At 39.8% G+C, this 144,179-nt stretch overlaps 2 protein-coding genes across 4 annotated transcripts in view; both read left to right on the top strand.

The window, feature by feature from the left end:
* CYP24A1 (cytochrome P450 family 24 subfamily A member 1) overlaps nucleotides 1–5,606 on the top strand; it is an 8,728-nt gene extending 3,122 nt beyond the window's left edge. The window contains exons 5-12 of the mRNA XM_074920307.1: nucleotides 1–37; nucleotides 822–933; nucleotides 2,300–2,445; nucleotides 2,763–2,929; nucleotides 3,119–3,197; nucleotides 3,620–3,814; nucleotides 3,924–4,035; nucleotides 4,876–5,606. The exon at nucleotides 1–37 is cut by the window's left edge and continues 55 nt beyond it. Coding sequence (XP_074776408.1) covers nucleotides 1–37; nucleotides 822–933; nucleotides 2,300–2,445; nucleotides 2,763–2,929; nucleotides 3,119–3,197; nucleotides 3,620–3,814; nucleotides 3,924–4,034 — 847 coding nt within the window. The 3' untranslated portion in view covers nucleotide 4,035; nucleotides 4,876–5,606. The remainder of the gene's footprint in view (nucleotides 38–821; nucleotides 934–2,299; nucleotides 2,446–2,762; nucleotides 2,930–3,118; nucleotides 3,198–3,619; nucleotides 3,815–3,923; nucleotides 4,036–4,875) is intronic.
* Nucleotides 5,607–41,451: 35,845 nt separating this feature from the next.
* On the top strand, nucleotides 41,452–95,164 carry BCAS1 (brain enriched myelin associated protein 1). 3 transcript variants are annotated; one of them, XM_074920463.1, is made up of 11 exons: nucleotides 41,452–41,469; nucleotides 46,252–46,325; nucleotides 46,420–46,501; nucleotides 54,662–55,245; nucleotides 60,641–60,796; nucleotides 61,363–61,407; nucleotides 65,856–65,996; nucleotides 69,098–69,133; nucleotides 69,447–69,650; nucleotides 77,618–77,785; nucleotides 93,247–95,164. In XM_074920463.1, the coding sequence occupies exons 2-11, from the start codon at nucleotides 46,257–46,259 to the stop codon at nucleotides 93,319–93,321; spliced, it is 1,560 nt and encodes a 519-aa protein (XP_074776564.1). In that variant the 5' UTR covers nucleotides 41,452–41,469; nucleotides 46,252–46,256; the 3' UTR covers nucleotides 93,322–95,164. The 3 variants fall into 3 exon arrangements, with proteins under 3 accessions (XP_074776564.1, XP_074776563.1, XP_074776562.1); XM_074920462.1 differs by lacking the exon at nucleotides 65,856–65,996 and adding an exon at nucleotides 87,734–88,000 and having other exon boundaries at nucleotides 41,453–41,469; XM_074920461.1 differs by lacking the exon at nucleotides 41,452–41,469 and adding an exon at nucleotides 87,734–88,000.
* Nucleotides 95,165–144,179: the final 49,015 nt, after the last annotated feature.

Here is a 144,179-nt window from a genome sequence, read left to right as displayed (position 1 = left end):
AGAAGAAAGTTTGAACTTCATCAAGGCTGTAAAAACGGTATGGAAGAGTCTTTACTGGGGCTGTAGTGATTTTCTACCCTTACTGCTAAGGAGAGGGTACAAGTTTATGTGGGTCACCTGAAAAAGAAACTCAAGCTTCTGTGCTACATGTGTGTTGGCAGCCTTGCACATCTGAGGTGGCACCTGTATGCACAAAACTCATACTGAACATCTGCCTCGTTTATGAAATGTCTAAATCTGTAGGAGAAAAACGCTGTATGGACATCAGGGTAATCCTGGAAATAGAGTTGTTGGGTTGGTTTGTTAACTTTCCTCTCCGAGACACCTGTTGTGCAACACTGCTGTTTGTTGGGTGGGGCTCTTGGAGTTGTGTGGGATTATGCAAATACACTGGAATTGGAGGTTAGTCATTCCTGCAAGCACACCTGCTGCGCATTTTGCTGCAACTTGGTCTCTGTGATACACATCTGCCTAATTTTAGCCATTTAGATGGGCATCTAGCCTGGCCTAGTTTTTTAGCTCCATCTGTTGTCAGGTGAGAGGGATGCACTGCCAAAGGGTGGCTTGTCCCATGCTAAAACAGGTGCCTAAAATGGATAGGATGAATCACCCACTGGAGAAGCCTCCTATCCTCCACTGATTGTCCCTAATTTTTAGCTGGTTATGGTCTAAGTAGGTTGAGACCCATCCTTTTGGTCCAGGATGGCAAATGTCAGAATCGCCTTCCTGAAAATTGCCTCCTACTCTACAGTCTAATTTTTCTCAGAGATTGCAAGTAGATAGACAAAAGAAAGATTTCAAAAACTCTTTCTCCACCACAGATGATGTCTACTTTTGGAATGATGATGGTGACCCCCGTGGAACTTCACAAGGGTCTGAACACAAAAGTCTGGCAAGCTCATACTAAAGCATGGGATGATATATTTAAAACAGGTTCTTGTCTTAAACACGATTCTCTCCTTTCCCTTTGTCTCTCTTTCCTGATTGATGGAATTAACTTTCTTCATACTTGCTACTGCCTTATGCTGCTGTTAATTGCTGCCCTCAGCACAGATTGAGACACCTCTGCTGCAGCTAACCACAAAGCTATTCCAAGCAGGGAGCACTGTTTTCTTATGAGTAACACTTAGGTCTGGTTGTGGGGCAATACTCAATCTGAAGGGAAGCCCCAGAAATTTGGGAGCTGGCAGGTCATGAGTCCACTTTCACCTGTCATAAAAGTAAATAGCCAGAAAGTGTATAATCTCTTTAAAGGCAAGGTATACAAGAGAAAAAAGGGACCTCCCTCAGACAGACCTCCAAGGGAGTTGTTTTCTTGAAAAACAATAATTTTACATACAACAAAAACCTGTTTGCTAATAAAAAGAAATTATAGGTCTCCTGAACAACCTGGAATATAGTCGTAATTCTTAAAACCAGAAGCAATTTAAATCATAAGGCACAGTTTGGCTTTTTGACAACATTTTCTGTCTATTTAAGATGAATTGGCCGTCAAGGTTACAAAAATTACTCTAACTGCAGATATACAGTTAAGTTTATATTTTTCAATATTTTGCTAGACAGTGACAGTTATAGCTAAAGAGTAAGAAAGGTTTCAGCACTTGGATGATTGTAACACTGAGTGATATATTTCTCTTAGGTATTTGGGTACTTGATACTTCAGGACATTTGGTCATGCCAGCCACGCGTGCGTTTATTTTATTGCTTCTTAGTTTATGGGTTTTAGGAAAGACACTTTAAATCAGTTTTGTTCCGAAAATCCAGTTTGACACCTTCACTTGACATGAATTGGTCTTAACAACTGGGATATTCATGAGAAAGGGTGGCCAAAATCTAGTCCTCTATATTTAAAAACAATATATAGCATGTAGAAATTTGGCATCCATTTTTGCTTTCACCTAGTAAATCAAAGGCTTAAATTTCCCCTTGGGGAGTCTGAGTGTTAAGTCTCTTTGATTTTTAACACCTTGATCCCCTCTGAAAATCCAGGCTAATAAATTTTACACACTTGTATTTCTGTTTGCTAAATATTTCACCCAACACATCACTAATTTCCTTTCCTAATTTAAGAAAGCAAACTTCCTAATAGTTTGCAGGAGATCCTTCTGTTCAGAAGTGATTTTTCTGACTGTTTTTTGTCCAAAAAATGAAAATGCTGTTATTTATTCAGTATAATGCTCATTGCTTGAAAAAATAGCACAGCTTGATATCTTCTTTCCAAAATCCTGCATGTGAGACATATTTTTACTTGTATTTTTAGTGATTTTCCATTAATTAACTCCCACCCCTCCCTCCTCAGCCAAGCATTCAATTGACTGTCGACTGGAAAAACACTCTGCAAACCCTCAGGAGGACTTTCTGTGTGACATCTATTCTGGAGGTCAGCTTTCCAAGAAGGAGCTGTACGCTGCCATTGCAGAGCTCCAGATTGCCGGAGTTGAAACGGTAAACCTGAATTCCCAAGAGTTTATTAAAATTAGCGTCCTCCCAACTCCCTTCTTTCTTCCATCACTACATCTGAGAGTGAGCTAATCCTGTAGTTACTTCAGTGCCCTAAATGCAAGTGAATTTTTACCTGAAATCACTAGATCCTTTCTTTTGTTCGTTATTCCTAGAGAATTACTGTGATGGCTCATAATCCCATAGGTCTACAAAATACCATAAGGCAGTGGCCAACTGTAAATGTTACTTTGAACTTTCGGCAACTTCTTGTGTCTGCCATCACAAATGAAGGTCTCACGTTTCTTTTTGGTTTGTTTCAGACGGCCAATAGTTTAATGTGGGCTTTGTATAACATTTCACGCAATCCACATGTTCAGCAGAAGCTTTTCCAGGAAATACAGAGTGTTTTGGCTGCTAATGAGAGTCCAAGTGCTGAGAATTTGAAGAATATGCCTTACCTAAAGGCATGTCTGAAAGAATCCATGAGGTAAAATTCTCAAATAATGTGCAAAAAGCAAAATGATCACAAAGATTTTTAATAGCTACTGTGTACTAGGGAGAAATAATTTTCTAGTATATATAATTTTGTTCACCTTGTTGTTTAAATTAAGCTGTGACAGATACAGGAAGAAAAAAAATGCTGTAAATTTAACTAATTTTCTTTCTTTCACTGTAGATTAACACCATCAGTGCCATTTACCACTCGCACCATTGACACAGAAATGCTTCTGGGAGATTATGTCCTGCCCAAAGGGGTAAGTCAATTAATTTAGATTACTAGAATATTTTGTCATTGAGTAAGTGTCCTGTAAACCACTGAAGCGGGTCATATTTCAGTCTCAGAATGACTTTGCCAAAGGATGAGTCCCAGGATAAGCATGAGGAATTCACACCAAGAATTCCCATAAACTGAAAACCATACCTGCCTGCACTGCTGCTGGGTTTAGAAAAAAATATTTTGGTGTGCTATTCCAAAAAAATTTTTCAAACTTTCCCATGATTTTCTGAGGAAACTATGACCTTTTCTGTGTTTGAACTAATCTTCAGAGAATTAAACATCTTCTGAGGAAACTGCCTTGCCTTTGCTGTTTCATTATTCTTTTTCATTAACAAGCTGATTCACTTGGTAGCTCTAAGCCAATTTGTAATGAGACTCTCTCTATTGCTTTGTTGATAGACTGTACTAATGATAAATAGCCATGCCCTGGGTTGCAACGAAGAGTACTTTAATGGCTGGACTCATTTTAAACCAGAACGCTGGTTTCAGAAGAACTTAATAAATCCTTTTTCTCATGTTCCATTTGGCATTGGGAAGAGGATGTGCATCGGGCGCCGCATAGCAGAACTACAGCTTCACTTGGCCCTTTGCTGGGTAAATACTCTAAACTGGCATTCTGTACACAATGCCTGGTTGTTCAACATTTAACCTGATCAGAAAATCTAGAAACTAAAGCATGCCAACTGAAATGTTTGTGTTTCAGCTCATTCGCAAATACCAAATTGTAGCAACTGATAACAAGCCAGTAGAAACGCTCCATTCAGGAATACTGATTCCCAGCCGGGAGCTTCCCATTGCATTTCGCAGACGATAAGGTATGTGCATGAGGGTCTCCTGAGTACATGAGACTTTTCTTTGAACCTCGTTTGGAATTTTCATAGAACTGTGAGTGTAAAAGAACAGATGTTTTTCTGAACTTTATTCTCACAATGTGAGATTTATTAAATGCCATCACATTTTGTTACTTTTAACAGAAAATATTCTATGTACTGTGAAGACAAATTTTGTACAGCTTATGGCTCTGAAGTTACCCGTCTAGTTTTAAACTCCAAGAGAGGATGATGTGGATCAGAAATGGGGAAATCAAAATGTATATACTGTTGGAGAAAATAATAGCCATTATTTTGTTGTAATATAACTTCTCCACTGCATTTCTAGAAGGTATTTCCTGAAAAATAGCATTTCTTCTGAGCATCAATGTAGAGATTTAAAAGAAAATGCCCTAGTGAAGAAACAGTACACCGGTGCACTAGAGAGTTTAGATAAGAAAACCTGATTTTAGGCACAAGGACAAAGAAAAGAAATATCTATTTGTAAATAGTCATGCAATGTTACAACTTATTATATATTTTTGGTTCAAAAAAATTGAATGTAAGATTTTCTATGCTCACAATCCTATAAAAATAAGATAACAAAAAACCTTATTTGTATAAAAATTTAAATTGGAAAACTGAGCCTTTGACCTAGAACTAAGTTCTCAAATAATAAATCAAATGACATTTAAATACTGTGGGAGATATTCTTTTTCTGGCCAACACCACAGGAAAATGTATAATCTGAATAAGGGTATTTAACTCCTTTAACTGAAGTTTGTTCAGGGACATGTGCTTTTAAATAATCGATCACTATATAGATTCTTTTTCTCTTTAATACAGCTTGTAGAAAATAATGACAGCCCTGCTGCTGCCTTCTCTGACAAAATATACATCAACTGGGAAAGTCAAAGCCTATGGTAACCGGTGGAGAATCTGCTACACATGTCCCATGAACAGTTGCTGAGCCAGAAACAGTACCAAGAAAAGCTCCCATACTGTTTATACTGGAAAAATGTGGTTAGTTAGTTCAGCTGTACTTAGCAGTGTTAAAAAGGAAAAAAACCTACCATGCACGTTCATATACCTATGCAAATATACTGATGCAGTGCAGCTGATGGACTGTACAGGATAGAGCTTGATAATGAGCTGTGGAGTGTTATGTGTAGTTCTTGTTAGTGCACAATGAAATTATTATAGCTTCAAGCTGTTCAACAGGCTAGCTTGGAAAGAGCTGGTTTCCAGTTTGTGGGTATCATATAGGACACCCTGAGGGAACAACAGTCACGACTGAACTGGCTCTGTTAGCTCAGAGTTGAAGATCTTTCAGGAATTAGCTTAAGGGAAAAGAAACTCGCATAATCCTTCTCAAATTACCAATGTCATGAATTAATCTTGTGAAGTAAGATGGCAGTCTAACAGGGCTAACAACAGGACTTAAAAATTAGGATAATTAAAGAAGTATACTTTCCCTAACGTTATTCACTTCCTTAGTAAAAGGAAAATAAGGACAAAGATATGTAACGGGATCTATTCCTCATACCTGCACAGTACTTTGGACAGTTGCAATACTGTGCCTGCCACATACTCTGCTCATACCCGTTGGTTCAGGCCTCCAACTCCCACACAAGCCATTTTATCACACCTTTACTGCAAAACCTTGGTGGTCTTTTATTGCACGGAAGGCCTTATCCGTAAATGGAATCATTGGAATCCTATGGGTTCTGTCACTATTAAATGATGATTATCCTAACAGGATAGTTACTTAATCAGATGAGTAATATAAAATGTATGTTTCAAAGAACCGCAGGAAATAAGGATCCTAAACATTTTGAAGAAATTTGTTTCTTGTGGAGGTTTAATACCTGTATCTAAAGGTTAAAGCTGTCACTGCCCTGCATGTTATACTGTATGTTAGCTATTATGGTCACTAGTGCTTTTTTCCCATGATGCAGTTTCAAGTACAGGTTTATATATATAACCATGAATGGTTACTTTTATTTTTTTACGTTCTGGAATGATACAAGTTCTTAGCATTTGTTGATCTGTCTCCTGCAGGTTTTTTGTTTGTTTTCTTCTGCTGTTAGACATGTAAATGTAGGCATATTACAGTGTGTAAAGCTATTTGTGCATTATCTAAATTTTTCTAGTCAATTTGCTAATAGTCAATTTTGTAACAAAATAAAGATTTTTTTTTCTATAAATAGTCTTCCATAGTTTATTATAAATTCGCAAAAAAGCATTGCAAAATTTTGTCTTTCATTATAAACTTCTTGCAAAAAAATTGGTGCGGTACATTCATCCCTCTGCTTAATATCCCCAATGGGCTTGAGTTTGAAATTTTACAAAATCATAGAATTTTTTAGGTTGGAAAAGATCTTTAAGATCTATGAGTCCAACTGTTAACCTAACTCTGCCAAGTCCACCACTAAACCATGTCCCCAAGCACCACATCTACAGGTCATTTAAATACCTCCGGGGATGGTGACTCAACCACTCCCCTAGGCAGCCTATTTCAATGCTCAATAACCCTTTCTGTGAAGAAACATTTCCTAATACACAATCTAAACTTCCCCTGGCACAACTTGAGGCCATTTCATCTTGTCTTATCAGTTGTACTTGGGAGAAGAGACTGAGGCCCACCTTGCTACAACCTCCTTTCAGGCTAAACAACTCCAGTCCCCTCAGCTGCTCCTCACAGGACTTGTGCTCTAGACCCTTCCCCAGCTTTGTTGCCCTTTTTGGCCACGCTCCAGCACCTCGATGTCTTTCTTGTGGTGAGGGGCCCAGAACTGAACACAGCATTTGAGATACGGCCCCACCAGTGCCGAGGACAGGGGGACAATCACTGCCTGTCCCTGCTGGCCACACTGTTTCTGATACAAGCCAGGATGCTGTTGGCCGCCTTGGCCACCTGGGCACACTGCTGGCTCATGTTCAGCCAGCTGCTGACCAACACCCCCAGGTCCTTTTCCACCAGGCAGCTTTCCTGCCACTCTTCCCCAGGCCTGTAGCATTGCAGGGGGTTGTTGTGACCCACATGCAGGACCCAGCACTCAGCCTTGTTGAATCTCATACAGTTGGCCTCGGGCCATTGCTCCAGCCCGTCCAGATCCCTCTGCAGAGCCTCCCTACCCTCAAGCACATCAACACTCCCACCCAACTTGGTGTCATCTGCAAACTTACTGAGGGTGCACTCGATCTTCTCCTCCAGATCATTGATAAAGATATTAAACAGAACTGGCCTCAGTACTGAGCCCTGGGGAACACCACCTGTGACGGGCTGCCAACTGGATTTGACTCCATTCACCACAACTCTCTGGGCTTGGCCATCAGCCAGTTTTTTACCCAGCCAGGACTACACCCGTCCAAGTCATGAGCAACCAGTTTCTCCAGGAGAATGCTGTGGGAAACAGTGTCAAAGCCTTTACTAAAGTCCAAGTAAACAACATGTACATCCTCTCCTGCATCCACTAAGTGGGTCACCTTGTCATAAAGAAGATCAGGTTTGTCAAGCAGGACCTGCCTTTCATAAACCCATGCTGACTGAGCCTGATTGCCTGGTTGTCCTGTACATGCCACGTGATGGCACTCAGGATGATCTGCTCCATAACCTCCCCCAGCACCAAGGTCAGACTGAAAGGCCTGTAGTTCCCCAGATTCTCTTTCCAGCTCTTCTTGTAGATGGGCATCACCTTTGCTAACTTCCAGCCAACTGGGACCTCCTTGGTTAGCCAGGATTGCTAACAAATTATGGAAAGTGGCTTGGCAAGCACTTCTGCCAGCTTCCGCAGCACCCTTGGGTGCATGCCATGCAGCCCCATAGACTTGTGTGTGTCTCTAAGCGGAGTAGCAGATTGCTAGCCACTTCTCCTTGGATTATGAGGGCTTCATTCTGCTCCCTGTCCCTGTCTTCCAGCTCATGGGGCTGGATACCTGGAGAACAACTGGTCTTACTATTAAAGACTGAAGCAAGGAAGGTGTTAAGTACCTCAGCCTTTTCCTCGGCCTTTGTCACTATTTCCCCCTACATGCAATAAAGCATGGAGAGTCTCTTTAGCCCTCTTTTTGTTGCTAATGTATTTACAGAAACATTTTTTTTTGTCTTTTATAGCAGTAGACAGATTAAGTTCTAGCTGGGCTTTGGCCCTTCTAATTTTCTCCCTGCATAACTTCATGACATCCTTGTAGTCCTCCTGAGTTGCTTGATCCTTCTTTCAAAGGTCATAAGCTCTCCTTTCTTTCCTGAGTTCCAGCCAAAGCTCTCTGTTCAGCCAGACTTGTCTTCCTCCCCACTGGCTTATCTTTCAGCACATGGGGAAGGCCTGCTCCTGTGCCTTTGAGATTTCCTTCTTGAAGAATTCCATCCTTCCTGGACTCCTGTGCCCTCCAGGACTGCCTCCCAAGGGCCTCTGTCAACCAGTCTCCCACACAGGCCAAAGTCTGCCCTCTGGAAGTCCAAGACAGCAGTTCTGCTGACCCCCCTCCTTACTCCTACAAGAATTGAAAACTCCATGGCCTCCAACCATCACATCACACACAAACCCTTCTCTGTTTACAAACAACAGGTCCGGTGGGAAAAACAGGTCAAACCAAGTTACTTTAATTCAGCAGTGAAAAACCTGCTTTACAGTACCCCGAAGTTGCGTGATTGTGTGCTGTAATGACACATTTGCAAAGCCCAGCTCCTGGTGGGAGGTTTACAGTGGGCACTGCCTGGCACCCGGCCAGCCCCGGCGAGGAGGATCCGGGGTTAGCGAGTACAGGGGAGTTAAGTCCTGCAGCACAGAGCTTTGATGTCAAACTCCTTTTGTGCCATTCATCTTGCCATTCCTTCAATCCAGGCTAGCCCTGGTATTCAGGAATGTGTTAAACCCATGCCTACAGCCCCTTTCCATCTGTATAATCCTATCGGAACTCAGTGAATGCTCATGTTAGGAGGCTTTCTGCATCCATCGCACAGTCTGAACACGTTTCTCCCCAGCATGCACAGTACTGAGGTCTCCAGGGACGGGATTGTTACATTTCTCTGTCATTATGACAAGATAAAATCAATACAAAGTTTTGAGGAAGGATGAAAATAGTTTGCACCTTTGCATGATCAAAAGAAACAATGTATAAAAAAAAAAAAAAATCCATCCACCCAGCACTGTGACTGACAGCCTGATGGTTACGCAAAAAGCGAATCTGACAGTTATCAAAACCATGCTGTCTTTGCCAAGAGAAGGCTGCCTCCGGCTGAGTGAATGATGGTGTAAGAAAAATTGTACAGCGCTATGTGAGAATGTTGCTTTGCTGAAAATCAGATTGCAAAGTGTGCTTTAGAGTGACTGCAGATTGTGCTGCTGAAACTCATCTGGCAGCTGGGAGCTCTGGGTCCCGGCGCATGGGGAGGGTGGGCTGGGAGACCACCAGTGCTCACCCGACCCCAGGGGAGCTTTGGCAGCTCGTGCTAAGGTACAAGACCATGTGGGGAGATCTACCCAAGCTGCTACAACTACAGTATATACTAAATCTCTTCTTGTAGTATTAGAAACTAATATTCTCAATTAGAGCCAATGGAGTTGTGCCAATATGAAACAAGTGCTAAAAGAAAGTCAGGACTATTGTTCAATTCCAGGCATATCACATTGCTCACAAATGTTCCAACGATTTAACATTTAAAGACAACCAAAGAGAAGAGGTGTTATCTAGTTGAACTGACCTTGACAGCGTAGATATCAGCGATTTCAAAATCCTTTATTGCTTCTGTATAGTAAATCACAAGTTCATGCTTACTGGACTGCTTGTTATTTTCTCTATTTAAATTTGGTGAACTCAAAGATCCATACAAGTGTTACTCTGAGTAAGGTTTTGACCAACTCTATACAAGCTGAGGTACAAATGTGTGCTGTCTTCTGGATTTCTAAAGGTACAATAACCACTGAACTAGAAAATTTTGTTCCGGAAGCTTTGTAGATTTTCAAGTTCCTGAAGTTTTCAAGGAACTTCATTAATTTGCTACCTCAAAGTAAATGTCCAAAGCAATTTACCTAGGAAATAGGTAATTATCAAACTACACAGATAATGAATGACCAAGCCAGACTTTCACATTAAGAAACCCACGTGGCTTTCTTTTTCTCGTATTTCAGAAGTATGAAAACCAGTGTGATGCTTCTGAGACTAATAAATATCTATGAAACCTTTCACCTGTGGTCAGCTGGATAAATTCAGCTCAGTTCTTTGATTCTTTGAAATGTTTTGCTCATTTGAAATTACTTATTAGAAAGACAACGACAACACTACTTCCCTATTATTGTTTCCTACAGTTATTCCTCAGAGGATGATAGTTGGATAATAAAATGAATGGAATTAATTAGCCTCCACATTGACTTTCTCAACAAATGAAAGAGGTTTACCTATCCAAAAGGAAGTTAATTCTGTTCAGGCTTTAGGCTTGTTAGTGGGAATGATATAGACAAAGTTGGAGCCAACTAATCTGTGCTTTTTTTTTTTTTTTTTTTAATGAATAAAGAATGCCAGTTTTCAGGACTGACAATCTGGCATTTTTCATATATGTTCTGTTCATTATAAGCTAGTTGTTATATAGTATGCTCTGAGTCGATCTCTGCTTACACCTTCCAGTGCTGTGATTAGATGACAGATAATGTGTTCTAGTTTGTCTTCCACATTGAGAAGGATCTTTGTTCTGAACAGCTAGAGGTAGAATTCATATCTGTGTCAATGCTGACTTTAACTGATGGGGCAAAATAATCCAATCTCTGAAAAATTAATTCTGTAAAATGTTCATAGCTAAAGTTCATTTCAGAATAAATCTTAGGAGAACAACTCAGCATGTGCTTAATTTCAAATACATGAAACATCGTACTGACCTCAGTGGGACTGCATGTGTATATGTGTGGGGGTTTTAATGTGTTATCACTTTCTATGAAAGGAGAAAGTTTAACAATTTCCAGCATGTCATTTGTGGCACACATATTCAAGATTCATGTAAGGGTTGTAACTTTAGAAGAAAAAGCTGCCTTTTTACTTCAGATAATTGAAACAAAGGGCCTGTTGAGATTGAAACTACAAGCAATCTCATTAATCTCTTACCCTGGATGTGTGTGTTGTTCTGATAACTTGTGGATTGATATACTGTAGTGTGGGTGGCTGCATTCAAATTTTTTTAATGTGTCCTTCCAGGCATTGCTTGGGGAAAAGTATGAATATTATATTACGAAACTGAGCATTAGGCTTATTCACTTACATTTATTTTTGAGTATTTCTGAGTATCAGCTTTCAAAAGAGTAAAAAACAAAGACATGCCTAATTGTTTTGTCACAGAAACAGCACATGTCCTGACCTTTCTGCCAATACTGCCAATTCTCTGCTTTCTTGCAGCTCAGGACTGCAATCCCACTGCCTTAAATCCCTTTCATAAACTGAGGTATAAACCAGGAATACATTTGACACTGAGAAATGTAAACTAACACGAAACTGGTATCAGCCACTACAGAATCAGTACAAGTCTTTGGGCAGGGAAGTGTAACTGGTATGGATGGAGACCACTCTTGGGTTCTGGTTCAATGTTACAGTGTGCTTTTTCCAAGACAGCCCAACTCTCCATGTGAATACTACTGTTCACTTCTTTCTTGTCTGTTTATCCAGAAATGCATTAACACCTCATACAATACCTATCTGGACCTTATCTTCTTTATTTCTATCTTCTTCTTTGCTAGCAGAGGAAAGACTACATTGGCTTTCAACTCTTGTCCGTAGTTTTTGTTTCAGCTATAGGATGAGTAGCTTGTGGCTTTGGAACAACATAAAAAGTTAAACTTAAGCTATAGTATTTAGATTCAGGGGGAGTTTTAGAAATCTTTAGATTGTGGTGTTTGGATGGAGCTGAACACTTATGGAGCAATCCCCCTTCTGACAAGGAAAGAAACAATGAGACTTCTTTATGAGACAAAATATTTTTCTCCAAGGGACAGTGTCAAAACAAGTGTGGAATGGAATGCGTTTTATAATCAGGGTAAATTACACTTTGCTTTCTTGGGCATGTTCCTCTCGACAAGTTTGAACTCTTTGCCTCTAATTGTTAAATGTGTTGAATGAACTCCAGGCACCGCATGTCGAGGAGAAGGGAAGGCAGCAGAGGCAGCTGCTGGCAGGGAACACAACAAGGCAATAAAGGGGAACTCTGAGTAGGAGAATTACCCCTTGGTCTTCCCAAATTGGTATGCACATTTATGATACTTTATCCTCTACTATCAACTTAGGTGCCTAGAAACTTGATAGTAAACCAAATCACATCTGATTCATCCTGCTATTGAACTGTGTTCCACATATAAACGGGAGATAGGAGAAAAACAGGGGAATGGTACAGGTCTTGCTTACCTTGAACTGAAAGTTATCCTCACTGTCAGATGGACTTCCAGCAGTATGGAGTTGGCTCAGGGAAAGAAAGGAAAAATGTTCTCTACATTTAATGGAAATAATGGAAGGAAGTCTTTGAAGAAGCCATAGCTCAGGCAGTATGGGTTGCACTTATCTAGGCTTTCAAGGTCCCAGAAAATATCACAATAGTTTTGGCATCACAAATAGTTTTGCAGATGAGGTCAATGCCTGTATCAAGCTCAGTTCCATTTGGTTCAGGGCAAAGGTACCCACATCTGATCAGGGTTAGCCAAGAGCCAGATCGATCCATGGGCAAAGGCCATCCTCAGTCTTAAAACTGGTGCTGCTTTGGTGGTTTTGCAGGAACATTTGGCCACATGTTCCAGATACCCAACTGCACTTGTCATCACACTCATTATGTTGAGGTTGCAAGTTGATAGGATTAAACTGGCTGTCCTACCATGAAGCCCAGGAGAAGGCCTCAGCTAGGATCAAATTTTATTAATTTTAAATCAGATCTGCAGAGCATAAGTAGAATAAGGAAGACTTTGAGTGCAAGATTCTGGGCAGGATGACATGAAGATAGTTGGGTTCACACACATCTTTTTCTTGGTTCAGAAGATGCCAAGTTTTGTTACTCCAGAATGATCCTGTCTTCCCTCTGGCTATGTTTGCAAGTCAGAGCAATAGAAAAGAAAAGCTTTAAATATACATTGCTCCTTGTGACACACACATTCAGTATCTCATTTCAATGCTTCAAGGCACACTCCACTAGAAAAAAAAAACAAACCAAACCAAAACAAAACAAAACTGTAACAGGAAATAAAAAAAGAGATATCTTGTATGCAGTCACTGAACACACTAAGATAAATTTCTCAATTGGACACACTGGATGTATTATTACATTCTTATTGGGAGCTTCCACTGTAGCTTCTCCCTTTTAATAAGTGTACAAGAGGTTGGAATGCCACAGAAAGGTGCTTTTAATCATTAAAGACTAAACCCTGGAGCATCTTGAATTTTCTACCCGACGGAAGAAGGTCATGCAGCTTGCAGAATTGTGAAATCTTAAAATAACTTCAAAGAAGACAAAATTAACTGTTCCTTTAAAAAAAAAAAAAAAACTTCACATACTTGAACTGCTAATGATATCTGATCCACAGCAACATACCTTGGCTATATTAAATGGCACACTAATTCTGGGTGCTAACTGTGCTTTTTAGCTTTAAAAAATTTGAAGTTTTTCTGCTTTAAAATTAAATTGGAACCAGTGTTCTATTTAAATATTTTTACAGGATGAAACAGGCACATATTTTCTCGTAACAGTGATTCACTGATGACATTTTTCAAAAATCACAGTGAACAAAACATTTGTGTGTATGTGTATAAAAAATTCAAAAACCTATAATGAAGCATGGATAACATCTCTAAAAATACTTAGTAAAAACTCAGGATATTTTTTAAGCAAGGCTAGTGACCAAATAAAGTTCTTTATGAAAGAGTTTCTGCTAAAAAAATCCACTTTTACATTTTAATACAAAGTATTCATCAGTAAATGAGGAAGAGATTACTTGTGAGGTAATAAGTAAAAGGATGTGAGGGTTATTTTAGTAAGGGAGGTATACAGCAGTGTCTGACATTTAGTTTTGAACAATACAGACAAATCATTGGAGGAACAGAAATTTATTAGATAATACAAAATAATGCTGGGTTATTCTCAAGGAAGCTATTAAAAAGTCACATTTTGGTACAGGTCAAAAGTCTACCTCCTGAAGAGAAGCCTTATAATAAACATTGGATTTTTACAAAGAAAAAGTTAATTTCTGGCCATGTATCATTTATTTAGTGAGAAGATGTTACCATTCTAAATAATAAGGATCCAAGCACACCTTGTTGTTAATGGCAGCCAGCTCAGTTCAAAGCAGAACCCCATACAAATGTTCAGTAAACATGATTTATCCATTCCAGAACTTTAATCAAATAAATAAATTAATTAGACTAAGAATAACTGCATTATTTTTTCTCACCCACTCCCAGAAAAGAGGAAAATTGAAATATATGTTACTCAAGATATATGATGGGAATTTGGTTCCATAAAGTATCAAGCATTTTCTTTTCCTAAGAAAATGTAATATTTCAAAGTTCATGTCTAAGTGCTTTCTCTTGGAAGGACTGATAAGAAGTGCAGACTGAGGGAAACATTTGCAGTGAAGTGAAATATTGCTTTATCAGCTTTATTAAATCCAGAAGCAGTGCTGCATCTTTGTGGAGGCTTCTGCTCAACCTACCTGTCTATTAAATACCTATTTACAGGTTGACATTTCAGGGAAAGAAAAGTGAGTAGAGTTACAAGAGGAATGCAGGCTCATAACTGTATTGATATTTTATTTTTGGAGGCCTCTTTAAAAATTATACTTTCATCATTTAGACATCTAGGGCTTCAATTACATTAACAAGCTGTCAATGAGAGTTAACCTCTACAGCCTCTTCTGAAAATGGAAAGGACTTGTCCCTAGAAGCCATTCACACCAATTCAAAAGAATAAACAGGGTAGTTGTGTGAATTTTTTTAGGTGTGGTTAGCTAACCTGCAATAAAAGCCCTTCGGAGATTGCACCCCAAGGGAACTTTGTGGGTTCACAGTCTAATTATGGGCTGTTGTTTTCCACCCCTCTCATGACCATGTATATCCTTCTCTCTCTCAACCATGAGACTTGGATCCGGACAAAAATCTTTTTTGTGGGGTTCATTTTAGTAGGATCAAAGAGCTGTTCTGACTCACCTCTTGGCTACAAAATTGCTGGAGTCAACAGTAGGAAAGTGGCATGAACTTGTATCTGCGGGATACAGATATCCCACAGATCTGGGAAGGGCAAGGCCACTCTCTGAGCCACAGCAGAGCGTTGTAGTGGCCAAAGGAACCACGTAGCTGCACCTGTAGTTGCACAGTTCAACCCAGGGAGTGATTCCCAAGATCACTCTTAAGAGAAATATGGGTGCTGAATCATTTAGTTTGAGATGCAGACCCTCAGGTTCTAAAATATTTAGCTGAAATTAAGCCATCTAAATCCAGGAGGATCAGAAAAGAAGAACTAATTGCAAAAGATGTCCTTGTTGCTGAACTGTGGCAAAACAAATTTCCAGCAAAGGGGTACACTCAGAGGGAAGTCTGGCAACTAATGCATGGGAAGATGTTCTTGAGGACATGTTCCAGGAAGCAGAGTATCTTCAAATAGAGTTGATTCATAACTCTTGCAAAGTTTTTTCTTGCCCAAAGGCAAAATTGAAAAGGGAAAATAGATCAGGTCATTGCTTGAGGAATCAAAGAGCTAGCTGTCAGCCAAGGGTGTGCAGATATTCACTATTCACTGCAGGGGGAGAGAAGTTTTATTTACATGTAGATACAAATGAATGAAATAAACATTTAAAAATAGCATATTATACTACCTGCAGGTGGAGATGTTTGGGGAGGGATATGGCTGATGCCAAATATTTGATCTGTGCTTTGATCCAACAACAGGGTTCTGGCAGGTGCCCTTAGAAAAACAGAGCACACATTTTTCTGCATATTCAATAGCCCCTCAGGAAGTTACTGTTTCCTCCAAGTCCCTCTTTGGTTGTGATTGGCACCCAGTGTGCTCCACTGAAAAAGGCAAGAATTTTGAGGACATGAAGAGTATTGTGCTATATATTGAAGTCAGTGGAATACAGGGAAAAACAATAGAAGGAGCAACTTGCATTTCTGGGGAAAATCAGAGCTCCTGGTCAAGTAAACAAAGGTGTGAATTCTGCGTAATGAAAATAACGCGTTCATAAGGGAAGTTAAAGTAGAGGGTGTTCAGACAGATCACACAGCAGTCACTAACACGCCTGTCTCAACAGACAGAGATCAAGTACAGGAATGATGGGGATGATGACGAGCAATGGATGTTGTGTTTGGCTGCCTCAGCCGGCAGCCCGAGGGCTGGTGTCGGGGCACCGCTGGCGAGTGGGGCAGCCCCGTCCGGGCTCTGTCCCCCAACAGCTCCCCGTCGCCCAGCAGCAGCACAGCCAGGGGCAGGGTCCCCGGCAGGGGAGAAGGGTGCGGGACCTGCACGGCACAAACACACGGGGATGGTTAAACTGCTGGGAAGCGTGATTGCATGGACATAATGAAATGTGCTATTTAGAGCATGAACATCTGCTATCTTCCCTAACTGTCTCACAGGATGCTCAAAATCTTACAGCAAAGTGGTTGTGCAGCGCTGTGAAGCCACATCCCTAATGCTGGCCCTGCTCAAACTCCTCCACTTGTTGTTCTTCTTTCTGGAGGAGCTGGTGCAGGGTCTGGAGCTCAGGTCATATGGGGGGTGGCTGAGGGAACTAGGGGGGTTTAGTCTGGAGGACGCTGAGGGGAGACCTCATCGCCCTCTACAGCTACCTGAAAGGAGGGTGCAGAGAGCTGGGGATGAGTCTCTTTAACCTAGTAGTAAGCGACAGGACAAGAGGGAATGGCCTCAAGTTGCACCAGGGTAAGTTCAGACTGGATATTATGAAGCATTTATTTACAGAAGGGGTTGTTGGGTGTTGGGATGGGCTGCCCAGGGAGGTGGTGGAGTCCCCATCCCTGGAGGGGTTTAAGAGTTGGGTCGACATAGCGCTGAGGGATCTGGTGTAGTTGGGAACTGTCAGTGCTAGGTTAACGGTTGGACTGGATGATCTTCAAGGTCTTTTCCAACCTGGATGATTCTGTGATTCTGTGATTCTGTGACGTTGTACTTCTGCACAATGTGTGTGGAAGCTGACAGCACCTTGCTTTACATCTTGGATAGGGATGGTGCCTTTAATTGCAGCTGAAGGAGAATGGGAAGTAGTTTTGGACAATCTTGAAATGTAAAATTCCTTTGTGTTTGGAAATTTGAATGAAATCCAATTAAAATTAAGATTTTTTTTTTAGCAAAATCAAGTTTGGGAGAGAGAAAATACGTCCGCGTGAATGCAAATAGTATGGAAATTATTAGAAAAATAATAGAAAATACTAGTTAATAGAAAAAAATGAATTGCTTTTAAGAAATAGCAGGGATTTTACAGGAAATTATGCTGGGACAAAGATTTTTCTTTCAGTCAAGTTCCTAATTGGTAGGTTTCAACATTATTATGTCAACAACTCTTTATTTTAATTTTGAAAGGACATTTCATGAAAACTGCCTTAATCTCATGGCATGTTTCAATTTTAAGAAAGTAGTTCTGTCCAAACATCTTCAGGCACAGCATCATCAGGCACAATTCAGCAACATTAAATTGTGTAAAAACCTCAGACCGAGTCACTCTGAGCAGCAAGTGTCCAAGAAACTTTTGAGCCTGCTTTTAAAACACACCCTTTCCCCCGAAGACTTTTAAATCTCTGCGAGCTTCATGGTAAACACTCCTTTACTCCCTGATTAGTGATTGCAGCATGAATGACAGCCATTTGAGATTTTGCAGATGCTGATTAAACTATTGATATTTTGTGTGAGAAAAGACCAGGTACGCCATGCACCTCCACAGGTATGTTCTTGGTGTACTTAGCTCCTTCTGCACCAAACTTCTGAATGACTCAATAGACAACCTGCCCCATGAAACCTTTCTTTGTTCATACAGTTGAGAAGACCCTAGTGAAACACCATCTGTGATCAGATGCAGAAATTTTTAACTGTGCTTGTCAAACATATGCAAGTCTTCACATAAATGCTGTTTGAGCTAGCAGGAAAAAAAAAAAAATTCATTGACCCAAGTAAGGGTATTCATTAGAAAACTTTACACTGGACTTCTGTCAAAGATTCCACCTTTTTTGTGTGTGTGTGGATAACATCTAATTCTTTAGAAATATGGAACCATTTCTGACTTTCCTACATGGTCTTCTCTTAGCATGTGTACACAGAATCAACTAGTTTGTTTTCAGTTGCTAATCCAGAGCTCGTTTTGCTTAAAGGACACATGACATGGAAGACCATACTTTAATTAAGCAGTGTCATTCATGGGAGAAAACTGTCCTCTGAACCATTTCCAACAGTCTGTGCACAATTTTGTGATATTCTTAGCTTCCATAGAAATAATAAATATATTATTAGTGACTTAAAGCAGGTAGATAGTTTAAACGCCCAGGTAATAGTGTTTGACTCAAAGTTAATTCTGTACTTGCTCAAAAGCAGGCAGACTCTATCTCCTTTGCTTCCTCTCAGACTAGTGTCCTCTCTTTTCGTGCTGCACCTTTCCAGATTTATCTTATGCCATTGGATAGAAATTAAGGATCCATCAATTCTCACCCTCAGTGCTTATCTCAGCCTGTCAGACTCCTTTCTCTTTTGCTCCTGGATAATCTCCACATGCGTGTTTTACCTAACTACCCACTTTCTAGCATTCCCAGGGCTGTTTTCTCAACCTGCACCATATCTTCCTTGAGACAAGCTGAGAAAAACCAGTCCGGGCAATGAAGATAACACATTCTGCCCATGTGCATGACTGGACTACCACATTATGGCCAGAAGGCTTGTTTTAGCACAGTTACTGCCCCAGCAAGCCTGCGGGGAGAGTGACTGCAAAATAATATGAACCTGTTGCTATTGACAAATGACATCCAATAGCTGAGATTAAAAAAAAAAATTTAAAATTTTTTAAAAAGCAAATGTGCCACATAGCATCTCTTTTGATCTTCTTCAAGGAGAGGAAAAATTTACAGAATGTGTCTAGACAAAGTGATACATATTCTTTGCAATGTCTTGCAACTGTCAGGGGGACACAGGGTATAGCCAGTATGACTCCTTTCTTCTAGGCCCTTTCTGCTCTTTGGTTTTGTCACTGTTTCTTCTTGTGGAAGGGCATGGAGAAAAGTTAATCAGGATTGGGTTTGGAGGGATCTGGAGCAGCTCTTATGCCAAGTATTTATGCTATTCAGCACATCCCGGAAACAGAAGATTTACCTACTTCACTGTTAATCCCTGAAAGTTTGGATAATAATGAATCCGTTGTATGAGAACTATTACTAACGTAGCCTGTTTCTCATTAGATTTGGGTCCCATGGTCGATTGAATTTTAAGAGCACAGAGGCATGACTCCACATGTCAGCACTGCCATTGAGATGAAATACCTTCGGATGGCCTACAACTGAATAAACACAGAAGGTGCTGTAGTGGCATTAATTATTGGGTGAAAGTCTAACTGTCACTGATTCTTACAGGAGATAAGAGCTGCCAACTGGAAAGCCAGACAATGACCTGTGCATCTCAGCTGCGTGGTCATGAGACTTTATACTGTATTTTCACTGTATTTTTAATTTTGGGCTTATCATGTTGTTAGTAGTGATGCAGGTGATAGCTACTTTATAATTCCCATGTGATAAGGTTAGGTTGAATGAGCTGGGGTGGGTGCACATTTCCTCTCCAGCAAAAACCCAACATCTGTTATATCTTCCTCACTAAACTGGTTTGACTTGTGCTAAATGTTTTCCTAAAATAACCTGTGACACTACTTAGTGTCACCCGCTGAATTCTTTCATCCTAAGAGGCTTATTTCAAAACTGTTCTACTGAGTGAGTCAACCTCAGAGTCAACTGTGCAGGAAGACCTGAATGAATATATGTCTGGCAATGCCATCTCTAAACCACTTTCTGCCACTGCTTTGAGCTCCAACTGGAGGAAGAATTTCTCTCATGTCAACAATTTGCTACTTAGATGTGCTTTGCTGATTGGTCTGAGAGTTTTGTGGCAATTTCACTTTCATTTATCTGATGTTGTTTCCCCCATGCTTATGGCGAACAGTTCTTCAGACATGGAGAACAACTTTTTGGCTAGTCTTTATATACTGCAATATTCAGTCTTGTCTTTCTCAAATGCTGAAAATATTTGTCAACTTGCTTGGAAATAAGGAAGTGTCCAAGAAATGTAGATCTGAGTCATAAGTGGAATATCTTCTGGAACAGGTAAATTCTCAGCTACATCAGCACATGCCAAACCAGGGATTACAGCAGTTACAGGATTAATACTGGCAGCTTCATAACACTGAAGCCAAAATCTAATACTTTATTTGGTTTAGAATTGACTTAACAGTTACTTTGTATTCATTTTGACTACAGTTAATAAAATACATTAAAACATCCTTGAACATCATTTCAACTCATAAGATGAAAAGTGGATTAAACCCTTGTTATATAATAAATTGGGAATACTACTAAAAGAGAGATTACAAATAAAGTAGATGGTGCTCACCTGTTTGGTTTTTTTAACACAATGTTTATTCTATAGCTTCCGATGAACTAGCAAGTGAGTATCAGGGATCAGTGCCTCCAGGGCTCACAGTTAGTATAGTATGTGGGTTTTACTAAAAAAAAAATTAAAGTTTTATCAGGATTGGACTTTTGTGTGTCTATTTTTGGCATCCTTCAGTTGAAAAATGCACTGGCTGAGCTTGCACTCCTAACCTTTTGATGGTGTTTTACTATTAATAGAAAAAAAGATTTAATAAATAACCAGTTTCACAGTGCGTGAGAATACATTCCCACTTCTTTGCAATCTGCTTCTGTGAACTTTATGACTTGATATCCACTTAAAAAACAATAGAGGGCTCTGCCAGGATGCCTGAGCAAGGAGGAGCAGGTGCTGCGTGAGGGAGCGCAGCCCGGGCTGGCAGGTCCTGGGGTGACAAACTTCCCCTGGCTGGTGACCAAGAAGCCACAGCCTGAACATTCAGAACTGTGGCCAAACTGCCACAAGCTTCCTGCCTCAACCCGCCTGTCAGTGTAGGAGAGGAGCAGCACAGGGCTGTCAGGACAATGTCTCCCAGGGACCGGGATACAGGGACAAGTGGCAGATGCAGGCCCACAAGTCTCAGCTGCACATTTTTCCTGGTGTCCCTAACATTAGTATGTTAGGAGCTGATCTGAGTCTGAAAAGCAGAAAACAGTCATGATTTGGGAGGAAAAAAAAAAAAATCCAGATCATCTTAAGATGCCTTGTTGCAGAAAGATAATGTCAGTTTGTGTGGAAACTAAAATTTCCACCATGGATTGTGGTGCAGCAAGTGGGAGTCGGTGTCAGCCTGTGGGTAACTGGCATATGGTAGCCGTCTGACCTTGGAAGAAAGGAGGAAAAACAGTAGGAAAACCAGGCCAGGAGAGCTGCATTTGTTTCAGAGCAATATATGACACTCTCATGTCTAATGGTATTTTTACTTGAAAGGTTAAGTGAGAAACAGAAATGGAGTGTTTGCTACTCCAAGAATAATATTTGAACTAATCCAGCAACTTTGATCATATGACTACACATTATATTTATCTGTAAAAAATGTTAACATTTTTCTAGGCCCGTGTGGATTTCCCCTCCTTTTGATCCCTCTACACCCCCAGTTTTCGTGTAAAGTTAGAGGGATTAATCCATATTTATGTTCACATAAGAAATAAAGTATCTTTTGTTTTTAAATTTTCCAAACTGGACAAGAGTAAGACACAAATAATGAAAACATACAGAATAACTGGTTGCTCTTCCCTGCTCTTACAAGTTAAACATTCCTTCTCACAGGCTCTCTCAGAGCAAGATTTCCACCAGCTCTTATCAGTTCAGAGCACACAGATACCATTCCTTGGGTAAAGGTGAAAAGGCTCTTACAGCCGGAATAGTGGGAGCACAAGGTTTGGGGTGGCTGTATCTTGGTGCTAGGCTGGAGCCAAAATGAGTTGACTGACAGTATAATAAATAAACGTAGATTATGACTTTCCTTTGCCAGCTCATATGAACTCCTATGACTCCAATGAATGACACAGATATCGATATAGCCCTCTCCCACAGGACTGACAGACAGCCCCTGCCTGTTCTGCGACAGCCCACAGGACCCCAACTCTCAGTGGGAAAGTCAGTCCAAGTTATTTATTAGTGGTGTGTGAAAAAAGGAATGTAATGTAGCTATGTGCTGTTCTTTGAAAAGTGTTTTTTGGCCATTTTCTCTGTTTTCCACTTACAGTTTAGTTGATGGTTTATTATTGAAGAAAACCGATCAAGGACAAGGAAATGTATGTGGTCATTGTCACTAGCCCCAGCAGGAGGAGGTTTGAGTTACTATATTTGCTCCACAATATTCTTTACATTTACTTTGGTTTAAAGCTTATGTCTCCATTAATTGTATGCCTCCGTTTTATGACATACAATATCCAGATGCACATTATTTCCTGGTTTTGATGGTAAGTGGGATATGTCTGGCTGTGCTGGAAATGACCACTTCCATTTTCTAGATAGACATCATTTAAAGCTTCATTAGCCTTTACCTCCATGGTCTTGTTCTAGAACAGAGACTATCATTAATTTTGTGTTAATTACTTGTTTTTTCAGCTAGAACTGCCAATAAGGACAGTCATGGACATCTCGTCCAGTGAGGCTTGAGTCAAGACCACTTTCTTATTGCATAGAGGATACTGAAAATATTCAGTCTAACTGGCAACAAAGACATCCAAGTCCCTCTAGCCACTGTTCTTCCTTTGCCATGACAATGTTTTGAAAACTGTTATGAAAATTATCTCCAATAACCATTTCTTCCTGAGTTCCCTACAACTTCACTGTGAATTTTCTGCTAGAACCCATTCTGTATTAAACTTCTTTCTCTTTCACTCTCTTTCTCTCTCACCCAAAGCAGAAGCATCCTAAATCCCACATCCTAAACCCTGAGTTCAGTTTTGCATTTTCAGTTATTCTCCCCACCACCCACTCCATCTACATGTTGCACAAAGTCTTCCAAGTCCAGGTTTGTTGCAGCCAACAAAAGCATTGGGTAGTCAGTGGTGTGCAAAAGTCTAGTTGGGGTTTTCTTTAATTTTCTTGGGCAACCTGTTAGAAAAAAGTTAGTAGAAAAAGACAATCAGCTCATAGGAATTTATTGCAAAAGTTTGTCCCTCCTTCTTACCAGCAATGAACTGCATGATCTGAAATGGAATAATTAATCTCAGAGAATGGATGAGTGAGTTTGTTGGGATTATCAAGCTTGTTTATGAGTAAGAGCACTGCCCTTGCTTTCAGCAATCGTTGATCTAAAGGAAAACACTTTGCTTCTCATCCTTTATCTTTTATTAGACACTATTAAGGGTGGAAAAAACCATTGGAATTTGAGGCCTCAGAAACCCTGTGCTAGTACCTTGGTAGTGTTACAACCCATTATTACCAGCTGGGCAGCCCGTAAGAGCTGTAAAATTAACTAGCTGCTGCAGAAAGTACACAAAGAACTATATATTTTTAATCAAGATGTGGCTTTGCTAAACAAATAGTTTTCAGCAGAGCTTTCTTTTATAACCATTCTCAGTCTTCAGGTATGCAACTCAGCCTACAACTTGCAGTCAGTATCTAGACCATCAAGACAATTAAAAGATCACTCAGCCCAGTTTTGGAAACGCCTTTTCTTGGGAGCAATTTGGGAACGCACAGGGAGCAGGTTGCAGGCAGGCTCGATTGTATGGGCAGCAGGAACAGTCCAGTCCTGCCTGCTGCCTCCTCAAGCCTTTTCCCAGCATGTCCTTAAGAATTTGCTGAGTGAATTTACTGCACATACACAGCAAATCCAGTGCTTCCAGGAAAGCATCAAGTTTTGGGAAAACACGACATATAGTCATGTTATGTATGCACAGCAAACCTAGCTCACACTGGGTCTACTATGTACACGCAGAACAAATCTACAGCATGAATCCCTTACACGATAAGGGAAAGGCCAAAGAGTGCAGCCTATCCCAACGCTGACATGAGTATGTGACCCACTCTGCCCTGCTGGAAAACATGGGCACTACTGATTGACATAAAAAGCACCCCTGTATTTTTCCTGTGATCTTTAACACCATTTGTCAGCTAAATGAAAACTTTTACATTTTTCATTTTTTTCCTTTTAATTGGATATTTGGAGAAGCATATATATAATGGAGGGGGTTTTTTTCCCTGAAAGTGGCCCCAAACTGTGTAAACTTTCAGGTTAAGTGCTCAATTAAAAGGTCAAATTATCCAAATAGAAAACTGAAGTGTCAGACAATAATTGTCTACTGGACTCCGTTACCTGAAGAGTTCACTGCACACTGACCTCGTTTAAATATTATACAAACCAGTGGTACGTGTAGTACTTCCTACCAGTTATTTATAACTCTTAAAAATCCGGAGTTAGGTAAGTATCAAGATCACTCTTCAGAAGTGTTTTAATATGAAATTGCAAAATCCACAAATACAACAAAGATGGTCCCATAATTCCCAACCAAATTTTTTCTAGAAAAAAAGTAGTCCCTATCTCTCACCAGCATAACAAAGATTTACATTTATATAAGATGATATTTAAGCTGTTACTAATACTTGCTAAAGAAGTCTTGTTTTATGAGCCACACCAGGTCTCAACTCTGTGCCCATACTTTTCCTATGTGGCATCTATTATGACTCCGGGTTTCAAGCTCATTATTTACTTTTGACCAAAAGCTCAGCTTCTGTTCTTAGTATGTCCCACCTCTGGCAAATCAACAGGGACAGTGACATATGGTAATCGTATCTACCATAATGCCTGCTCAGCACCATTTCAAAAATTAATTCAATTCAATGCTTCATAATCAACTTCTTGCTTTGTAGTTGTTGTTTACAAAAAAATGTGCTAAGAAAGCTTTCAGTGTCTAGTTGCAGCATTCTGGCCTTTTGTCTATATGCAGGGGAAGCTATTATAGCTCTTTTTCAGAAATGAAGAAGGAAATGTATTTGAAGGTGTTCTACTGAATAAATGTTTCTCCAGTGGAAATACGAGTTCTTGTTGGCTACATCTAAACTGCAGGGTGGGTGGTGACTACATTTACCTGGAACATCCTATGGCTTCTTTTTGTACCATACCCCAGGGAAATCAGGAGCAGGGAGAAAAGAGTTGTGTAAAGGTCTCATCCTGGCATGGACCAGGGATGCACTTGTACATCTAAACCGGGGGCTGCTCTTCTCTTTGAGCACCAGTCTGAGTGCCAAGATTGCACACACCATCACCTGCCAAACGCAACGGCATTTCTATAATGTTCTTGTTTTTAATCTTCGTGCACATTAAAGGTGGTTTCTAAAGCTTACTAAAATTGGTGGCTTCATTTCTAGTGCGTTTGAACATGCTTAGATGAGGCCTGAAATGATTCTGTCTTTTGCACCCGGCAACCCTGACAATGCCACGTGATACGCAAATCCCCTTTCTCACTTGCGTGTCCCCTCTGGCCGGAGTCACATGCTAACTGCAAAAACATTAACCACTATGTCCTCTTTAAACCCACCCACTATCAGCAGCAGGGAGGCCATAACCTGGTGTTTTCTGGGAGATGTGGTCTATTTCTGATAAGGATATCTAATCACTTCACAAAGTTGAAAAGAAATAGTAGTGACAAAAAAAAAAAAAAACTGCCAAATATATATTAGTAGTGTTTCTTTTAGAAATCTTGGGCACTGCAAGCAGGCATCATCTAAATACAATGATAAAAAGGCTTCCTGAGTCATCAGTTGGATTTGTTGTGAGACCTGAGTGAGTTAGCACTGACATATGAGTCATATTAAATCATTAACCCCACCTGAAAATATCAGCATGGACTCTATGACCCCGGGAAACAAATTTAACAACAAAAAAACTTGATCTGAAAAAAGCTAACTTTAGAATGAGACTAGTTCAGACCAAACATACCCAGTTGTGTGGCCAGGGAGACAGCCTGAGTCATGCCATGGCTTACACACAGCGGGGCCATGACTGGACAAGACAAGGAGGTAGATGCATCTTCAGAATGTTTCTCATACCTAAATTGGACTTTCTGTTCAAAATGAGAACAAAGCAATGAAGCTAAAATAGGAAAGAGCTTGGCTGCCCAAGGAGTTGATCATAACAGCTGGAACATTCATGTCCTGTCCGGTGTATGTAAAAGAGAGAAATTTGATAGTCAATTAAATAAATGTTTAAGTTGCTCTTAATTAGTCAAGTGTCAAAGAAAAACCTTAGCTTCTCCTGGGTTTTGGTTCTATTTCCTTTTTTAAAATGCAATTAAAATGATAACATGCTGTGGGGAATATCCAATTTTTTTTAAGGATGTCTGAGTATGTCCTTGACCTGATGATACCTACATATTATTTTCACAGCTGTGACTTATGGTTTTACTACAGATGCTAAAAACAGACCAAGCCATGAGTTTGTCATGACAGGAACAGCTCTTTTGCAGCCAAACTCTCCATTCAGTCACCACAGTCACCACAGTTCGTCTATTTTAATAACACAAGGGAAACAGCGTGAATTGTAACAGCATGAAGAAAAAACAGAGCGCTTAAAAAGATGAGTCCTCTTCAGGGTTGATGATTAAATAGTAGAAGTGTCACTTCCAGTTTGCATTGTACAAACATGCACATATATGTGTAATTAGTCAGGCAAATTTGTCCTTGGTTGAAGGCAAAAGAGAACGGATAGAAAATTCTCTTGCAGGAGGGAGGAAGTGGCTGGAAGTACCCGTGAGGAGTTATATGAGACTGCATGAGTACCCCATTTCAAATCACAGAAATGCTCAGAAACTTAAAAATGAGGTTGATTACCTCATGACACCTGCCATCAGTGAGGAGAAGACAAGGCAGGGGATGGCTTATTTTCTGGCAATGGAAGTTGCAGGACACAGATGCCAGAAACAGTAAAGTGTGTCCTGAACCTCAGCCCCTTGCTGACACTCGGATTTGAGGACACATAAGGCAAGATCAGTTTCAGACTACCCTATACCAGTTGCCAAATAAGTTGAGATCCCATGGTAAGGTAGCCTCTGCCAAATTCCCAGACAGTCCAAATGTGTTTCAAATAATCCTAGGTCTGACATTTCAGATAGCCTTTAGCTTGGTGTCAAGGACAGCATATGGCTGAAAGGTGGTTTCTCTTGGGGAAATTATGCAAATCATACTGGTTGGAAAAAATTCAGTGGTTTTAACAGGACTTCACTAGAGGCATTGAGTTCTTTCTAATCCAGAATTAATAAACTAACTGAAAAACAATTATGCAAAGATAAACACAGTGACCAGCTACGAACCAGACCAAACAGGTTTGGAAAGACAAACTTCCAAATTCATACCTACTGGATGAGTTGAAAAGGCCAGAAGTCCACGTGCTCAGATTGTAATCACTGTAATGTCCTCCAGGAACTTGAACCTGGATCGGAAGAAAATACCAAATAACAGACAAAACTGAGGCTTGCTGGAACAATGGAACTTTTTGGTGAATAAAATAGACTCATTTGGTAGAAATAATATGAAAGAAAGTGGCTTGTTGATAGGAATGTTCTTTATTGTAGTTACCTAGGTGCCATCTAAATTACTGAACCAGTGGAATTGCTATTCCAGCTGAGACCTTTGGTCAGCCAGTGATCCTGCTGTCTCCAGGAGTGAGCAAGGCAGGAGAAAGAGGGTTTAAACTAGGTACCAAACGTGTTATTCCTTATTAAGGGTCTCAATCTCTATTAAGAAATTGTCGTCAATTCTAAGATGTTTAATTTAACACTATTTCAAAAGCACATCAGCAGTAACCATTGTTATCCTGGATTATATTTTTCCTATTGCAGCCAATCTCCTTTGAAGGCTTCATACATGCTGTGGTTCAGCCTTGGCCATTTGTAACGGTCACTTTTCACAAACACACCAGCATTTGAAAAAAGGAGATGCCAAGCCTAAAAGTGCGAGGTGTGAAGTTGTAAAGGAGGAACAGCTTTTACCAAACGGATAAACTCCACAGCTTATCAGGGATATAAAGGAGGCAAATGATGACACAGCTATGTATATCTGAAGGGTCGCTCTAATGATTAAATTAAAAAAAACCCAGGTTCACAAGAAATGCTAGCTGTGATCGCTCACCTCATGACATGCGTAGCTGACCTTACTAATCAGATTGATGGGGAAAGTGAAATGCAAACTAGACAGTGTTCCAGGCACTCCCCAGTGAGTCACTGTTGCACCAGACAACATCAGTGAGAAAGGCTGACTGCCAATTTTCCATTCTTTCCCCAGATATTGCTTCCTTAACATTGCCCTTCACAAATCTCTCTTTCTCATGCCATTGAACGTGCTCCTCTGAACAGCTCCTTCCTGTCAGTCAACTGCCTGCAGCTCCCACCAGCTTGCAGAGGGACTGAGAAGTGCCAGCATGCGACTCAAGAGTTTTGCCTTCAGGAATCCTCATTTGTAATTCAGAGAGACCGCGCTTCTTCCAGCTGCCCACATCATTCACTTGTAACTAGCGAGGCACATATTTTCCCAAATCCATTTGCAGAATTTGCAGTAGTAGCACTTAATACCGGCATTGCCAGACAACAGGCTCCCATTGACTTAGGGAATTCTTTCTGTAAGTGCAAGAGTTACTGTGTCATCGCAGCAGTGGTTATAGAGAATGACCTTTCGTCTGGCTCAAATGTTTAGCTCTTGCACTGCAACGTGTGGGATCAGACAGTTGGTAAATAGACAAATACAAAGTGATCCAGGTAAGGTTACACAGCCATAAATGTGTCAAATGTGTCCATCTAGTCAAAATCATCCTATAAATAAGGATTAAGGCAAATTATTTTCAGCAGGTAAATCTCACATTGGCAAATAAAGTGGGAGGGAAATTGTTCTTAGATGTGGATGAAACTGCTTAAATCCTATGAACAATTTTGGCAGTGGAAAAAAAAAAAAAAAAAGAAAGTAAGGAAAAGTATCCTGATAGATTCAGAAGTTTTGTTTTCATTTTGTAAATTCTTGACATCTGTTTTTCTTTAAATGAATTAAGACTAGGTTATGTAATGCATAGTTTCTGATCAGATAAAATCTTCCAGATGACCTAGCTTATTTGAAGATTTCTTTTTTCACTTTTTTTGAGAAATATTTTTATTTTGAGTCAACTGTGAGTAATTTTTTCACTCACTGAGCTGCAAGGCTCATTGCTAAGAGATGTTTCCCAAGTCGCCTGTGAATGCATGACAGAACTATGCACAAAAAAAAAACAAAAAAACAAAAAACAAAAAAAAAAAAAAAAAAAAACAACAACAACAAAAAAAGGGTTCCCTTCTTTTAGTCTAATATCCCAAATGGAAAACTTTCCTCTCTGAAAGCATTGTATCTTACTGGGAACATCTCTGACCGTTCATGATAGGTCGAAGGACTCAGATGCAGAAATGAGCATCTGCACCCCAAAGCATCAGCCCGCAGGTGGGGTTTTACCCGTGTCGGAAGGCTGGGGCGCTTAGAGCGCCGTGAGGTTCGGCTCCAAAGCAGATTTCAGACTCCAAAACCTCTCAGAGGGACGTTGCCTTTCAGATCCCAGGGACCGCTTCGTGGCTGCCTCCGTCGGGCTCAGGCGCTGAGCCGGGTGCGCGGCTCCTCGCTGAGCGCGGCTTAAGGCCGCCACCTGCCGCCGGGCTGCCCGGGCCGGGGAAGGGTTTCCAGCAGGTGAATTCCGCCCTGCTGTTACATTCAGAGCTGGTGCAGTATGGAAGGTGTAGGGCTTTTTATAATTTTTGCTTTGTCTCGTGTATTATTGTTGCCATCACCTCCCTAATTCATAATTTAAAAAACCAACAAACCGCACCACCACAAAAGTAGTGTGGGCAATTCTGTAATTTGATGATAGTTTCCAAATAAAATCTATAGGGTAAGTGAGATTCTACACGTGAATGAATTGTGTTAGTAGCAGCAACGGCCAGATCTGTGCTCTGATTCTTTGTAAAAAAATAAAAATAAACCAATCCAGTATCTCTTTTAAAAATGCTGCTAGGAGAGTTTACAATTTTTAATGTTGTAGTACCTTCAAACTACGGATCTGCATTTCCCTGCACTTTGTGCCATATAAACACCAGCCCACGTTGTTTCCTGCCCCGTTCAATCTTAATGTGAGACTAAAGGCGATAGAAGAATTGAGCAGAGAGGAAGAAAAGGTGCAAAGCAGGCAACAGGCCTCTTATAATTGTGAAAAGAGATGCCAGAGGTTATCAGCTTCCGTAAGTAAATATGCTTAGTAACAGTTGGATAAGCTTACTAACAGGAAGATGCTTAAGCCTCTGTAGTGGAAGAGGTATTGGTTAGTGAAGAATTAATTTTTTTTTGTCTATGTCTCGTGGCTCTCTGTCAGAGGGTTGTCTGAGCTTGTAAATACCCAGAAGACAAAAATTAGACAGTCATGGTGCACAAAGAGGTTTTTTTCCTCTTTGTCACAATAGAGCTATAGAAAGCCTGGCTTTGGTATTAGCTTTGTTTAATTCATGTGATTTCTTACTAGCCCTGACTCACCTGACAATGACTCACCTTGTTTAAGGCAAACTTTCATTTTATTCAATTAGCAGGAAAAAATTATGTGGAGAGCAGCCACCATTTGTTTCACTGTTATAAAGAGCCTATGAAGAAGTGTTTTAGAGGATAAAGAATAGTTTATACTAGAAAAAAAAAAAACAAAACACAGACCTAACTGACAAAAAAACATGCCCCAAAGCAGAGACCTATGGGGAAGGAGAAAAGCAGGATATAATCAATACGAAAAAGCACAAGTAGCAAAGAATAACAAATTCATCATTTGACTTACAGAGTAAGTACATAAAAACTTTTAAATATATATCAAGCTGCATTCATAAAAACAAGTTAAACTTCTTGTAGTCTCCTTCGGAATTAAGGTGGCATTTATGCATTTAGTCCATGTGCATCCTTTCCAAATTCGAAAATTAGAGGAAGGCCCAAGAATAACATTTAAAATGAACTGGAGCTTGGCAGAAAAAGAAATAGTAAAAGGGCTTTCCATGTTTAAGGAACAAAGGAGAAGTTGGGTGGTGTGTGCTTATCAGATGATTAAATTAAAATAAATCATGGAGGGAGAGGACATATTCTTAAATGTTTATGAGAAGCAATAAGACAGAGGTGTCAACAAAAAACAGTCTCTTACACATCTCTTGCCCTTAAGCTAGTCCTACAAAGGGCAGATTGGGAGAAAAAAAATGGTAGATGAATCAAATATTTGCACTCCATAATTCACAGGTTTAAGATATGTAAGGTAATCCTCTTAATTTAATATTATAAAGCTAGACTGACTATTTTCTGCTTAAAATGGGGAAAATGCTAGGAATCTTTTGGAAGGGCTTTGGCTCTCCTGAAGAACGTGCTGTGCAGGATGACTCCCAGTGCCACATCCAGGCACACGCTCCCTGTGCCCTTCATGGGAAGGCACCACACGGATTGAGGCTACCTGGGGGCCACCGAAGGACCTCTGCTCTGAGCAGGGACACAGCACGGTGCCACCCAGTTTAGTCACAACCCAAGGCAGGGCTGGATGCTGGTGCGCACCAACTCCCAGCTCTGCAAACAGCCCCATCTGGGAGTAGCCTCAGTAAAAGCTGTGCAACAGCGCGGGCAAGGAATGAGAGAGGAGTAAGTGCTTGTCAATTCAGGGTCGCTGCGTTTTGACCACATCATCTTACATCTACCTTCATAGAGTACCTATTGAGCTGGAGTTCAATACCTTATGTTGTTGTGTGGGGTTTTTTAGGCACAGTTGCTTCCATGCAGTTCTATTTTTACTTAGCCCTAATTTTCAATGTGAGCACCTAGGTGCAGCCAGATACATATCGGGAAGGCAGAAGGATGTCCCGTCCTGCCCTCACACAGACAGATTCATTGTACATGGCGCTGCTGGCCAAGACGTTCTGGTCATTTCCAGGTATCAGTGTTTATTGCCAGGGGAGGGCTAATTCACATTTCTTGCAATCAACTGTGCCTAGAACTTGCTGCTGACATTTCACCTCCCCACCAGAGAATTAAACCAGTGTCAGCATTCACTGCGTAGTTTCACTCCAAGCCAGTACTGAAGCTAGCCAGGAGACATGCTTTTTCACCAGAAGGCATTCCCTTTGGCACCGTTCCCAAAGGCAAAGTGCGATCACTCTGTACTAACAAGACCGATAGGTACTTTCACCCAACCCACATTTGCTTCCAGGCTTTATCTGATCTATAATTTGCTTACTTTTGTAAGCGTTACTCATTCAGCTATCCCCTGGATTGTTTTATTGTATTTCCTCAATGTTGATCTTTAGACACGTGCGAGACTTTGTGATACTACACCAAAGCATTAGGAACCTGGACAATATTGGCTAGAGATGTATACTGAGAATCTTAAAGTTTATGACTTTACAAGTCCATGAAATCAAAGAGAATGTTATTTTGGTCATGCATCTGTATAATGAGCTAGTTCCAAAATGTGCGACTGTGAAAGGTGTATTTTCTAAATTCCATTTAGTCACCTGTTCTGCATTAGAAAGATCTCCGTCACAGTGATATCAACAGCTCTAATTCAATTGCTAATACATTCTAGAATATGTTGACAAATTAACACATCTGAAGTCAAACAAATCCTCTGATGCGTAGCAGAGAGGGCAGGAAGGAATCCCCACTGTTTGCCCTTGGAGGGAAACCTGCTAGGGTTTTTAACTACAGTCAGAACATCACCTCTGCTCTCCAAGCTTCTCTGTGAACTGAATTTTAGTGTTATGAGGGCTGCAGTGGGGGAACAGATAGGAGAATGTCATTACAACCAGTCCTGAAGAACAGGGAAGAAAAGACTTGGCATTAAGTTCTCACCTTAAAAAACTACATCCTAGACATTTTCAGGTTAATTTGTGAAGGAACACAATTTAACTGGCAATTGAAGAGCAAGCAATCAACAGTGTTTGGGGATGTGTCTTTGAAATGGGGAAATAACAAAAGTTTTTGCATTTCTTCATGAGTCTGTATGTCTTTTCCTTGAAGCCCAAGAGTAAGGACTTGAGGTTTGGCTTCTCTTTGAGCACTTCGGAGTCCCTTTGCAGTGATATCCCAAGCCTCTGCAAACTGATACTGAGCATGTGATTGGACGTAAAGGTGTCATTCCATTTTAAAAGTGGGCAAAATGAAGGACAAAGTCAAAGGTTACACGGAACATACAAATCCCAAGCCTTGGTCGTGAAGGAGAGATAAGGTCATACTCTGGTCATTGAACAGCACAGTGTGTCAGTAACGGTCACTCCTGGAGAGCTCTACTTAAGTGAGGTGAATCTTCTTCATTTAAAGCTCAGAAATTGATATATGATTTTTGAATCCAGAAGTAATTGCTCCAAGATACAACAGGCCTAGACATCTTCTAAATTTTTTTTCTTACTAATTTTGAATTCAGATGTGACAAATTAAAATCAACTCAATTTAATTTTTGCCCCAGAAGTATTGCTCCCCAATACAAAATCAACAGCAGCGAGCCTTCATGCAGCACTGATCACTTGTGGGAGGAATCACACTGGGAGGGTAGAGCTGAACTGCAACTTCAGAACTGTGGATGCAAAAAATTTGTTTATCTGCTAATTTTCTTATGCATAGCTCTCACTTTTGCTTTTGAGAATTTACAGTTTTAAATATTTAAATTAGTTATGAAATTACTATCTGGTAATATAATCCCCTTCAAAACTGTATAGTATTAATAGATCTGAGTCTTACTGATATTACTGATGAGTTACAATTAGACTGTAAATCTCTTGAATTGCAGTACAAATTTTGAATATTTGATAACTTCTCTTTGCCTCTTTTTTTACATACTGACAATTCTTTTCACGTTGATAATTAATTTTAAAAAATCAAAATGTTTCTAAATGCATTCGATCACAAGCACCACTGAATCAATAAAACTATGAAATCCCAAGATGAGCGTCATATTTTTTTGTGCATGAAACAACTGGTGTCAAGAACCAGGAGGATTTACAAGAGGTCCCCCCATGCTGCCTGAAATTCCTGCTTTGTTTCTCCCAGCTAACTTATGTCATGTTCACTATCTGCTGAGCTAATCTGCTGGTGTAATGTCATTGACTGCTGTGGAGCTGTGCTGAAGGACAGGCCCATTCTGTTAAAACTGAGGGTTATCCTGAAATAAAGCTTTAGCTCGCAACAATCAAGAACTTGCTGAGTAATACGGCGGGGTCACAGAGCTTAACTGAAGTGCTGAGATGATGATTTCAGAATGGGAAAGGGACAGTTCAGGAGCTGGCAGAGGTCATACGTGATATTTCAGTGGAAGCTCATCTCCAGTGGTAGCAATAAAATTATATAATATTCTTATCTTTCGCAGCCATTCATGAAATTAATGTTTCCTTGAATAGTTTAAAGCTTTTATTCCTTCAGTGTAGTAAAGTTAGGACTATGCATGGTTATGTTTTCACTTGACAGAAGTTTAGCAAATCATATTTTTCCAGGAAGAAAAATTAGCTCCAGCTGTCTTAATCCTGTGGTGACTGAAGGGACCTCTCCTGTGCTGAAAAGAAGTATTAACTCTGTACACCTTGGCAGCTGCAGGAGTTTACAACTGGAGTCGTACATAGTGTTTTCCCAGATCATGCCCTGTGAGCACAAAGCATCAAAACAAGGTGCCTAAGAGGCCGGTCAATATTGTTTTACTGGGAAAAGTCCAAAGAAAAGAAAAGAAAAGAAAATTTGGCCATTATCCTCAGCCCAAATCCATGAGGGCAGCTGGTGGTGGAACAAAGGTTTAAGATCAGCACCATGACAGAAAGGCAGGACTGCTGACACCGCTTCACCTTTGTGGCAGTTGGCACCAGGCATCTGCCAAGCCAAAACCTGACTGTGGGGACTTGCCCTCTGCCCAAAAGCCAGCACTTATCCCCAGCTCAGCCCTTCCCATCGTCTGCTGCTACAGTCTTAACCCCACGCTTGGTTCCTCCTCAGGACAGAAAAGCGTCATAGATACGATCCACATGGATCAAGCACCCTCTTAAAGATAATTACTGCTAATGCTGCTGCAGATTCATGCTGATTGTGACCAGTCTAGTTTCTCACTGAAGTGAAAAATGAAATACATGGTGTACAATAAGACTTTTCTCCCCCTGCTTTTTCTTTTTGGTAAGCCAAGCTCCTCACATTTTATATTCAGGCTTGGGAAGGGGAAAGGTGACAGACTGACAGGGGGAAAGCACAGCCCACAGGCTTCAAAGTTGTGACAGCTGGCAAAAGTTGTGACCCAGTCTTGGCAGAAGCTGTATTAATGAAGTGAAATATTTAGCATAGTATTGTTATCATCAGTGCATATTTGATGGAAACATAAAATGCTCGTACAGGAGAATAATTGTGGTTCAAATGCCTGTCCCACCCACTAGGCACTATGTATACAATAACCCTCTGTTTCAATCCTGACACAGTAACCTTCTATCTGTTCTAGAAGCTCCCACATGGAGAAATAGCTGGTATATATTTTGTAATTCTCCCTCTTCAAAAAAAAAGTGACAGCAGGAACCTGTTTTTTTGTGATGGGGGAAGGAGAGACAATAACAGATTACCATTTCCCTTCCTACACCAACACTGTGAACCACAGTCAGCGTCTGGAGAAGCAAGAGTTTGCAATACATGATTTTGAAAAATCATGTTCAGGCTCTTTCTGGTAAGCTGCAGGAGCAAATGTTTCTCATTCAGCATGGTGTTGCAGCTGAAGCGTGTGAGCCAAATTCTGCTTTCACATTAGTGTGAATCTGGAGGGATTCCACTGGGTTTGGCGGAGTTATTTTGGAGTGAGAGACCACAGTAACTCAGACTGCAGCCTTGCTCACAGTCCCTGCTGAGAGGTATGGGAGCATGGTAATAATTACTGATGATTCTGCTTCCCTGGAGCTCCCTGCACTGAAGCAATTATTCTCTCCTTTTCATTACCCATTCAGACCACATTGGCTAAATGCAAGACAGATTCGACAATTAATATGAACTCCATAAGGGACAGTGGGGAAAACCTACTTGCTGAAAACATAATTCTTTAGTAATCACTAGGAATCACTAACTGTAAAGGAGCCAGATCCAATAAAACTTAAAACTTAAGCAGAACTTAAGCAGAAACAGTTTTCCCTGTAACTCTGAGTCAGGGATTTCAGTGTTGGAGGCACATAAGTTAGATGTGCTTTTCTTTGTCTAGTTTCAAACAGCACCTGCTCTCCAAAAGATGGATGTTTGCATTGCTGGTGGGATGTGTCTGACTCTACCTCTGCACCACCTTTTGAGTTCATATCTGTCCCAAAGATTATGGATTTCACTTCAAGGATCAGGTGTTTAGGTGTGCCAGCATCTTATTTTGGGGTCAGTTGTTGCAGTCCCAAATCTGTAACAACATCAGTCATTGTATTGCCTCTGAGTTTCTGGACACCTACAGAGGGTTACTGAAGTAACTTATATTGATCTGACAAATCTGAACCTCAGAGGTCTCGCTCAAAGTTTCTTAGAAATGCAAGGTTACACCTGACGACTAGGGGTTGGTGTGTTGTACACCCTCTGCCACCTGCACTGAAGTGTTGGATGGGACATTCTTCCTTTCTTCTGAAACGACTGTACCAGTGTGCAAAAGCTCTCACTGCCAGAACAGCCTTCCATGAGACATGGTATTAAATGACTCATCTGGTCAACATTTTCATTGGCAAAAATTCCCCCTGGGATATTCAGATCATGTTAAATGTGGTTTGAATGTTCAGATTAAGCTGAAACCGCAGAATGGGGAAAAGGGAGATGATTATGTAGCTCCTGATGGATTTATTGAGTTTCCATGAGAAACAACTCTACGTCACCAGCTCCATTTACTTTGGTGTCTGCTTCCTTCCAGCACTGACTGGAACCAAATCACCTACTTCAGACTTGCATCCCTGCTGGATTTCTTCTACCTCATCCTGCTGCTCTGACCAAAGAAGACAGAAATGAACCTAATTTACCCTTTCCACAGTCTTCTTGGACAGGAATGAAATCGAACTCAACGAACTTGGAGTTTTTCACTGTAAACTAAACATCTTTTATTTCACAACTCATCCCTGTTTATGGCTGTTAGTCATCAGTGCAGGGCAAACCCTGCAGAGGCCGGTGTGTCACCCCTCGGGCAGTCAGTCCAAACCTGCCTGGGTGCTGAGGGCAAGCGGGTCCCGCCGGGGGCTGGCCTGGCTCTGGGATTGCAGTGGTTCACACGGCTCTCCCTGCCTGGGATCCCAGGTAAATTAAGCAATGCTAAAGTTGGGCTGGTCCTCCCTCATCTGAAAAAAGAAGAAAGTCCATGACTCACTTCATCCATCCTCTTGGGACTGCAATGGGAAAGGCTGAGTCAAAGGTTCATTTGTATTTTGTCTGAAACTGTCAGAATTTGACTGGAGTTATGCCTAATTATTTTTTTCCTCAGTTGTTCTCCTGCAGGTTCTTTCTCTCAGCTCTCTCTAGTGTTGCTAAGGGTGTATTGCTGCTCATCCCTCCTGCTCTGCTAAATTAACCTTGACCATAATAGCCAGATGGAAGTCCTCACCTTAAATTAACATCAGCCCCTTTCAAGATTGCATATAGTAAAAGCAGATGCAAAAATAGACCAATATTATATGGTCTTCAATTGCTAATATATGAATGGCGTTGGCTCTCATTCTGGACAGTAATAAAAGAAGCTGGCTAATCATATATAATTGTTGGGAGCTCTGTGCCATTAATTAACAGGAAGCTTTATGCAGCTGTCAGATGCACAAGCTGAGCATTTCCTGCAGGAGAGAAAGATTCATTTGGTGACAGTTTCATCACAGATTTTAGATAGAAAAAAATAGCATTTTGATCACTGAAAAATCAAGAAAGCAGCACTCTGTTTCCTCTGCTTTGGAGAGGATTCTCCTCTGTGCTTGTCATCCTCCCTCCCCTGACACCCAGCTAAACAATTTCCAAGCACAAGGCAAAATAAAACTCACCATGTGCCCCTCTAGTCTGTCCTTGATAATACATGGGATGTCTTTGAAATGGCTGTAAAAGAATAATAAAAGCAGAGATAAAATATACCTCAAAGAATGGATAGTTAATTGTCCATTAGGATCACATAACTGGGAAAAATTAAATCGGTATAAACCTTGCTCTGATCTCTCTAATTTAATAAGGTTACACCAGTGTAATGAAGAAAAGCATCTCAGTGACTGCACAGCAAATTAGTTCTCAGTATAATTGCACTGATGCTGGAGGAGTCACAGCAGAAAGACATTTCCTCTGATACTTGCTGTAGTTATTTCTGTTGTTGTAAGTGCTGCCAAACCGGGTCAGAGAAGGATGAGCTACGAGGAGGAGGAGGGGAGAAACAGTTTTGATCTCAACACAAATAGCCTTGATACTGTGGAAAGATACACGGTGGACACTGAGAGTATTCACATTGCCTAGTTGCAGGTATCCAACTCAGCTGCCAAAATTTAGGGATCGGACTTGAAAGGCCACAACAACCTCCTGATCTGTCCAGCACAGCCTATGTAGCATCCAAAGGAGATTTGTCCCCTCCGTTAAACACTTCTGTTAAATGCCCAAAGCCAGGCAGTGACCTTTTCTTTTAAAAGTATCTAAATTATTCCTGCTCAATTCAAGTCACGAAGGGGAAAAAATGCCTGGATGAATATTGGCAAACACAATTCTGTGGAAAATAAAGGAAAGTGTACAAACATCCTTCAGCAATGCTACCATCTGTTTGGGCTCAATTCTAATAGCAGCCTTTGAGGAAAAGAGGTATTTTTATTCTTATATTCACAGAATGTGCCATAAGGTGAAGTATGTGATCATTCAAATTTTTTTCATGATGCACATTAAGATTTGAAGGATTAATTTGATGACATTTTAGGAGCAAATAGATCCACGGAAAGCAAAATATGGTGCAAACATATACTGAATCTTAATGACATTTTCTGAAGGAAATTAAGTATTTCTGAAATTAAATATTTACATCTTACACTTCAGAATGACTTCATGATAATATTTAAACCCAAGGAGAAAGACACACTCAAAAAAAAAAAAAAAAAGTGAATGAAAACTAGGCCAGAGTCACTGAATGAGTGACTGGTTTTGCAGCCAGGTTTGTATTTTGTGCCTTAGCCCACAGATAAGTTTTGTTGCCACCACCACGTGTGCCATCCAGAGACTGTTCCCAAAATAATATTTTTTCTCTGGACAGGATTATGAGACTGAACTTGTGGGGTACCATCTGAGCTTGTAGTAGGCCAGGATTTGCAATATCTAAGGTGATAAAACAAGGGAAAAATTATAAAGATGCTTGACCCAGTGCTTGAAGACCTGAGAGAATCAGAATATCCACTCATCCTCCCATGCACTGCAGAGGTGGTGGATGTGATCAGAAGCTCTGTTTCCATGCTTACAGTTTCTTCATCGTCTTCTGAAGCATCTGACACCACTCACAGCCAGCACATCACCCTTGTTACAGATCTGCTTCTGTTTCTTTATCATGGCTAATAACAGAATTATATTCAAAACCATAACGCAACACAGAAATGAAAGTGTCATCTGGATGATATAAGCAAGTCAATAGGGAAAAAGATCGCGGGGACTGCCGTGGTGTGCCAGTTTATTTGAATCTCGAGACACATACTGTGCGGCAATGCACTACTTGAAACAAGCTGGTTAATGTATTTGAACACTTGAAGCTGACAGTCAAGTGATCTATGTACACCAGGCTTGGATGAAAGGAAGCCTAAAGAGAACTTCTGGGAACCCCTGGCCTCGGGATATTTCATTAATAATTAAGGAGAAGTTGACATTATGCTTTTAGTTTCTTCACATCATGACAGTGTTAACACTGGTGCTGTCACCTGCTGTTCTGGGGAGGAGCGTGGTCTCTCTCAGAGCCTTGCAGCAGGAACTCCAGCCAGTCCCCAAACAGGTTTATGGTATCACCTGGGGTGAGCCTTTCACAACACTTTGCTATCGCTTTCTCAAACTATAAAATACAGAATTCTTTGTTAGTCTTACGACAGCTGTGGGAACCCCAGTTCATGAGACCAAGTTTTATTGGCTGAGGTGGTGTGAAAACTTAGAACAAAAAAGCCTTTCCCTGGTCTAGACACCCCCAGTCTGAGCATGGGCTTAGTGACTCACACAAGGGAGCCGTGAATTTTGACAATAGGTTTAAAATATAAACAGTCAGTTTGCACATTATGGAAGGATATTAAGATCTTTAACTTTGACTGCAGCAAACAGCAATGTCATTAAAGTGCTTTGGTTTTTTCTGCCACTTGTGGGAAAAATTAATATTTGGAAGGGGTTTTCTGGTGTTCAGCCCAAATTCATGATTTCCAACAACAGAAAACCTGTGATGGGCTGCTTCAAAGCCATAAAGTCAATATGCATTCGAACAGGTTTGGGTGACCAGAACACTCAAGAACAGAAAATAATTTGAGAAGGGCTGGGAGGTGGACTACTCCACCCCTCTGTGTGTTTGCGCCCGGTGTTTGTGAGCACTCCCCGGGCTGATGACAGGAGGCAGAGGCAGGGACAGAGCCGCCGGGGCTGGGTGAGCAGCACCTCACCTGGACCGGCTCTGGCTCCCAGGGGTGCTGGGTGCCCTGGCCACCCTCCCCCAGGTAACTCGTGCTGCTGCTGTTGGTTTGACTTTTCTTGGCTTTTGCTTTCACTCTTCTTCTGCTTCCACTTCTGTCCCAAGCTTGAGTGGAGTCCTGCACGTGCTCTTGTGCTAAATGATCTTGGGAGCTCCTGCAGGCACTTGGCTTATTTTGGTTGGGCTTTAAAGTGACTGGCATAAATTTTCCTGTTTGGTACACTGGCTTTTTCTGCAAAAGGGCAGAAGAAAAAAAAGATCAGCTTTCTGACAGAGCATTTCTACCAGCTGGGTTGGGATTGTTCACCTTTGCAGCACTGTTGAACTGTTCCCTCCTTGAAACCCCAGAGTGCAAATGTTTGAACTGTTTGGCTTTTTCCATTTGGCTACAGTGCAGAGTGGCTGAAATAATCGTATTAAAAACTGCCCCTAGAGCCTTAAGGACTGTAATTCTGCATGTCCTGGATGCATGGCCAGCTGCCAGGTTGCTATTCAGATTATTCTTGGGTGTTTCTTGTTTGCTCTAGGTGAGTCATCTCAATTCTTCCTTCTCCTGGCCCTTCACTACTGTCTACTGTGTGTCCATTTCTCTTCCTTAGCCACTGACAATGCTCAGATGCGTTTGTCCCCTGGTTTCATCATACCCAGCACGTGTCTGAGTTATCTTTTTCTGCAGGAGAGCAATTGAGACCTGCACTGAAGGAAGGTAAGAAGACTTTCTAAAACCTTATCCTATTATGAGTCCTTCCTTGGCTCCACATGAATTGGAGCAGGAGCTCTGCCTTTCTAGCTGGACACCAACATGTCCCCGTGTTCACCTGTTCTCCAAGAGGCAGGATAAAGGGCAGGGATGTATTAAAGGGGTTAGACTCCAGTCCTTGCCCTGCAGCCACAATGCAGGCTGCTTTTTGCATGAATTAATGTGCTAGGTCCTTCCTCTGCCTCTGGAATATACACGAGTTTGTTTAAGTCTTTCCCCAACACCTGCAGAGTGGACGTTTCTATAATGAAATGAGATGCAAGGAAAACTAAGTTGATGATTTTTTCTGACATTTAAGTACAACATATGGCAAGTTTTAGTGAGGCATTAGTTGTGTACTTTTTTTATTAATAGACACTGTGACAAAGGCAATTGTAACATTCTAGATTGGTCATACATAAGAAAGGTCAGGCTTATCTGGCTTTAGCCAGACAACACAGCAGATCACGGATTTTATTGCAGTTTTCTCTTGTAGGTTTCAAAGCTTTTACCACTCTTCCAGGACCAAAACTATGATTTTTGAGAGTAAGATAATTTTACCAAGCCTGAGTTCATGCTCAGGACACACTACAGTTCAGACAACATTAAAAAAAAATTTAAAACTACAATACAATTTAAAAAATATAAATAATATAAAAATACAATTACAATAGAAGCAGTGAAGCATAGTTTGGGAAAGGAACTGTTTGAGCTGTGTCTGATCTGGAGGCTGGTAGTTCATGTTCCTTTTTAAACCAGTCGGGCTGCATTCCAGCTGGTCTCAATGAGCTCCCCCCAAGGATAATATCCTTGAAACTTAATCAAAAACCTTTATATAGAAAGAAAGCCTAAGGATGAGAATGAGCTTTCTCCAGCTCTCTCAACTTCTAAGCGTTTTCTTCCCATTTTCAATAAAGTGTTCTTGCATCAGCATAAACTCTTTTCCCCTCTCAATCCCCCCAAATTGTAGTGTCCCTGCAAATGTTGTCAAACCTTCTCTCATAAACAGACATCTTGCTAGCAACATCTCCCAGGTCTGGTGGAGGTTTGCTCCATACTCACAGCTTACTACAGAGACCATCTTTGTGCTTTTCAGACGTCGGACAAAGGACACAAAGAGGTCCTGCCTGGTGGTTGCACTGCTAATAAATAACAGTGATTAAGAACCGAGACAGTAAAAACACCCAATGGAGAGACGAAGTCTCAAGAGATAGTGTGGGGTTCACAGCCGGACAGAGATCCTCAGTGGTTGACAATACCTGATTCTGCCCGCTAGGAACAAGCGCGTGGCCAGATCCTGAGAGCTCCTGAAGACTCGCAGTTCTCAGGCAACTCATTGCATGCTGGAAGTCTTCAGCACCTTTTGAAAATCCATTTGCTCATGTGAGGATTTTAGCTGGATACCAAAATGGAGTTTTTTGCTTAGCTTTTGGCAGCCCACATTCAAAATGGTGGTCTTTGTAATCCCACTGGTGAAAAAAAGACACCAAATTAAAGCCTTGTGGGAGCCCCTTATTTTTCCAAAAACCTCTTTGGCTCCACATTCAATACTTTAGCTTCAAGAAAAGATGTTTCAAATGAGAGAAAAATTGATTTGTTCATATAAACTAAAGGCCTGAGCACTTTGGGAAAAACATAACCGTTTCATGTTAATGACAGAGCCGGAGTTGCTTGTTTATGCAGCTCTAGAACCACATATGGGTGCAGTCAGATGCAATAGTCTTTACAGCGGCAATTTCTAGATGCGATGGCAGAAGCGAATAGCTGTGACATTACGTGCTTGTCAACTTGAAACTCTGCCAATTTGATAACCATTTTGCATGTTATATTATCACTTCTGCTGATACTCAGTTTTGTCTATAGGTGGCAGTGACCTTTCATTTTTTCTTTAAAATAGGGCAGAAGCATACATACATAGATCTCTTCCTGATTTTACTGAAGGATCTGGGCCAGGACTGTGAGGCTGTGCTGTTGACTTGAGCTCTGTACCCAGAGGAATGGCCACAGCCTTGTCACCTTTCTTCAGTAGCCACTTTGTCCCAGAGCACACCAAATGTGCACTTCTAATACCACTCCACTCATACAATGCAAAACTCAATGCAATACAATTAATCAATTACTGTTGCAAGGAGGGGAGAAGTCTGAAGACATACATGTGCCTGGTGGGGAACTGCATTTGGTGTTTTGGGATCATATTCTTGAGAGAAGGTTTGTCCTGTTTTTAGCAAAAATAGCCTCCAAGTCTTGTCCAGCTTTCTGTGACAGAGAGGGTTCTGATGAGTGAAAATCTTTAAAAATTCCACATGACCACTGTGTGTGTTTTATTTCAGTGAGAATTATAAACTTGATTGTAGAGAATGGGTAATCTCTCCTAGAGCAAAATATGCCAGAGATCAGAGCCTGTGATCTCTGCTCTGTATCAGTTAAAGATAACTTACCTGACGTGAGTAGAGCTGCATCAACAGGAAACTGGAGCAATTCAGAATCAAACTACAAATCATTGTCAAAAAAGAAAAAAAAAATGGAATTTGCTTCTCTCAGTCCCTGCAGATATGTACTGATTTTACAGCACATGTGAAAAAGGAAGCACGTAACCTGCAAATATTCCATTCTCTGCTTAAGTTGTCTCCTGGCATAAACCAGGTGGCCTTGAGAATGGAAAACAAAAGTAAATCCTCCAGATTCAACCAGATACTAAATTTACCATCAAGACTAAGCAGTAGGATTTGAATTTTGTTTTCATCTCTTCCAATAGGATGATGCTTAAAGTTGCTAGGAGACAGAATTACATAGCAAGGACAAGAGGCCATTATACATCCATGGGGAAACGTTGGCTGTTTTCCACCATAAATCAGAAGTTCTGATTTATAGTGGAAATATCAGCTGAGAAGATAAAATCCCTGTAAAATAACTCTGCACTCTGAAATCAAGGCTCAATCCTACAGCTACTATTTATTTCACAGTTCTCAGCAGTGCACGCTTGCAGTTCATGCTTCAGCATCAGTGGGAGCCGGTCAGTGTCCAGCGTGGCACTAGGCACTTAGCAGAGAACAATAACCATCTCTGGAGAGAGGCCCAGCCTGGATTTCATGTCAGCTAGGATTCAGCATAAAATAGAAGCCAGATCTAGACCATCCCAAAGCAAAGGTTTGTAGATTGGGGTTAGGAAAAAACCACAACCAGCTTGAGCTCTGGAAACAGTAGCTGAAAACAGACACTTGGGGCTGTGGGCTGAAAGGAGAGCTGTTCCCAGTTCTCACATCCAAATTCTAGTAAACGTGATTTAGCAGAACTGCTCTTTTCCTTCTTTTCTCCAACAGCCAAGGGTTGTTTAAATACTAAAGAAGTTGCTCTCATCCATACCTCGTAGCTTCACTGATGTGTACAGGCATAAACCAGAGCAATAATAAATAATAAAAGCACTTGGTACCCATGGTGGCTGTGCAGGGCATCCAACAAGATGAGCACTGAGGCTGGAGCTGGCTCCAGCCCTCTGCCTTCCTCTCTTTGGAGACTCTCCTCTTTCAAGGTGTGGCTCAGAATATTTTCTCCTTATTGTTTATTTGTGTAGCTTTAACAGCATATATACATATATATACTAAGCTAAAGTCAACAGGAATCTTCCTCTTGACTTCAGTCTGGTTCGCCCTTCAACCATGTTACAGGGACCGTGTTTGGCCGCAAAGAATTTACAGTCCTAAAGCATAGCGAGCTGAGAGGGTACATAAATGTATTTTAAATTAAGGGGAAAATAAAATTAAAAAAAAAAAAAACCAAAAAAACACAAAAAACCTCATAGGTTTATGTGTACTTGTACATAGAAAAGAGGCTAAAATTAAATCAAACTCATTGTTCCTGAAACAAAGTTTAAAGAAATCAGAACAGTTTCACTAAGTGATGAATTACCTAACGGACTAGTAATAGACTAGCTAAGATTATGCCTGGATTGTAGTCAGAGCTGTGACTCCAGGAGGTGTGAACATAAGAAAGACATTTTGAACCGCCTAGCTTGGGTATCAGTAGTGCTGCACCTGTGGCAACACAAGATGCTCAAAAACCACATCTAGGGCCACAGGTGAATGCCGAGGTGGCTGGTTCATGGTGTCTCTGACCTACTGCAGTGCTCGAACTGGCCAAGGAAACATAGCTTGGCTACTTCTGTAAGCTGCAGTTGACTGTGAAGCTATCTATTGCAAGACAAATAGTTCCACAGCCACAAGCAAGACTTTTCTCCAGAGGATTTATTATATGCAAGAACATATATATGCAGAACATACAGGGACTAATTTGTTACATACATGATGTCTTTACATGCTGCCTCATGCCTCTCTTGGTTTTTTTAAAATAAAAATCAAACAAAAATATAAACCCTCACTAAGATGCTATAACTTATTCATATATTTTTGTCTCTTTTAACTTTATTCCGCTTGCTAACTCCATGTTACTATCTACTGAGTCCTAGTGAGTGATGCAGAGGTAACTACATCCAAATTTACTCAAGAAACAAGAAAAGTTTGTTAGTTTATACCATTTCTAGTGAGCAGCTGTGAATACCTTTGCTTAATTGGGTTTGAGTAAGACTGGTTGGTGCAGGCTGATGACTAGGGCAGGTGCTTTTGGGGAAAGGTGGGGCCTATTAGGAATTTAAACAGTCTGTCACCATTGGCTGTCTCTTAATTTGAATTAGGCAGTAAATTCATGTTAATGAGAAAGAAAGGACTCTCTGGGTTTTTGCCTTCTACCTTACAGGAGCTATGGGGAATACAATGAGCACCTTGGAGGAAGCTGAAGGAGATAATACGTGCACAGTGAAGAGCTATCAGGTAAGAGCTGCCAGCTCTCCTCTTCCTTGGCTATTGCAATAATCTAATCCCATTATATCCCCAGGCCTAAGAACTATATTGTTTGCTATTTTAGGTTCTGTCTGAATCTCCTGATGATATTAAAAATGGATCTGTTGCATCTGTTCAGACTCATTCCCATGCAATGAATGGTGAAGGTATGTACCAGGTAACAGTGGCATATTTGCGATTCTTTTCCCACCAGACAAGCAGAGGGATGTTTATACTGAAGCAACAATAAATGGTTGCGTGGTCTCAAATTAAAAGGTGAGACCATGTTTCAGCTCTTATTTGTGAATCAGTATGTGGGGCTTTTCAGAAGATTAAAAGTTTAAAGGTAATAAACAGTAAAACAAGAAAATATTTCCAAAGTGCTCTGGAAGCTATTTGGTTAATTTGTCTAAGACTTTAATTCTGCATCTGGTCCACAAAAAGTGGTTTTATAGACTGAAGAGTGTTATTGGGAAGTATTATAGGCCAGGAGTGGTTTGGCACTGGTCCTGTTCAGGTTGCTGCATAAGCCTCAGGGTGTCCTGTAATAAGCTACCTCTGCTACTTAGGAAACAGCGCCTCTGACAAGCCTTGGAGAGGGCACTCGTGTGGGTACAAATTGGGGCTCTTGGATGGGGCATGGTGCAGCAACAGCACCAATGCAAGGATTACTGACCTGCCAGTGAAGTTTCATGTTTGTGGGGGACACAATGAAATGTTTTGCAGCTCATGTGTTGGAAGGGAGAGTGAGTTGCCTTTAAATAATGTCATGGCATCCCTGCTTCTGGCAGGGAGTTACCAGGTGATGATGTTGTGCTCTGATGCCAGATTGAAACATCCACTGGTGTGGAAATTGGTAGTCTGGAGGAGATGTAGGAGACTACTTAAAAAAAAAAAAAAAAAAAAAAAAACAAACAAACAACAAAAAACCCACAAAAATACCCCGACAAAAAACAAGGAGACTGAATGCATTGGTAAAATTTAACTTATGCAGGCTGGAAACTAGATTTGTTGAACTTTAAAATACTCCTCAGCTACTGTGGAGGAGTAATCTGTGTGAGGCAAATATTTGTGCTGTTCATGCCCTTATTATGTATAACCTGTGGGTGTTACTTAGAGGTTGAATAGTTGATTGGGGCATAGGTAAATCGCTACTCAGTACATGAATCCCATTTCAGGCCTATTTGAGTGGTGTTCCTAGCAGGACAGTGACTGTGGTTTTGAGTGATCACACCAGTGGCAGGCTGGACCCTGGAGTCGCCATGGAAAGGTCTCTCTTGGCACCTGAGCCCCACTTCCAGTGCTGACATCTTAAAAATACGGTGTGAACTACATGGCCTGAGCATTAAAAATTTGGCTTCAAGTGGTTTTAAAAAGTTATCTTCATGTATTCATGGGTGATTGCTCTCATTCAGACATGTCTGTCTCTCTTCACCTTTCAGCCCTTCATTAATTTCTCCTTCTACCTCTTTTTGGGTTTGGATCCTTTTTGAGCAGCATTCAGGCAGCACTTTGGAGCAGCATTGTTTCAGTTCACATCTCTGCAGATTCAGCCCTGCTAATTTTGCCACTGCTTTCCTTATATTGGATTTCTTTATTTTCAGAATACAATAAAGGCCAACAATTCTCTCCAATCTCTGTAAGGAAAGAAAATATTATTTTATTATTCATTGTTGAGAGCCCTCTCAGCCTGTTACATCCTGTTGAAAAATCTAAGCTTAAACAAAAATAATCAAAGACTGGTATGGCAGTATGCAGATGGTATTGATTACAGTTCAGAATCTCTGTTCCATGGCTAATTTCCTAATGCCATCTAGCTATAATAAGGCAGTTTAAATGGTTGCCTACTATAAAATAAAAGCCTGTAGCTGTGTGTTTTCTGCTGGTGTAAACCAGCAGAGTTCTGAGAAGTAAATAAAAGCCAGATGACTTACACTGTCTGAAGACCAAGAAAATAAGTGTACATTTTACTCTTTATATATAGGATGAAGCATATGGCATTGTTTTACCTAAATGGATTACCTAATTAATGCAATTACTAAATCAGTTTAAGTAGCAAGTTGAAAATTTGGACTGGCCTGTGTTGATATTGCGTGTATTTTAACTTTATTAATGTTTTACAAGCAGTTAAAATCATTAACTATTTAGATACCACTGAAATCTCACTGGCTTGTGTAATGTAATCAAGGTCTTGGTGGAATAAAAGTGCAAGTGCGATTTGGAGATAGAAGTTATTCCTACAGAAAATGTAGTTTATAGCTCTTCCAAAATAAAATAAATGCAAGAAATAGTACTGTAATCTAGTTTATGATCATAAACTGAGCACTACAGGAGAAGACAAAAGAGCTGCAAAAAAGGCAAGTGAAGCAAGAGGGTTTTATTAGTGTTAGATGTATGTTTGTGGTCTTTGTCTTGTTAGTTCACATTTGTGCGATTGCCAGTGATCTGACCATGTGCTGTGCATTAAATGGTATAGTTGATAAATGAGACTATGAAATCTATATCTGCCAATATAATGAAAAAAGAATCCAGAGAGTTAACTTAATATGACCAGAGGAAGTAATGTTATTTGGAAGAGCCCCATCACCATCTGCTTCACATCTGGGTGAGCAGATTGGTGACTGGTTCTCTACATTTGCTGCTTCTGCTCAAACAGGCTGACAGATGTGTGGACCTGGGGATTCTTTCTACAATTTGCCTTTCCTGCTCCTATTGACGATCAGGGCTGCAGACATAGCACAGAGTGCTAGCACCCACCTTCTCCTGTAATGCTGTTTTAATAGTAGTGGTGCCCCTTCTGCAGCTTCCTGAAATGTTGCTTTGCAAGCAAAAGGATATCAAACTTAATCATGACTTTTCCTAATGTTTTGTGTTGGCCTTTTTGAACTTAAAGTAACAAGTAGTTGGTGGACAAGAGGCAAAGGGAAGAAGGCCAGAACTAAAAGCTGTGTATCTCTGACATTCGTACTATATAAGAGCAGAAATGTATCAGGAGGAAGAATGGAAAAAGTTTTGTTTGTATTTGGGTTGCAATTACATGCAGATTAAAACAGTGACCTGCTCATAAAAAGAAAAATTACACAAGGAAGGAAAGTTCAATTAAGATTAAACTCCTTTGTTCTACAGGATAAATCTGATTCAGCAAATTCTGCTACTAGCCAGTATCTAACAGAAATGGGTGTATTGCAATAGCTCTGTGCATCTGTAAGGTGTAAAACACAATGCATTTTGGTTATGTCTTTAAAGAATGCTATTCACCTAACAGATTTAGTGAAATTAATGGGAATAGGGAAAAGAAGCTAGCAGCAAGAATAGCAATAACCAATGTCAGTTAACTTAGTGAAATAAAATTATTCTTAGAGCATAAATATACTGTCAACTTCATTTGCATGGAACAGTCAAGCAAGAAAGGGGGAAAATATCTCATTTTGGAATTCTCTAATGCTTCTGAAAACTCAGTCGTTTAGTCTTGTCACAAGAGTTTTTGGGGTCTCCCACACAAACACAAGCTATACTTGGAGATCTGAAATTTCTACATCATAGCATTGATACCAACTCTCTTCTAAACAACAGAAGCAAAAATTAACCTATAAAATATCTATAAAAATGAGAAATGTAAATTAGGAAAGTCACTCCTTGTTGCTAGCTATTTAGATTTTTTTAGGTCTAGTATTTGCTGCAGTAATTCATTCAGGGCTATTATCGTCTATACTGATGGACTTTTTTTGTTCCAAATGTCACATTGTAGCCCTTAATGGTTCCTTCCTGGCCATTAAAATCTATTGTCTCCATGATTATCTGAATTCCAGGGAACAAGATAATGCTGTGGTAGTATAATTGCTAAACAGAATATCTATTTAACTGGCTTGTATTCAAAATAGTCAAAGGTACTAAAACTGTATTTGTGGCTAATGGCTTGTACAGTTTAAAAAAAACAACTTTTTTTCTATTGTCAAAAGCAACAACATCAGAAAACATTTTCTCCTAGCATTTATTTTACAGCATATTCACATGTTAGTGGCCATAGGAGGAGGTATCTATGCGAAGACCTTGCCAATTCAAGCTGTTCCTCATTCAACAGCTAAAAATGACTTGCAGTATGAAAGAGTCAGTAGGGTAAATGGCAGGAGGTGAGAAGCTGCTGATGTAAGACATCACAGGATCTTATTTTATATGTTCCCTATATGTATTAGCCATGAGGGTGCATATAACTGCTGAAAACAGACTAGCAATCAAAGGCTAAAGAAAAGGAGCATGCTTGAAGAAAGCATGTGAAGGATTTAACTTGGGCAAATTGAGCATCAAAAATAGATGCCTAGCAAGTACATGGCGGTTGCCAGGAATAAAAAGAGCAAACTCAGCTTCAGAGAAAATCAGGTTATAGTGGAGGAGGGGGAAGGCAATCTGGAAGTGCTGGACAGAATTGCTTTTGGTCCCACTTGGGGGAGTTTGGCTGCCATCTGTTACGTGCACCAGGCTGAGGTCTGGTTATATTCCCACTGATTAGCAAAGGCAAATCGGCTGACAAAGGCTCAGGCAGGGTTCATGTTGGACTGGTGGATCTGAATTTCTTTCATGTCAGTCACATCCTCAGGATTCCTGCCCGCATCTGCTGTTCCCTCTGGTCGAGAGCTGCATCTTGGTCCCAAACACATGTGAAATAAGTGCTTTGCTGCAGGCACCCTACACCAATGCTTTCTGAGCTCTGTCGCCTGCTCAGGGGCTCCTGGGTAAATTAGGTCCCATAATGAGCAGAAATAATTCCATACCTATACGGTCAGTTTTGCAGCTCACATGGTCAACTTAAAGCCTGTGCGTGCCTTAAGGCTTTGCCCATAATTTCATTTGCTGGCTCTGTCTATTAAAACCTAAGCACTTTATAAAATTCAGTGCTAATTCTGCAGACTTGGTACCATTCCGTGTCAGCAAACATAGTGCTGTTCTTCATCCTCAGCCTATGGAAGTATTTAAAATGCGAAAGTCAAGGGTATGAAAGGAAGGGGAGAAAGTCTGTTGGCAGTTACTCCTGAGCAGGGCAATGGTACCGACATAACATTGCACTAAGCATTGCTCTTCTGTACAGATTTGTTTTTAAATCAAGGAAAAAATGTGGGCCTGATCTAGCAAATTTCAGGAAAAAATATCCTTATTTTGAGTGTGTTCTTACAGAAGAGGGACTACAAAAGAGGCAACTAGTGTTGCCTTTTTAACATATCCTGATGAAGTGAAGGGAAAGGAAGGACAAATCTTTTATAATGTGACTGTCTTTTGTTAAATACTTGAAAGGAAAATGCCCGTGTAGTAGTAGTAGCATAAAATGCAATCTCACAGCAGTGCTGTAAATTGTGTATTGATTTTAGTTTCCCAGCAGTTATTAATCTCATTCAGAGTGAGCAGCTTTGATCTACTTGCAGACCTGGCCTAGAATTTGGGAGGTTTTGCTTCTATTCCTAATTCTGCCTCTGGATTGTGGGATAATTTTTGAAATAATGGCACTTCTGTGTCTCTTTTTAAAAAACAAAAATACCATGCACTTTTCATCCCAATACTGCAGTTTCAAAGCCTTTCTCCTCCACAGTTTGCTGTGAATATGGCATGAGTCAAACTCTTCTGTTCAGCCCACCACAGTAGTGTCTCCTCTCTGGTGGTGGGATCTGCTTTGCTTGGTGTCTGAGCAGATTTTCCCTGAAATAGTTTGAACTGTTTTGACACAAGAGACATGCTGCAGAGCTCATGCTGGTGATATTTTCCAGGTCTTTCATTCCTTCCATGATAATTAGAGATAAAAGGAGCTTTATAAGTTCATGAGCTACTTTTTGTTTGTTTGGTTTTCTTAATGATGAGCTTATAGTCCTATTTTTATACTAAAGAGAGTTTTCCTGTGTTTTATTTTTTTTTAGTCTGTTACATAAAGCAGAAGTTCAGCATCTATTACAATTATTTTCCAATGGATATTGTTTCTGCTTTCTTTAGCTGGGGAAGGGTTTGCTTTTCGCTTCCTTCCCAAGTTTCCAACTATAATTAGAAGTTGGTCCTTCAGTTATTTTTCATATAGTACTACAGGAGTCTTCGGAAACTATAAGTGGTACTTAGCGGCCCTGACTGAATAGCTGAATAGGTGGTTAGAGTAGCTAGTTATTTGTACCTTTTCTTTGCATGCCAGTATGTTAGAATAAGTGTTCATGAAATATTACAGAAGAATATTACTGGCGAAGGATTCTTGCCAGCATGAGTTATTTTCTTACATGAATAGTAACAGAAAATCCAGGAAAGAAACTTTTGCTATTAGAGTGTACACAAAGAAGTGAAAATCTATTTACCTGGATGGAACAGATTGCACTGCGATGCTCTGGCTCCTCCGTATGTTTGCAGATGCCCCAAACACAATTAAGAAAGCAAATGGAAGATTTAAAATGTTAGGAGTTAGGAGCCAGCTCCCTGGCAGCTGGTAAAATGCTGGCCGCAGTTGTGAATCCTGCCACCACAGCCCTTACTTTGTCAGCTGTTGCCTCCACTGCTGGCAAGTATTTCAGTAAAGTCACTTGAGATCCACAAGTGGCATGCCAGCATGCTCCGGCACTCCTCATCTCCTGGCTTTACGGAGGGTCCCACCTCCTGCTAGTCAGGACCAACCCTGAGCTGAACCCTGAACTAGGGTCCAGTGGGGACTCTTGGTCACTGAGTTAAGACCATAGGGAAGGGGATGTCACAGCTGGATGCTGGGGCTCTGTTCTCCTGCACTTGCCCAGGGACATGACCAGGGTCCCTGGGCACTGCCACAGAAGGACAATATCAAATGAGTACAGACACGTCATACAGTGCCCGCTAATGCTTGCGTGGTGTTATGCAAAATCCTTGGGGAGGGTGGAAATCTGGGGTAATTTTGCTGTGAAAAGCTAAGGGGTAGTTTTGAAGGCTGCAGTCTAAAGCAGATTTTGCTTAAAGGAATTTCAAAAATGAAACTGAACACTGAAGATCTGTACTGTGAAAGACAGGTGTTTTAGTCAGGTTTCATTGGTATCTGGGGTTTTATTTCTGCTAAAGTAAAATGTGAAGGGCATAATATTGACTAGACTGTTACAATTATCATTTGAAATAATTTCAATTTTACACTGAAACCGACAATTTTAAAATTCTAATTTAGCAAGTCAGTTTGAGACTGTCAGTTTTTCACGTCAGTTTTTCACAGTTATAATTAAGCAGATCTAAATTCATCCTTGAAATCTGTGGCAATGATTGACAGGGAAATCAGATATATTCTAGTCAAAGTAGGGAAGAGAAGCTGAGGGGGAGCTGTAAGCTTTACCTCTTGACAAGCCTCCTCTTGTTTATTGGGGCTTCACACCACATCATTTGTAATTCGTTCTCCCATCCACAAAACAGGTACAAGAAATATTTTTTTTTCTTCTGCAAAGCAGGAACCTTCTCTTCCTGTCTGCATATACAGTATTAGGGGTTTTCACCTCAGCTGTATTATCAAAGTGCTATTGTAATATAAAATCATGAAATATACTTCTCAGATTAAATACTTTTTAGCATCTCCATGTGATGGCCATGGGTGTATACAGGGAGAATTATTTTTGTGAAATTTTTAGGGGGAAATATGATTAAGAGTCATATTGTTTGTGGGTTAAAAAGTCAGAAACATAAGGACAAGAAACCTGGCTCGGATGTGATTTTATAAGTATTCAAATCAGGCTTAAACTACTCTACAGACAATAGAGAAGTACAAGTAGAAACTGCACTATGGAGAGTAGGCAGCCAGGCAAGGAACAGCACTGGAAAAATGAATGAAATAAGTTATGACTGCAAAGTCCTGTGTGGAGTCGGCAAGTCAGGAAATGAAATCAGTCCTTGTAGTTTCCATTCTTTTTTCCCGTTTAGTTTTGACAGAGGAAAGTGTAAGATATTAATATACAACTTTGTCTTGAGTTTTATGGATTTTTTTTCTATATCACTTCTGTAACTTGAATTGGGAAGTAAAATATCCTCAGCATGTCCACTGGGCTAAGTAGTCAAAAACCTGGGCTGTTATTGGGCTTTGGCAGCTGAGAGGGGGCTGTGGAGAACATAAAACTTGCACTGACTTCAATGAGGAATGACAGGACAGAAAATCCGATGGGCAAGTCTGACAGATGAGCGGCAGCTCATGTTAAACACAGGAAGACCACAGGGTCTCTAAACAAGCTGCACTCTGTGTGGTCCTCCCTGAGGCTCCGCGTTTCAGAATTAGTTTATTAAAGAGTGAGGTCGTCATGATTAATTGTACAACCAGTATAACTTCTTTGCTGTGCTCGATAATTACTGTTTTATGCTTCTGTTTGTAGTGGATGCAAAGGCAAGTGTTGCACGGGATAATGTGGCCGTTTCTTCCCCAAAGACAATGGAGCCGAGCCCCGTTCCCGACGCAGGCGGGCAGAGTCTCGGGAATGCTGCCAGGAGAGCTCTGCCATCTGCTAAATCCCGCTCTGTCTTCGCGTTTTCATGGTCTGTACCAGGGCGTACTGAAGATCTAGCTACAGATTCATCAGTTGGATCGGCAAAACTTGATGTCAGCTCAGAGGCGTCCGGAGTGAACAAAGCACCGAGTGACAGTGTGGAGGTTCCCGCAGCAGCTGTGCGGGAGGAAGAGGCACATAAAAACCTGACCTGGGCCCCACCAGCAGCATCGCTTCTTGATGTCGATCTCACAGCACCAGTGACACCTGAGGGAGAGGATGCAGCTGCCTCAAAGCCAAAACAAGTAACCTTCTTTGACAGGATCTTCAAACTGGAGAAGGGAAAGGAAAGGAGTAAAACGCAAATTGATACCCAGGAGGGAAGGCAGACTTCAGACCTTCCTGACGGGCACATCACAGCGACAGAGGCTGCTGGATTACAGAGCACATCAAACAGTGTCCCACAGGGGAAGGCAAGTGCTTGAGTAGGAATATCCATTTTGCTCTTAATGAAACCTCTTAGGAATATTAATAGCACAGGACAATTTGATGCCGTGATGGCTGTGTGAATGAATCGGTGTTGCTCTTAAAATTATTGCAGGTAATCCCCCACAGGGGTGGCTGAGTAGAGGTGTGGGAGAAGAACCTATGGTGGAGCGGTAATAGCTCTGGCATCTGCCTCCTGACTAAATGCTGGCATCTGACCTTGAGTTTAAATTCATTTGTATTTCTCTGAAAAGTTTGGGCAAGATAGCTGTGTTCATGCTCCAGTTGCCAGGATGATGAACAACAGCCAGCTACCAATGGAAGCAAAAATGCCTGAAAGTAAAATTGTTTCTTATGCTTTAGGATCTTGGAGTTTGATGCTGGATGGCTTTAAAGAAGTTCTTTAGCATGTTTTGTGCCATTCTTAAAACAGTCACCCTTCTTGAGCAATAGCTGCTTGTTGCATACCCTACATACTGCAGTAAGGAATCTGAAGTAGCAATTGTCGCACTCTTAGCTATTATCATGTTTTTAGTCAAGGAAGTGTCCCTTAGAATTGATTTTACAGGATGGAATGCAATATAAGAAATTAAGTAACTTCTCTAAATGCACACTAATCAGAGAGCTGAAAACAGACATGAGTTTAAATTTTATACTTCCTGCGAAGTTTGATATCAGCAGTATACTACAGGATTAAATTTCAGGTAATTATTGAAAAAGTCCATCCCCTAGACGGGGATAAGTGTCACAACTCTTTTCAGTTCTGCCGGAGAGATGCCAGTATATGCTAATTGGTGATCTAGTTCAAATCCTGTCCAGTGTCAGGAACAGGAGGGAGAAACTAGCTGCATGGCCTCATCAGAATCTATGTGTAAATGCCATTTTAATAGTAACGGCTTTTATTGGCCTGGTTCAAACTTGCAAATAAGACTCCTGTACAATAACGTTTTGAATAGCGTTGGGTGTAGTTCACAAGGTGCTCACTGCTTGCACTGGTGACATTGCAGGTTGTCCCTAAAAGTCTCTCCAATTTTTATCCTTCTACCTGGGCTTCTCCATCTTATACCTCCTTAAATCTGAAGATCACATTTCTTGTATCAACTTAGAAATTGTAATATTTTTCTGAGGATTATTTATAAGACTAAAAGTTGCCTTTTTGATCGTTGCCCTTCAAAAGTGACCCCCATCACTAGTATTTCAGTTATATATGCCCATTTAAAGAATTCGTAGTCTTAACCTAACAAAATATCAAGTCATTCACTACATAAACAGAACAGGGTGAATAATTCAGAATGAATAATCTATTCAGCGCATACTGGCACTTCTGTCTGTAGCTTGTAAGACTGAATCTTTTCAACACTGTAAATTCCTGCAGATATTTTTGACTAATACACACAAAGAGTAAGTTTTGCCTGTGGCTTGCAAGAATTATTATTTTTACAATCAAACGCAAAATTCATCATTTTGTGTTTTGCTGTGATTACAAACTATGGAGTGTTTGGTTCGTGCTGTTGATGTAGTAGTGTGAAACTCTCTGTAATAGAAGTTGAACATCAAATAGTCATGTTGAGAAAGCTCAAGTAAGCAAATGTTTGTAACAAGCAACCATCAGGTGACAGGATAAAATAATCTAAATTTTATTCTACCAGTTCAAACAGATGTTAGAAGCACTGTTGATTCAGAACAAGCTCTTTTATCTCAGTAATGCCTAACTTTCTTATTAATTTTGAGTTCTGTGGATAGGTTTATACCTATCCACATCCTGAAGCTCACTAATGGGAATAGTCTGGAAATCCCAGGCACTCATGAGCTGTAGGTTTTGGAATGTGTGTAAGTGTGTGCAGGATCCCAGCCCACACGACAGCTTTTTGGTGCCTGGGGGCCTGCTTGAGAACAGGTCTCCTATTTAACAAAAGTGTCTGTACATCTTTTGCATGTGTGCTTAAAGATGTACCGAAAGTCTTCGGGGTTCACAAAACTGGGGTTCAAGCTGCTCACTGTAAATGAGTAGCAGAACCGTATCATAGGGGAGTGGAATCTTAACTTTATCCTTGAATTTCTGGACTATAATTCTTGTCTTTCATTATTCAGATATGAAAAGGAGTATATGTTGGGTGCGGAGAGGAGTTAAGGGCCTTTTTTGGGAAAAATATATCAACTAAGCCCTTCTGATATGTTGCCAAACTTACTTTAACTCCTTTTCTAAAACAAAGGCTGTGGCTCTGCCTTGCAACACAGTTGCCTTCTGTTCCCTTTAAAGTTGCTAGTTCTCATGTAGGATGGGAGAATGACCAAGTCTAATTTAATTGCTGTTACTGTAGTAACTACAAACTGTTACCAAATAATCGTACTAAAAATCCAGATATTGCTGCCAACAGTTTTTTTCTCTTTTTTTTTTTGGTGGATTATGACTTGTATCTGTAAAAGCTAGAAGCAAAGCAAAGTTTCCCTGAATTGAGTGCCAACACAAAACAAACAGCATTGCTGGTAAGTAAGAGAGAGGCTCCACAGTTGTAGCTTAAGAGCTGCACAAACATTCTGTGTTTGGTGAGCCACTCTTTAGTTTTGTGGTCTACAAAACTACATTCAGAACACAGCATAATTAAAACAAGGACAGAATTCATGAATTCATGAAGCATTTACTATGTAAGCCAAAGAAAAGATAAATTATATGCCTGAAATGTTTCACTGAGCCATGATTCATACAAACAAAAGTGCTGGCAGGAATACATTCTTTTGATACGTTTTTCTAATGGCTGAACTGAAACTACAGTAGAAGTATTTAAGGTGTTTATTACACCCAAATTTGGCTCCTCAGAGAAATGAATTGAACATTTATATTATATAGTATATGATACCTTCTAATACTGAGTTTCTTCTGTTATTTCTGGAGGTTTTTTTCATTATTTGCCTCCAGGGCTTTGCACAGCAGATAATGCGGTGAGCTGCTAAGGAGGTTTTTGTGGTTATTTGACTATGGTTCTGAAAATGTGGTATTGATAACTCTGTATTATCTAGCCCTGATTTATATGCTGATGGTCTGAGTCTGTGTTCCCTCCTACAGCAGTATTCCCACAAAAGTGCAAGATGGATCACAGCATTTATCTAAGTCCAGATTTGAGTTGTATCTCGGTAGCTAATGGCGGCCTTGGCTTGGCAATCCCGGAGTTGGGTTCCTTGTGCAGCAGTGGGTCATCACAGGGCCTGTTTGTGCTCTGCAAGTCAGAGTTCAGGGATTTTTGGATAGCGTTGTGCCTCACGTTCTGCCCAGTCTGCAATAGCTTTTACTTCTGGAGACTAAATGTGTGGTTTAACAGGGAGATGCCCTGGAACAGCCAGTGCTTCTGGTGGTGGTACCTGTCACCTTGGCAGTTGTCCCAGGTGGCATCTGCTGCTGCTAAAAACTGCTTGCCTTGGTGCTTAGCAGAAAGATCCCTTCTTCCTCCTGGAGTGAAGTCCAACTCCAGAGCTTGGGCTTCTGTGTATTTAAAAAAAAAAAAGTTTGCTTATTTTTGTTTGATAGCATCACGTCCTTCAGTTATGAAGCTAGTTTTTGTTTAGTAACATTATCTTCTGCCTCCTGCTTTTTCAGTCTCTTGCCTCACGCCTTTGTTACCCCTTTAATATCTGAAATAGAGCCAGCATTTTTCACATGTCCAGAGCTCTTTAGATGGCATCCCTGGAAGAGGGCTGGCGTGGCCATGTGTGTTCTGCATGGGACATATTGTTCTTGGAGCCACTCTGGCCTGTAACTGGCAGCTGGACAAAGTGGTGTGTTAGACCCTTGTAAGAAACTTCTAAATAGCCTGTTGAAGCACTCCGAACTACTGTGCTGTGTTTCTTCCTGGGTAAACTTGGAGAACAGTGGGTGGAGAATTAGACAGAAGTCTATTCTGCAAGTAATACCTTGCATATTTTAACTCCTTAAATGCTGAATGGGGACTGGCCACTCCATGCTCATCCTTCCTCATGCCCAATTAGCCCTCTGAAGTTTTACAACATTTATGTATTTTTAGTCTGCTTCCTTTAGTGACCTACAGAAACTTATGTCCTGAAAATCCTATACAAATATTGTGGATTTTTTAGTCGATTAGTACAGGAAAAGGTTCTCAAGAGTAAAATCTTATTTTAACTTTTCCTAGTAAAAATGGCACTGAACAACTATATCTAATTAACAGATTAGGAAAAAACCCTTACTGTCACTTAGACCTCCAGGCAGTGATTCAAAGATGCTGTTTATTGGAGACACAGGGACAGGCTCATCAGTTTTATTTCCTGTCCTGATTTTTCCTCTGGAGTAATCTGGGCATCTAGTATCCTAACTGCTCCTCTAGTCACTGTTTCCTAAATCACCAGATGTGTATGGCTGTCTAAATACTTGGGGATGATAACTTCTGAGGAATTATGGCACTGCTATGATTGTCTGTTCAAAAATGTCTCAAATCCCCTACCAAAGTCAGGGCCAGCATCATGCTAGGTTCAATTTACTTTAATAATTGACAGATCCAGCTCTGTACTTACAATGTAAGCAGATAGACAAAAGGGAGGAGGATTATTGGTAACACTCTGACATTACCAGCCAGATGTACTCTTAAACATTAAAAACGAAAGTGCTGAACGGGGCATGAGGACCTGTCTCACGCTGCTCTCTCCTGCATAACGCTTGTGTTGGCTTTACCTGTGCAGGCTCAAGGTGAAAGTGGCCACAAGGGCAGTCAAATTCAGTGTAAACCTGGTCAAATAAGAGGGGTTTTTTAAAGCCAGATCCTTGTTTAGGTGCCTATACAGAAATTGAGTAACCTAATATTACATACTTGTGAGTGCTTGAGTACTGGAAAACTATTTTTGGGCTCTGGGAACTGTAATTCCAGGAAGAGAGGAAGCAGCTCCATCTGGCTCAGAAGAGTTACTTTGGTTGTTGCTTTTTTTCCTTCTTTTAATCTGTACCATGTTTGTGTTAGATAAAAATTATTTCCGGAATTGCAGAATACAGAATATCAGAAGCAATCTTTGTATGGTACAATCAGACACTGAGGTGTCAAAGGCCAAAATCTCAGTGTTTGTTCCTATTCACAAGTTCATCCTTGAAAAGAGAAAAGCTGTGTTGTTTGGGATGCCGTGTGCAACTTTACTTGTGTTTGTTATACTTGGTAGCAGAGAACAATGTTCCTCCAACCAACGGCAAATGCTGAATATATTAGAAACAAGGGGAAAGAGATGTATAAATGCTCGATTGTTCTGAATACGTAGGCTGGACAAGTATGGCTGGAATTAGGGTTGTGACTCTCAGAGCAACATAATGCAAGTCACAAATGTTACTTTTGCATTCCACTGGAAATTAAGCAAGCTAGAACTGAGGAAACTTTGCCTCCCTTTTTTTAGGAGATAGATGACTGCAACCAAAAAGACCTACGGCAGGACTCGGCGGGTGTCAACAGTCTCACTGCTGGGCAACCTGAACAGGCAGAGGTAAACCAAGAAAACCCCCAGCCCGCTGCTGCAGTAGATAACTCCATCATGAGTTTCCTTAAAACACTGGTAAGTTTTTGCTTTTCCTTTTCATCTTTAGGCAATGCTTTATATTGGTTATAAAAAAAAAAAAAAAATCCCATGTGGACATGTTGAACTAACTGTAACATGTTCACTTCATGGGCACTGAGAGGTAACAAAGCCAAACAGATGCCTTGGAGAATGTCCTGGGAGTGATAGCGATGTGTAGGTACAGTGCAGTTATGATCAAATGATTATGACTTATCCTGGAAACTTCCTCTTCTGTATAGGTACTTGTAGACCTGAAGGTATTTAGCTGTCTTAAGGATTTTCTGCATGATGAAACTATTTTTAATACCTCTAAAAGTTATTTCTTATGGATTAATTTGATGTGTAAGATTGAATAATATATATCTGGTCCAAATTTAATTTTAGCCATTGACTTTAAGTTGTCCTCGAGAAACATTTATATTACAAGTTTTCCCACATGGGGGAGAAAGCAATATTTGTACTTCTACCTTTGTGCTAGAAAACTGCTAGTTTTAAATATGTAATATTTCAGATCTTTTGAAAGATTGAGTTGGGTGTGACTGTTTTTCTCAAATACATTTAAGGTCTCCCCAAGCAAAGCTGAAGCCAAAAGTGATTCTGAAGAAAAGGTAAGCAGATTCCTCATTCTGTCACTGGTCACTAGGTGTTTTTGACATGGATATTTCCTCTTTGTTGTGTTACTTTTTCCTCAGTTGATGTTATTTAAAATATTTTTTTCCCCTGAATACATTTGAAAGGAAGATGAACATAAACAGTGCAATTCCTCATATCATATGCTAAAATCAAGATCTAAACTATAGCATTTTCTGCAAGGTTAATGGTAACCCTTTTGCTTGTTACTTTGACTTGTCCTTGATCTAAAACTACAGGTCTCTGCAGTGAAATCCTCCTGAGTCTACAGAAAACTCCATTTGCTCAGAGAGATGTGCAAAGCTTCTGGGTTTTCATTTCCAGTTGTGTATACGCATGTCTCCTTTATGCCCCTCCATACCTGCTGGAGCTGCCATGTCTTGGTGGGAGGTCACGGGAGGTCCCCCTGCCCATGGAAGCTCTGTGGCTAGGTGGGCATGGGGGGGGGCAGGAGCCTGCTCCCAACCTCCTGCCCTGTAGTACATCCACAGCCACTGCTGGGTCCCCCCCTTGGGGTGCAGGAGGATGGGCAAGGATCAGCTACCCACTGAAATCAGTAAAAAGCAGGAGGAGATCCCAACATTTCCTCTCTGGGATTCTTCTGACTGCAGCACCCCTGTATGGGTTGTGCTACAGTTGGAGCTGACGGGCTGTTCCTATGCAGCAGCTGAAACCTCAGGAAGATGATGGAGCTGGTCTGAGCAGGACTGGGACTTGCAGGGAGAGCTGTCCTTTCCTGACCACCCAGGATTCTTACCTTTATGTCCAGAGGTGAAGATCAGGGTGTTGTTTTAAGCGGGGTGAATTGAACACTCAAGCTGTTCACATGCAATACATCAGGCTGACTGCAAGCATGTGTGATGTTCCCTCTGGGAACTGAAATCTGTATGGACTGGACAGGTACAGAACCAGCCTGAGAAATGCTCCTCCATGTAACAGGCAGGTGTGGCCTCTTGATTTCTTCTTTACAAACCGTTTGTTCTTTGATTCCATTTGCAAGAGGAAAATTGGTTTTAGCATCCATCAGCAATCATGGTCCTTTATGTGAATTCAGAAAAGCTTCATTCATTTGCTGTTAGAGATATTGAAAATATCTGACTGATTCCATGTATTTAACAAGCTTGTTAAAAAAAAAGTGGAAAAACCTAAACTGTAAAAATTAAGTTATAAACATAATTTTCTAAAACAGGAAGATGTAGGTGTTTAAAGACTTCTCTTTTCCACTTTTTTCCTGCTGTGATAGTGCCAAAACTTACAATAGTTTCAACAGAAGCAGAAGTGAGACAACTTGTACTAAGCTGCTTTCTATCTTCTAATGTTTCAGTGGCTTACAGGCATATCACTGACTGCATAACTGGGAAATTCCAGATCAAATTTCCTTACATGTTATGACTATAATAACTAAAGTTTTTCTTGTAATGCCTGTGATAAAATTTAATTAACATATAAAGAATAAAACCCTAAAAAAGGAAATTGTCTTTCCATGTAACTATTAGGCAGCCAAAATCACTGTAAGCACCAACATTTGTTTTCTATCTTATTTTTTTATCTTTTTTGTCCCATTTGATTTTTTTTTTTTTATATAGCCTGGTACTAAAATGGTGAAGTCAGTCTTTCTAGAAAGCTTGGTGAGCACATGGGGGACACACATCACTCCCCAACTATAGCTCAATAATTCTGGAAACTGTGAACCAGGGCTAAGGTTCTTCCAAAATATCCAGAAAAGGTAGTTAGCAAATTGCACTCTTCCGGCAAGACTTGTAGCTCTTTCAACAGCTTCTGAAAAATCCAGTTATTCAGTCCTGCTTGCATACCTGCCCTTATCAAGCACACCCATGCGCTTCTGTAACAGGTGACTGTTGGTGCGGGTGTACTGTAATTTGGAAACAAATATGTTGTTTGGGTTTGGTTTGCTATCACACCTGTGGGGGTAAACAAATCCAGACGACTAGCAGGATATGCAAAGTCATTATATAGAGGTTAAATGGGAGTTGGTTATTTTGTTAAGAATTCCTTTATCTTCACTGTCTTCCTGATACAAAGAATGACATTTTTACTATACTAAAGGAAAAATATGTTTAAAAGGTTAATTTATCAATTGTCATAAAGGAAAGCTGCAAACTTTTCAGCTGATACATATAATAAAATAACATTCAGTTTCCCTTGAAAAATATTTTGATAGTAAAGATGTGTTCCTAAGTGGGTTTTCTGCTTCATGCAGTCCAAGCCCCTCCTGAGTGCCATGGGGCTTTCACACGGTTTGGCTGGCACAGGGACTGCTGTGCCTTGGTGTCCTGGTCGTGCTTTCATTTTGGCTGCTCGTGCACCCCCTTTGCAGGGAGGAGCTGGGTTTTATCACACAAGGGCTGTTATGTTCCCAGTCTTGGCAGAGCTCTCCCATGGCAAAGAAGACAGTTTCCCACAAACCTGGGAAACAGCCACAGGCCACTTCAGCTTTGCAGAGCGCGATAGCAAACTCTCTCCTGTGGAAATGCAGAGGTGGACGGCATCAGCAAAGCTGAACTTAGTGGGTTTTTGCAACACCGGGCTATCAGCAGTGATGCCTCCAGCGTTAATCGGCTGGCTAAAGGCATGTATGCTTTCCTCAGCCTGGGCACACCCTGATGGTCACTTCATCCGTGTAAGCACAGGAGTCAAATATAAGTTGAGTCATACTTCCCTGGATGAATTGATCCTTTGCAAGTTTATACTAACTGACATGGCATTTGGACTGGATCTACCCAGCACCTATTTGATCCTTCTGTTGCAGATGCTGACTTGTTCCTGCAGCACTGTACATTTGGGAATACTGATAATGGTAGAGTACTGCAGGGGAAAATAAGCCAATTTTGATGTGAATGGCCACAGCCTCTTCACAGTAAAAGCACTTTGTAGGAAACATGTAACTGCACTGCATGAAATTATCTTGAGACCAAGATGTTGACTTCATGTGCTCATACATGTTCCATTCTGTACTTTGGACCTTTCCTCCTGCCCTATTAGTTGTGGTCAAGCACAGTGCTTGATACTTCACATTGTAAATACTGTAGGTCGATTGTTTCTTTGGAGTTTGGGTCTCTTCATGCTTCCATAATTCGTTGAAATTTTTTCAACTTATTTTAAAGCTTTTTACTGATTGGAAGCTTTTATTTTTGCCTTATTCAAGTGTTTAAAAAAAAAAAATGAAGCTTACAAAGGGACAAGCTAATTACCTGGAAGGCAAATGCTTGAGTCATTTGTCATTGAAGTAAAATTTTTAAAGTTTATGTTTCTTCATTGTATGTTGGCCTGAGTCTTAATGAAATCAGGAAATAAATTGCCCAAGGGAGATCAGAATGAAGTCCAGGATAATAGCAAGTAGTTAGTAAAAAATACTATATCCTCCTTTTGTACTAGGTTATCAAAGGCATCTTACCGCTTTAAAACCTGTATTATTTCTGATTAGTCACGTGTTACGGGCATATGTACAGGGCAGTTACAATAGAACAGACTCCTGTGTTAACTTGTTTGTGAACTTGTTTGTATGTTGAAGCTGAGGTAACCAACCTTAGATACTTCTAGTTTTCTGTCTCCCCTTTTTTTTTTATTACTGGAAAGATGAAAATGGTAGAGGAGGAAGGAAAAAAAACACCCTATTGTTAATAACATGAAAACTTAAACTGCACTGATAAATCCTGAGGGTTGTGTTGAAAACTGGGGAGGATGAGGGGGTGACAACAGTAGTAACTTGAGTGAAGTTTTCAGGAGGTACTTGAATTATGATTTTTAAAATTTTTCCAATGCTGTGAAAAGTTAAATGGAACATTTTAGCAAATGTTACTCAAGTTTTTCCGAGACTTGTAGAAAAGTCATGTATTTGAACAGACCCATCTCTACCCAGTCTGCACTGAGCTGCAGGTAGTTTGCTACCATTTTTTAAAAATAGCCTGATACTGCTTTTCTCCCACATAGACATCTATCAATATTTCTTTATTTTATAGTCCTTCAGTGGATTTTTTTCAACGTGCTGCCTAGTTTTTTAGAGATCCAGTCTTTAACATCAGTGGGTGATGATTCCCAAAATGAGTGCCTCTTGCAGATATTTAGAATGGAATGAGAGGGAATCAGTGCTCATTCAATACTTTCAGTATCAGTCTATCATCACAATTTTCTGATACTTTCATTACTAATTTGATACACAGTAGTTGAAATGTTTTTATGTAGCATATATCAATATTCATATTTCTTATTTCCTATATAATGCATTATGCAAAACATTTTAAAGTTCCTATAACACTGCAATAAAAAGAATGAAGATATTTTCAAATATTTATATATCTGCCTATTTTAAAATTATGAAGCCCCTACATGTATGATTGACTGTCTTTTATGAATAAAATAAAAACTTTGCAATAAATATTCAACTTCAAATGCTGTTGTAAAAAAGGCATCGAAAGCAGAAAAAGGCCATGGTGGGCAACTTGCTCCGAAGACAGCGGCAGAATCTCCAACTAAAGGAGCCAAGAAAAAGAAGGCAGAGAGTCCCAAGCTAGGACACAGCACATTTAGTAAACTCTTTAAGCATAAGGTCTGTATGAAAATCTAGCAAGAGCAGAACCCTGAGCAGTAACAGATGGCTCCTGTCACAGAGCAAAGTTATTTAATTGGTAACTGAAATCAGCATCTGGCCAGCTGTGCAGTGCTCTGAAAACTATTGGTGTGAGCATCTCTGTGCCATGCATTATGAAAACAATCCATGCCCAATGTTTCTCTCGTTATACCATCTGTGAATTCAGGATTCTGAAACAATTCCTCTAACATTCTCTGCTATGTGCTTCCTAGTTACACATACTAATGCTGACTAAACTTCTCTGGCCACTTAAAATAAAATAAAAGGTACTGACAAACAATGAATTACGTGGAGATGTGCAGCACCTGAAATTATATGACAGGTTTGAGAGCTCAATCCAACTCCAGTTAAGGCTTTATGATCTACGTTGCCATAACATGCACTGTCATGTGGTTAAAATGGGTGATTTGGTGAGCTGCAGCATCTGATGTGGCATAGAGAAGGTTGGGACGTGAAATTTCCTTCAGAAATAGTTACTTTTCAGTGAAAATGAGAAAAGTTGATCAAATTCTAGGTTTATTTTGGAGGGGAAAACGTTTGGTTTTCAAGGATACTTTAAAGTTGTTCAAAATGCATGTATTTTGTGCAAATGGTTGTTTCAGAGGACATTAGAGTTATCTTTAAAAAATCACTGAAAACTTTTGGTCTCAAGGTCCATATTTGGGCATTACTACATTCTCTGAAGGTAATCTGCCACGGGAAGCAGAGAATTGAAGCTTTTTAGCCCAAAGAATGCAGAAGCAGAGACCCTTCTACTGGGGGAGGAAAGTAATTAATATTTAATGCTCACTCAAAACACCCACATGGAATTTCTCATGAGTAGGGGGCTTTATAATCAAGGGCAAAAGGCAAAGGGAGTTCTTTAAGATATTTTCAAAACAAAAATGTGTTTTCCACTGTCTCATTTTTTGAGATGTCATCTGCATATTACTGAAGAAATAATAATCTTCTCAATGGTTTTAAGTCTACAGTTCTTGCCAACAGTTTGAAGTTAAGATCTCATCTTGTATATACTACGTTGATACCTAATAAGCTTTGATATTTAATACAATTAAAGTATTAATTACTTATAATGAATTAGGGCTTCCTGGTAAAAAATATACCCAGCTAGCATTTTTTAAGATGTTAAGACTTTTCTATAACAGTTCAAAATCTTTCAATGATTTGTTGGGAGAAATGATTGGGTTTCATTAGTCTGACAGAATTTTAAAGACTTTTGGTTTGGAACGAAAGCAGTTATTATGAAGGAATGCAAGAGCATTGAACTTTTACACCAATAAAATCTGTCTTAAAATGTCATTACTTTTTAGTTTTTTCTTGTTTTGAAAACAAGCTTGCTTTTCCCGTACAAAATACAGAACGAATAACAGGTATCATTTAAGCATATTAAGAATAAAGGAGATCGATTAAGATGGTGCCAACAGTTTGCTTGTAAGACTGATTGAAACTGGAATTGCATATCAGAGCACTATGTAATGGGCAAGCCCTGAAGTTATCACCTCTAGTAAAAAAAGTAGTTCTGTTTATCTCTCTTCGTTTTAGATGCCTTAGAATGACGTGTAAACTAGATGAATAGGTAATTAATTCCTTTACTTGAAATTATAAATTTAATATACACATTTATATATAAGCACTTCATTGTCTGCTCTGAAAGTTCATTCTTGGCAAGTCTTCCAAAATGCACTTCTCTGTACCTTAAGAATAGATTGACTATTACGTTCACAGAAACATTGTTTTTCAGTGTCCTGTGTTTATATGAATACTAACTTTAAAGCAACGAGTGAATGTTGTTTTCAAACAGCAATGTACATCCTAATATAAATCCATAACATAAGCTGATGAAATGTAATTTGGCCGTATGACCTCAAAGACTGTGTTTGAATGGCACTTGACAGTTGAATCTGTTAAGGTTTTTTTTATTTCTATCCATGTATATTTGCCTTGCATTGCATGCCAGTTTTGCAGTACAACTGTACTGATTTATGGAATTTTTATATGGCAGAGAAGGGTTAATCACTTATTTTCAGCATTATTACTGCAGTCGGTTCAATGGCATTACAGTACTTCATACCACTTACTGAGGATCTTGTTCATTAGAGCTAACCACACACACACACAAAAAAAAGGTTCTTGGCTCCTGCAAAATAACTCTCACCTATTGTTTCAAGAAATCTGTAAAGTGTGTAGCAGGCTGCCTAAACCCAGGGATGCTGGGGTCACATTTACTTGAGTTTGTGGCTTGCTGCTCCTCTTTTTGTACAGCTCAGATACTCAGCTTCAGTGTAAACTATGCCGGATGTTAGAGTCAACAGATTCTGGTATAGATTGCTGGCCAGGAAGGAATTTAACAAACTGAATCCCTCCTGGCTTCGTGTATTTTGATGAAACCAGGAGACCCATCACTGTGACTGATTTTTTACAAAAGATTAAATCCCACCAAATGCACAAAAGTGTGAGCAGATGGACTAAACCCACCCCCAGCACCTGCAGAGCTCCTCTTTGTAGAGCTGCAACTCTTGCTTCTAAGTTATAAAGCCACTGCTGTTCTGTGCACTTCGCTTCCAGACAGTCATCTGCCTACGTTTTGCATCCCGGAAAGCAAAACTTCCCTCTTGAAAGGCGACATTAGCACGTCCCTGACTGGTTGGTATGTGATTCCCCCAGCGGGAAAGACCCAGCTCTGGCTTGTACGTGTGCACTGGAAGTTGCACATGCAGACCCAGCTCAAAAATCTCTGCTAATATCTTAAAACCCTGCATAATGTCTTACCTGAAGAAACTGGGAATGCATATGCAAATACATATTTTTAAGGAGTAGGTTGAGGACAGCAGCACGAGCACAAGGCTGCGATGCTGCAGGTAGAAGGATGCGCGCTGGCAGTCCCTTCAGGCAGCCTTGCTTCTGCCAGAGAGCAGTTTCCATGGTTGCAGGAGCCAGGACTTTCACAAACATCCACTAAAAATAAAATAATTTGTGACACAGACAATTCCTGAACTGTGTAACTGTGAGCACTGACATTGCCAGACACAGACTTGTCTTTGTGTTTTGTTTCTCTTCAGGCTGCAAAAGAGACCCAACAGACAGCTACTACCAAAGTGAGTAGGATGAGTCAAGTTATCTGTATGAATAATGCACTCAAAGGGTAATTATTCTTCCTGTCATTTTCAGTCTCAAAGACAGTGTTTTAATTTCTTTATTGATTCATCTTCTCTGTTATGAAGGGTGGGTTGCTATGTAATTTGCTTCCTCTGTTCAAGACATTACTTCATTTGAAAGGACAGGGATGCAGTCATAAGCTGCACCTTACTCCTGTGCGCTTACCTCTTGTTGAGGTGAGGCCTGAACCTGCTGCGAGTTTCTTGTCATTCGCATGGTCCCAACAGCTTATGTGTTCATGTTTCTTTCTAGAGCACTGAACAGCAGCCTGCTACCTCTGTAAAATCAGACAAAAATGTCCCTTCCTCTCAAGAGCCGCAGACAACTAAGCAGAATACAAAAAGCCCCGAGCCTGCAGCCCAGCAGCAGGCAGCGGCCAGCGAAGCCCCCAAAGAGGTGACGAAGGAGAAAGCATCATCCACTCCCATGCCACTGAGCAAGCTCTTTTGGAAAAAGGTATGTCTGGATTTTGGAGCTGGTCCATCCCACAGCTCCATCTTCACACAGCATCAAGAGTTACAGTAAAGCAGTCAAATCTGCAAAGTTGAGCATATCCCACATGCGCAATGCACGCGGGACATAAATGATACATGCGGTTATAAACGCATGCATGAGCTTTGGGCAGTCACATGTACACGTGGCTAATAACAGCGGTTAGACTCCTGTAGAAGAATCTTATAAAACTGTAGTCTTTTAGACCTGTCTGTACTATTTTTGAATTATATTATAGAAGAAGGAATATTACTCTGTGAATTCAATGTATTTGTTAAAAATCCCCCAGAGATTATAGTATTTTTTACTAAATTATATCATTAATAGAGATATAGCTATAAAAAAAAATTTCCTTTTTGAGAACTGTTTGACTAAGTTCTAAATGTCTGAAAAACTGCAGTCTGGTAGGTCCATCCTTACTCGGTAGAGTAAGTTTCATATGAGCGTGGATCAGTCTTTAAATTTGGGGACTGAGGTTGATTGCTTGGGAATATTTTTTTCTTCCTCAGGTTAAATAATGATTTCAACTAAAATTATGACTAACTTTGAAAACATGTTTCCATGATCCTCAGTGGTTTATAAGTTGAAGGCTTATTCTTTTCTTGTTTCATTTAAGAGAAGAGCTGTATTAAACTTTACTGAATCACTGTGTGTTGAATAACTGCTTTCCTGGGCTTCTGTTCAAGTTCAAATCCCAAAATGAACTGCTTCCAAACACACAGATGTTGAGTGACTAGTCCTGCAGCTTCTTTAGCTGTATTTTCCCTACTGAGCAATGATCATGGGGATATAGTTTGGGTATGTTACTTAAATTTTTTTAAAAAAAGATGTTTAGATATTTAGAGAGTAAACAGCTTGAAAACAATCTAAGCTTGAAACAGTTGTTACTTGCAGCTTAATTACCTGTGGAACTGGGCAAATCACATACTTAGAATGAGAGGGAAGTTGTGAAGAAAAAGGAGAGGGAGATTTTTATATAGCAATTATTACTACAGAAATCTCCTCTGAGTAGTCTGGCATATTTGAAAACAGAGAGAAGAAGCAGGATGTATGCTGAACATCAGGATGAAATGAAAAAAAAAATAAAAAATAAAAAGAGGCCTTCTGGCAGATGGTTGTATGCAGTTTCAGTGTAAAACTGAGAGTAATAAATCTGGCTTGAAGTTCAGTAATTTCATAATGAACAAGGTCTTTTGTGTTTGAAAAAGAAAAAGCATGTAAGAAGGAACATTTTCTTGCAGAAACAGTGAAAATCACTCCTGTGGAAGATAAATTGGTGGTGATGGTTAAAAAAAAAAAAAAAAAAAAAAAAGTCTGATAAAGTTTTAGTAAGATTTCAAAACCTTATTTTGAAAGATTAACCCAAACTAATGTAGTTCTAGATATTTTACTGCTCTGTATAATGTAGGTTCTGTCCACAGTGAACACCAACTCCTTCATCTCATATTAGAGCTAAACTAAACTAGGTCTAGGTCTTACAACAATCTTCATTGTCCTGGATTTTCTGGGATTCTTCTGGAAGTCCTGGGATTTCAAACATCTCAGGAGCATAAACCTTGTACCAAAACTGTCTTTCACTTCCATTTATTCATAATGCTGAGTTTAATTTATCCGATATCATGATCAGCTGCCTACATCAGTAAATGGAAAGTGTTGTAGAGAACTCTCTACAACTCCAAGCAGGTTTGGGTTGCTACCAAAAATATTAAGGGCTAGTTAAATTATTTATGCAAATGCACTGAACTACAATAGTATGTGAAATATGAACTTTGTAAAATGAGCCCATTTCTGCTTTAGTTAGAACTTCTTGGGAATGGAATTGTGATGAGATCAAATCTTTTTGCAAGTTTTCTGGAGTAAAGTTCTACAGTAGAGAGCTGAACTTGGTCATAAGAATCTAAAAAAAAAAAAAAGAAAATAATCTGCCTGCTTGAGCATTGAATCCTTACCTATAAAATGCTGATGTTGTTTTACTGGATTTTCTTGATGGAGAATATTATATTTCCTTTGATGAAAGACCCTGGTGACCCAGTTAAAGCTAAATAAAATAATAGATGTAAAATAAAAAAATCCCCAAACCAAAAAACCACACAGAAGTCCTTAGACTACAGGTTTGCCTCAAACTCAGCTTGGTTCAAAGATTCTGTGTCTCTTCTGCAGTGATTTTATCTTTCTTTCTGGCACACTTAATGTACTGCCCTTTTGCTAGGATAAAGAATCGAGGCTAACAGCCGTTCCAAATAGGTGTATAATTCAGAGTCATGTGTAGTTTTTTCTTTTGAACTAGCAAATAGCAACCACCACACTCAATAGATCCAGGATTCTCTTTCCAGGCAGTTTCTTAAATATCTATCTTCTGATGAGCTTTCACTTCAAAGTAAAGCTAATGAAGTGCCTGTCAACACACTGCAGTTAACGCTGCTGCTCTGACTACAGATGAATAAATATGTAAAAGAAATAGGAAAAAAAAATCTTTATTCAGCTCCTCAGATGGAAACCACTTTGACTTTATTTGCCCCATTTCCTGATCAGTCTGCACAAGAATTTTCATAACTCAAATGTTTCTCATGCTAGCACGTTTGGGTTTGGTGGTTGTTGGGTTTTTTTTTGCAAATACTATGGAATACTAATAGAAAATTTCAGTTAGTAATTTACCATATTTGTTTTGGAAATCTGGTTTCAAGACCTTGTACATATCTGATCAGGGCAGAGAAACATGACACTTCATTTATATCTGATCAAAGCATGCCAGTAAACGATGGAGGGAAGTGATTGAGGGAGTATTACTTAGACCGCTCTGAATTATCTTTAAAAGCTGATATACTTTTTAAAAACTAGAATTTTGAGCTGCTGTAATACAGTTGCCATACAAACGCAGAAAAATAATCCTCTTTTTACTGAGGGGTATTTACAAACAGAAAACTGCTTAGCTATTAAGTGAAGCAGAATAACACCTTTTATCGCTGAGCTGCATCCATACTTTGCCATATAAAAGCAAAGATAAATATTTGGGTTGAGAGTGTGAGATAAATGTTAAAATTACCCAGAACTTACCAAGTTCCCACAGTAGTTTACCTGCTCCCTTCCTGGGATATACTACCTATCAGGCAGGAGAGGAGATTCTGGCCATTTTTTTTCTGGGTAAATGGATGAAGGAACTTGAAAAAGAATTCCCCCTGGTTGAGGGAGTGGGGAGGACAATAAGTAATGGGCTTTTGGGGGCCATTTCACAACCTGACTACTGGCATAGTTGTCGTCCTTATGGTCAGGAGGGTCTTTAACCTTCTCAACCCAGGGAATAAAACCAATAGGACTTATGAGTCAGAACCACGCTCCGGGGCTGTTTACAGACCAGTGTGGTTTAACCATAAGCTGGCAGTGGTTGATGCTAATTAGTTAAGCTGTTATAGCTCAAGATCTGCTGAGTGGCACCTTCAGATAGCAGCTGCAGGTCACAGGGGGCTTCAGGGTGGAGGTCCGAGAGCACGTTGATGTCTGAAGCTGAGCTACCTTAAGTGCAGCAACCTCTATCACCTTTGCCTTGGTAAAGGAGGGCAGGAAGGTGGGTTAAAGTCTCTCGAACCCTTCTTGTTTCCTGTCTGTGAGTGGCAGGAACAGATCTCAAGCATGACTGCTCTTTTAAGTGGAAATTTCTTGAGCAAAAGGTCATCTCTCATATATATTGTTAAGATGAAAGAAAAGCTGCTTCATAAAGAAGGTATGACCCAGGAAAAAGAGAAGAACTGTTCCTTGAGTCTAATGAATGCAGTGGAGAGTGCCAGTTCAGACTCTAGCACAAGATCAAAGCAGGGTATAGTGTTTACCTCAATTTTTAAGAAAGATGCAGCAAGCAAAAGGAAAAGTCCTATCAAAGTTATCCAGGTCACAAAATAAGTTACGCTCTCATAAGGCATCGGTTTGTATAGTCAGGAGCCTAGATAAGAAAATGGTGTAGTAAGAGTTCCCCAAAACAAGAACTAGAAAACTCAAAGAGTAGACACAAACTTGCCACCATAACTGTTTCAAGTAAGTTTATTACTAGGAGAAAACTAGGGACACTGTTATTTAACAGATGGAAAAATGCTTCCCAAACACAGTGAAACAAAGAGTCTAGTAAAAAGTAAAATACTCTCTGTGGTCAATCTATTACAATTTCTGTCTAAGGAAACTGGACCCATGAATCCAGCAACCTCAGTTGATACAATTAGGTGATAACTTACCTTTATGAGAATGCTTATGCATTAAAGACTCATGAAGCTGATAGAGCTGGGCTGTTTGCAAATTGTTATTATTTACAAACTGCAGGTTTTGTCCTAAAAGTAGTCACAAAACTTGATATAATTTTGTCTTTCTTCCAGGTGATGTAAAGAAGTAACTTAGCTCATTGCTCTGGAGAACCATTTAGGTTAATGTAACATTGTTGAAAGTTTACTGGCTTTTTATCTTTGTCAAGCTCTTCCTATTACAATTTCAATTCTTGCCAGAAACAGCTTGGTGATTCTCTTCAATGTATAAATGGAAAATATTTTTTTTCAGTTTCTTAGGGGAAACAGGAAAAAAAATTTAAAACTCTGTTCTTAAAAGTATGTCAGAAAATCTTCTTAGCTGAAAGGAGTTTTCCCTTCTACTGAAATACCATGCACAGGCATCCTCAGCATCTCTGAAGTACACAATATACCATGGTCCTGTGTCATCAGTCTCCAAGAATGTGTCACCTTGATCAGTCTTATTTGAGAAGAGGATTTTGTGATGCCTCTAGAGTTTCCTTTTGTCCCAGCATATCTGAATACCCTGATCTGATTTCATGGTAGTTGTGGAACCTCCAGCCTTGGAGATACTAAAAGCTCAACTTGACAGGTTCCTCAGCAACTTTGAGCAGGAGGTTGGACCAGGCCTCCAGAGACATCTCTGAGATCATGAAATTGTAAGAGTCTTCAACATCAGTCTTACAGAGGGAGATGGGTATACAAGAATGATTCCTGGAGATAATTATAAGAAATTTGTCATAAAGTTTTTAATAGCAAGCCTAAGATCTCAAATAAGATAACCTGTAACTTCTGCAACAACTCTGATATGCTTAATAGTACCAAATTAAAGTAACTGCATAGGTATTTTGGATATCTAAGTTAAGAAAAAAAGAAGTAAAGATAAGGAGTTCTAAAACACGATTTAAACTTTCCTAAAGCCTCCTATGGAATCCATCGAGAACGGTATGAAAAGCCACTGATCACTTTAAACAAATCAGTCTCTCTGAACAGTTGACTGTCACTTAGCTCTTTATTTAAATAGACACTGCCTTTCAGAGTTTGGCATCTCACCCCAGGATGCGTTTGTTATCTGCAGTGACACTAATGCCATTGCACAGACGTAGCTTGAGAGACAAAACTCATTTGGGTTGCAGCTGTAAGAGCGTAGCAGTAATATGATCCCAAACTGTAATCTCTGAATGATGAGCTCCCAGAAGCTAGGTTGCTGCTTTATTGAGCCACTGTTTCAACTCATGCAATGAATCATTTCCTTCAAGCAAATAGATAGTGAATTGATTATATGTATGTGTGAATACGCAGAAATATAGATTAAAATTATTATAGATTGATTATCTCAAAAATTTTCATAAATATAAATTAATTCTACAATTCCATGGGGAAGCAAGCTGTGCTGCAGTCATCTCAGGCGGCAGGGGACAAGGAATATTTATTCCTTCATCGTTCTTCTCCCCCCTACCCCACCCCCAAAATAGGAGTAAAGAACAAAGCAAAATCTCTTATGCTGCTGTAGAAGTCCATGGTGAGTCCCCATCTTGCATGTGGTGTCCCCTTCAGCTCAGAATATGATGGAACTAAAAGGTATAACACTGAGAGAAAAAGGCGTAAATATATTGAATGGCTTCTGTATGAAGAACTACATTAATGAAGATTTGGGGGGGGGCTCAAAAAGTAGTTGGCAGAAAGGAGGATGACAGCAGCATACAGAATGACTACTGTAACAGAAAAGGTGAACAGGAAATATCAGTCATTGCTCAAAATAAAGGCAGTAGAGGATCAAATAAAATTCTTTGGTGACAAAAATAAAGTACTTTTTTTAAAAAAAAAAAAGCATACTTTAGCTGTAGAATCCTTTGCCACAGGGTGCTGCTGGATGTCGGGAATTTATATCAACTCAGAAAATGCTGAGCTAAATTTCTGTAGGAAAAATTCCATCAAGGGCTATTAAACCAAAGAGAATACTACATGGGAATCACCAGGTTGAAGACAATTGGAAAAGTATATGAGGGCAGTAGTACTGTAAGCTGCTGCTGGAGGAGGCATCCAGTTTTTGCCAGAGTCAGGATCTGGGGCTGGGGTGAATCTTTGGTATTGTCTTTTAAATTGTTCTCATGTTCATGTGACTAAAATTAATTTGGTCAGAATAACTATGAGTATGAATTACATGTGAGTTCCTGTAAGTACATGTAAAAATTGTGAAATATCGTTCTGAGATTTATTTGCAGCAGTTCTTTCCTCTAGTAACCATAGTACACATTTCAGCTGTAACTGTGCGGTATTTTTAAGCAGCAGTGTGTGTTTAAATGCCAATATCTACAGTAACTGCTTCTGTTTGATTCAGTATTGGAGGCTGAGGGTGTAATTTGTTCTGCTTTTATAATGTTCTGCACCTTTCTGTAATAGGCTGAAAAATTATAAGGGCTTGCTCCAGGTCAAATTACCTGGTTATTAGCATAATAGCTTATTTTATAAAGAAGTATCTTTTTATAGCTTCTTTTATAAAGAAGTATCTTCCTTCTTTATACAGTTACAGTGGGATGGGAATTAATTAGTGGTTCTTGAGGGCACAGAAGAATGTTATTTACCAGGGCGTTTATAAAAGGCAGAGCAGCCAGCTAAGGAAATGCCTGTTCAGCCTCCTGCCCGACTCTGCCTCCACCTCCTACAGCAGAAATGTGCCTCCTGTTCACATATTGTGCTCTGCACAGGTCTTGTTCAGTTAAACACCCCGAGCATCCCCAGGATAGCCTTGAGAAGGCTGTGGAATGAGACACGCGGGAGATTAATCAGTAAATTTTACAGGGATCCATATTTCAGAGGAATTTACAAACCACATGTCTCTGGTTGAAGTACTTCTATAACAGAAGGAACTTTCCGGTAATTCACAAAAGCTCAGTGGGACCTAGAATCCTTCTATAAAGGACACGTTGCCAAGCACCCAGCAGCTTTTCTTGAACTCAAGTGAGGGCCAACACTATCAGTGAGGGTGGCAGTGACCTGTGGGATTAGGTGAAGTAAACAGATGAGCTACTTCACTACCTCGTACCTCAAGAAGTCACTTGTATTTTTGCAACTGGGAAGAGGAGCTAGTGCTGCGCATGTGACCAGCCTGAGAACGCTGTGGCTGGGATGCTGCACTTCTGTATTTCACTAAGGGTGCTAAACAGAGTTTTAACAGTTAATAATGTCCATGGTCTTTTAATTAATCCTGTTCCTGATGTTGTGTGAAAACTCCTGGGTATGATCTTTCTCATTTTTACTGTTTTTACCTATCATCTCCTCAGCGGGCATATTATTGTACGTAATGTCATGTAAATTTTCTTTTTAAATTGTAATCAAAGATAAATTATTGTGTTTGGGAACTGGTACTGCAATTCAAGAATGGCTATTTCTTCAATTTAAACAAGTGCTTAAAATCCCACCATCTTATATACGTTTTAAAACTGGGATAAATCAAATTCCTGAAGAAACACGTACAGATACAGTGAGGCTGAGAATGCTTTCGTGCCACATTTGCTCCTCATGTACCAACTAACTGCACTGCTGGAGCACTTTGATTGTGACTTATTAAAAAAAAAAAAAAAAAAAAAGAAAGAAAAATACACCTCATTGATTAAGTCTGAATGTTTTTTCCACTTTCTTAATATTTACCACAAATAACCGCAGAACGCATCGGAAGAAGCGGAGATCGTAAGCAATGAAAAAGCAGACGCGTCTTTAGAAGCTGTGGCTCCTGACAAAGATGAGAGTAAGAGCCCAGAAGCCGCAGAAGTGAAACCTAGAAGAGAAGAAAGTAAAACCCCCAAAGCAAACCTGAGGAAGTTTTTTAAACTGGTAAGCGAGACACCCCCTGCCAGGGGCCGAGCGCGGCGTGTTCACTGCGGGGCTGGGGTGGCAATTCTTGAAAAACCTTTTGAAAATAAGTGTCTAAGCGCGCAGGAGGGGAGTTGTGCCCGTTCCTGCGGGTGCCTGACCCCCATCGCGCCCCCGCCGCCATTCCGCGTTCTGCATCTCCCTCTCGTGGCTGCTCCGGGAACGGCTCCGCGCCCCGCGCCCCGCTCCGCGCCCCGGGGCAGATGCGGGGTCGTGCCCGCCGCCGGGCCAGGCTCCATCCTCCCAGACCGCAGCAGCGGGAGCTACTGTGTGCCACGGCGGTACCCGGTGTCCCTGCACTGCCCCTCCCGAACCCCGTGCTCGTTCAGGGAGTCGTGGTTTTGGTAGCGCAACTTTTCTTGGCAGTTTATGTAGGTTAGCTGACCGGCATATAAAAGGATCCAGTTGGTTTTTCAAAGATGTTCCGTGTTAGATGGAAAAAGGCACTAAGTAGAATCGAATCCTCCTTCCCAGAAGCCAGGAGGGAAGAAGGAAACCCCTGTGAGGCGGTAAGGTGGCCGGTATCGCCTGGTGGTTATAGGGAAGAAGCTATCCTGATGGATTCATCCACAAACGACAGCCAGACAGTATTCCTCAAAACAGTCTAGAAAAGTGGCCAAGAAAGAAAACAACCCAAGTCTAGAACTAACACTTCCCTGACTAAAACTGCAGCAGGCCTTGAGGATTTATATAGCATTTGATCTATTTTGGCAAGGTTTACAAATGCATATGGAAGATTTCTATTTTTAATCAATGCTGGTTTATTTTCAAGCAACTATATGGTGTGGGTGTCAGTGTGGCTTATGCATTAAAATGTGAAAAACAGTTTAACACGATGTAATAAATAGCCCAGGTTGTCTGCTCGCAGGTACATACACATGCTGGCACATACAGCTGTGAACAGTCACGTTGTCAAAGGGTAAAATTTCTGAGTCAGACCAGAGAAGGTACATGCAAGAACACAAATCCTGATTCATTTTTTACTTCCTAAAGATTGGTGTTTCTTTTATTTTCAGCTTTTATTTTGTCAGCCTCAGCCTGACTCACAATGGGTGCATTTACTTTTTGTTCTTCAGAGTTACTTTACTATGTAGCCACTCTGGTGTATTTGAGGATCCAAGCTAAAATTCTTAGTATCAGCCAGTAATTGTGCACCCATTGCTCCTTTAATTCTACATAAGATTTTACAAAATTAGTCAGTTTGGAAAAATCTCAACCTTATTCCTAAATCCGAGGGAAATTGTGGTCACCCTGCATAGAGGCTTGTCACCATGGCACATACTAGCTGTGCAGGTGACGCAGAAGCAATGCTTATCAAACTCTGGTGTCTCTGGCATCCAGGACTTCAAATCATGTCATCCTACAAAAAAAAACAAAAACAAAAACAAAAACCTACAGATTAAAAAATAAAGCTGATCCCCACCCATTTTAGTCACCATGGAAGAAAACAGAGCTGTGTTAAAAGCAGTAGATGTAATGCTGCTCTAATCAGACAGGGATTTAATCCAGATTTTGGCCTAGAAAGACAGAATGAGTATGTAGGCAAACATCTACCCACATGGGAAACAGAACTGTCCTAACTATGTAGCTGGTTTTGCAGCTTTTTGAAATCTTTAGTATTCATCTGCTTTACTTTTGCCTATCAATTTCCAAACAGATTGTGGATTATTTTAAAATATTTATTGTCCTTGAAGTATGTCCCAGGCTGTTTCCTCTGAATAACTGTTGGATTTCTGGATCACTGCCATGCTGTTGCACACAACTGGAGCTATGTAGCTGCCCCACAGCTTCATGCCGACTGGTCAGACAGTGTTTCTGATTCCTAAAGCAGACAGAAGGATTTTAAGCCACTGCTAAACAACTAGCTTCTGTAAAGCTTTTGAAACTAGTGGTGAGTGCTGAAAATGCATGAAATGTTAGGCTCCAACACAGGCTTTGTTCCTCTCACAAAGAAAATGAGGGGGAAAGTTCCAGTGCCATGGGGCTGAGTTGAGATGAGAACTCTAGAGATGTCTAATAGGGCTCTCTTGCTCAGAACAGCTATAGCGGCAGACTGTCGACTGGAAGGTATAATTTCCACTCAGAACAGGTCCCTTTCCACTATAGCTGTCTCTTCAGGTCTGGCTACCCTACAGTATCAGCCATAAAGTAAGGAATTCCTGAGTCAGCTTTGCAATAGCTAGCTCACATCCTGGTAGCAGCATATTTCTGTCTCCATGGAGCTCAGAGCACAATCATTTTCACATTTTGGGGGGCTGCCATTTACAGCCTCACTAGTCCTCATGCTAATGTCATAAGTCTGCTCTTCATACTAATGATAGTTAATTTTAAACTCAGATACATGAGAATTTACACTGCAGCTCTGGCCACAGTGTGAACGTATATTTGAGGAGCACAGCAAAGGCCCTGACATCAGACCATCTCCTTGTGCTTTCTACCTGTGTGAGGAACGCAGTCCTTAGCCCCTCGTACCTGAAACACTGGGGATAAAATGATGGTTTTATCTGTTCAACCTCTTTCACTTACAAACCTGGACAAACCTCAGTCAGTACTTTGTGGTGTTCCACCTCCCACAGGCAATGCTGGGGCAGGAGGCTCCTGGAGGTGTGGGAAATGCCTTGAAGTGGCACCAGAGCCTGTACAAACCATGCCGTCCACATGCTGCAGTCACTGGCTCACCCAGCAGCCCCTCTTGGAGCACTCCTGTATTGTTGCAGATGGAGCGGGCTGTGAATTCTCATGAGATACGCTCTGAGCAAGCACAGGGACTTACAGTCTCTGAAACAAACCCTGCTTGTTGGTGAGAAGGAATGTGTCAGGACTTCTTTGATAAAACCCAGGCCATCTTACTGATAGACTTTACTCTCCACTCCGGCAATAGATGGATTATTCCTCTGGCTGCTGAAAGAGATTGACTTTCAATTTTACATTAATCTAATTGCTTACTGGGTTTCTCTTCTGTCTGAAGATGATCCCAGGGTATTCTGATAGCATTCATAGTTACACGTTACACAGGTCAACCACCCAGGTGCCCAAGAAAAGCTCATTTATCTTCTTAGCATTCAAGACTGGGACTCAGAAATTAAGTTTAATTCTACTTCAGTCTGTTGTGAGTCTCAGGCAAGTCAGTTATTCTTCATGTACCTCAGTTTTGACATATTCTGCTCAGAGAGCACAAGCACAGGCCAATAGCAAGTAGATATTTAGATCCATAGCACTCTAGTTGCCACTATTGACACAAGGATAGCCACTGAGAGAACTAGGAGTAATTTACTTTGGAAAAGGCAGTGTGTACCTCAAAGACTGCCTGCTGACTTGCTCGGTATAGATGCCTCTTCTTATCTGTGATGAATTGTTTGCAATTGCAAAGGTCACAAAAGTCATTGCTATGATGAAAATGGGAGACAGTTAACTAATGCTATAAAAGCTATTGGGAAATTATTGAAACATATGAAGTATTAGTTTAAATCCCTGCAAATTCCATAAGAGATGATGAAATACTGCTGTTCTTTTATATCTAACTAAGCCACTCCCATATGAATGTGGAATCCTGTGCTGCCACTCACGCCTCTAATCAAAATCAAGTAGCTATCTTATTTACAGGGTAGGATACATCAGACCTAATGCTGATGCCTTGACGGAAATGGCTACACCTGAGCTAGACACCCCAGGTTCCCTTTAAACGTACTGAGTAGAGGTGAGCAGGTCTGAGAGCCCCTTAAGATCTAGGGTATGTCAGCTGCTGTGAGCCCTGAAATTTCCTGCTTTTTTCTATAGACTGTAATAAACAGATGTAGAGCTAGGTAAGATAAATCTTTTCAAAATGTCTCTCTTGAGATATTTTGTGGAGATAAGAAGGTGTAAAATGGCATTTTTTAATCAGAGTGAACAGAATTACCAACTGTAAATTGAAGCTGTAGAATTTGTCCTCAGCCAGGAAGTTGACTGGCAGCACCGTTGGTCTCTGATAGCATTGAGTACGGGCTTTGCAAATATCCTATTTCTAAATTAATAAAGATGCTCCCAAGGAGAATATATCTTTCTGGATTAATGAAAAATATTATTTCCAAACTGTCTGCAGTGCCTGTGCTGGCCTACTTCCCCAAGTAAATAAACTTTCACGTAACAAATAGCATTTGGAATCAAGAATAACTATTTTATGTTACCCCAACTTAATTTTCCTTCATTATTCATAAAAATGTAGCAATTCTACTGCCTGTCCCCATCCTCCTCCATTTAAAAATATGCTGATCCACTCTTATTGCTGCAGAAAGCAGAAAACCCTTTCAGGAAGCTTTCAGCAGCAGCAGTTCTAAATGACCAAAGGCAAGGATAAAAGGTCAGCAGTGCTCTAGAGAGAAATCCTTGTGATTGTTACGTGTTTCACTGAAGGCAAGAGGGAACCTTGTCCAGGCAAAGACCTCAATGTCTTTACACTGTTATTTATGTTCTGGTTAAAAAACAAAAAACAAAAACCAAAAACCAATCATGGATTACTAAAGGTTGTCTAAAGTGGGGCGGGTGAGGGGGTGGGTGGTGGTGTTTGGTTTTTTAGGAATAAAAAGGGTAACAAAGTGGTTGCTGCTATAGCATAAACTTTTTTTTTTTTTTTCCTCCTGAAGGCATTTAAAGACTTACTGAAATAGATATGCAAACTAGATTTTATCACAATACATCTTCATACACTCTGGACTGAGTTTCTATCCTGTACTGTTAAGACAGACCACACTATGCTTCCTCCCCTCCATTTCTGCAACCTCTTACACAGATAGACTCAAGCATAAACATGCAAGAGACTGCGCAGCAGCACGTTCCAGAAAGATAATTTTTCCCACCGTTTCTGACAAATAATGAATTGCCATGGAGTGGTTTAGTTTTCTATCATGCTGGTGCTACTACATATTGATTTTTTTGTGGTTCTATAGGAAAATCAGAGACTGAAGTAGTTCCCTGCAAAATAACACCATATATAGGATCAGGCTGATACTATTGTGCTTCAAGTAACAAATCTACAAGCTGCAGAAAACCACAAATCCGCCTGATCTATCTTTAGAACAAAAGTCACATCCTTTCATTGTTTTCATTGAACTTATGCAATGAAAAATGACATTTAAATTTGGGTACTTTGAAATTCTTGAGTTTATTTTATGCTTTTCTGCTAAGCTCTGTGGCTTATACGGTACTCAGGAGAATACCACGTTGAACCCTCTAACAAGCTTTTTAATTAAACACATACATAATATATTCCTTTTGTTTCTTTTATATTACTAATTGTAACTAACCTTAATCTAATTGTCATGAATCTTGTAATTTTTTCTCATTGAGCTAGCTTTGTCAAACAGGTTTTTCTCATTTTTAAAATTCAGTACAGGGGATCGTACCTTAGAAAACATATTTCAGAGTCAAGATTTGTTCTGAATGACCCACCAGTGCTGCAGCCTCAGGGTCTGCTCTGATTGTCCTGGCTGGGAAGAACGGGCACCAAGAAGGTCCATTACTTAGATGTATAAAGAGAGAAGTCATAAACTTGAAAAGCAAAAATTGTAAAAAGTGGATGCTGATGATAATATAAAAATATATCCATAGAGTTGAGTGGGTTTTAATTATTCACGGGAAATGCACTTAGTATGATCGTTAAATAGAAAGGAAGTCTCACTAGATCTCATAAGACAGATTTGCCTCTGAAAAGCAAGCAAGAGCTCTTTCCTAGAAAACTACAGTGGCAGGGCTGGTAGCAGTGTCTTGTTTACTGGCTGATATGATCTCTGGTCCCCTGAGACCTCATTCATATTTCTCAGGCCTTAATGGGAAAATTGGCTTACAAGAGACAATCACTTCACATAGAAAAGAACTAGCAAAAATCTGCCTTGGAGATGTGGGTATTTCAAAAATGTTAGTAAAGCTTCTGAAATGTCTGGGTTTGTTTCAGTGTTGTAAAGAGTATCCTTAAATCAAACCTTGCATTTTTTGATTCATGTGTGTTTTCATATTGAATTAATGCTTCAAACAGGAACCCAGTTAGAAGTCCTATAATCCTTTGTTATTTTAGTCAGTGAAGGGTGATGGAGGGACAACCAGTTCAGAAGAGGTAAATCACCCAAGTCCCAGTCACCAAGTAAGTGCCTGGATTTTTTCATCTTTTGGTGATGGGTTGTTGTCACCTACATCCATACAACTCTAGCTTTTGAAATGTAAAAATCACTGCAAGAAAAGTGCTATATGCTCACTAAACTTCATATATTTACATATTTCTTTACTTATCTATTTATTTACTTACTCGAACTATTAAATAAGATTTTTAAGAGTCACTATCTGATTAAAAAAATGCTTTTTTCCAGGTGTGTTCCTTTTCTTACTATAATTAGTGGGTTTAGGTTGAATTTTATTCCATCTCTTTTGCTATTATTTTACTTTCCGCATGTACCTTGGCTTAGGTAGTGAAACTAAATACACACAGCTAGAATAATTTTTACTTTGTTGATTTACTTGTCTGCTGAGGAAAAGATCATTTAGGTGGAAACTTTATAGAAGAGAAATGAAAGTGAGAATGAAAACCATTCACTGCAATTTAACAAAAGCCATGAAAATATTTTATTCTTATTCTCTTTTTGTTTCTTTCATTCTGTGTTCATAAAAGCTAAACCAAAACTTTGGATGTTGCATTATCTTCTTTATGGCTTTAGAAATGCTTCCAAGACATCACATTTTCATTAGAAATACAAATACTGTTACCTTTTCTGAGAGTCAAACCTCATCTGTTGTGAGTCAAGATATCCAGAATAATTACATTCAGTAATGAGAGATAAAACACAGGTTCTGTGTATAGACACAGGGTTTCCTTTAACCTGAGAGCAAAACTGAAGTTGTGTTGAAAACTGACCTAAAAGAATTTTTGCTTTTATTTCCTTTTTTAATTAATAGTAAAATTATTTTCTCATTCTTCTTATTTTAAAGATGTCTTATGATATTCAGGTTAATCTTTATGAATTATTTAAAAAGCATCCCAAATATTATTCTAAAAGAATCCCAAATATAGAAGGTCTTGCCTTGTGACATTTATTCCTTATTTCATCCAGAAGACTTGTGAAATGATCTGGGTAAAATGACTAAAAGTTACAGTCCTAGATCTTGGATCTACTTTTTATTTTAATTAGCAGCCAGTTTCCTTCCTTTTTTTTTTTAAATCAATTTATTAGTCTTCCTTCTTCTCTCACTTGCACTGGTGTAAATTGGCAGAGTTTTATTACACAGAAGAGCTCAAGGAAGACTGTATCTGCTGTTGACTTCTTCCTTTTTTAGAATTTCTGTGAAATGATCTTAAATTATGCTATCGCATCTCTGGAATGCTGTGATTCTTCTTTGCTTTTCATCGCTGCCATTCTGTACGCTACAGTAATGCATTAATACACTGATCCAAAATCGGTGGAAATTTAGGGGTCTGCCTTTTGCAGCCTTGGATTAAGGTTTCCTATAACATGATGAGGAAAAAATACTTTCCTGTTCTTTTTTTTTCTTTTTTTTTTTTTAGTGGCACTGTTAATGTTGAGAGAGTAAAAGCAATCTGTCAGGTGCAGATCACCCTTTAGAATAAGAAACATTAACATGTTTCATTATTCATAGGCTTCACTTTGTGTTTCCTGAGCTGCTCCCATCAATATAAAATATGCCAATTTCCTGCCTTTCAAGGTTAATATGAAACACCTCAAAGAGATTATCTGATTGGAATTTTTTCTTATTTTGCCTGGAAAATGTATTATGAATATTTTTTAAAGTGTTTTGTTTGACTAACATCAAAGGCCAAAACCTGCTCACAGAAATAGTTCTGTTGCATCCAGTTTGGATTTGGCTGCAATACTGTAACTATCAGGCACCTACACAATCACAATCAAACACGTGTGGTGAAGAAGACTCAGCTCTAATTTTACACCCACAGAGTAAACCCACAGATTTCACAGAGCGTTAATAAGGGTTAGAAGTTGTTCTGGCACCTTTGAACTCAGACGCATCCCGTCTCATAGCTGTATTTTGGGTGCTGTGGTTATTTTTGAATTGAATGTTCACATCTGCAGTCCTACCAAAGAGAAACATTTCAAAAGCAAGCTAAGGCAAATAAGGGTAAGAAGATTCTTGAACTAACTGATGGGTTCAGCCACTGAGAGCTTCCCGTCTGATAGTTAAAATGAGTCAGAAAGAAAGAGACAGAATTAAATTTGGGTTTATGAAGTTCTGCTCATCCTTGTGCTAGGAGAGCTCCAGCATCACTTGGGCACTCAGAAGGGCATCGGAGCAGTTGTCTGTCCTCAGGCGAGGTGGACAAGCCGCAGGGAGTGTGTGGTGTTTGTGCAGCCCAGATGACAGTTCTCCTGTCCTGTGATGTTACTGAATTTGCTTTAATAAACTATTGACACTCAGATGGTGCCTGCCTGTGGTGTATGTGGCTACTGCTCACCTGCATCCCCAGGTTTCATGTGCTGTCTTCCCACAGAACTAAAGACAAAACTAGATTTGTGACTGCATTTTTTAAGTCTAAAATCAGACAAATCCAGATGTAAGTAAATATATACCTATGTACATCTGTCCTTTTGAAAAGGAAATAGTTAAATACAAGCACATATTTAGTTGAGGACTTAAGCTAACTGGTCAAGACTGAATGCATTAAATAGTTACAGGTTCTATAACTGAAATGTGGGGTTTTTTTAAGATTAGGTGAGGAACAAAGGTGAATCAAGTGAAAAAGGTCAGTGGTAGTATTACTACCCCCTCTCATTCTTGTTTCCCCAAATTACAGTGGCTTGAAGGGGGGGGTTTAATAGATATGAGGTGTATTTGCATTCTGTTTCTCTAGAGTTTCTGCTTTCAGGTTTTTCCCTGAAATGATTTCTAAAAATGTATTTGTTTTTAATGAAAGCTAAGACTGTCACGTAAGTGTATAACCTTAAGCCTTCAGAAGAACACCAAATATTTCAAGAATAACGGTAAAATCCCCAAAGTTGGAAAATTACACAGTATTAAGCTCTGGGCTGTGGCCTGGGGGAAAACGTAAGATTTCCATCTTTTCAACATGGCAAATTCGTGTGCTATTTTAATTATTATGTTAATAAATAAGTCAATATGATTTTTTTTCCATAAGAAGAAAAGAAAATCCCATTTGCAAACAAATCTCCTAGCAAAAATATATCTAGTCATGTGCTGCTCTGCAAACAGAGTTTCATTGCCTTATCCTTTGTTTGCCAGATCTGATTTTTCTCCTGCAAACTTCAAATATATCCCATATTTCTCTGAGTTTCAGAATCTTTTCCTTTACTATAAATAGGTGCTCTGTCATTGTGTTTGTCTTTGGAATATTTGCTATCTCTTCTTTTGCCCTTGTACGTGACATTTTCTGTGATGCTGTGGCCTTCCATAGCCAAACCCTATGTTGTTAATTTTTTTGGTGGAGTGTTGCAGTTTTATAGCGACGTTGTTTTTATCCTTTGCTTTATGGTGTCTTTTACTTCTTTCTCTGGCAAATCTTTCCCTTGCACCTTTTGGGTGTTTTCACAGCCTGGAATGCAAAAGCTGGGGGAGTCTCAGTTGGCAGTGCATGCTTGTGACTCTGCATCTTCCCATGCATGTTTTCTGCCTCCTAAAACAGCTTCAGCATAGACATATACATAAATAAAGCAAGTCTATGCAGGGATGGTTTGATCTTGCAGTCTCTGCTCATGTAAGTAATTCTATCAGCTCTCTGGGAGTCCTTCCCTAAATCAAGGCTGCAGGAGTTCATCCCAAACTCTGTAAATGAAAACCTGTTGGACAGCAGGATTTCTCCCTGCCAGGTGGCCTTTCATTTTTTAATATATTTATGGATTGCCTTCCAAAATGTTTACATTTCACACTAAAAATAACCATTGTTTGAAACTGCTTTAGACATTAAACTCCACAGAGAGGCCAGTTGCCCCAGCTGAAAGTGAACCTGTGGGCCAAAAGAGCAAAGAGAGTTCAAAAGACAAGAAGTCTACAGTGGAGCTGAGCAAGCAGAAAGGCAGCAAACAGGAAACCAGGGAGCAGCCAGACTCCAGGGAGCAGCAAGCGGCCGAGACCGACTCCATCCAGAACGGAGGAGACGCTTCAAAGGAACCCTCCTTCAAGAAGACAGAGAAGAGGCAGTCACTTGGAGGGTTTTTTAAGGGCCTTGTACGTTATCTTGACATTTATCTTTTTAGTCATTTTTCAGTTGATTTAGGCACCCATCCTGCAAGCTGTTAACCATGTGAGATTGGTGCTCAGATGGAGTGCAACTTCACAAGCAGCTTGCAGGGCTAAAGCCAAACAACAGCAAGTTTTTTGGCAAAGGCAAGAAAACTTGGACCTCAGGGTACTGATTCACAGGCAGGTACGGTTTACTATGGGAGAGCTGTAATTGTTCTCACACCCCTGTTTCAGAGGTTCATGCCTTGGCTACTGGGATGACTCAACTGTTCTGGTAGCAGGTACTAAACCACCTACAAATTACAGTGTATTTATTAAGGAAAAGTGGAGGTGGTGCCGGTTTACCAGAGTAATCTGCCTGCCACGATGGTTGTTCCGTTGCTGCTTCAGAACAGCTGGGACATCCCTGCAAGGCAGGAAATCCCTGCAAGGAAAAGATCAAGGTAGACCGCTGGGTGGGTGGGAACCAGCATAGTGGTTACAAGATAAGCACCTTGTGTTAGCAATCACTTATAGACTAGTTAAAGCACACAAAAAAGTACACATGGTATTTTTTCTTCCCACTTTTTAAAATCTTACTCTAAATTTGCTATGCCCCCCTCACTGAAACCTGAAATGTAGAAGTTAAAGAATTCAGCATACTAAAAATCTGAGTGTCTATAAGGTTTAGTGTTACTAATGCAACTAGTCGTTCCTCAGAGCATTAGATGAATTTTTTTTTTTCCTTGTCAATATTCAGGGGCCAATATAGAAACAGAAGCACAGGTTAGACTTGGGACTGCCTCTCAAGCCTTGGCAAGGGGACAGATTTCCATTGCCCTTCATAAATAAATTAGAAGGATGCAGTTTGCTCCTCTTTCCTCACATTGCCACGACAGCAATGAATCCACAGAGCTACGGGGTCATTTTTAGCATCTTTTGGAAATCTTGTGTGTGAACTGAGCTTCATCACAAATTTCAAGTGATGTAAAGAACCTAAACAGATTTGACTGTTACCTGAAATGATTGCTAGTGAATCAGGCTCCCCTGAGAGACATACAACTCTTTTTCCTTCCTCCCTACCTTACTTTTAAGGCTGTCAGGAAAAAGAGCCTGGCAATCTCCAGTTCTGAAAGAAGAAAAATCAAGTAATAGAGATTGAAATGGTAATGCAGATTTGAAAATTAGCCCTGTTAGGACACTGGGTTATAAAGTTAGGCTGCCATGCAGACCAGTATGACTCATTCAGAGGCAGATGTTTTTCCACATCACAAGTAGTGTTTAATTTGCACGCGTTTCACAAAATTACTATGTGTCCTACAGAGGGCGATTTGCATTACCAAAATAATTACATATTAGAAGGGGATTTAAGAATAAAAGAAAAATAACTTTCTGCAATATTGATTAGCAACAGTTCAGCCACTTCTGCTTTCTGTTTCACCCAATTGTTCTGGGGTAAAATCCTGGTCCACAATGAATCATCAAGCACATGCATCTTCATGTGCACTTTTCTCTCCTCACCCGCTCTGCATCCAAATTCTGTATGAAATGTCCATTGTGCACAGCATGGGCGCATGTGTGTAACATCTGATCCACGCTCACAAGCATGGCGTGTAGGTGTTGTATCCTGCTCTGGGTATTGGCAACCTGCCCCCAGCAGTGAAATCAGGAGTTCTGTTACTTAAACCACTTAGATGATGGTAACAGATCTCTTACATTACATGGAGAGGAGGAAGACAGCCACATTCTTCTGGCATAGGTTATCTAGAAATGGGGAAGATGTTAACTACTTCTATTATTTCTAGAGATAATTGAGATTTGTTTCTCTGATCTGGAGATTTGTTGAAATTAAGCACTGACAGCCCTCCTTTGTCAAAATTCTCACTGTAGCCACTGTGTGAGAAAGGGTTTGTCTGTTGATAATTGCACTTTATTTTGTATGGTGTCACTCATCCAAGCTGTATCTAAAAATCTTTCACAGAGTTTAACAATAGATACAGATTTAGAATTATTCCAGAAAGAGAGATACAAGGAAGTACAAGCTAGCAAGGAAACACGCTTTCAAGTGCAAGTTCATGAAAGACACAGAGAGAGGCAGGAAAGGTGTCTCTGATTCAAAGGGCAAGCAAAAGCTTTTTGATCAAGAGATGAGATTGTGAAGACGTAAAAAGACCATTTGGGGAAAAAAATGCAGAATAAATATAGAGGAAGTAGTGATGTTCTGCGAGATATTTTTGCTTGCTTGAGTAGTATGCCAGACTGTATAGTCCCTTATGGCTGTATAGTCCCTTATCTTCTGTTGTAATTATAGAGGCCAATAGTATTCCTACAGCTTCCCTCTCCCATTAACAGAAGACGGCACTTTAAAAAAAAAAAAAAAAAAAAAAAAAGTTTTTGGTAACATTTGGTAACAGTGTAGCTGTGCTTTTGAACTGGGAGGAAAAAAAAACCACAACAATGAGGTCTGCGAATGAAATATATCTCACAGAAAATTACTACCTCTCTTTGAATATCCCCAAGAAGATTATCCACACCTAAGAAACCTAGTTCTCCAATGCTTCTAAAAAATAATCTTCACATCTCCTAGGTGATCATACTAAGTCTCAGGAAGGTGTAAACATTAAACTAAAAGTATTAGATCACACACAAACCAATGCCAGAATTTTCATTTCAAGATAACAGCTCAAATACCTGGTAACAACTCAGCAGAAATATTAAGTTTTATGCTGATAAAATGGAAGCAGGAGATATTTAACAGGAGATACAGCAGACCTTACTTGCTCACATAACCTGTGCCCACTGAGCTCCTAAATTCTGGTAAGCTACTTCAATAGCAGCTATTTTAACACCACGCTCTCCTGAATCTGTCAATTCCTCTGGGAAAGGGCACAGAGTAAGAGGATGTCATAGTGCAGGAATGCAGCTGATGAGAACACTTCAGTTCAAGCATCTGCTCCCACTTGGGCTAACAAATGCTAAAACTTTCAATACAAATGGAGCCACTTATGCAAGCAAACAGTGTTATGGGCTGGCTGTGTGGTTTTAGCACAAATGATAAGGTCCAGTGGTTGTTCCTATGGTAAAAGAGATTAATTTATAAGCTATATAAAATGCAAAGGTATTTAGTGAGTCTTAGAAAGATTAGATTAGAAAGAAAAAGAAAAAAAAGATTAATGACATTGTTTTCTGAGCTGTAATAACTCATACTTAAGTTGTCAGAAGCTGCGAGTGCTTAGCATGTGGAAACTATTCTGACCTATTCTGATCAGAGTATCTGGTATACTGACATAAACTCCTGAGCATAAACTGGAAAAAAAATACACTCCAATACCATGACATTCCTGTGTGTGCACTTTCAAGTGCTCTGCCCAAAAGAATATGTTCCAGCTTAGCTGTCACAAATGCAGGCAACTTCCACTGCACTGAAAGGGGTTATGCAGAGCAACAGAGAGCAAGGCGTGAGCCAGTGGTACCCGTGCTTCTGAATCTGAAGCAGAGCTGGAATTTGTCCGTTAAAACGGCAGGAACAACGTTCTTTATTTCACAGCGGGCTTGGAAATTCCAGTTTAACAAGAATCATCAGCCAGTCTCCCTCAAAGCTTCCTGCTTTAATCAACAACCACCCTGAAAATGGGTGCAGCAGGGAGACTGTAGTATAAGCAAATAACATGACAGTTCTGCAGATGTCCTAAATGAGTCAAAATGGGGATGATCTCAAATTAACTCCCCCTCCTCTACTCCTCCCTCCACTCATTTATAAGAATGGCAAATAGTATCATCTTGTTTCCTAGATCAGTCTAAAAATGGCTTAATACCTTCATGCATCAGACAGGAACAGCTACAGTTGACAGACTCCATTACTCTTGTAATGTGGGAAATCTTTTAACTGATGTATAGGTTTTTAGGGTTGCTGGATAAATTTGGAATGACTAGCTCATTTGGTATTGTTTGACGGATATTAAAAACCATTACATTTTTTATGTCTTCCATTTGCTGCTACATATAAGTGGCCAAAAAATTTTATTCTGTTCTAGAGCATTTTCCAAACTCGACCTTGGTGTAAGCAGAAGCAATCCCATTGAAGCCAATTGAGCTGCACAAGATTACAGTTAGTGTAGACAGGATTCTTTTAATCCATTGTGATTTTTGGATGCTCTTTTTTATACATAGATTTTCAAAGGTGAAAAGTTAAAAGAATGTCCGTGAGGTGGAGTCTAATCAGTATAAAAACCCCACTGTTTTAACTTCCCTGAAAGGGATGAGGAAGTTGAGATCTTTCACTCTCCCAGGCTGACACAGAATAGTCCTATGGTGACCTGTAGTGATGAGTCAGGTTTCCAGTGTGAAAGGACAATGCAGATATGATTCTGCACGGTTCCTATCGTAGGGAAAGCATGTAACAGTCATCTTTAGCTTTGTCATGCTGTTATTTCTGTTTAGCATGTAACGATTTCGGCATCTGGCTATAAACAGGCTTGTCATCCTACGCAATGTTAACAGTGACCTCTGAAACAGTGTTTGTGGATCCATTTTGCTGTCATGTTCTGAAGTTTCAGTGGCTTCAAGGCCAAGGTCAAAGACCAATTAGGTCAAGGCATCTTAAACTAAGGCCAAGTTTTTATAAGTTACTGGTCAAAAATTTAGTTGGTATGGCCATGCCTTTTCTTTATCGAAGCTGGATTAGTGTCTTGAACTGGTTCCAAAACCAGAATTGTATTTGTAGTGCAAAAAAAGCTTTATCACTCTAACATTGTCAAATACCTGTCATGCATAAAAGTATTTAATGTTCCTTTAACTTAGAGCAGACCAAGGCTGGCTATAATACACTATTAATCATGCTTGAAGGACTCTTAGCATGGTTTCAGTGAACCGTTTAGTCCAGGGAAATTTTAGAGAAAGTTATGCCAAAACTACAATACCACAAGTACACAGCATCATGTCTCTGGTATGGTAGTCCAGTTTTTAAAGACAATTGATTTCTATGCTGACTGGGAAAATTCTATTAAAATAACGAAAATTATATTAAAATAACAAACACATTTGGGCAAAGTTGCAAGCAGTAACTTTCTGGGACTGTCATGATACAGATGGTGCTCATATAGTTATGCAGATTAAAGAAAGGGCAAATTAAGAAAAGCAGAGAGGTGAAATGAGTGGAAAATAGCTGTAGCAAAACTGTAACACATAATCCCAGATTTAACTGTTCTGAAATATCTGAAAATTTTTATAAATTTCTGTATCTTATTCCACAGGGTTCCAAAAGGATGTCTGATGCGGAAGTGCAAACAGATCCTGTGTCTATCCTACCTGCTGGGAAGTCCAAGTAATGCATACACTTGGCTGCTGGAGGATCAGCAGCTCTCTGAAAGCTCCACTGCAGTAGAGATGACTCATTATTTTCCTTTACATGGCTGTCATCAAATGCCTGAGGCTAAAGCAAACATTGGTGTATCATTTAAGGTATATCATTTACAGGGTTTGTTCATTAGATGTTAGAAAGCAACTCTAAAGATTACCAAGCAGTGTGTAGTATATTTAAAGAAAGGTCACGTGGATGATTTTAAGTCTATAGAGGGCAGAGTATGTAAGGCAAGAAAGTGGCAGTGAATTAAATAAACGGCAGAAAAAAATGCATGTGACAAAGGAATGCAGTTTGTGCAGCAAGGCATGAGCAACAAATCCTCAGTTTTAGAGAGCTTTAAAGCAGCCAGGAAAAAAAAAAAAAAAAATCTCCTTTGATAAATGTTACACTGAAATGTAAAAACAACCAAGTCACCTTTTGTGGTTTTTCAATAGAGCTGAAATTAGCAAAAAGTCTGCAGTATAATAGAATCAGTGGTTATAAAGTTATGCTTCATATTGTTTATTAATGTAAATTAAAATGCTAAAATGCAAAGGCTTTACATGATTGAGACAACTTCTCTCTTGTCTTGGTGAGGTGGGATAACAAATTTAAAACTATTTAAGGTTCTAATAGGAACACAAGGGGGCACCCGCGTCCCCACCGTAGTCCTAACTCCAAGGCTGTACCTACAATCTTGTTATTAATGTTTTTCAGATGATAAGAACCTTAGTTGTTTCATGAGATACTTGTTTATATCCATACTTGTAATTAATCCTAATAAAAACCAAAATCAAAGCTGTCCAGGCATCTCCCTGCTTCACAAGACTCCTGTAATAACTGTAGTTAATAAATTTTACAGAAAATTAAGATTTCTGTTTATTCAGCCCTGGGCTAACCTGGACAGGGAACCGTGGGCCTGATGTTTTAATCCACACTAGCATCTGAATGATACAGAACTGTATATTTTGACCTTCTTATAATTAAATAAACAAATACTTATCCTTTCAAAAAATAATTTGCTGCTTTAATCCTAAAACAAAGTTCTGTTATTTACATCCCTGCTTTCTGATATTTTCTGATGTGATATTAAGGCATAAATCAACACATAAAAACCCTGCTTGCAGAGTGAAGAACTGTCATTCTTTATTTGAGTAAAGATTATAACTGGAAATCAAGCAAAATTCTGTCAAATCTGAAGAATGACATTTCTAACTAGTCACAGAAGACAGAGGTAAAAGAGCCTTGTTCCTCCATACAAGCCATTGTAGGTAGGTGGTATTTTTGCACTGGCCTCTGCAAACCTGTGGACTTACAGTGGATGACCAAAACTCGCTGCTGGCTCTATGCGCAGAGAGCACAGACAAAAGGTCCTTTAGTTATAATAGTACTTTCTGTTCTCCTCCCTAACACAATGGGCCTTTGATGCCATATAAAGTGATATCAATCAAGACTGCTTACAGATTTCAAACCTGATTTGTAACGACCTACTTCTGCATCTGTGTAGGACCAGTGACTTCTGTGCATCTGCATTTATGGTAGCATGAGAGAAGAATTAGGCTTGTTATATCCAGCTCTGCTCCACAAAAAAAGTCTTAGTCTTTGTCTACACTACAAGAGTATACAGCTTTAATTAAATCAGTGCATGTAAAGCTACATACAGTGAGACAACCACCATGGTTACATGCTGGTATGAAAGTACCAGATGTCAGCATAGTGAGTGCTATCAGAAAAGAGGAATAAGATATCATGCTGTTTGCTGACTTCATACTGCTGTAATTGCCTCTGTATTAGAATAGTATTTAAGCAATTTTCAAATAAAAATATGCTCTGGCTAATTAATTATATTATAGACTGTATATATATTATTATATTATAGACATTATAGATATTAATATTATATTATAGATAGATCAGGCCTTCTGTGGAAGAGAACAACTCTTCCTTAGTCCACACTTTAGGAACAGGTCTGCATTGACTGAATTCTGTATTCCTGAGGTAATTAGGACTGCTGACCATGTGATTTGACTATATCGCTTGGCAATGGGACTAATTTCAGGAATCAGGAAATCCTCTTGGCATAAAAACAAGAAAAACAGTAAGTTTGGCTGTGGATGCCCCTTATGCCACTGAGCTATTATTGCACATGAAATAACGGTTAGTGTTGGCACTGCCTCCCACATAGAAACTCCCTGTTTTGTTTGATTCCTCTCTGATAACAGGAACAACACAAGCTTTGAAGAAGCGAGTCAGCCTTCTCATAAAGCAGCAACACATGGACCCCCAAGAGGAAGAAGGGTCTTAGGAGATGCATCCACAGTTAAGTTGAGCTTCCGCATTCCACATGCCATATAAGAAACATAAAAGTACAGCTTTTATGTTCAGGCCCGGTAAAGCTTAACAAGTCATTTGGAAAATCACAGTTTGGGAAGAGGCTGCAATCCAAGACAAATGAAAAGAGCAGCCAAAGCAATACATTGCATTTAGACTCTGTTGTCGACAAATAAACTCTGTTTTTATGCATATGATGTTTTGAGGGGAACTGAAGCAGATCAGACTGCTTCACCGATCTTAAGGTGTGTTTCATGTAGGCATTTCAGAAGAATTTTAGGAAGCTAATGCAATCTCATAAATATAAAAATCCCAGGGAATGGATTAAATTTGCTATTTTTTGCATAAGAAAAGCTTCCTTCCAATGGACAGATGTTTATCTCACCCTCCATAACAGAGCACTTTCCCAGGTGAGGTTCAGGGCTCTGCCGCACGCATCCCGCCGTTTCCAGGTCGAGCCCTCACCGAGCCAAGCTCACCAGCACAGCTCGCAAAAGGGAACAGCTTTGTAGCAGGTTGGGTGCCGCAGGTTTTTGTAACCTGAAAGTAAATTATCTCCCATAGAAGTATATCTGAGCTCAATTGTTCTTCTCTGGAAGCTGTCCAGAATCTTCATTGCACTTCAAGAAGATTTTTATAGATAATTTCTGGCAAAACTGCCCTATGCCGACTCTTACAATGCACAACCCAAGTAGAACAATGTGATTTCCGGTATTAAACAACCCACCCATTAATTGTGCGCATAATCAGCAGTTAATTACCAGCACACACAAAACAGGTAATTGCACTTTAGTAGATACTATTTATTTGGTGTAAGCATTGTCTACAGACCCTTGCTTAAAAAAAAAAAAAAACACACCACACAAACAAAATCCTGGTGGTTTTCAGCCTGCCCTGTCTGGTGCGTGTCTGGGGGGGTGTCTCTGAGGGGGGCCCATTGGAGGCCATGGCTGGGTTGGCTGCAGCGAGGCCTGGCCAGGCCTGTCTCCATGGCCAGCTGATCACCTGGCCTGAAGTTGCCTGTCCCTGTCCCCAGGGTGGGGAAGGGGACTGGCAGAGTTGTCACACATTCTGGGGGATGGAGGGAAACTGAGGCAGTGCTGAGGGCCAGTCCTGGCCTGTGTCTGTTCTTGGGGTCAGTTGGTTTGTGATGGCTGCTGTGACTCCACTGGCTCTTCTCTGGCAGGATTGCTGGGACAGGGCCTGCTGGCGACTGCAAAATGGCCACAAAGTAGAAGGAATCACAACCTGTGGGGCTGAAGTGTTATTTTAAAAGCTGGTGTCAGAGCAGTGCCGGTTGTTTGTGTGGGCAGGCACCACAACTCAACGCCCCATGACTCCGTCCATGTGCTTTTGGGCTCCCTTGGCCTCCTCTGCCTCCTGCTCCTGCCCCAGCCAAAGCGAGGGGACTGCTGAGGAGTTTCTGTGAGTCCCAGCTCCTGCAGAATATCCTAAAAATAATTACACTCTTGTTTCTGAATAATAGGATTTTCCAAGGTTCCTGTCGGGCCACCTGTCTGCTGAAGCGTTTGTTCTGTCGAATTGTGTGCATCTATCAATCATGCTGTATTTGCATTCCCTGGGAGGTTTGCAGAGCGATAAACACCTCTGAGAGTATCTAGCAAGTACAGACTTTCTCCCTGTTGACCATGCCAGACCTGTATCTACCCTCAGCCTGGTGTTAGGCTGGAGCAGCTTTCCAGCTTGGAATCTGATTAGGATCTTGCCCCTTGTAAGTACAAGATTCTTCACTTTAGGAGATGAAGGGTCAGTCTGCTCACATTGAGACTGGGATCTGACACTGAGGGAGTAACAGGGCTTCTTCCAGGGTTTGTGTGTTTCATATTGCTAGATATGCACCTAGGGCTTAGAACATGTTTTAAGACTACCTTAATACCTTTTCACATGTAAATGTTTACAGCTGGCTTTGGAGCAACTTATGCAACAAAATCCATGGTTTCATACATAGAAAAGATACCGTGACAGAAGATAAACAAAAAGGGTTAGTGCACAGGTAAGTTGTGGCTGTGGGAACTGACCCCATTTGCAAGTTTAGAGGTAGAATAGCTCTAACTTCAGTATACTCATTTGTGAATATCAGTGAAGAATCTGGATTTGCTATAGACTCCACCTCTTCTGGATAACACACCCAGGTCTTTACTGGCAACTTCAGCAATTTAGCAGTTCTGAGAACACAAAAACAGGAAATTCTGCCACAGCCTTGACAGAGGCTGAAGATGCGTATAAATTCCTTAAAGATTGTATTATTTTCTAAAAATGAATTATCAAAAGCCTTGAAGAATAAAACACTTATCAACTCCCTTTGCTTTGACTTAATCATTTCCTATTAAATTTGTCACCTAATAAACTGCATAGGAAAACAGCTTCCTGCACAGGAAGCATTAGGGAATTGACTTTAAACTGTAAAGGTACAAGGTCCGAATTCCTTCTTTATCACATCCTACTGTAAGCAGGTGATGCGGCATTCGACACTACCCCTTCACCTACCTCTACACAGAGTAGGAGTAAGGTCCTGTATGATTATTTCAATCCATGGGGAGTGATGCAGATCCTGGACACAATCTTCAGGACATTTAAAACATGATTAGAATTTTGCAGACTTATCTTTGTTTCAGTACTTCACAAATTTTAAGGATGTTTGTGATTACTTTATTAGAGTTGTTTGGAAAACATAAGGGAAGTGAGGATTAAGTTGCAGAGTTTTCACTTTTTTTTTTTCTGTCAGCAGTTTCTAGTCAATTGGAGAAATAGAGTCTTAGTTGGTATAAACTGAAATTGTATTACTTGAGTAAATGAGATTTAAGTAACCCAGTATGTTGAGGCACTGTCATCACAGGAAGCTTTCTCTTTGCAGCTTTTGAGCACTTATGGCGCTGGCTGCCATAAGTGGAGGAGAATAATTGTTAGTGAAAAATTTGCTTGTAAAATTGAGCTTGCCTCTCAAGCAGTCTTGTTTTCTTTCCTTTTTTTTTTTTTTTTTCTAGCCACTGATTCACAGTATTGGAAAAGCATATAATTATCAAATGTCCTGTTCCTACACAAATAGATAATAGATAATATATAACCCCTGATAAGCAAAAGACTGATAGAAATAAGAACATATGTCTGTCTGGTAGAACTGAAAATCTTCCTATCACTCATTCACTTTAGAAGGCCCCAATCAAAACACTGCTGTCATGATTCCTCTTCAGGCAGGTTGTCATAGAGTGCTACATTCAGAGAGTGTCTCCCTTTACAGGCACAAACAGAGGGTTTAGAAGAAAGCGTGGGATTTTGCCAGCAGCTGGCTTCAGCCTCCACCTCGTGTGGGCTGGGAGGGAGTGTGGGTTAACAGGGCAGTGGGCAGCACCGTAATCACTGCTACAATGTGAGGCTTGTAGGAACAGCAAGGGTTTCGCTTGCTCATGTCCTGCTGACTGCTGCTGATCCCATATCTGTTCCTTCTCAAAGCCTTCTCACTCAGCCTCTGTATAGGAGACCATAAATTCCTATCTCTGCAAAGTTTACACTATTTCTAGTAAATAATATGAACATAAGTGCTTGCTGCCACCACTCTGGAGGTGATACCATGTTATGTATGAATGCACATCAGGCTTTGTTGCTGAGATCAGGTTCATATAAACATTTAGATAAAAAGATACCTACTGAGTTCCTAAAGCCTGGTGATTCTCTGTGGAAGTACTATGGGAGACTTGTAGAAGTAAACCTATGCTAGATCTTCAGCTAAAGTATTTTACAGCCATAGGTATTTATCTCTGTAAACTAAAATACCTGTGTGTGACCTGAGATTACTGAAAGATGCCCTCTCACTCAGCTGCCAGAATAATAGGAGAGCAAGTAGTTGGAGACAGTAACTTCTTAAATGACTGCAGCACAAATTAGCAGGCATCCTTCATCAAATTCAGTAATCGAGGCTAGATAACTTTATTAGCACCTATTTATTGACATAAAATGGCTGTATCTATATTCAAATCCCCAATCATGAAGCAGAACTTGATCTTAGATGTTACAGAAACAATTCCCTGTAGCGAAAGAACCCACTAATGGTGCCCACTAGAAACATTTTGGTGATTGCAGCTAAGTGCTTTCAACTGTGCTAACAGAGCACCCTTCCAGACACTTGAGCTACACAAATTTAATTCCAGTGTGATTAAATCCATGCTTAGGCATCTATCGATGTTGTGACTATATTTGAAAACCATTTTTGGCTCTCTTCTCCCACCCTCTCACCTCCACACAACCCTGACAGTAGAACTGCCAAGTAAAACCTAGGTTTCTGTTGCTATCGATCTGCTGTTGCAGTGGGTCTGCAAGTCCAAAAGAGACCTAGCAAGGGTTAATTACTGCAATGAGGTGAGTCAGCCCAGGTGGTTTTCATATATGATTTGTCGAAAAGGTTTAGGCTCCTTTAAAAGGGATTGGGAAGTAGAATAGAGTTAGTATATTAGCTGCTGGAGGAAAGGCCAGGTTTGGACAGGACCAGGTAGGAGCTGTGTGTTACTGAGCTATCCCTCAGGTAGACAGGCTGGTGTGGATTGTTCTGCTGTCTTTTCACACTGGAGTATGTGCTCAGCCTTTCACATGGAGTCCATTTATGGTCTCCCAAGGCAACACCAGCCTTTGATAAACTTTTCCAGGTTTAGCCTTTTCTGGTGTTTGTGGGATGGTTTGTCTACAAGTGCTGTGGCAATGCCTTAGCTCAAGCCCTCACTTCAAGCTGACATTTTGGAAGTGTTGCACACCCTGTAACCCAGTGAAGTAATGCACTCTCCTGCCTTTTTGTTAGAAGCCTAAACGTAGATTTAGCCACCTAACTTCAACCCTGAAAACACAAACAACTTTGACCTCCATCAATATTTATTTAAAGGTGAATGGCAATGCTAAAGTGTAAATTCGCTGAAGTTCAGAAGTACATAGGAACATTCATCAGAGAAATAACAAGCTTACTTTTTAAGGCTGCCTTTCCCTGTAAAACGTGCTAGTGTTTTGTAAGTAGGGGATATGTCACTTTAAAGCCTCACTGAACAGGGCTTGTATGAGCTATCTTCATGTGAGAGAATGATGGTGGATTTTGGCATGTCAGCATCAGAAAGCCTGCCTTGCCAGACAGCATGAAATATTGTTTCTTGAGCTAATCTCAGAGGGTTTTGTTTGGGTTTTTTTCTTTCTCAACAAGCAAAAATCTCGACATATCTTAATCTTGTAGACTATCTTGATTGTTGCAAAGAGCTTTAGAAACAGTGCAAAAGGAACCTGCCGTCTGTGGTGTGTACAGAAGATGTAAGGGTTAAGGCAAATCTGCCTTCTTTCATTGTCCCATGTCACTGTGTCAGTCATGATAGCTGACCTGCAGTGATGTAATATAATATGGACACTGAGGCTTTTAACAAATGTCACTTTGAAACAGAGCATGTGCTTTTAGAGAAAGTTGTTTGTTTTAACTGAACCCAAAATTAAGCATTCATCATCTTGTCTCCTGTAAAGCATATTGTTCTAGCTTGGAGAAAACTGAAACTAAACCATATGCTGAAAGTGGAAGAATTTAGAAAAATTTACTCTCTTTCCATCAAGTCTGTGCCTCATTTTTCTAGCTTCAAGGAAAAAAAAAGTAATTGCTGTAGACAGGGTAAAGATGGTAGTTACTATTCCTAGTCCCTTACACAAGAGTAGGTGCTTTCAAGTACTTGGAAACAAACATTGTACTAAAATTACTACTGGTTACTGGCAGAATTACTTGTAAATGTCTATATTCTAGGATGGAAATAGTATTTAGGGTTTTGCAGAAAGTGTTCCTTAAGCTTTTTGTTCACAGATGTATCTTTGTTCTTATGTACACACATTTGCCAAGAATTTCCTAAGCAACTAATGATTATGCATGCTTCAATTTTGGGGTATTCGGCTTGTAACTTCCCAGAGAACTTAATCTTTTATGAATGCTGATTCTTTGGCAGTGAGATATCATAAAGGTCACCCCAAATTGACATTATTAGCATACTTTCAACCTTCTCATTATTTTGAATTTACTCCCCCAAGTTGACTCTTCATGAGACAGTAGCATTAGTTCCTATAAACGTTGAAAAATATGATGTTAGTTTGGAACTGGAGTTGTAAGTTTGGGGACAGTTTACTATCTGTTTCAGACTCAAAAATTTATTGTCAGACTCCATGCATTGATGGCATTACATAAGTACTTTTTAATATCTGATTTCCTCTCAATACCTTTAGTTGACTGCTGCCCTACCAACAAGAGAACATGAAGTATTGAAGTACTTCTGAAAGATCTCACTTTGCAATCTGAGATAATTAAAACTGTTATCTAATTGTTATCACCAACAAACATCTCGAATGTTTAAAGTGAGATCTCTGTTCCAGTTGCTAGTCTGAATTTGGATCTTGTTGCTAACTGTCTGCACAGGGAGAAAAAAAAAAATCTTCTCTGGCTAGAAAGATAGGGTTTTGCAAGTTAATGCAAAATCTACCTTCAAAATTGTCACCTCCAATGCGTTATTGTTCCCACATTTATTTGTACTTTATAGATGTAATTGGGCTTCCTTACATCAAAGCCAGAGATACAGAAAGCGCTGAAACACTGCCCAACAGCGGAGGGGAGTTTGCGGTGCAGTGGGAGCAACACAGGTCGCCCTTAGGGCCTTTCCCTGTTGATGGCTGTTTTCCTCAGCCTCCCCCAAGTGGAATGTGAGACAGATGGAGGCCTTACACATCACCTCTCACAAAAGGGCCAAAACGGGGCTGTGGGGCTCGCTTATCCTCTGCTGCTCTTCTCATGGGAGCTTGCAGAACCTGGGACTTCCATGCCAAATGGAAGACCCTGAACTCCGCAGGGACAAGCCAGGTTCTTCCCAGAACAGTATGCAAGGAACGTGTAAAAAGATAGCTAAATGTATGTGTTTAATTTCACTTTTCCCAGCATATATTATATCGGATACATTTCTCCACAAGATAGGTTTGGTAGCTGTCTCCAGTGGGCAATGTTTCCAGCCTCACCATAGCCCTGATTCACACGTGGTCGGTGTTCAAGTGAGAGATGTCCACACTTAGGCAAGATAGACTTTTTTTTCTTTTTTTTTTTTTTTTTCTCCTGTTGCATTTGGTGGGATATTTAACTTTCATTATCAGAACTAGTCCCGAGCTGTGGATTTAATATCCGGCCCACAAGGAGGTTTAGGCTTGGGCCAGATGATGAGCAACTATATAAAAGCTAATGTTGCTGCACTGTATAAAGAATCAGCTAAGGTAGAAAAGGGAAGGTGCAAAAAGGGAGGTGTTCCCGATGAAATAGACTGCAAACAAGCTGCTGCAGAACCATATGCACAACCTGTTCTCGGCAGTGAAATATTAAAGATGAAGCAGATAAAACAATCCTTGGTATTGAAAATAACATTACTGCTTTCATGCATGTGTATTGGCACTGCAGCCCTTTCCACAGATGGACACTATTAAAGGGAGTAATCAAATATCAACATGTGTTTCATACAGAAAGAGACCTGAAGCTAACTGGCTAGCAGGAGAATTTTTGTATTTATTTATTTTTATATCAGAAAGGTGACCAAGATTTTAAGATATTTTTTTTAGGCTGATGCTGTGAGGCTGATCTGGTGGTGGTTACTGGGAACTTGATGTGATACTCACCTCAAGTTCCAGTCTAATAAATGCATAATACATGTTTTTTAAGAAATAGTATAATACATGAACCTGATTTCACACAAGGTCTTGTCACCATTTCTGGTAGGTTTCAACATGACTAGAATAATTTAGATGTCAAAAATTTACTTGCTTTTACTGTAATTAAATGGGTATACATTAGGATTACCTAAACTGAATTTAGTAGAATCACAGAGTGCAGAACAGATGCAATGCTGCAAATCTTGAGTGGTGCTTGTCGTCTCCCAGTATGATAAATATTGCAGCTACTTACTGAATTACTTGGCATATGACATTTCTGAAACTGATTCTGGACATAGCTGGGGGGGAAGGACTACAGATTTGCAGTCGTCACACCAATCTTCCACTGAGTTATCGCAATCCCATCCAGTTCTATTCAGACTGTACAGAGCAGTCTCCTCCCCTGCCTTCCTGGCAGAAAAACAGACAAAATTGTCACTTCCCCAAGTTGCTTCCTCATGCGGCAGCTGAATCCCATCTCCGTCCAGCTCTCCTGTTCTGGGCTTCACTTCCCCAGCGCCTTTGTGTCTTGTGAATGCTGTGTGACGCTCCATTCTTGACATGGTCTCTTCAATAAAGCTGAAAAAAGTCGCTGCTGTTATTACAGGAATTGAAAAGTACTTTCCCAGAATTACATGTATTTTTAACCACTATTTTATCACAGATTGCTGCTTGAATTTCTGTTAAACTCTCTTTTCTTTTACACAGCCCTGCTGTTCTACTGCAGTTTATCTGTTTGTCTATAATAATGTTAGGTTTGTTTTAACTTTTATTGAGGCAGTTGATAAGATCCTGTGGATTACAGAACTCAGTAAAAGCTGTATGCCCTACAATTGTGTATTACACAGTACTTCTCGATCTTGCAAATTCACTAAATGTCAGCACAGTGGTACCAATAAAATCATACATACTGCTTTGCTAACAGGGCAAGAATGAGTTGTTCTGTCCAGAAATGACTGTCTGAAACAGATTTTCCATGAACTGTTTTGTCAGTGTGTGTGCGTGCATGTATACACATACAATCCCAGCATTCCTGGGACCTCATGGATTAAGTTCCCATAAGCACACATGATATAATTTCTTCCAGGACCAGATTCATGTGGTAATGTCATTGTTGCACAACTGCTTTTCTCAACTTTAAAATAAAGACATTAAGTACTAAATAATCAAAAGATTTCCTCCTTACCTCCCTCACTAATTCTTTTCAATGTGAAATTTAAAGCCAAATTTATTTTTTTTTAAAGTTAGCTTCTTTATCAGAAGTACAGACATTACTTTACATTATAAAGAGTTTCATTATCTCCCCCTTCCCTATCCCCAAAACAGAAGTTGTTTCAACATCCTGGCTTGTTACTGCTTTCATACCAGCAATATGCTTTTTGGCATGTACTGTACGTTACAGTAACAACCCAGCCTGCCAACAATTTAATAGCTGTGCTATGCGATTATAGTTTTTAGGCCATACCCACTTTATTGACACAGTTTCCTTTTACTATTGCTTAATATCACTTCCCTCCTCTTTCTGCCACCCCCTTCTCTCCCCACCCCCGTTATCCGGCCGCATTTTTCTCTCCAGTGCCAGTAGAGGGCACTTGGACTTAGTTTCTTGCACAGTTCAGTCGCTAAAACTATTCAAGCAGTTGCACTTGCAGGTTGCTGGTTTGGGGGGTTTTTTTGGTTGTTTTTGGTTTGGTTTTTTTTGTTTTGTTTTCCCTGTCGTCCCATTCATAGAAACCTGGACACAAAAAAAAACCCCAAAACAAAACACCAACCACCACACACCAAAAACCCAAAACCAAACCTACATGATCAAAATCTACATAGAGATCAGGGAGGGGAGAGTGGTGCCTGTAGGTGCAGAAGTGCCAGGGATGGGGATGTCACTGCAGGGGAAGACACTGGGGGACACCATTTTGATAAATTCCAAGTCATCTGTTCTCTTTAAAAGAGGATCTTTCTGATCATGGAGGGAGGCTAATGAAAGGGTCCTCCAAAATGTTTTCAGAGCAATTTCTTCACAGCGGTGCTCTGGGTAAATAACACTTCTGCAGCCTCAGCAAAATGGTGGCTTTTCCTAACTATAGCTTAGTGCTGAGCACAGGACAACAGTGCGCACTTCCAAACCTCCCTGCTCCTTCCTCTGTTTACTCTTTGATATTTTTTTTCAGGATTTACAGCTCAAACTGGATGTTGTGTCCAGTAATCTCTGTTCAGGTTTCCTGTTAATCCTATCCTCCTTGACAAAGAATAAAGCAATGCCACTGTATGGTTTAATTCTTAATATTTGGCTCAGGAAAGCTCCTACTCAGCACTGTTCAGAGTATCAATGGAGATGGGGTTTCATTTGATACCTTTTCTGGGATCCCACTGATTAAAAAGTGATGTGGGGTGTGTGACTGGGAGTGAGGCAGACAAAAGCGAAGGAGTGTCACTGGAGAGGGGTGATGGTTAAGGGGAAATGAGAGAGCTCTGGCTTCTTCATCTGCTGTCTTGTAAAAACTAATGTACTTAGGACAAAAAAACAGTAATGTGCCTAAAAATGTATCTATGCATAGTGTGACATGAATGTTAAGCAAGGGCCACAGAAGTGCTTTTAAATTAGAGGGTGAATGAGAATAAGTGCCTTATGTGTATGAAAAGACATATTCCCTACTCCATTCTCTCTTTCTCTTTCAAATGCAGAAGAAACAATAAGGTCAAGAGAGATTTGGTGGACACCATAACATGGAAGTCACTTTTTGTGCTATTGTGGATGTGTTATTGTTGTTCTCTTACTGCCTTGTTCATATTGAGAATGAAATAAAAACAATGCTAATGAGAAGAGAGGGACAAAGCCGGCGCTGGGCCAGATGGCTGTTGGAAAGGAAACATGCTTACCTGTGTACTTTACCACATTGCTTTAAAGAAAAATCTACACTGTTTACTCTTACCATATCCTTCTCAGAAAGCAACTTTCAATTTTCTGCTTGAGACCAGTGAAATCTCTTACTGTAAACCTTTCCCTCCTAACACTGCCATCCAATTGGGAAAGCTGTTACCTAATAGAAGTAACTGAAGCGTGTCTGGTACAAAATATAAATAGGGTTGATGGCTGACAATTGCACACAGTTAAGCAAAGACAACCCATTTGTGATTTACATCTGTTGTAAGTGTATATACAGTTGCACAGTCAGTTCTGTGCTTTCAGTTCATGTATAAGTCAGATAACTGTATAACTGCTTTGTGAGATACATAATTGCCTAGTTATGTACATAATTAATTATATACCGTATGCAATCGTAACTGCATGAATAAAATAGGAGTGCAGTCATACCTGTCACAATAGGCTGGGCTTGGACAGACAGCTGAGATATTAATGAGAAAACCTTGCATATACTGAGACAGCTGGGATCCTTAACTTGTCATCTGTGTAACCTCAGCAGAGTAGCCACCGCAGAATCAGTCACTTTTTAAAAGGCAGTGTTCTTATCCTGCAGTCTGCACCAGTCCAAAGTATTCATGGTCCCTGCCCTAAGCCAAAGCTGAGAAATTATTTGCCAGCATTTCTGGTATTATTTCTAGTGCAAATTCATCTGGGTTTGAAAAGCGCACTCAGCAGGACCTGTATAGAGGGTGCATTATCAGTTATGTCCTTTCAGCATAAAGGAAATTTTTTTATTTCCTACTTTCATTATAAATCTGAGAAGGCATTGTCTTTGTAAAGTATCTTGGTCTTTTTGTACAGCAGTTCAAACAATGGGGTTCTAGTTTATGCCTGTGGCTCTTAGGAACTATGATATTTCCTGAGACTGAAAATGGTGAAACTCTTCTAAAACTGACTAATACAAATTTCAGTTTAATAACGGAAAAAGTGTATTCTGAACTCTCTCTTTAAAGATAAAGGATGGTTCCTAGTCAACATAGTGTCTGAAGTTCCTGGTATTTGGTGTCAGCATTCTGGTTCAGACAGATATGAGTCACGGATCCAGATCAAATTTTTGTGTAAATGAGGTACATGTTCAGGTTCTTTAGTCGGTTCTGACAGGCACATCACGGCACTGAGATTTCTTTGGTGATGAGTATTTAAGTGTGTTGGATGAAGCAATTAGCAGTTTACCCTTTAATCACAACTGGAAGGTTAAAAGAGAAGTTATTGGAAAGAGACAGATACTTAGATAACAGGGAAAAAAAAAGAATTTGTTGTCCTTGTTCTTACAATGGCTGTGTTTTCATCCCTGGAAAGTTTGGTACATATTTCTGACTCTCCATGCATTTGAATCTTATGACAGACAAAGGCCTAGTTACCAGAGCCAGAAAGATTTTTATTTATATTTTTTTACACAGTCTGGAAGGAGAAAGAGAAAAATAATGTATCAGTTGGCCTAGTAAAGAGAATTGTATTTCCCTATACAATTGCCTGGCGTAAGGAAGGCTGGGATAACCTGCTTAGGTTTTCCTGTTGCATTTCTGTCAAGCAAATATTATCAGTAGTGCCATTCCTGTAAGTCAGGCATCCTTGTGGAAGGGAAAAGGTGGCACAGGCTGGAGCTCTGAGCTTCTGGTGTACTTGGGGAGTATGGAGCAGTGCCCAGGATGGACTCAGGTGTCCCCTTCCACTGCGGGATGATGTGTACCCATGTGCAAGGGCCACGGGTGCACATGTTCACCTAGCTGAGGTTGGAGTGGCTGCCCCTGCCCACCCTGGGGGCCAGGCTGCTTATGGGATTGGTCCTAACCCCACTCCAGGCAAAAGGAGCTAGGCTGGCAGAAACCTTCTCGCTTTTGTGTTCAAGTTCATTGGTTTCAGGCCAAATGAGCCAGAGGCAGCCATAAAAAGCAGCTTGCCAGCAAATTCTGAGATGGCAGCAATGAGCAGCTGAGTGGGGACACAGATCTGCCTGTGGTTTAAGATTCAGTGATAAGCTACTTCCAGCTTTTCCTCCACAGGGTGGTATTGATTTATTATATAAAACAGGGAGTGTCGCCAGGGTCAATCTGGGCAACCAGCATAAATCTAGTTTATATGCTTCCCTCTCAGTGTTCATGCACCTGCATAGTACAAGCAGCTACAATAAAAGTTGTGGTTAATAAGACAGTAAGGAACATGGTAAGGAAGGACATATTGTAGGTAGTTCTTTTCTGACCATAACCCACTATAGTGAATGAAAGCTTGAAATAAAAAGCACAATCAAGTGCACATTGTACACTGATACACAGTATGTGGTCAAATGTTTGGACGGTTGTCAGAACTTTCTAGTAGTAAAAAAAAAAAGCCAAAACAAAAAAAGCCTACACCCTACACATCTGCCACTGCCTGACAAACTACATAGCATTTCCTTGCTTCTAATAAAGATCACACAGCAGCTAATACTCTATCAAAGCTTAAATACCAAATAAATGCAGCACTTACCTCCAAGGGCCTATGCCCTTGTTTTATTGGCATGTGTAATGGAGGCAGTGTCATGAGAGGCTTGTGGAATGCAACTTCCCACATGCAGCAATGCTTTTTGAACATCTTGGTGCAGATTTTCTTAAGAGATATCTGTGTTCTTAGAAAGAGCATGTCTGTGCTCTGAGAAATCACTTATTCTAGTCTTGTCGATAAAACTCTGGAGAGAGAGAGAGAGGGAGAAAGAGAGTACTGAAAGAAGAGTGATCTACCAAGTACAGCTAAGAATATAGTCTGCAAGGTACAGAGTGGTTTATTGGAACCGAGCGATCAATATTTTGCAGGTTGATTTATTCTGTGAAGCAGGAACAGCGGTTCCTTCTTCAAAGCCTACCAAGTGACAAGGTATTTGAGCCAGAAACTCTAATTCTGGAACCTGATATGTGCAGGAAGATTTGGGGATCTATACCCAGCCTGTGTGCGGTGACTGATAACCTATCTAAAAGCTCCTGCCTGTTTGTGCCAGAAGCCGTTGGTGCTATCTATGTCAGAGGTAGCTATAGAAAGAGAAACTGCTGATTTTGTTTCTACACAGAACATGTTTGAATATTAGTGTGCTTAAAAAGAAAAAAGACTCCCAGTATCTGGAGTAGGACAAGCAACATTTATAATATCAGTGAGAGTCAAGTTTAGGTTTGGAATGAGCAGACTGAATCAAATAAGCAATCCAAATCTACTACAGGAGGGTCAAAAATTTCTTCTTCATCACTCAAAATATTGCTCAGTGTGGCTCATTTAATCATGAAATACTTAAATACCTCAAACTTAGGCACTGGATAATCTGTTTAGATAAAAAGTAGTATTTTGTGGAATGAGATCAAATAAGCCACTTACAGATTTGATCAGAGTCATCATGAAGAATTAATTTAACCATTTTTTGGTTTTAAATCACCTGATTCAAGTCTATTTGTTCACAGTGATTCATCAAATAGCTTGTGCAAACAAACCATGTCCTGTGATTTTTCCATAGACAGTCCAGGAGGAGGTTCGTGTTGTTCGTTTTTTTGTCACATGATTGGTCACAAGTCACATTCTGTTATTTCTGTTTCCTGTTTGATGACAGAAGTAAGAGATGGCAGGACTTGTAAATTATCTGATCTATTATGCAAATAAAAACCCAGCTTTTGAGAATTGTTCCAAAACCACTTTTCCTTCTGACAGTTTGACCCAATATGCATTTTGCATACTTCCCCTCAGTATTCTGGAGAACAATGGTGCACAAATCTTTCTTCTTTGCATTTATATGCCTTGCTTTATTTCTTTGATAATGGTTTATGTTTAAAACACTGCAACTTTGAAGCTGGACAGTTGTTCATTTGATGTATCAACATGGGCCACTTCATCTCCCTGTAGAAATGCAGTTCAAGGATTTCATATAAAGACTGTGCAGCTACATGCCTAAGTGGCTATGCATGGCCGCACTGGTCCTAATTGCATGCACTAATATAATTTAAATTCGATATAAAACTGTGCAAAGGCCAAACATAGCAGGCCTGCCAGACCATACAAAACCAGTACCTTTCAGTTGCAGTGGGCATGCTGTTATGGTCCTGGCATGACTGTCTATTAGTAATTAACCAAAAAAGAAAAAGATAGTACAAATGAATGATGATTGAGGAAGAGATTTAAAACAATCCCACATTTGTTTCCTGTAGCCTACATAACACTTCTTTTAATGTCATCTGCATCGTTTAACATTAGTTTAAATGAAAATGAAAGACTACAAGATAAGATCACACAAAAAACAAAGGTCGCTGAACTAATTCTGTCTGCTAATAGAAAGATGTTTTTATAAAGATATGTTTAGTAAGAAGGTACTTGAGAAAAAAGCATATGTTCAAGCGGTGTCTGCCAGCAAACTCAGAATCATTATACAAAATCATACTTGCTGATTGTAGTTCAGTTTCCGTTACCTTTGGAAATTAAGGGGGGTAAGGGGTAGGGAGGAGACATCTACATAAAGCAAAACCCATCACATAGAGTATATGTCAGGTTATAAGGATAATATACATTGAATTCCTGTTTTATCAACCTATAAATTATCAAACAGTAAATAAGGCCAGTCAGTGTAGCATGTACCCTCTGTCACTTACTCAGCAGCAAGGGGTGTTCCTGGAGATGGCAGAGTCTGTTTTAATCTGCAGATTGGATAATTCACCTATAGGAAATCAAGAGCTGATAATATGCAGGGATCTTAGAGTGCTTTATGAAATCACATCAATGTAACCAGAATTCTGTTGGTTTGGACCTGAACAGAAAAGTTTGACAAGGCTATATTTAAACTAATTTTAGGAGAAAAACATGGTACTTGGTTTTGTCTATTTATTTTATAGTTTAGACTACAGTGCTATCTATTCTAAAAAGAAAAATACAGAGTTTTCAAATCTAAAAATATGAGACTTTTTTAACATTTGGAATAAATCCAGTAATTCAGTATCTCTCAACCCAAAGTCAAGTCAAACTTTTTGCAGAACTGTAGTTTTATTTTCTGGTTTTAGGTGTATCTGGGAAGGGAGGAAGAGCTACATGAATTTTGTTATCATTTGGTTAGAACAGAATGCTACCACTTAAAACTACAGTGTATGAAATAAATATTTTTAGTTTTTAGCTGAATTTGCTAGTACATGACAACTATTGTTTGCACAAATTCATGCCTGTTAAATGGCCATGTCCATCACTGTTACAGCAGGGTGGGCTTTCCTGGGAGTGCACCAGGAGTAGCTCTGTCTCAATAAAACAATAAGAAGGACCACTATCTGTTTCCAAATTCCCATTTGCTTTCAGATGAAAGTGAATTTCATAATTATGAAATTTGTCATGGGTAATTTCCAGCTGCAGTTCTTTTGGATGAAGAAAGGGGATTTCTGTTGTTACAGCTTTTAGTTCTGTATAGCCTGTTTGGAACAGTTGCTTTCCCTTTGGTCAATTAAACAGAGAGTTACCTGAAGTATATAAACATCACAAATCATCACAGCAAACTGTACTGATTATGTGAGGGTTTGATGACTAGGTTGGATTTATACAACACGAATATAATAAAACATGCTAGCAAACTTCAATTTTGTGACAGATACGTAGACTCTGAGTGTAAATCAGTATATGCCTCAGTTCTCCATTCGATACTCTGATTTTAAACAGCAGTTTCTACTGGGCAGACTGTATGTGCGATTTTTTTAATCGCTATATTAAAATTAAAAATGAAAGAAGTTTGAGCAAATGGTGCTCTGGACCTGTGAGGTTATTCATATGAGAAAATCAACTCTTAGAAATTATGAATTTAGCAATTTTGCTGGAATAAGTCTTCTTTTGGATTAAGGAGTTTTATTCAGAGGTCAGTATGTGGTGTACCACTGCACAGGAGAGTCTGTATTGGAATTCATAGAGTTTTGGTCATTTCTGCATTTCAGGATCAAAGTTCTTCTGGGATAAGATCTTTATTTACAGAGAAGTTGGGTCTGTGTTGTGTTTGGGTTTTGGTTTTCTTTCCTTCATTTTAGTCAGTTGGGAATATCAATATTGTGCTTATCTCCTAGTGGAGAGACTTTTTAAGGGAGACAGTTTTGCAGCGTGTCCTAAAGATGCTCAGACTCTGGATTTGCCTGATCTCTTCGTTGAAGACCACTGTGTAGCCAGCTCCCCTTGACAGAGAAAGCTTTGTCTCTGGCTCTCATGTGCTTCATCCTGAGCTTTGTGATCTGCATTTTCCCAGCGGGGCACAGCTGTCACGGTGACTCATAGACTGAAAATCACCCTTTGATGTAGCTGTGTCTCTAACCATGTAGCATGTTCTCCAGTTCCTTGTCCAGTCTAGTTTTAAGTGATTCAAACACCACTCCTGTTAGAAAAATATTCCATAGTCTAGGAGACTGCGTTGCTATTCAGTCTAATTTCATCTCAGCCCACACCATTTCATGCCAGTCTTTAATGTTTACACACGTCAAATACTTTAGGCTGTTATCATATCCTCCCTTAGTCATAATTTTACCAAATTACATGCATTCAACCTTTCTGTTGACTTCTTTTCTTTTCTTTTCTTTTCTTTTCTTTTCTTTTCTTTTCTTTTCTTTTCTTTTCTTTTCTTTTCTTTTATTTTATTTTCTTTTCTTTTCTTTTCTTTTCTTTTCTTTTTTTTAATTAATTTACCTAGAATCCTATTTTTCTATTCCCTGATTTAGCAATAGAACCCTAGAAACAGATGGGCATTGCAGGGGCAGGGGGAGAAGGGGGTATTTTTTGAAATCAAAGTGAGTTCATACAGAAATATTAAAATATACTCATCAATGTAATAAACTTTTTTTAATTGAAAGTATTAAGGGGTTTTTTAGATAGAAGGCTCTCTATAAAGACTACAGCAGTTGTGCAAATTAAGTCTGGTTTTTGTTGTGGGTTTTTTTAAACATCTCCCTGTCAGTTCACAGCTCCTTTCAGTGGTTAAATTTGTATGATTCTGAAATTAGTTGGTGACTTATGTTATTTTTTTCCAGGGTCTTCAATGGTGATTTAATTTAGCACATTTATGATTTATGTGAAAATATTCATTATGCAGTTGACCTTATGTGAGACAATAAATTGCCCCTTTCAAACAATTGACTGCCTTTTGGAGTGTAGTTAAGGCTGAAAGAGGAATAAGCAGATAATACCGAAGAGACTGCTTGGAATTTTAAACTGATATTAGGATGGTCTTTGAGTAGGCAGGGAGGCTGATGCAGGCTGCCCTGCATTTCCTCCGTGTCTGGAACATTAAGTGTTCAAGTGTAGTAACGGTACTTCCTGCCAGTGGGAATTAACAGCTGATCACTTTATAAAGTGGAAGGGCAGGGGAAGGGACTGAAATAGCTGGGAATGGGAAATTCCTGCAGAATAGAGAATAGAGAAGTAAAACCCTAAAAGGCCTCAAAAGCGAGTAATTGAGAAAGATGGAGCTGCAGTAGCTGGAGGGAGTGGCTTCTCTCAATTTTCAATTAGTTCAGTTTGCTCGACTCTCACTGGTGGGAGTGATACAGGCACAAATGTAGACACCGTGGTGCAGAGTCCCACTCTGCGGAGCTACACATCACGTGTCTGACACACAGGCACACACACACAAAATGATGCATTCTTTCTCCCCACAAAGCCTTTCTTTTTATTTTTTTCTTCTCTTTTTCGAACATCTAATTGTCAATTAAAAATTGCCGTATTTTTTCAAATGGTTGGGAAAATGCTATTTTCCAGTAGGATATGAGAAGAAAACTTTACAAGCTGGGGGAGGGGAGTAACAACAAAGCACTTATTCTTCCCTTTCCCCTCCCCCAGTAGAGGGAGGAAGCAGAGGAGTGGTAGTAGAAGTAGGAAGAAGAAAGGAATTAAAAAGTAAAGAAAACTTGAAAGTGGAGTAAGGAAAGGAATTTAAAGGGGAACTGTACACTTTTCAGCAAATCTGTGGAAAGAGGGCTCAGTTCTATGAGATAATGAAAACTCTGGGTTCAGCTAGCCATTTACTTTATTTTTAAGCATATGCATTGTCCTGCTGATATGGTTAGTTACTCCGATTTACTCTAACTGAAGGTGTGGCCTAAAGGTTTAGGATAAAACACAGATGAGAATATTCGTGTAACATCCTCACTGTTCATATATTAGGGGAGCGGTAAGTAACTTGAATAGTTTCACTTAGGAGGTTTCATAACCTTTAAGCTGGGTGTGTGCTGATTCAGTATGGTAAAAGCAGTATTCAGAATGAGTTAAGCTTTGTGTGTTGCATGCTATTTACTGAGGATTAGTCCAACCACCTGTTACTAAAACACGAACTCAGTCAGAAAAACAATTACATACCTTTCCAGATGCATACAGAAAGGCACACCTTGGCTGAAATAATTGCAGAGGCAAGAAAATTTTTGTAGGGAACACATCAGCTTTTGTCTTTCAACAGGAAACCTTTCCAACGGCTCTCACTGTATGCCAGCTTTGCATTTCTGTGATTTTTGTACTCTGACTTCATGCACACACATGTGCACGCACACACATGCATGCAAACACTCGAGTAAAATCACTGCTTGCTGAATCTTCTGTCTGAGCACAGTTGCACTGTTCAGTCTGTAGATAAGCAAAGATAAGCAAAGTATACGTTACATGCTTGGAAGTATGTGCTTTTCCAGTTATAGATGTACACACAACACAGGCAAAGGATAGATCATATTGACCAGCATGCTGACTGGGGGAGAATCTTTCCTGACTCTTTTTCCTCTTAAATCTTGGTTTCAAATACAAAGATCTTGTTTTGCTTTAATTACTCTTGAGTACAGCTGGCTTGAAAAGCAGGGTTTCCAGTTTGCAGGGATTTCTTTCCTTCCCTTGTTTGCTTGCTCGTTCTGAGCTCACTCTGGGTGCTGGGATGATGAAGTTTTCCCCAGCCACTGCCGCCCAGCCTGGGCTCCGCCACCCGCTGGGGCAAGGGCCAAGCTCAGTGGGGAAACCGGCTGCACCCTGCCCCAGCCTCGCTGGCTGTTCATCAAACCCCACCATGCTTTAAATAACGTGTTGCAGGCTTAGCAGATTGTGATTATCCAACAAAACCTCACTTTGTCAAAAATTTTCTGACCGGCTTTACTTTTGAGTAACTTGCTACATCTGACCCAAGAGAGTAAAAGCCTCAGCTTTCTTGGGGCAGGGAGTATATAAATAATTGATAATGCATGCCCAAAGTTCTCCCACTAGGATTAATAATAGTACATAAATATTTGTAACAAAAGTGAGTTGTCCTTGAATTAGAAGACACAATTCAGTTTTGAATGGAATTGAACCTGCTTACACCAGATTTGTATTTGGGCCTGAATCTCTGCTCTAGGAACTATTAAAGAAGACATTTGGCCTCTTATGAATGCAGCTTAGTAACACTTCTGAAAACTTAAACTGGAAAAGTTCCTCATTTCTTGTTCCTCATTATAAGGCAGAACACTTAGTTTTTGACAATGATCTGTACAAGCGTAACTGCCTGTTTACTAGCAGTGTTGGAAAACGGCTTTAGACCCTTTGTTCATTTACTTAGCAGCTGTAACAATAGATAGGTGTGTGAGAAAGCAGCAGCTGCTCTCTTCCTCGTTCACTCGCTGTGCTGGCAGCGCTGCATCAGCTATGCAGAAGACACTTTGCAACACCAAGTTGCTACTGGCTGTGTGGTGTCAGTTTTGCTTTTTTCTATTTCCTTAACAGAGAGGGTTTGGGTTAAAAGAGGAAACAAAAATGTGCAGCCATTCCTATCTGAAAACCAGACCTTAGCTCCCGGTGGTTCTTTTCTTTTCCTTTCAAAACATAAGCAAGATTAAAAATAAAGTGTCAGTGTGCTAATGTTTCAGTTTCTAATCAGTTCACAAATGGCAGGAAATTAACTGGCTTTTCATGAACATCTGTTCCACTTCTGGCTTGAAAGGTTGGAGGCAAATGCTATCTGTCAAATTTAATAGCGAGCATCAGTAACAAATATACTTTTCACTTTTCACACGCGCACCTCCCCCATTTCTCTATTAGCCATTCAAAATAGTACACTGTAGCCAAATGCATTGTTTTCTTTTCCTCTTGTATTTGGGGAGGGGGTGTAATATATGCTGTTAATTAAAAGGATGATGAATTGCCCCAGAATAAGGATCAAGGAAAAGGTTGTGATTACAGGATTGCAAGGCTGTACACCTGCTGGATGTGTTACAAGCAAATATAACAACACTCATCCTGAGTTCTTCTCAAGTGAAATTTTCTTTTTTGAAAACTTCATAATGGCCAGGGAAGAAAAGTCTTTTTTTCCTAGTATTATTTATTTTTAAATGACTTGAGGAACTAAAGGTCTTGTTGCTGTAGCAACAGTCTCTATGGGGATGTCACATCAAAGTAACTTTATTTAATTCACCTTTTTGTGCCTAGTGTTCCCATACAGCCGGGTTCTTCAGGTTAAAGTAATAGTACTCCACAGGACAGGTGTAACTCATTTTGCACTGAGCTTATTTTTTTAAGGTTGATAGGAATTAATGAATATCTAACCACTCTGGTAGTTTGTCCCCCAGGAGAGACTTTGCTACCACTGCCTTGCCTCACACTGGGACTGGAATGCCTGCACATTATGCTCTTTTCATTGCTGTACCACATACTAGATGTTGTCTCTTCATTTAAAAAAATGACAAGCATCCAGGATTTTTTGTTCACTACTACGAGGTGATAGGGAATTCAGAAGCACAGAATCATATGGAGTTTGTAACAGCTGTGCTTTTCTTGGTTCCCTGCAGATTCGGGACTTGAAATTCTTGACTGAGGAGACATTAGGTTATCTACATTATACCCTTGTAACAGTGATTACTCCTGAAGTTGGTTTCAGTACCAATTCAGAGAAAAGTTGCTCTGAGAACAGAGAAGCTAAGTAAAACCTCAAGCAATGCACAGTGTAGACCTCTGGGTTTTGAGCAATCTACAGCTGAAATAGAGAATGACAGCCCAGATAATGCAACAAATGGCCTAAAAAGCACCAAAAGCTTCCCAGATTCCCTCATGGGGTCCAAAGAGGAGGACATTAATCAGGACAGACAGAGGAATCTGCAACCAAACAGGTTTGGCCATTACACAAGAATACGATGCAAACGTGAAACTAGAGGAAAAGATCTTTATCAGCACCTAACATACAAAAACATACAGAAAGGAAACTCAAACAGTATTATGTGCTGCGGTACTATCATACAACTGCAGATGGATGCGTTAGCTTGTTTTCCCTCATTACTGGCAGTAATTACTGGCACGACATTGAACATTCAGTAAAATACTTGCCTGGGTCCGCTTGCTCAGCGTCAGAACTGCTTTTCCCACTATTCTGCTTAACTTGACTTAAATAAGACTAGGGCTTTATGGGGAAAACAGGGCAAACTGAATCAAAGGACTTCAGAATGAATAAATTTCTTTTAAGAAGAATTATAAGGGTTTAGAAAAATTGGTACATGCTGTCTTTAATCATCCGGTGATAGCTAATCTGCATTGCCATAAGGAGAGCTCAAACAAGGGGAGAAGACTGTTTTGATGTTTCAAGGTGAAGTAGGGCCGGGCCCTTAAATTACGTATATAGCTGACTCCTCTTCATGCCCCAGTGAGAGGCACACTGTGCTGATATTATCCATGAGGGCACTTCCTTGATTTGCCTATTGCCTTTTTGAACACAGCTTTTCTTCTGTCCTTGCTTCTCATTAGTATCACCCAATGCGAGGGTGGCTAACAGTGGAGTTGGTGTGCTAAGGGAGAAAAGTTTGACTATTACTTCCAACCACCTAAATTCAGTGCAGGAGCTTAACCACTGTGTTTGTAACAGGGGCTTATCCAGCTGAGGAAGACTTCATAAGGAAATCCTGTGGTGGAAAGGAGTGCCACTGGCAAAAGGCACTCCAAAATGATGGCCACTGCCATAGCTCTTCTTCTCCCGCTACCAAAAAGCCAATGGGATTGGCACCAGGCTTGTCCCATCATTCTGGCCAAATTATCATGCCTTTTCACTTCTCGTTGTCCTCAATATTGCCTGACAGAAGTTTAAAAAGAGTGTAAGTCATTTACTATCGTTCATCTCTAAATTCCCAAAGCTTTCTACAAAGCTGGGAAAGAACTGTCCTTGTCTGACATGTGGGAAACTGAAGCGGAGCAGATGTGCTGAGAGATAGAGACTTGCTCACGCTACCATGAACGGCAAGCTGTAACTAGGAGTCAGGTTTCCTTGATTCATTGAATAGTAAGTGCCAGGTTCACATCGTTCCTTCCTTAACAGTTAAAAAAAATTTAAAACTATGTACTGCATAGCTGATGACTTACATATCCTTATTCAACAGATACACAAATCTGGTTTAATGAAAAGCAATATTGACTATTAATGAACTCTGAATAATTATATTATGCTCTAAGCATTGAGTACAACAATTCTCACTGGGGGGGAAAAATCATTGGGCAAGAAAAATAATTGTCTCACTAGCAATTACCATTAGAGTATTAAAGAAACTGAAGTACTTATCATTAAATAGTCTCTCTGGAAGCTTTTGTTTCCTAATAAAGTGCTCATCTCATGAAGCATCATCAGGAGTACAGTAATTTGATTCTGATTATGAGCCTTTACCTGCTTACTAGAGAATTGCTTGTAAATATTAATAATGGATTCCCACCATGGGAAAATAAGGTACAACTGACATTCTCAAATTATGAAAAATAAATCATTAAGGCCTCATTGCCCTCCTCATCCTCTGTTAGCTATGTCTTCATGGCATTAAAAGCACATGAGACCCTGGTGACAAATTATATATCACAAAGGGGCTCTAACACTTTTCTTCAGCCTCCAGTTGTGCCACACTATTTGATTAACCCAGAAATGGGAATGAAATTCACCCCTGTGCTACAGGATGCATAAGGTTGTAACTGGTTTTTAGTTTGGGGATTGATTCGCAGGAGCTCTTTGCAGGTTGACTTTCATTCTGTTAAGAATGGCAAATGAAGTGCTTTAAGAGAGAAGGTAGGAGAAGGCTGTAGGTAGACAGTACAGAATTCCCTGTTCTGGGGCCAGTGTTCAGAGAGTGTTACAACAGGCTGTTTTTGCTTGAGATTGCACAGTTTAACCCTCTGAAATTGTGCTTTTTGATTTGCTTTTTCTTATCAAGATGGACTACCTTCCTCTGTAGTCTAGTGTTTACAGTGGTGATTCTTTACACCCACTCATTACCTTTAGTTTTTTACTTGCAGGTGGAGAATCTTCCAGAGTGCTATATATCGCCATCATCTCCCCAGTATATTGGGTGGATGGGGAAAACCCCCACCGATAAATAGTTTGGGTTTTAGTTTTGCTTTGGCCAAAAATACAACATAAAGCTGCAGTTTCCACCATTACACTACCATTTCAGAAATCCTAAGTGCTTCAAAACAGAGAACACATACATTTATGTATACCAAAATGCCAGTAGGTTTCTACAGCCATTCTCCAAAATGGCAAGGCACTTATTCCACTTTCTAAACATATAACAGTCTCCTATGAACATAACATTAGAAACTCAGAGCTCTATAAATTTCCTCTCAAGTTTCCGATGTGGCCCAGCACAACCTGTTAGTTCTTGAAAAACTGCCACAAAAATAGCATTAATCTTGTAGTTTCATTTTTAAATACAGAAGATTGTAAATGTGCAGAATGAGGTGTGAATACACTAAGAGGAAGTCTCGTAAGGAGAATTTTTTGGATGCTAAGTGTTCTTACTATACCAAAAGTTTTGTCAAAAAGGCAAATGACACATCCCGTGCCTCTGCACACCTTCGCTGCCCTTTGGCTCCCCAGGTCTTGTGGCTGTCATTTTCTTTAGACACTGCCTAACACTCAGGCATTGATATGATCAGCACTTCACAACAGAAGCCCTTTATCCCTGCCATTAATCATTTTGCTAAGATATTTTATTGCAGTTGGTGGCAATAAATGCGGAATAAGATGCTACATTTGTCCCTAAATTATCTCGATTTACGATTTCATATTGTAGGGTCAGAGTCTACTGGCCTGTCTTGTACTGTGCTGAGTACAGCCTTGTGAAGCTCTGAATGCCTGTATTGTGCTTTATTTGAAAACTCTTACCTGAGAACTCATGGAACAGCAGTCAGAGAGACACGTTCTGATGATGGTGGTTATTACGCTGTCAGCCATTTAAAAAGCTCTTTACAGAAAAAAAAGCTTATTGAAAAATAGGTGAAAACATGAATATTTGTCTGGTTTTGTGTGGGTGAGAATTTCTAATGATGGTTCCAGAATTTTTTTTATACATCTTTTCTGTACATTTTATTTCTCCATCTCTTACATGTGTTTTTTGCATAATATTAATGCTAACCTTTGAGTCACCCACATCCTGGTATGCATCGCCACGTTTTCTGTATGAAACAGAAGAGAATCTTTATATATTCTCAGACACACACAGAGTAATAATTTGTATTTTTCTCCTCCTTCCTTCTGAAAAGGGGGGTGAGATACCTGTCCTGCAAAAGTCTTACACAAAAACTTCTGTGAAAAATTATTGTCTATGGAACATGGCGTGCTCTTCAGTCCATTTAGTGTGTGTGCTGTTCAGATACAATTGTTCTTTTAAAAAAATGTTGTATTACTCCAATTTCTTCATTTTCTCACTACTGTAACTGCTATAGAAGCCAAAACAAGCTCTGTTAGCTGTAGTCCTCCCCACCCCACGCCCCACGTTTGTGTTGCAAACGATTGCTATCTTTCAAACTGTCATGGTTTTCATGACTTTTGCACCATTTCATGAAGCTCTTTGTATTCAATCTGCCGTGGCTGAGACATGTGTTTTGTTTCTTCGTTTGATTTTTTGTGTCTGTGTGTTGTTTATGTATGTTTTTAGTATTGCAGAGCTAAAAGGAAAACTTAAAAACATGAATCCAGGGTATACAATACACTCAGAGTGTGATATATTTTTCCCACACTCTGGAACTTGATCAGTTCTGGGTTTTTTCAAGCATCTCAGCAGGTTACATGTCTACTCCCCCTCATCTCAGTTGGAAGATCACTTTGCCGGGGAATACTGGGGATAGTTCATCTCTTTAGACTTCTTAATTTTCCTGATTCTTGACCTTTAAGCTTTCTCCAGTTTGGATTACTTTAGGCTAAGATAGTGAAGTCTTCTAACCATTAGAGCAGTAGAAACTGTCTACATTTACACTAGAGTGAAAGAAGAATAGTATCATAGTATATCGTAGCTGTTGCTAGTTTTAATTCAGGCAACACAGGTAAACAATAGCAATGTGAAGAATCACAGGAAGAAAAAGTATTCTGACTGTATTCAGGACACTCTAAGGCATTGCTCCTTCTGCTTTAGACACTGAAACCTCTTCTTCCATCCGTGTCCATCAGGCCGTGTTTCCAGCTGGAACCCCCAGACCCAAGGAGAGTCAGGTAAGGCCAGGAGGATGTTAAATGCCCAACCGTGGGATCTGTGCCGATGAGCTCAGTGGAGGTTTGCCTAACCACTCACAGCATACAGCCTGGGAAACAGATGAAAAGATAAATGTCTAGGTAGCTTTTGAGGATCTGTGTTGAAGTTTTCCATCTGTAATGTGGAGACAGTAGCATTTATTTGACATTAACACACTTACGCAGAAGAGGTGTAAAAGTACTTTATGAAAGTCTGCACTTGTGAAATTACAGCTACTCCACACATCTCTCTTTAAGAAGCTTTAGAGAAAAAAATTTAAAGGCTTAAAACACCGAAGCTACTAAACATGAGGATTCTACAAAATGTCACAACCCACCATGGAATTTCAGAAATTTCATTTTATCCAGAAAACAAACAAAATAGGGAGTGCAGTATAAAGAACACAGTTTTTATCTCCACAGTACTCATTTATGGGAAGGGGGAGGTTTACAGCAAAAACAAAACCCAGTCCCTTTACACTCACAAACTGCTTATGTAGAAACCTTAAACTCTTATTCGTAAACCTTTTAATGTTTTGGAAAATAGTGTTCCAGCAGTGTTTTCACACTAAATTCTGAGTGTGCCCACAAAATAGATACACATTCAGTCCAAGCCAGTAAGAGGCAATCACAAAAAGAGCACCCAAGATAGTTAAATGAAGTCATTCTGTCTAGAGCTGGGAGAAATCCCTTGGGTGTTGCAGCTCTTCTAAGAACCCCAAAGCTTTTTGTCAGTAATTCAGCACATACCTGACCAAAAAAAAAAAAAAAAGTTGTCTGACTGGTTTTGTTGTTTCAGCTGTGCTGAAGCAGGGGAAGCAAACAAAGCTTTAGCATTTCAATTAAGTTTCAACTCAGGATATTTTCAAGTAAATATTTATCAGTGTTGATGCCCTCTGAGTGGCTCAATTACAGCATTTTATATTTAACAATTTGTTTGTTGCTATCAGAAAAAATAACGTGGGTATTTCTCCCAAGGAGGAAAAATGTCATGCCAGGGTTCCCTCCCTTAGTACTCAACACATTCTGGTGACAAGGAAAATAGTTGTTTTCTTGTCTCCTATGCTGGAATTTGTAACTGAAAAGGGGAAGTCTCACATCTATCTTTTAACACTTGACCAGATCAATGACTTGTGATATCAGAGCTTCACAATCTCAATACAATTTGCAGTAAATGTAGGTTATTTTTTTCTGCCTTCAGGAAGTGGGCTGCCAGGCACTGAGATTCTTTCTGCTCCAATGATATAAACAAGCACCGAAGGAAGTCAGGTCAAACTCTCATCTCTTCCTTTCTACTCCACGCTGTCATTAAGAAGAATAAAGTTTTGATTCCTTTTGCTGCAGGTTTCAAGCTGAATTTAGCAGAAAAATATGAACACATTTTAGTGTTTTCTTTTCAGTCTTTTCAAAAGATCTTCCAATGAAGCAGTAATAATCTCAAACGCAGCATTTGCAAGAAGCTGTGGGTTTTATTGTGACTTGGCAACTTCAAAGTAACAGCAGCCGTGAGATTATCCAATTGCAATTCTTGGCAGCAGCTGTTAAATCTTAAATTGCTGAAACATTATCTCCGATGCAGTATGATAGACCCTAGCAAAACTGTATGTAAACTTACATGGACAAATTTGAAACTTGCATCCTTTCATACTTCAGTAAAACTAAAAGAAGGTAACTAAACGTGGAAAAGGCCTTAGGAAAGTAGTGATCACCAGACAGTATGGAGACAGCTTATCTCTTTGATCAAAAGATACTGGTTTTAAATCACAGGTAAACCGGCTTTTGAAGTATACCAGACTATTTAATCTGTAACCACCAACATAAATTATTTTTTACCCATTTTAATCAGGAAAAGTGAACATTTCAGGTTAGAGAGAAAGTGTCTTCAGCAAGGTGACCAGGTTACCCTGCAAGACGCAATGTGTTTACCACACCCACTCTAGCAAGGCACCAAACACACTGTTAAATACCTAGAAAAGTACTGACTGTGTAGAAGACCTTTTATAGGCATGCCTGCAAAATCTAGGAGTGGCTTTGATTGGTATTTATTCAACCAGTTATTCAGCTGCTGTGATTAATACACATGCTAATGTTTTTGTATTTCCCTATACTAGTTTAAAATCTATGATTTCTGCAGAAGCAGCTAATACTTTGGTGAGAGAATGGCCTTGCAGAACTGGGAGTCAATGTGTAATGTTTCCTATTCTCCGAATAAACTTACCTCCTGATATCCTTCCCAGTGCATTCTTTCCGGAAACATAATTGATAAAAGTAACAAGCAATTGCTGGAAGAAAGAAAAGCTAAATGTGATTAAAGCCTGAACTGGCCTTTTATTTGTGTGCATATAGCACCACTGAAACATCTTATCTCAAAGATTTTTTTTGTTTTCTCCTCTAAATCTACGTATATAGAAGTTCAATCTTTTTCTAACAGCGTAGGCAGAGTGAATTTGATTTATTGGAGGATTAGGGAGGGTTGTTATAAATGCATGTCTCCCCATTCAGTAACTCAAGCTTGAGGTCAGATTGGATGGGGTGCAGTCACAATTTGTCTGTGCTGATGAACTTTCATTATCTTAATATCCCAAATAAGGTTCCTGCTAGCAATGAAACCACTTCCTTTGTATCACTGGGTAAAAAAAATACCAGTGTCGGTGTATTATTATCTGCCAAACTTTAAAAATCTGCACTTCCTGAAGAAGAAGTAGCAGAACAGCTGAAACCAGAAGCTTGGTGCTCAGCTGGCTAAGGGGTTGAATATTTGGTAGGTTAATCTCTCATTATATTGGGTAAATCTCTCAAAAGTTAAATAACTTCATTCCTTTCATCTGGGTTTAGTGGGCTACACTTCAACGAAAAAGTGGAAGAAAAGAGCAAAAAGTAAATATAGCAAATTGTCAGGCAAGCAGACTGCAGCTAGAAGACGGGTCTGATGTTAAGGAAGTGCTCTGGAGAAAGACATTTAGGTCTGCAGTGTGTGTAATCACTGCAAAACCTTTTCTCTCACAGTGAATGGAATCAAATTGATCTGATCCTTCTGAAGTCAAGAGAAGGCAAAAGTTATTTTTACCTCAGAACATTTTTACATCCCCGAAAATGATCTTTGACTAGTTTAAGGACATTTTACTACTTAGATGTAGAGATAAGAGAAGGAACAACCATTCTTTTGACTGTGTTAAGATCCTTGTAGTTCTGTTTTGACTATAGCAATTAAATATAAGGGTGCTCATACTGAAAATGTTATTAAGGATAAGAAGTGAGGAGAAAGTGAGAGATTTTTGAAGGTTAACCATAAAAGCTCTATCTAAAAGCATACCACAACAAAATTCTTCCATCCAGGCTGCATGGAATATCTGATTCCCCTTTCAGTTCCTACTGCCTTCTGCAAAGACCAAGCAGTGGAAGGTGAGTTAGGAAGGAAAAAGCAAGATCTGAGAACTTTAACCTGTAGGTTCAAGTGTATCTTGGAACAAAAATAGACACTGAGCTGTCATTACAGTTGGTTTTTTTTCTGTCCACTGATGTGGTATACAACGTCAAGTCATCTGTAAAGCGATTAAAAGCTTTTTGTTCTAGCTTAGAGTAAGAGAAGTTTCTTCATGTATTTTTAATGTTGAAATAGATCCATTAGATCCCTGATGTGAACAGACTCCAGCAGCATCTTGACATTGATTAATTATCAAACCAGTTATTATTTGTGACTGATCCTCACCTGAGGAGCACAAACCTTTTTGGTGAGACAGCTCTCATGAGAGACATTTTTATGGATAAAAATGCTTCCCCACTCTTCTTAGACAGTACAGTACAACATGTCTGCAATGAGATGTTGTAATATACACATCTCCCAAGTATTTGAATTAAAATCATAAGGATAACCGTGTTAAAGCTACACTGTTCCTTCTCAGCTATACGAATACAGAAGTAAAATACACAGCTTGGTAAATATATGCATGCAGTGCTGCAAACGTATTTCATTTTGTGTGTAAGTATGTGCATATGTCTATTTACATGCACTTTCATTTACAAATAAAGTGTTGATTTCATGTAGCAATGTAAATGATGTGCTACAGCTGGAGGATCTGTGACTTTAAATGTGCTTAATTGGGGAAAAAAGTGTGGAACTCTTCAAACGTGTATGTGGGTCGTGTCTGAAAGAAGAGCAAATGTCTTGCAAGGTTTCATTGTGCAAACAGTGATCTCTTTCACTAGATGTTTTGGATTATTTAGACCAGATTAGCTACCGCGACGTAATGAAAAGCACCTAGCAAAGCGTGCAGATAAGCAATGTACTTCGGATCTTTTTGTCTTCCTCCTTCTCCCTTCCTCCCGTCCCCTCCCCCAGCCCCATGTGTCCCGACCCTAGGAAGAAGCAAGGGGGCATGGCAGAGTTTCATTAGACTGCTGCAATTAAATCCTTCAGTGCCTGTGAGGAACCTCTGAGATGTTAATAATGGCTTGAGCTGTCCGGGTAACACAGAATTCAAACGGTGGTTTTGCTCCTGCTCTAAAGTCGGTTCCAGCAAAGGAAGAAACCTTTTCTTCTCTGACAGACTCTGCCTGTGTCTGGGATGGTGTCCGTGCGTAGCCAGTTCATGTGTCCTAGGAATCAGGGCACTGCTAAGTTTACAGCCACTTTTAAAGCCCCCCCCCCCCCCCCCAAAAAAAAAAAAAAAAAAAAATTAAGCTAGCATCCTTACTACTGGGGCCTATTCAGCACAGAAGTTTTCATCGTATTCTTCTAGGAGATGCTCAGTATCCCTTCCTTGTTATGCTTCAGCATTTCAAGGGTAAGGAAAAATAGGAATTTTCTATATTTCCCACTAGGTGCCTGTCTGAATCTTGCTACTACAGGTTGTAAAGATTCAGTTCAGCTTTCTACAGGGAGCTACGCTGTGTTGAAAATGCTTTAATCCAGAAGTCAGAGCATTCAGCACCTGATGGAAGAGCAGTATCTCTCTTGCAGGCAGTGACAGTCCAGATGTATTTTTTTTATTGCACTATGCCAATAATAAACTATCTTTGCTAAAAACAAGAGGATTTTATGAACAGTTTTCCCTAATGCCATTCAGAACAGAATTCTTAATTTGAGTCATTTCAAATAAAATAATTGTTTTTCTCATGAAACAAGGCTTTCACTTGAGTCGTACAAGAACTGGGGGGAGGAGGGGCAAAAATTTCTCATTCTTGCTAATACCAGCACAGTTTCAATTTTTTAGGAAGGGTGAGAGAGTATAAAGCACTTAGAAGAACTGAGATGTACGATGAAGGAGGAATTGCCACTAGGCTACTTAAGTGATGGCACTTTCTTGTCACTTAAACTTGTTTAAAAACAAAAATTAAAAACAAAGCTAGAGTTGTTAACAGTCTTGCATATATAGAAACTGGTATTGATAAAACTTGAGTGTCACATAGATATGTATGTATATATGTGTACCTGCATGCATAAAATCCATGTGTGACTATCCTTAAGTAAATGTGCACAGGCAGTTACCTGCAAAGAATCTGACCGTTCTCGACAGTGTGATCCAGTGCTTCAACAGAAAGATGGTATTTGCTGCTGGTTTTGTGCAGGGTTAGATGCCTTCTGTGCCTCAGGTTTTAATCTGTAAAATGGATCGGGTAATTCTGCACACAGGAAAAAAAAAAATAAAATCTGTCTAGTTAATAGCCACTAATTGCAAATAGTACTTACTGACTAATTTTGAATAATGAATATATTTTGAGTAAATCAGATTTTTTGGATGAGCTGGAAATAGATCACTTGCCTGGAATTGTTCAGCTCTGAAAACCGCCATTGTATAATATAAAATATAAATGTTATCCTGTGTAATTAAGACACAGAAGAATTTTCTAAAAATCAATCAATCAATCAACCACATTTTAACTAAAAAAGAACTCCCCACAAAATACCAAACAACTCTTGGGAGGGTTTTACTGAAGCTCTAGTTGATTTCTGTTGTTGATGATGGAATATAATCCATTTTATTTAAGAAAATTAAATTCTTTTTAATAAGGTAGAGCACAGAGAACCCAAAAAGAAACAACTTTAGCTCTGATCTATAATCATGTTTTTTATTGCTTCATCTTCTATTTCTAAAATTAGTAGTAAAAAAATTAAAATCCAGATTAAATATGCTTTGTAGTTTATCTGAGTGTTTAATTTGTTAAAAGTTGTGCAATCTTTTTATAGTTCCATGCAGCAAACCTCTGTTTTAGGTCACGGAAGTCAGCTGGGCTCAGTGTGAGACCTGCCCATCTGATTCTCTTTGCAGGATCAGAGACAGTTTTTATCTGCGATGGTGTCTCTGAGTTTCAAAGCACAAGTTACAACGATAATTTTACAACTCTGGCACTTTCAGACTTGCTCAAGCAAAGAACACAATCTTTAAATCCAGTTGAATTCAACACTTGTATTTATTAACAAAGTGGCACCCAGCCAGAATTCTGAACACGTAACCTGTTTGGTCATAATGCTGCCTTTGTGAGGATATCTGAATTTCTGGAATTCAGACCCACCAATTTGCTCAATGAACCAGAAAGCATTTCTATTTCGTGGCAGAAAGAATTAGGAAAAATTACCAGGCTTGCATTTTTCTGGGGTCTGTGATAAAATTATTTCTGAACTTCATTCTTCTGAGTATTGGGTTACTCCTGTACATTCCAGTCATCTCTGGATGACCACATTAGAAGAAGAAAAAAAAAAAAACAACAACAATACGGTACTGAAACAATGGCAAATATTGCAATTTCCTAGTTTCTTTTTCCTAGAAATAACGTCAGAAAAGCTTCCTAAATAAAGATGGTGGGTAATGTAGGAGATTTGTTGAGGCAATTTATATAGTATAACTGAAAAGACACTGAAAATATCAGCAAAGGATTTTTAATGGCTTTTTAAATTATTCTTTCTAATTATAAAGGCCTACAAAGTGGCAGTTGGGAAAAGGGGCTTGCTGAGCTTTAGTTTGTGTTTATTTTGAGAAGAACTAGGCACTTCTAAAAAATATTTTTGTCTTTAATTTCTTCTCTTTTGTGGGTTTTTTGGTTTTGTGTTTGCTTTTATTTTAACAGCAACAAAGCTTTTGTCCTCTCTGAAGAAGTGTGAAAATGTTTATTGTAATTTCTTGCATTACTTGAAGTGGCAGGGCAGTTTGGACATTGCCAGGACATCCCTTCATTAACATGTAAGCCAGCAACTTTTTTTATTTAAAGTGTTTAACAAAATTAACACCATTTGTTGTATGTTATTTAGATACAGAAATCCCTTCTTGACTGTTACACTGTGGTCGTCTTGGCTATTTTGATAATTACTTCATTAAGCCTGTATCTATCAGAAAGTGCTGAGGTTTAGGAGCTGCATTTCTAAATAGAATTAGTGATCAGGAGAAGACCCCTTTCAGGTCTCTTCTTAAAATATATTTTTTAATAAAAAGGCCATATCTTGCATGTATGCATGGAAGTTAAAGAAAGACAACTTCTGTATTACAGCTGTCATAATTATTGTTCTGTTCTTGAGTTTTGCTGATAGATTTAGAGGTGCTTAGGAAAGGTCAACAGACTTCTGATAACCCAGATAACAGGCTGAGGCTTCAAATACACAATATTTGAAGCAATGTTTGGATGATGAATTGAGAATTCCCTAGACTTTGAACAACTCCTGAATAAATTAGCTCGCTCTAATACCTGACAATCTGCTCGCACTGCACAAAAGTCTGGTTGAAGCTATAAATACTTGATGACAGCTTGTAGATGCTCCAATATGAAGTAGAAGGCCTGTAGTGATTGGTCCATGCAAGCCGTATGCACAGGTGATATGATTTAGTCAACATGGGATGTCCGGGATTTGGGGAAGACTTGTTCCTTTTCCTGGTTATTATCTGACTTTCACCTTCTGTTTGGTATCTGCATTTGGATCGTGAAAGACTTGGGATATCTTAGGACTCTGATCAATCGAGTTCAGGGCTTCTAGGGGATGTTGTAGTTGTAAACTAAACTGTTAATGTCTAAACACAAGCCTAGATCTGCTAGTGATACACAAGCCATTTCGAAGTGGTACACCAGGGAATTAAAGTATCCCACTATCTTCTCCCCACTGGAGGTGGGAGTTGGCCGCATAAAACCTATGGCTCAGTAGCTGCTGCTGTTTTCTCTGCCATGTGAGAGTGGAAGTTTGGGAAGGAGGCATGTTTCAGTTACGCAAACCAGCATAGCACCATGTGCTTCTGCTCGTGTGGTCCAACAAACGGTTACGGTCTTCGGAAAAATACCTAACTGAGCTACACTTGGGAGCTGCGTGGTTGGATGGTTGGGAAGAGCATTTCTAGCACAGCTGGCTGATAGAGAATTTATTGGGTTTCATGGCAAACTTCTGATGTTTTCAAATTTCCTTCTAATTTGGAATGGAAATAAAAACTACTCCAAGATTTCCCATAGCATAGAAGAGCTTTGGTTCTGTGGCATTATGCCTGGAAGGCTGATAACAGGTTACCCACCTTCGAAGTCCTCAGTTTCATTCATGTGTGGACTACTGAGGATAAGAGGAAAGCACTGACAGACAAGTTCACCCATATCTAAGGCAAAAATCGTACCATTTCCATATGACATTTCAATTTGAATGTATCAGCAAATATTGTCAGAGACAAATGCTATGTCTCATTTTTATTTTTCAAGCCTTTCACTTCCTCTTTCAGTTGTCTCCTTGGGCTTATTTGTTCTAATACTGTTTTGTTACTGTATATTTCACATCCTTTTAAATGTAAATGGAAGGCTAAACACTACAGGTGGATGAATTGATTCTGAAGCAGTGACAAAGATGCTGTAGTATCAGCTCTTTCAATAGATGTATTTTTTTTTTTTTTTAATTGTTGGACACACTATTGCAGGTGCTGCATCAAAATAAAAAAAAAAAAAATCCTTGTTCTGCTGTTCTTTGCATCCTCTTGGCTTCTGACCATAAATTTGAACTCTCTGGACAGCATCTGTGATGACAGGAGTGCAAAGGAAGGCAAAGACCACACAGAACAAGAACAAACTTCACTTCAGATTTGAGTAACAGAAAAACAACCTTTGGGTTTGGGTTTTTTATTTTCCTCTATTTCCTTCTCTCTGTTTCTGTATCACTTCTCCATGTCTTGTTTCTGCCCTCTTTGGGTATCACTTTTCAGTGCTAATCAATCTCTCACGTTGCTTTCTCACCCTGCCATCCCTCCCACAGAGGGTGTGCACAGCTTGCCTTTGTCGCCCAGGTTTGACAAGTCTGGTGGTGTTGCTTCTCTGAGTAACCAAGGCTGGTAGTGTTGGTAATGTACACTTTCTGTAGATACCACGTGAGCTGAAGTACGGACTTTTGCGTAAGGGATAGCTGTCTCACTCCGTGTCATTGTGTCACCTGTATTTACATTTCTGGTATAACGTGCCCAGGTGACTATTCCATTTTAGAGTGCCAGACAGTGGCTTTTGTCCTGGGTGTTTTGAACTGTTACTTTCTAACTCTTCAGTATAGGTGACATAATACTGGCTTAACACTGGTATCCCTGTTTACCCTTGTTATTTCTATTTTAATAAAAAAATAAGGAAGGGACTTCCCTAAAGATCTGGTACATGAATATGGAGCAGATCTCTGGGCAGAAATTTGATATGAAATGCAGAATGAGTGATGCCCTATGAAGAGTGAGGAGCAAGGTGTCCCATTTAGCTAGCCATGCCTGGTAAAAGGTATCTGAAGAAAATCTTCACTTTTTTTTTTTTTTTTTCCCTCAGGCTCACCACTGTATGCCTCATTGACTTGCATGAGAAGGGTGGAAGAGGTGTTTTCTCTAGGATGGCAGGTGAATAGTTTCTATCCAAAGTAGCTGTTGTGATCAAAGGGAGGAAAAAAATAACTCTCATGGGATCATAGGGCTGTAGGATAATTCAAATGGGAAGGGACCCGAGGAAGCCATCTAGTCTAACCTCCTGCTATCACATGAGTTCCCCTGTGTTTCCATTACAGTCTTAATTAATGAATAAATGGGACCCAGTTTACAGACATGCCCCTGATTTATTTACCAGAGAACTCTTAGAGTGGCTTGTTCAGACTTCCAAAGACCGAGAGAAACACTGCATTTGGCTGCTGGAAGCAGATCACTATTTCAGTGTTAGTGTGACTCCAAACACTCCCTTGGAGGTCAGGCAGCCCAGGAAACCAGAAGTAAATGACCCACTGGAGAAGTCTCCACCTTTTTTTTTTTTTTTTTTTTTTTTCTTCTACCATTAGTTATTCAGATTTAAAACTGCAATTCAATTATAAATTCAAAGCAGTTAGTGTATATTTGTTGTGCTGTTGCACACATGCTGTGGCCTGTTCTGTTGCAAATCCTAGTTCAGTTTCCCAAGCAGAGTACAGACAGGATGCTTCTGCTCTCTTCTTTGCCCCACCAGTAACATCAGAGTGTACCCAATCTAATGATAAGGTTTTTCTCATCTGTGCCCAGATATATATTTTTGCCACTTCCCTGTGTTGTCACTGACAATTTGACATTTCACGAAGCCTGAGTGTCAGGAAAAAATTGTTAGTATTTGGCTAGTTTAGCTCCCTGAACCAGATCACTGTGGTCAGAGAAGCTGGCACAGGGGAGGGGAAGGGAGCTTGCAGTGGGCTGAGCCATTGGACTGGTTTAGCTTTAACGTCAGACTGCCGTCTTTGTTAATTTTTTAGTTTAATGTGAGAGGCCCTCCCTGGAAAACTAAGTTTGTATTGTTCAGTTGTTTGGCACTCTTCCAATTATGCTGATTGTCTTTTATTGGACATTACAGATTTTAGCTGTACTTGATTAGAGCATTAGCTTGATTTCTCTGACTAATGCTTACAGTTCTCACATGTTTTTCTTTCCCAGCCCAGCTAGCAGCAGCATGACACTGAGTGACTGCAATTTGTTCTTCCCAAGTAGTGATACTCAAAGCAAAAAAAAAAAAAAATTCTTTGAAGCAACCTTCTTTTGCCTAATCTAATTTCTTGATTTTATCCTTCTGAAGAATAGATCAAAATCCATATCTCAGACCTTCTCAGTGTCTCATCTTACTGTGGTAGGAGGAGGCAAACTAAATTAATGGACTGGGACTCACAGGCTTGAGTTTCAAAACCAGCCAGGCATCTGAGTGCACGTGCTGTATGTGCTAATGGAGAACCACCCTAGTATCCTACCTTGTCACGGGCATACACTGGCCAGGCATCCCTGGGCTGCCTTCTGTTATGCAGCAGAAATCTGCTCTTAGAAACCTCATGGCCAGTGTTATAATTTAAAGCAGCACATAACCTGTCTAAAGACTTACTGGTGAAATACAGCGAAGGAGCCATTGTTGGCTCCCACTATGTACTTGCCCCTGCATAGAGCAGAGGTCAGAAGTAGGAGAGTCAAGCTTATGGTTTTGATTTCATATTAAAATGTTTTATTATGGCTTCATTTCATGTCCAGGGATCCACAGTTGAATCACACATCATTCAGGCTCTTAATTTCCTGTAATAAAAATATAAGTGCTCAGATAAAGAAGTTCAAAGACCTTTTCCTGAAAACCACGGGGGTGAGGGAGAGAAAATCTTCTCTACACTTCTTCCAGCTCTTAAACAGGTCTACAGTGTTAGATTATTTGTTTGCATGGTGTCCTTCATTGTCACCATCTTCCGATCAGGGGCTTTTGAAGTCAATACTTTAATATGCTTAGTAACTTGACAAACTCCATTTGCTGAGCTGGCTGGAAGAGGCACATACCCCCGTGTTACCCAGGCTCGGTCTGAGGGGAGCTGCCTGCCTTCAGCAAGTCTTTAGTCCCACGGCGGGAGTCAGCATAGGAATGCTGGGAACTGCCTGATCTGCTCATGCTGCGTGTCTGCAACCTGCCAGGAGAGCATTTGGTCACCACCTCGGTCAGACACGTGAACACTAGGCATTGCCCACTGAGAAAATGGGAGCTTTGCCCTAAACTTGAATGGCTGCAGACTGAAGCAGTGAGGAGTGAGTGCTCGGGGCAGCCCCACGCTATACATATGTCTGTTTACCTTAAATTCCTGTTTGCACAACTGTCTGATTCTTCCAAAGGAGCAAGCCATTATTGACTTCTGTTGAAATCAGAGATGCATGTGATTTTAGAAAGGACAGGCGGTGCTTTGAGGAACTTGCTTTCTCCTGCACAGTGATGCATTTGCCATTCCACCTTTAGACGTAAAGACATTCTGATTACTGAAAGCATCAAGAAGTCATTGGAGCCTTTCACAGGATTAGTCTTATTGAGGACAGTCACTCATAGGGTTAGTTTAACAGAAATGATAAACAAATTACTAGAAGTCTTTATTTCTGCAGCGTTTTCTGCCTGCGCTCTCTATATCCCGCAGAGGCCCCCATGAACACCAACGCAGTGACAAGGGAGCGGCAGCAAGCACAAAGCACGAATAAAGAGAATGCTAAAGCTGGGCTGCATAACCCTGCTTGATGTGCGGTCTCCTCTGATATCACAAACTTTTTCTATTAGGAAAAAGAAGCCAGAAGCCTTTGCCTACCAAAAAAGAATCTTTGATCTAAGTCTTTTATGTTTCTCTCCCCCCCCCCCTCCACTAACCCCCCTTGCTAAAAGGAGCCATGCCAGCATTATAGAAATAGCATCTGCAAAACAATTTGCAAGCTGGCGTTGAATACATCTTGCTTTTCAAAAAGCAAATCTTTCACATAATGTCATGTGGTGATTTTTGTGATGTTGCATTTTTTAATGGCCTATGTGTAGAAGATAGATGTCAAAGACATAAACTCAACAAACAACTGTAAATATTTGCCTTGAGAAAGCATGTGGTATATCCTGTAATTCTTGGCTCAGCCTCTTAATCTGGAGGCAGCTTAATTAGTTGTTAGTGGACTAAAGCAAAGAAAATATTTTAAAAATAAATTAAATAAACAACATGGGGATTGATTTTTATGAAGTGCTATAGCCCACAGTGGCTTTTGTAGAATCTAAGGGTGCTCATCACTTAAAATTGGGCCCCGAACTCAGAGTTTGAAAGTTAAAATTTTAGTTAAGTTCTTGGCATTACATACAGAGTTTCAGAAATGATTGGCAATGCATAGTCCCTAATTACATATGTATTTTCCTAAATATATGCCTGTAACTTCAGAAATACTGAATTCCCTTCAGCTTTTGCTACTTTTTGGTCCTAAGGAAAGGATAATGTTTGGGAAGATGGAAGCAAGCTGATGGGGTGCTCCAGAAAACAGTTCCCTTTTGTGAAAAACTCTGATGTCTTGATATTTGTTTTCATTTTAACAACATCCTTAAATATAATTACTGTTGGTGAATACACTAAAAATTCCATTGACATATGGTTCCACAGAAAAGGTCCAATTTTTCCAGTGAACTCTACCAGTGTGAAAAAAGACCTAAGCATTATTGAGGACAGTTTAATGGGATCTCTATTCAGTGTTCAGTCAGGATTTCAATTTCTTTTTTGAAATATTAGACCATATAAGGAGTGTGATAGAAAATAAAATAGAAAATGTTAATGGTGTGATGTCAGCTGGAATACTGTGTTCAATCTTATTTCAGCAAGTGTGATGTCATCTGAATATACTGTGTTCAATCTTATTTCAGCAAGAAGTACTTCATAAATAAAGGTGGCTAAGAGATGAGAGACATGTTTAAAATGGCTAAAGGAAATACTTTTTTTGCAGTGCATCACAAATATTCCATGGAACTCATTATCACAAGATGTTCTTGAAGCCAAAAAAAGTTAGATGTGTATCAGAAATAGCCACAGGTATGTTAGGGCAAGAAAACAAATGATAGCTTCTCAAGCTCCAAGGTATAAGACACTATTAACAGATGTGGGTTAGAAAACAAATCTGTTATTGATGGGATCTTCTGCAAGATCCTTGGATATCCCAAACATTAGATTGGCCGACATTAGGAATAAGTTGCTTATCTAGTGAGGTCTCATTTTATATGGTGATTTGTGTACCTATATGAGGCAGTAATTTCTTCAGATAAATAATATAATGATGAATCTGCTGCATCTTGAGCAATTCTACTTTTGATGAGCTGCATAATTTGCCTAGTTGGGAGACCAACACTGCAGCAAGGTAGTTCTGGATTCATTTGTTATTATAGGAGTTTGTTGTCTACCTAACCAAAAGGGGTTTGGGTCTTCACTGGTGATTTATGGTGATATTTACACAGAACAAGCCACTTCTACGCACATAGGTTTTGTGGTGGCTTTTTGTTTCTCTTTTGAAAACAGAGACCATCACATTAAACCCTAATTTAAGAATTTTCACTAGCAGTTTTGCCTGTACTGTTAACAAACTGTAGATGCAAATATTGTTCCCACTCCATGGCTCCTGAAGAGAGTGTTTCATTCATATGTTAATATCTTCTTTTCTCTTCTTTCCATGACCTAAGACCTAAACAGCCACAGTATTAGATACAGTACTTGCATGAAACAAAAGTAACATATCATTCTTAGAAACTAAGCTTTTTCTATAAACGTTTTCTGTAAGACAGTTGGGTTAAGAAATATTTTAATGTGTGGGAGTTTTTGGACAGCAATAAATAACACATTTTTATGCAAAGTAATATACTATTTACAGCTGTGATGCTCTTGTTGCTATTTGTCTATTGCCATTCTTACTAACATTACAATTAAAATAGATGTAATATAAATCAGGGCATAAATGTTAATTTTTACTGTAAGTTTCATAAGTGTTAATATGTGGAAAAACAACAATCAAATAGGATGCTTAGAACTGAAGATAATTTGGCTGTTATATTACACCAAGAAATAGGGTGGATAATTAGAAAGCAGTTATGTGCCCTGAGTGGGACAAAATATTTAGCTGGAATTTGGGAGACCCTTCATTGTTCAGAATACAGAAACTGCACCAAATAAAATTTAATTAGAAATAGGCTACTACACGGGGTTTGTAATTGGAGTTAGGAGGTGTCTGTTCTGTGATACTGAATTAACTTGTGATCTTGAGAATATCATGAAATCTGTGCTTCAGTGTTTCTACCTCAGTCATGGGGACATTGGTGACTTCCTTGATAAAACTGCTTTAATAACAAATTCTGCATAGCACCTTTTGAGGAACTGGGCTCTGCTGTCTGTGGTCAAAGCAGCTGACGTAGAATTAAAATGCTGAAATTCAGTAGAGCTTTGGCTAAAGAAAGACTCCCACCTTTCACGCACGCAGCTGAACAAATTTAACATCAGTGGGAATGATGAAATTTCCCTTCTGTACGCAGATGCAGTAGATGACAATATGTTTCAAATTTTCCCAGTGAAAATACCCCAAAATATTTTAGCTAATAGGAAGTATTTCTTAGTCAGAAATCTTGCCCAGACAACAAATAGCTTTTAACAAATTATAATGCTACCCATTCTGCAGTCATTGACACATACCCTAAACATTTTTACTGTAAGTCATTGCTTGAGGGGTTTTTGTGTGAGTTTGTGTGCAAGCACTCCAGATGAGTCATTAAGATGCCGATTAAAAAAAAAAAAAAAAAAAAAAAAAAAAAGCGTTGAATGTCTCTAAATGGTTTCACACAATGTGTGTCTGAAATCTGTATGAATAAAATCCATGCGCATGGCACCTATTTCAAACCTCCATGAGAGCCGAACAAGTAGAGCAATTGGTATGAAAGAATTTTAAACTATGTAGAAGGAGTGATTCTCTCATCACATGCTCCTTCTTGAAATCAAAATAAGAAATTCTGCCTTAGATGTGGTTCTGCTTGGTCAACAGATATAATAATTAAATTCAATTTATCAATTAAGATAGAATTTTCACTGTAGGAGCCTCACATGGAGACTGCATGAGCACTTCTATACTTATATACGCATATAGATGCAGCTATATATAACTGTCATTTTGGAGAATCAATAAAAAGTGTATTTTAACTGAGGTATAGCTGGTGGTTGGGATAGCACTGCAGAAGCAAGGGTATGCAGGCACCCCACCCCTGGATGAGGGCAGGTTTTCTTTTATGTGCTCTCTGAGCTGCGGGTCTGGGACAGCAGCAAGCACTACCTGTTCAAAGCACAGACTGCCTTACAGCTTCATACACCTACACGTCCTTTCCCAGCAGGCTCTGACAGACAGACGTAGCTCCATTTATTTTTAGTAGGTAAAAAAATATAGCGCAGGACGGATTTGAGAACCTTTCATGCAATTATGTGATGATGTATTGTATATACAAGTGGTACATCCCAGTGTTTCAGTGCCAGTTTGTGTCCTTCCAGTGTGCCAGATTTATCAGTGGTGCAATTTTTTTGATTTCATCAAAGCTATAACAGAGTAACGTGTTGTCATGACTTGAGGCACACTTATGTGTATCTTGGGTCTCTATTACATGTCTTATTTATTCATGGTTTCTGTTCCTGATATCCCAGCACAGAAGTGTTTCCTTGCTTATCCCAAAACACAATTATTCTTCTTATAATTGAGAACAGTATTCTCAAGAAGCAGCGCATTTTGTTTATGGAGCGGGCTTTTTTTGCTAGGGGAGGTATTCCTGAAAGTATACAATCCAAAGGATTACTCTTTTAAAACTAGTGCCAAAAATATATCACTTAACTTCAGGATTCACAAAGGAAAGCTCTGAATTGAGGCCCTTAACTTTTTGATCCTGCATTGACCCATATTGTATGTGCACAGCAAATATTTAGTTTATGAGATTCAGGTATGCAAAAAACTATGAGCACTTTAGTGCATGAACACTGGAGAAGAAAGAAAAGAAGAAAAAAAAAAAAAGAGCAGATCTGTATGTGCCAACAGTATTACACGGCACAACTGACCAAACATCTTCCAGTGCCTGTGCTGGGCTTTTGTCTCGCTGTGTTTACATGCAGTTATGTTCAAAAAGAAAACAGCAGGGGTTACGGGCCTTTTTTTTTTTTTTTTTTTTTTGTGGTGTGCGTGTCAGCAATTTCCATTTCATGGCTCCCACAAATGTCATTTTCTAAAGTTAACAGAGAATTGCACCTAGCGTTCTCATGACCAAAGCCTGAGGTTTCCACAGAAAGTTAAAACCACTAAGGCATATTTTAGTCTGTGAGTAAAATATGAATTGTCTCAATTTTTAAAAATAACCATAATATTATATGAGAATCTATCTTTAAAAAGGGCATAATGGCCCTGAAACATCTTTAAGCAGAATTATGGTCCTGTACCCAGCTGCCAAAATGGTTTATAGAATTAATTCTTCCAGGTATTGCCCCAACTCCACCGAATGTTCTTGAGGACCAGAGATTTGGGTGGGGATGCTGTGATGTGCAAAACCATGCAAGAAGGATCTGATCTGTAATGTCACCAGCTCCCTTACACCTGGAAAGTGAGAGGATATTCACACCCTTGGGCAACTGCTGCTTCTGCAGTAGCAAGGGACGTTAATTGAAGTTTTGTACTCTAAAAAATGCTCAGTTGCTCCTCTCGTGGTTCCTGTGTTTGTCAGGGTCTGATGAACAGGGTCTGACGCCTGTAAGCTACCTGGCTGGCCAAATCCTACAGCCAGCTGTGGGGCATCTGGGTTGGGGGATCCCAGCAAAGCTAAGACTCCACATTCATGTGAGTGTGCTCATGGTAGTTATGCAGTAGCCCTTTCACTAGATAAGCTCCAAAATCCATCTGCTCCTTCAAGTGTTTTAAAGATATTATTACTTTGAAAAAGATAGGGGCTTGCTCTGCAGTTCTGGACTTGCTTGGAGTCAGTTATTACAACGAGCATGTGAAGTCATCGCAGCAGGGAGCCGGGACCCATACAAGTAGAGAATATTAATGTCTTCCTCCGAACCTTCTTTTGTTTTGAATTTTGCATTTTATATCACGTTTTTCTCAATGGTTACAAATGAAAGCCAAGACCAAGTTCTATTGTTGCTTTTTAAAATTCATAGTCTCTTAAATGTAAAACGTTACTGTAAAATAATTGGATTTGTGAATAAATTGCAGGAGGTTTGAGGTTTGGTTTACATTTATCTTCCTAAGGAATGGCGTTTATCAACTCCTAGTGAGCTGTCATCACCTTATAGGATCTGCTAAATAGACAATGTTCAGGCTGCTGTTTCAGCAGAGTGCTAAAGGCTTGTCCATTGTAATTTACATATTCGTTGAAAACATTTAAACATCAGCATCTGAAATCTTTAATACACTAAACTGCCCTGCTGCCCAGGAGGGGCTGTCTGGGGGAAGAGGCCCATAGGAAAAGCAGGAAAATAAAAATTTGCTTTCTTCAAGGAAATAGGACAGAGGCAGTTTCTTAATTGTTTGCTTATTTATTTACTTCATACCATTATTTCCTTGAGGGGAAAAAGCTGTGAGGAATGAATTCTTATTCAAACCTCCCAATCAAACATGTGCCCTTTATCATCCGCCCTCGGCTGGGTCCGATGTGATAGGCAGAACCCTCAGGACAAAGGAACAGAACAAAAAAGGCATTTGGAGAATCATTAAACCACAATCGAGCCTAATTGCTTCATATTGGTTCAGAAAACATCCAACATATTTAACTGTACCAGACAGCTGGTATGTGGAACCGGTAACTGTTCTTCAAGAGTTTGTTTATGTTTTTTTATTACACCTGAGAATTAATATTTTAAAGCCTCTGGAGTAAATTTCTCTCTCAGAAACGGCAGAATAAATCTGTAGTGAGTGCACTGCAAACTCCTCTAGTTTGGGATTGTGGCTTTCCAATTCTGTTTGGGGACTTTGTGTGCAGCTAATAAATAATAGTGGAATGACATTTGGCCTTAAATATGTATTTAAATGAGTCACCTTGAATGAACTAGACCGCTCTTGCTTAGAAGGAAGAAACGTTTAAGGATATGTTTTTCACCGTGGCTTGGGCAAGGCTTTCTTGTCTGCACTGTAATTTATGGGTGCAAATTTCAGGAGTCTGAACCTTATTTTATCTGATCTGTATGCACATTCCGGCGGCAGGGGGGGTGGGGAGAGTCACTCTTCAGATTTTTGCTCGTACAGGAAAGTGGTCCAAAAGAAAGCAGTATGAAAACAGATGCTGGGGGGGGGGGGGGATGCCTATATTTTATGTTTAAAATCTGTCTGTTTCTCTGGCAAAAGACACTTATGAAATAGGAGGTTTTCCTAAAAGGGAGACTTACTCATGCATGCCCATAGACAAACCATCGCTGCCCAGATGCAGCTTTCTCCATTACAATGGGTAAGGCTACCGGGGCCTTCCATTTGCTTTCAGGCCAGTAAAACTAAACTTGTTTCCCTGAGTCTGGCTCTCTGGGTCCAAGGTACCTCTCCAGAATCTCTTAAATGTTATTATTTAATAATACAAAGTTGTTAGATGGAATCCAGGTTTGGGTGTTGCAACAGAGCACTTTTTAATAGTTCAACCTTAGTCTTTTTGGTAATGTTGACATAGTACAGGTGGACTGAACCATGCATGCATAAGAAGTTTATTTTTCATTCTGTATTCATAATTGTCAAAAGCAAGAATTGAGAGAAAAATGTTTTAGAGATTCTTTTTCTCTCATCACCTTGCTTAACCAGAAGGGATCACAGCTGGGATATTTTTGTGCTGCCACTGCATTAGCAAGAGCCACCATTTCACAGCAATCCTAGTGTTAAAACCAAATGGTGGCACAAAGGGCTCTGCTCATCATTCATTCCCCAGCTGTCTTTTTGCCTTTGCCACCCTCCTCGTTCTCCTCCTCCAGTAAAACCTTTCACTTACAGAAATTCAAAAAAAGGGCTTAATCCCCCTGTCCCTGCAACATCAGCCCCACAGGTTAATGCACACTTCAATAGTTAAAATCAAAGAAATGGGCCTTCTTACAATGGGGCCTTTTAAAAAAAAAAAATCCTATACATCTATTTATAAGCCATCTAATCTCAAAAATCCTTATTACCTATCGTGTTACTTTAAATCATGGACATGAAGGAAAGGGAGTCTTGGCATTCAATTATCCTTCTTGCTTTAACAAGGTGTGTATAATAAATGAGCAGTTCTTAATTGACTTCAATGCAATTTGACACTACTGGAGTAGGAGGAAGAGGGAGCCAGAAAGAAAGAAGACATGCAGCTTATCAAAGCAACTCATAGCAGTTTTTTATAATGTAGCACATTATTTTATGGCATTAAATTAATTATTCGGTATATAATAAACAATATTTAGTGTAAAAATATTTACAAGTCATGTTTTGCAAGTAATTATGTTTTACAGGTTTTTGTGTTGTCACAGATAACATTGTGTCATTGGTTAAAAGGTAAAATTCACAAGATTTTAAGTCATTGCTAAAGAAGTGTGCTTAAAAATGTAATTTCCTATTTTATAGGTTTCTTTCTTTAAATTAGACTTTATAAAAACATGTAATGCAATAATAAAATCCCTGCTCATAAATATTTTATATGGGCAATGAATGATGCAGAAACATATTGAACCTGTATCTCTGAATTTAGATTAATTTAGTTAATTTCTATAAGGTGTTTACAAGATCCTGGACAGGTCTTCAGAAGAAACGTTTTTTCAGTGTAGTCATGCTGAATCAGGTTATGACATTTTTGGGTGGCTTTTTTAATGTAAACATAAGCCTTTAGGCTGTGGTTTTACAGTAGCTTTAATCTGGCATAAATCCTCCCAGTGTCTGTGTTCATCCTCTGCCAGATCAGTTCCCTGGTCTGGCATCCCCGCAAGCACGAGCAAGAGGACAGGGAGAGGTGGTGCCACCGCTCCCAGTGGCAGCCCAGACCCTGGATGGCTTCCCTGCTGCAGCAGAGCGCTACACACCTCCACCCTTCCCTCTGTGTGAACTCCCCAGTGTGTTTTGGTGATGCCGCATCAGCTTTTCCCCTCGTTGCAGAGGAGTTTGGCAGAGGTGAGCTCCAGTGGCTCTGGTGTGGAAAGACAAACGCCATGGCCACAGCTGAGGAACTGCTTGAAAAACATGTTTGACCCTCAGCAGCAAAACATTGCTGTGTACAAAAAAGCTGCCAGTATTGCCTTCAGGAGACAAGGCAGACAGGTAGGGTAAGCGTCAGGCAGCCAGGAGAGCAGAGCGTGCGGGCGAGCGAGTGCTGCCCCGTCCCCCACATCACAAGCACCCCAAGGGCTCTTTCCTGAGGAGTGGGACACAACTCGAGTTAATAGCACTGATAGAGCTAAAACTTCCTGAACTCCGCTCTAGTGATTTATCTGTTAAACCATACTACTTCCTACTAGCTGTGAAAAGCAGTATGCCAGGAGGGGATGTGTGTGCATGTGTGTGTTTCAGTTAAAGCTGTTCCCTGTTTTGGCATAGTAAGCATTGAGCCAAAAAACTCCTGAGAGAGGTAGTTTGCCTGCATTAATCTGTTTTTAAAAATGATTTTGCTGAATGGTGTTACCATAGATATTTTTGAAACTAGTGTCATTTTCAGTTAGAACAGGCGGTTTCACCATTCTCCTCCACCCGCAACTAATTTTCTAGCATTGGAACTTCAAATATATCTTTCAGCCTCTGCCCTCAGCAGGGCTGGGACAGGAGCCAGAGCACAGTAATTCTTATCAAAAGATCACTTTAAAACTTTAACCACAGGAGTAAGGTGTTACAGATTCTTAGATCTAATGAAGAATGTACTTCCATCCCCTAACTTGAGCAAAACCAGGCTTGTCACTGCTCAGGAAAAATGAAATGCCACAAGAGTGGAGTGGTGTTGCTCGCAGGATGCATAATAGGCTCTGTCAGCTCTTTCAATCATTTAGGTATGATTTGCATCAACGTTTACAGCTGCTGACTATTTACAGTTACACAGCTATTATGTCTTCCATCAGCTGCTAAATGAACAGGTGTTTACCATTGTGCAGGCTGGAAAAGAGAATGATAGATACAAGCCAACAGCCCTCCGATAGGAAAGCTGTTCCCTTAAGGAAGCATTAGAGTGCTGAGTATGGATATAAATTTAGCTAAGTTGCCTAACAACCTCTAATTTTAATACTGACATTTTTTTTGGTGTTGGTAGGGGAGAGGGAGGGCTGGCAGAAAAGGAAAGAAGTTGTGGACAAATGTGCTGCTCTGGCTGTGGCTGAGCCGGTGGACAAGACTCCTTCCCTCTTAACCGGAGGCTGTTACTGGCTCTCTCCTGGACAGATAATGGCACATTTGGTCACTCTCAAACTGCCTTAATCTTGCTCTTTACTTTTGTGGGGTCAGTCTGACATATTGGGGCTGGCCTGGGCATATTGTGCCTGCTGTCTTTTGACGCCCTGCTGAGCTTGGACATCACACCAGGCAACCCCACCACATGCTTTAAGTTCTCATTCCACTATTGCTTTGGCAGCACAAGTAGGTGATACAGGCAGGTTTGGCCTGAATAGGTGGGTCCTGCTTATATTGCTCCTTTAGGGTAACCTGCTGTCCCCTCCTTTTGTGTATGGTTTCCCATTCACACATACTGCGCTGTCCCTCGGGAACACGCCAGTGCAAAGCTCTGCAAG

This window comes from Athene noctua, chromosome 16, assembly GCF_965140245.1.
Source record: "Athene noctua chromosome 16, bAthNoc1.hap1.1, whole genome shotgun sequence".
NCBI lineage: Eukaryota > Metazoa > Chordata > Aves > Strigiformes > Strigidae > Athene > Athene noctua.
This window is presented reverse-complemented; position numbering and strand designations above follow the sequence as displayed.

Excerpts from the sequence above, each read along its gene's own strand:
- BCAS1 (XM_074920461.1), top strand. The coding sequence starts at position 46,257 with ATGGGGAATACAATGAGCACCTTGGAGGAAGCTGAAGGAGATAATACG. Across the intron at positions 46,502-54,661 it reads CCATGCAATGAATGGTGAAG|TGGATGCAAAGGCAAGTGTT; the intron begins GTATGTACCAGG and ends TTCTGTTTGTAG. Across the intron at positions 69,134-69,446 it reads AACAGACAGCTACTACCAAA|AGCACTGAACAGCAGCCTGC; the intron begins GTGAGTAGGATG and ends GTTTCTTTCTAG.